Source organism: Manis javanica, chromosome 10, assembly GCF_040802235.1.
Source record: "Manis javanica isolate MJ-LG chromosome 10, MJ_LKY, whole genome shotgun sequence".
Lineage (NCBI taxonomy): Eukaryota > Metazoa > Chordata > Mammalia > Pholidota > Manidae > Manis > Manis javanica.
Genome location: NC_133165.1, coordinates 114,796,253 through 114,937,201, shown reverse-complemented (window position 1 = coordinate 114,937,201; position 140,949 = coordinate 114,796,253). Strand labels below are relative to the sequence as shown.

General features: G+C 56.0%; 2 protein-coding genes across 14 annotated transcripts in view; both read right to left on the bottom strand.

The window, feature by feature from the left end:
* ARHGAP8 (Rho GTPase activating protein 8) overlaps window positions 1-46,865 on the bottom strand; it is a 63,655-nt gene extending 16,790 nt beyond the window's left edge. For all 6 annotated transcript variants that reach the window (XM_073214008.1, XM_073214009.1, XM_073214011.1 and 3 more), the window contains exons 1-8: window positions 46,802-46,865; window positions 33,851-33,969; window positions 29,324-29,467; window positions 20,975-21,062; window positions 16,829-16,960; window positions 13,953-14,039; window positions 8,636-8,734; window positions 7,200-7,310 (exon numbers count right to left, since the gene is read on the bottom strand). In XM_073214008.1, the coding sequence (XP_073070109.1) occupies window positions 7,200-7,310; window positions 8,636-8,734; window positions 13,953-14,039; window positions 16,829-16,960; window positions 20,975-21,062; window positions 29,324-29,467; window positions 33,851-33,887 (698 nt within the window). In that variant the 5' untranslated portion in view covers window positions 33,888-33,969; window positions 46,802-46,865. The remainder of the gene's footprint in view (window positions 1-7,199; window positions 7,311-8,635; window positions 8,735-13,952; window positions 14,040-16,828; window positions 16,961-20,974; window positions 21,063-29,323; window positions 29,468-33,850; window positions 33,970-46,801) is intronic.
* A 12,605-nt stretch (window positions 46,866-59,470) lies between these two features.
* On the bottom strand, window positions 59,471-106,003 carry PRR5 (proline rich 5). 8 transcript variants are annotated; one of them, XM_073214014.1, is made up of 10 exons: window positions 105,277-105,404; window positions 92,632-92,808; window positions 83,835-83,954; window positions 75,597-75,677; window positions 70,839-70,887; window positions 69,578-69,635; window positions 65,179-65,270; window positions 64,579-64,719; window positions 61,646-61,781; window positions 59,471-60,401 (listed from the first exon to the last, which is right to left on the bottom strand). In XM_073214014.1, the coding sequence occupies exons 3-10, from the start codon at window positions 83,942-83,944 to the stop codon at window positions 59,932-59,934; spliced, it is 1,137 nt and encodes a 378-aa protein (XP_073070115.1). In that variant the 5' UTR covers window positions 83,945-83,954; window positions 92,632-92,808; window positions 105,277-105,404; the 3' UTR covers window positions 59,471-59,931. The 8 variants fall into 8 exon arrangements, with proteins under 8 accessions (XP_073070115.1, XP_073070116.1, XP_073070118.1 ...); XM_073214015.1 differs by lacking the exons at window positions 92,632-92,808; window positions 105,277-105,404 and adding an exon at window positions 105,837-106,003; XM_073214017.1 differs by lacking the exon at window positions 92,632-92,808 and having other exon boundaries at window positions 105,277-105,411.
* Window positions 106,004-140,949: the final 34,946 nt, after the last annotated feature.

Sequence of the window (140,949 nt, the reverse complement as noted above, 5' to 3'; positions counted from 1 at the left end):
GAATTAGGGGTCTGGCATGAGCTAAGGGTCCTGGGCTGTGGGGACAAGGCCCACAAACAGTGTGACCCACCACTGCGCAGCTGCCCTCTCTGGGAGGTGAACGGAGAACAAGAAACAGCTTTGTATCATTAGCTAGACCAGTCTCCAGAACGCTAACAGAGTCGGGGCTTAGAACCAGCCCCTAAGCAGGCCTGTTTCCTACCCAGGAGGCCACTCCCAGGTAGCAGCAGCTTATGCTCACCAGACAGCCAAACGCTGCAGGGACCCCAGACCAGCACATCCCAAGCACGCAGGCAAAGAGGACAGGAAGCCAGACACCCACCATCTCAGTCTGGCTCGGCTGGAACCTTCCTGCTCACCGATGCGCTCCTGCTCACCGATGAGCAGCCCAAAGACTAGCCCTGAATCTGCTCCCATCAGACCGCACTTCCTCCAAATGGGACCGAAGGAGGAGAGGTATGGGGAGGGAGACACGCCCCCACTTCTTCCAAGGGTTTGAAAATTCCACGATCCTTCCATTTCTTTCTTCCCCCGCATCTTTGGAGTCTGGTCTCTCCCCTCTCACCTCCACAGGAGGCGATAAGGAGCACAGGGAAAGGAGACCCCATAGGGGAACAGCAAAGGCGGTGCACATGGACCACTGCTGGCACCTCTTTTGTCCCCCCTCTTATCCTTTTAAGCCCATTGCAAGAATTATAAATTTGTGTTAGTGGACATCAAATAAAGATGTCATTTGTGTGACACTAACAGCACAAAGGAAGGAATAAAGAATGGAGCAAAATTTTGGGACACTATGGAAATGAAATTATTGCTGATCAGACCTAGGCTGTTGTAAGTTAAGATGTGAATTCTCATCCTTAGGACAATCACTAAGAGAATACTAAAAAGGACACAATGCAAGAAACATGAGGATTAAAATGGGATGCTAGAAAGTATCTACTTGACATAAAAAAGGGCAGTAATGGAGGAATACAGAAGCAAAAAAGACATAAGACGTAGAAAACAAGGGGCAAGAGGCAGATGTAAATCCTATCTAATCAGCAATCACATTAAATGTAAACAGGTTAAACACTCCATGTGGAGGGAAAAATGGAGGCAAAATAAAGGGAAAACGCATGATCCAAATGTATGCTGCCTACAAGAGACACACTTGAGATTAAAAGGCATGTATCAGTTAAACATATAAGGATGCAAAAATATATACCACACCAAACACCAACTAAAAAGAGTTGGAATGGCACTGACATCAGACAAAATAGACTTGAGGGCAAAAATTGTTACTAGAGACAGAGAAGGATATTTTTTAGGGGTCAAAAGGGTCAATTCATCAAGAAAATATAATGTGTATAACCTAACAACAGAGCTCCAAAACATATGAAGCGAAACACTGACAGAAATGAAAGGAGAAATAAACAACTGACCGATACCAGCTGGAGATTTCAGTGCTAAACTTTCAATAATCAATAAACAACCTAGCAGAAGATGAACAAACAGATGACTTAAACAACACTATAAACCACAGACCCAGCAGAGAACTCTCCAACACCCCACCCACAACAGCACACTATTCTCCAGGGTCCACAGAACATCCTCCAGGAAGGGCCATTTGTTAGATCAGACAGGTCTCGATACATGTAAAGGGAATTAACTCATACAAAGGAAGTTCTCCACCCACACTGGAATGAAAGGAGAAATCAATGAGAAATGTGTGAAAATTTAACAACAGACTATGAAAAGCCAATGCGTTAAAGAAAAACATCACAAGAGGAAGTAGCAAATACTTTAATTAAAATGGAAACACAACATACTAGCACTTACTGGATGCATCTGAAGCAGACTTGGAGGGAAACTGACAGCTGTAAACACCTGTGTTGAGAAGATCTCAAATCAATAACCAAATCCTCCACCTCAAGACACTTGAAATAGTCGAGCAAATTAAACCCAATAAAAGCAGAAGGAGGGACATAAGAAAGATTAGTGTAGAAAGAGAGAATACAAAACAATAGAGAAAAATCAACAAAACCAAAAGGTGGTTCCTTGAAAAGATCAATGAAACCGACAAGACTTACTTAGAAAGACCAAGAAAAAAAGGAGAAGATTCAAATTACTACAATCAGGAACAAAGGAGGGGACATTACTAGTGACATTACAGAAATAAATCACAAGAAGTATTCTGAATACATACGCCAACCAAGTAGCCGAATGAAATGCACAAATTCCTAAAGACTCAAAACTACCAAAACTGACTCAAGAAGAAATAAATATACAATCCGAACAGACGTAACAAGTAAAGAGATTGAATGAGTAATTTTAAACTTCCCACAAAGAAAAGCTCAAGATAACACAGCTTCCCTGGTGAACTCTACCAAATGTTTAAAGGAGAATTAACTCTAATCCTGTGCAAACTCTTCCAAAAAATAGAAGAGGAGGGAACATTTCCCAGTTCTAGGAGGCTAGTATTACCAAAACCAGACACAGACGTGGCAAGACAAGGCGAGCCCAGATCATTATTTCTTATCAATACAGACACAAAAACATCAACTCTAGCAAAGCAAATCCAGCAATTTATAGAAAGATTATGTAATATGATAATGTTATTTAGCCCAAGAATATAAGGTTTGTTCAACATATGAAAATCAACTAATGTCATGTGTCACATTAATAAAGGGCAAAGGCTGTGTGAGCATCTCAATAGAGGCAAGAAAAAAGCATTTGACAAAATCTAACACCCCTTCGTGAAGGACAATTAACAAACAACCACGCAACAAACTAGGAATGGAAGGGATTTTTCCTTCCTGATTTTTCTCAACCTGATAAAGGGTTGAGGAAACTGAAAACTCACAACTAACATCACACTTAATGGTGAAAAACTTAATTTCTGGGTAAGACCAGGAACGAGACAAGGACATCTGCTCTTACCGTTTCTATCCAAATTGTCCTGGAGGTCCTAGCCAGTGCAATCAGGCAAGAAAAGGAAATAAAAGGCATCCAGAATGGGAAGGAACAAGTAAAACTCTCTGTTTACAGATGACCTGATCTTGGATATAAAAAATCCTAAACATTTTCACGAAATAATCTATTAGAACTAATAAATGAGTCTAGCTAGGTTATAAGATATTGAGTCAGTATCCAAAAATCAACTGTATTTTTGTGCACTAGCAATGAAAAACCAAAAAGTGAAACTAAGAAAACAATTTCATTTACAATAGCATCACAAAGAATAACATACTTAAGTTTAACAACAAAGTACAAAATAGGTATACTGAAAACTATAAACATTATTGAAAGAAATGTAAAGATCCAAGTAAATGGAAAGACATCCTGTGTTCCTGGATTGGAGCACATGATACCGATGGCAGTCCTCCCATCTGACCTACAGAGTCAGCATAATTCCTACTGAAATCCCAGCTGCTTCTTTGTGGAAATTGACAAGCTGATTCTAAAATTAATATGGAAATTCAAGGGACCTAGAATAGACGAAACAATCCTGAAAAAGAAAATCAAAGTTGAAAGACTCACACTTTCCAATTTCAAGACTTACTACAAAGACACAGTAATAAAGATAGTGTGGTGCTCAAAGAATTAAGGGTCCAGTAATAAGTCCTCACATTTATGGTCAATTACTTTTTGACAAGGATGCCAAGAAATTCAATGGACGAAAGAATAGTCTTTAACAAATGGTCCCAGTCTGTGTGGGATAACAGGGAAGGCTTCCTGGAGAAGGGGACTACGAAGGAATAAAAGCAGGAAAGCTGGACAGTAGGAACTGGCTCACATTGTCTGTACACCCTATGGTTAAGCTCCCTTAGCCCTAGAGGGTGAGGAGGGCAGGGTTTCAACTCTAGTTACAGTGAAAGAAACCAGGATGAGAATTTAGATCACTAGCTTGATTTCCCAAAGTGGGAATGTCAGAACTTAAGGGAATATGACCTGCCCTTAAGGAGGTTCCACCCTCTTTCCAATACCCCACAGCTGCCCAGACAGGGCTGTACTAAATGCAGATGTACACTTCCATCTTCCCCCTTTAGGGATGGCAAACAAGCAAAGATCTCTTGAATCTCTAACTTCCCTTTAATATATTAAATTAATTAGCTTGTTCTAAGGTGATGGTTTTCTGTTGTGTGCTTTTGAACTTAGCTCAGCGAATTAACATTTGTGAATAGGATTTGGTTATGAATTTTAATGACTTTCATTCATTCATAGTCCAAACAAATTACATATCTGGTGCCTTATTTAATATGTTTATTGCCACTTTATTATAGTCATTTGCAATGAAACAGCATAAAATATTAATTTAAAGCAGCAATCACATGGATTATCTCTCAAAGTGGCACACACAGAATGTTTTTCGAAGGTTTGTCCAATGACACTCATTCTCTAAAGATATAATGAACTGATTTTTATAGTATAACCAGCCCTAGAACAGGAATGAACCATGGCCTTGACAACAGACACTTCTAGTATCTGCCTTCGATCTGATGACTGACAGTTCTGGAGTTCAACTGCTGTGTCAACACATTCAGAGAGGCACCTGCTCCAAACAGAAGGCCGAACGTGCCCCGGTGAGGACGAAGCTAAGTCCTAACAATCTCCCCCACACTGTACACAGGTAGACGGTGCTGGGAATCCATGAGTTTGGTTTTTTTATTTTCATTTTTAAAGTTTTATTTGGCAATAAGGAGACACAAGTGGTTCTGAACAACTAAAGAGGAAATCCAGAAAGTACTGCTGCAGCCACCAGACTAAGGGACTGATGGGAACACCAGAGGCCTCAGCTGTGACCACCAAGGGCCACCGTGTCCCAAGAGCAGTTGTCAGCGCAGAACCACAGGATGGGCTGAAAGTACAGAGGCCCCCAGCACAGGCCTTAGGAACTTTGGTAAAACAGTTGCACAATGGCTCGGGCCTCCCTGGGACCCTCACCCGGGAGCCGTGCTCTCACCAGCGCCCCCAGAGGAGCCTTTGGTCACTGCAGGTGGATTCCCAGTCCCGCCTTCCTGGGTGGCCTTTAGCCGTGGTTGGTCACAGCATTTTTACAATATTCAGAACAGGAAAAGGAATTGCTGTGTGGTAAACTTCTGTTCCAGATGTATCTGGGACACATTATACTTGAACATATCCTACGTTCATGAGTGCTTACAAAAGGCCCCTTTAAGGGAACTCGACCTACATGCTGGGCTGAGTGGAGAGGCAGGCGTGAAGTCCAACGCCGTCCAATGAGCATTTAAATTTACATCAGTTAACATAAAATAAAGGTAGAAATTCAGTGCCTCAATGGTACCAGTCACAGTGCCAGCGCTCACAAGCCACACATGGACAGTGATGACCATGTCTACCATCAGAGAACGTTCTGGAGAACAGCCCTCTCTAGCTGCTGTGACACACCCAGGCACCCACTCCCACCTCCTCACCCGCCAGGCCCACCCCCTCCATCTCCAGGACCCCTGCTGGTGCTCACTGAGGGCATGGGAAGCAGACCTGCCTGCCCCCTCCCCGACATGCCCACCCAGCTACCCACCTCACAGTGGCCTGCCACCTACGGCTGCTTCATTACCATAAACCTAGTAGTTGGAAACAAGGTTATCAGGGGCTGGTTCCTTCTGCAGGCTCCAGGGAAGAGTCCATTCTTGCCTTTTCCAGTTTCTAGAGGCACCTGCATTCCCTGGCCTATGGCTCCACATCCCGCCAACCTCTGCTTCCTGCTTCTATCCTGACCCTCCTGCCCCCTTCTTATAAGGACCCCTGTGCTGACCTGGGCCCACCTGGCTTATTCAGGATGACTGCCCATCTCAGACCCTTAACCACGTCTGCAAAGCCACTTTGACATGCAAGGTGACATATTCACAGGTTCCAGGGACATCGCTGGGGCTATGATTCCGCCCACCACACCCATTCTAGGCCAAGGAGAAAGAGGGGGTCCCCAGGGCCATGTCTGCCTCCCTGTAGCCCCAGAGCCCATGAGAGAGGACGAGGAGTCCGCACACCCAGAGCCTCATGAAGGCAAGTGACAGGTGTGGCGTGGCAGGTAGGCACCCCCAACCCCCCAGCCCAGGCACCACTCACAGCCTTCTTGATTGTCAACCTTTCAAAGTATATCAGGTCCACCATGGGTGGGTCTTCAAGATCATCAGGTTTTTGTAAGAAAACAAATTGTAGGCAAATTTCTAACAAGAAATGACTAACGTAAGTGGGACTGAGCCAGCTGCTCTGCAGGCCCTTCCACCGCGCTCTAGACCCTGACTTTCCTGCACAGCACGCTGACCAGACCCAGCCACCCCTGTGGTTACAGGATAAACATCTTCATCTTCTGTTATTCCAGGTGGCTTGGCACTTGGCCTACTGCCAGAGGCAGAGGAGGAAATGTGGCTGGACAAGGAGCTCACTGCCAAGCAGGGCAAACAGCTGGAGGATGCCCCCATGGCAGCCTGCTCAGATCAAGGCTCTGATGGAGAAGGGGCTCTGTGTACAGTCTAGAGCACTAAGGAAGGCTTCCTGGAGGAGGTGCCATTGGGATGAGTCTTGAAAGAGACAAAGTCAGCCTGGACAGGCGGCCCAGAATCCTTTACAAGCAGCTGTTGAAGATTAAAGATCACATCACCCAACTCATTCACTCTAGAAATAAGGAAAAAAGCTGAGAGGTGGAGCAAGTTCAAGGTCATGTGACTAATAAGGGGTAAGATCAGTCAGATAGGATGGGGCACACCCAACAGCTTCAGCCCCAACTCTGGGGGGCTGAACCCAACAGCTGGCTTCTCACGGGTGTCCTGCGACCAGCATGGGCGTCGGTGGGAGGCACAGCCTGGTCACTCAGGGATGCACCGGGGGCAAACTGCAAACCGGCTACTGATGCTCCTGCCCAGTGGGACCCAACCCATCCCTCCTTGGAAGGTGGTGGGAAGGGCCCTGGCTGTGGCCTACGGCTCCGGAGCCAGAACAGCCAGGCAGCAGCAGTGACGTAGGCTGGGCTGAGAACCCCAGGTTCTTGGTCCTCTGCTTATGGGTGGGCCTCCCGAGCAAAGGGGCGCAGACACACACAGAAGCGGGCCCTCCAGTCTCAGCGAGCAGCTCATGCTTCAGCCTCCCTCACGGTTAAGCTGGGCTGCTGAAGGCAAAGGTCTCAACAAAACTCTCCTGGACATGGAAGTGTTCCCCAGTTCCCCAGAGGAAACAAGGGCAGGCTACGCCCCGGGCTCACTTACTATTGCAGACTGACGCCAAACTGCTGGGTGGGCAGAGGGGGCCGTGGCGGTGGCGTCCTCGCAGGAAGTGGTGGCGGGCCCTTGCGCAGGTTCTGGAGCTTCACGTCATACCTGCAGACACGACAGGAATCAGCTCACGCCCTGCAGGGGAGAAGCCTCGGCCACGAGGGGCTGCCTCCAGGTGCTGTGGGGGGCTGCACACCCCACGGACGTCTGCAGGATACCTAAGTCTCATCCTTCTGGGCCCACGTGCCACATTGCCACATGCACACACATGCACACACACTCGCATCCGCCGTTGCCGGGGAGTGTCCACACAGAAGGCAGCAAGCACAGTCCAACTCCCATCAAGTATCTGGCCTCTCCTGACAAGCCCGCATGTGTTTGCACGAGAGCTTCCCTCTGCTGGGAGCACCCTTCCCTGGCCTCTTGATCCAGACAACTGTCCTTTTGCAACTCACTCTGGGAGGCGCCTCCTCCTGGAAGCTTTCCCTGATATCCCCTCCTCAGCTGAGTTCAGAGCCTCCTCCAGCCCCAGCTGTCACTGACATATGGCCCCCACGATGTGGGACATCCTGAGGGCAGGGACACTCTCTACACAGCTCTGTGTTCCCAGCACCTGGCACTTGGTGCCCACAGGAACCTAACACCTCCAGTCGCCCACAAGGCCACCAACCTCACCTGCATGCAGCTTTGCAAGGGCCCTGCCCCCTCAAAGGAGCCCCTCAGAGGGAGATGCAAAGAGCAGAGGGTGCCCAGGCAGGGGTTAGAGACAGGGCTGGACTGGGTCCTGCCCCTGCCCTGGCGGTGGGGCCAGGGCTGCCCACACACCCTCCTCGGCTCACCTGACCCTACTGTGGGAGACCATCAGAGGGGGGTTCCCTCTCGGCGGGTGTATAAGATGAAGTAGCAGACACAGTAACATAAAATAAAGTTAGAAATTCAGTGCCTCAATGGTACCAGCCACATTTCCAGTGCTCAAAAGCCACACAGGGACAGTGATGACCATGTCTACCATCAGAGAACGTTCTGGAGAACAGCCAGAACAGTTAACTTTCAGCAAAAAGCCACTGGATGGGTTGTTTTCCAGAGCGCCTGTAATGTGCCTGGGAACATTCCACTCCGCACACGCTGTTAGCCACACACTCAAGAGATCCCCCTAAATCTCTGCTCAAAACAAAACCAGTGAACACCAAGGCAGAGAGAGAATAGCGGTTACCATTATAGCTTCTACATTTTAAATCAGGTTTGCAATGGTGGGAGAGAGACACATCTCATTCCTGTACACAAGCTTCGCGGCTTTGCTTCTCTGAGTCAGCGGTTAGCATCCCCTGCTGCAGATTTCTGAGCCAGAGCCGGCCGGGCACACGTTCGGAAATGAAGCCTGTGGAAACGTGCAGGTGTATTCCCTGCCTCCCGGGCTGGGTCTGACTCACCGCAGAACTTCCGGGGGGATTGTCAGCTGGTCATCCTCGAGGTATTCACGGAGTTCACTCACATAGTTGAAATAGGTGATTTTTTCCCCAAACTTGTGACTGAAAAAGCAGAAGCAAGAGAATAAAAATAATGAGGTGGCAAGAGAGGCCAGGGGCCTGGGAGGGGGGCTGGTGGCAGGAGAGCTGGAGGAACAATGCTGGCATTTTTTATATCAGAAAATGTAAATGCTGACTCGACGTGAAACCAGAATATACTAGAAGTAGCATGTGTCTGCAGATGCTTCACTTTCATAAATATCTGCCTCCAATTTGAATCTGCTGTGAATTTGCATAGATACAGGAGACAGTATGGGAGCCGGGGGGGCCCTCACTGGGGTGCAGAGGCCTGCGCTGTCCCACTGGGGTGTCTCCTCTCCCTGCGGGGTCCCGTGGAGGCAGGGGACACAGTGGTTCCACATCGCTGCAGGGACCACAAAAGACCCTCCCCATGTTGCCAGGACAGTGCCACCCTGGGGGCCACAGTACAGCAAGCATGATGGAGTCGAGCCCTCCCAACCACTTTACCCCTTTCAGGGCCTCAATCTCCCCTTGAAAATGGGGTTTCTCCCTTCTAAGCGAGACTGTTTTTGAAGCAGCCCGCTGTCTCACACCTGGTGGGCATCACTACCTGTGAATATTGTTCAACAGGCCTCAGTTTCCCCAACTGCCAAGTGGGGACGAGAAAGGGAGGAGCAAAGGGTGAGCAGCAGGGGCCGGGCACAGGCCCTCCCAGAGCCGATCACCTGAACGCTTTGGCTTTACAGCTCTGCTCAAGCCCAGCCGACGTGCACAGCCTGCACCTACGTCACGTGCATGTACAGTTTGATGGGTCTGGACACGAGCGTGCAGCCTGATGCTGTCACCACAATGAGGGAACAAGCATTTCCGTTGTCTCCAAAGGATTCCTCGTGCCCCTCTGCACTTTTGTTGCTGTTTTGGTGGTAAGAACACTTCACGTGGATGTACCTACCGCCTTACACAAGTTTCCAAGTGCACCACACCGCAGGGCTAGCGGCAGGCCCTGCGCAGTCCCTTGGATCCAGAACCTCCTCCCCTCGTGTAACCAACGGCTGTTTTACGACAATTTATCACAAGCCCTGAGCCCGGAGCGGCGGGCGGCCGAGCCGTGTGCACTGGCTCCCCCTAGTGGGTAAGGGGAATCAGAAGGGGCGCCCAGACCCCCAGCTGCCCGGAGGGGCAAAGGGGGCCTGGCCACTCCACGTGAACCGTCTGCAGGGACACAGGGGTCAGCTTGGGAGGTTCAGGGAGGCTTCGAAGATAACCCCTGCCCATTCAGAAGCCCCCCTCCACCTTTCTGTGTTTCTGCCTCACCCCCTCCAGCTGGCAGACGCAGACAGGGCCCTGCTTCCTGCCTCTCAGCCTAGGAAGGGCCCCTGGGCGGCTCATTCAGGAGATCCCAACAAGGGCGTGCGGCAGAATCACCAGGCCCCACCTACACGGGTCAGAGTAGCAAGGCGTGGGTCGAGCCCGGGGACCCTCCTGTTCTCAGGCATCAGACAGCTGTCGCACTGTCTATGAGGACTCTAGGTCTCAGTCAGTTCACACAGCCCACAGTCCCCTGCTCCCCAGCTCCTGTGATCCTCTCCTGGCACTCGTTGACCTCCACACCTGAGCAGGGTCAGGAGTAGAGCCACACAGGCTTGGGTTAGAATCCCAGCAGAGCCTTAACTTGCTGTGTGACTTCAGGCAAGCTGCTTAACCACTCTGAGCATCTACCTCCTCTCCTTTGGAATAAGGAAAATAGAGCTGACTTCATAGGATTGTTTTGGGGTGCCTGGCATATGAGGTGCATAAAAAATTATAATTAATCAGTAAGCAATCAATTAATAGTAAAAATTAAAAAACCCTAGTAGCTATCATGGTACATTTACTGGTGCCAGGCAGACCTTGTTTTAAACACCCTACGTGTATTTAGTGAGTGAAATGTTGTGATGATGGAATGAAATAAGTAGCGTTATCAACTGTACAGGGAAACTGAGGCAGAGAGCAGTGGCACCTGTTGCCCAGGCAAATGGATGGTCAGGGGCAGTGCCGGGTCAAGCACAGGCAGTCTGGCTCCAGAACCACCACATCGTCTAGGCTACTGTGCTGCAAACATCAGTAGCAGGTGATTTTCCCCCCAAGAACTTATTGGGGTGTCTAGAACTCAACTTTTCTAAGGTGAATGAAGGCATATCTGAACCACCTCTGGGCAGCGGGGTGACCAGCACCGGCTTTCTCACTACGTCAAATATGGCCCCAGTGTGCTGGTCCTGGGTAAATAACAAAACACACAAACAAAACCCAGCTTCCCGGTGGCGCATGTCTGCAGCCCAGGAAACCAGGTGGGAAAACAGGCAGGGAATCCTAGTAAAAATAATGAACTCTTTGGCCACAAAAATCTCCCCCCATACTAAGTGGAGCTGACTCAGACCTGCCGTTCCAGGAATTCTCCCAGTGGAGCCTGCAGATCCGAGAACTGCGTCTGACCCCACCGGAGGGCCGCACAAGTCAGGGCCTCAGCAATTAGTGCTGGCAGCTGAGGGGGGCAAGAGAGGCTCCCACTCCCCGGGCAGAGCAGCTCTCGTCCTGGACAACGTACCTCCCTTTAAAGAGCTTTCCGTTCCAGGAGATTAGACGTCAGCCTGCCACGACCCCTTGATCTGATCGGAGGGTCACAGGGGGATTTATTAACAGGGAGGGCATCTCGGAGCAGGGCAGAAACCCCTCCTCTTGGCTGCGGCCCTGCCCAGCCTAACCTGCGGGTAACACACGGGCCTCCTGCTTCTGCAGAGCCCAGGACTCTGTACTGAAGGGGGGCGGGCACAGTGTCCCTCCGGGATCGCTCCTTACATGACAGGACATGCTGGCAAGTCCCTCCTCAAGCCTGAGTCGGCCCAGAGAGCAGCGGTGAACAGCTCCAGGGGACCCCACCCACGCGGCCCAGCATCACAGACCACGAATCCCAGATCCGGCAGTCCTGAAGGAGGGAGTTTTGCTCACCCTTCCGCCCACTAAGACCCCCTCCTCCACGGGGCACCAGACTTCACCCCTTGGAGGGAGCTGGCCAGCTCCTCCGTCACATGCCACAGACACCCTGCCGGTCTCTGTGGGACCACTGGGTGGTGTCGAACTGGAAGGTTCTACTCTGCCACTCACTGGAACACGTACCCAAGGACAGTGGCTGCCCCTCTCCCAGTTCTGGACCCCAGGGCCTCACTCTGAGCCTGGCAGACCTTAGGTACAAAGACACGCAAGTACACAGAGTGAGGCCACGCTGTAGAGAACATGAGGGCCCAGGGGCAAGGCAGGTGGCGCTCTGGGGGCAGCAGGGCCTGGCGATGCCAGACACGGAGCAAACGGCAGGGACGCACCTCAGACAGTAGTGGGGTCACTGATGGTGTGTACATGTGTGAGCACACTTGTATGTGTACACGCTCACCAGGTGAGAAAAGCAGGGTCTACAGGATGCCAAGAGGTGGCACAGTATGAGTGACGTGGACGGGGAGCAGGGCCCCGGTGTCTTAGCTTCCTGCAGCTGCCGTTACAGATTATCGCAAACCTAGTGGCTTGATCTCCACATTTACCACCTCAGGTCACAAGTCCAACAGAGGCCCCAGAGGGAGAAAACCACACGTCAGCAGGGCCGGCTCCTTCCAGAGCTGGTGGGGAGAATCTGCTTCCCCGCTGCGCCACTTATGAGGCCCCGCATCCCTCGCTCAGCCCTCCTCCATCCTCAGGGCCGCGTCGCTGACCTGCCTCCCGTCATACCACTTCCCCTGGTGACAGCCAGGAAAGCTCTGCCAAGGCCCCTTGTCACCACACTGGGCCACAGACGATCCGGGGCCATCTCCCATCCAGATGTCCACACCTCAATCATGTCTGCAAAGTCCCCTTTGCCACGAAAGATAATGTACGTATCCACAGGCTCCAGGGACTTGGGTAGGGACATGCCTGGAGGACCTCATTCAGCCACCACACCAGCGACGAAGGGTCCCAGGCCCCAAAGACTAATGCTTGCCCACACTGCCCCAAGAGCCAGATGCAGTGACAGACACAGGCCACAAGGACAAGGGGGAGATGCAGCCCTTCCCCCAGGGAAGCAGCCATGGGTGGGGACAGGCAGGTGCCTGGGACCCCAGCGCCGTCTGTGCTCTTGGGCCTGGGGGTGCTGGGAGGCAACCACCTGCCCAGGCGCTCTGACCTCCTCGCACACACCTGTGCCCTCCTGCACCAAGCACCCCTCCCGCTGCAGGCAGGTGGCTGGAGCCACTGTACGCTGGGTCTCATCACCTCCCCACCCGTTATGTGGCAGTGCGTAGTTTGTGCCTGAAGGATGCGGCCACAGTGGGGGTCAGAGAGCCACCTGTGTGGCCCCAGCACAGCCCCTGCGGCCTTGACATACCCTTGAACTCCGCGTCCCAAAACTGAGACAGGAATGGTCCAGTGGGAAAAGAGGCCGGATGGGAAGCAACCTGAAGTTGCCTTGTTTCCAGGCTGGAGCTCCATCTCTTCAGGCTTTCACTGGGCCGTGCGTAGTCAGGGTCGGTTCCAACCCTGCACAGCCCCGAGAAAGGACCGGTCCGCGAGGCTGGGGAGACATCGCTATGCCACTGGGATGTCCGGCCTGATGAGATGCCTGTGCTTGGAGCCTGGGGTCACACTATGCTTCACGCCAACACTGTGACACGTGGCAGGAGTCCCACTATTTGTGGGAAGGGCTGCACCCTGAGTAACTAAGGTCACCTTGCAGCTCTGTGCCTAAGTGACAGCCCAACCCCGAAAAAAACCCTAGACACCAAGACTCAGATGGGCTACCCTAAAGAGCAATACTCTCCACCTGTGTCACGTATGGTGGGGAGAACAGAGGGCCGACAGCATGAACATTAGGGGTAACACTGGAAGCCCACGCCCGTCTTCCTGCACTCCACCCACGTGCCTTTCACCGCTGGGGCTTATGTCCTTTGTCTTAAAGACCAGAACCGTGGGTGTAACAGCTCTTCTGAGTTCCGTGAGTCCTTGTAGTGAAAGGCTGAACCTGAGGGTGGTGTCAGGGACCCCGACACAGGTAACTAAAGGAGGTGCTCAGGTCACGGCGGGACTTAAAATACCAGGTGCAAACCTCACCGCTTTTGTGAGCAGTGTTCCTGTTTACGACCGTCAGCTCCGCAACCCCGTAAGCACAAGCTCCTGGAGAGGTGCCTGGAGAGGGAAGCCATCCCCAGTGCCAAGGGACAGGGCCTCCCACCCCAGTGAGATCACCAAGAATGCCACTGACCTCGTGAGGGGTTTGAAGATGTTCCACAGGACCTTGATGAAGTTGGTGGGGTGCACGACGTAGAGGGCCTTCAGGTTCTTTCTGTACCTAAGGAGAGGACGGGCGGTGACCTCAGAGCAGGAGGCACAGACACTCCCCGCAAGCCGGACGACCCCAAGGCCACTGCCTCAGCCGCAAGCCCAGAGCCTTTGGCTCTCAACAGAGCCGATCTGAGGGTGCTGAGCCAGAACTGGAAGGGGAAAACCAGGGCCCCACACCCATGACATTCACCAAGCATGCACACCGGACTTTACAGTGTGCACAGTAAGAGCCCCCTTATAGCCACTAACTCCTGGTGGGGAGGGCAGGGGGTGGGGCACACCCTGGAGGGCAATTTGACAAAAGCTTGGAAATGAACCCTGCACAGAGCCCTTCGCCACCCTCCTCTGCTGGGAGCTGATCCTGGGCGAGGAGAGCTGTCTGCGCCCCCACCAGAGCCACTGCTACGTGAGCCACGGCACACCGCACACTGGGCCTCGAGGCGCTTCCCGGCTGCTCTCCTCCCCCCTCCCCAAAGCACTCACTGCAAAGCCGTCAGGCTGAGCCTGGGGGCTGGGGTGCACCCATCTGGGGCGGGGACAGAGGGTGGGCAGGGCAGCAGCAGCTGGGGCATGACAAGGAGCCGCTGGAGAGGGGAGGAGGGGCGCCCGCAAGCCTGGCATGGGGTCAGCCAGGGGTGTGCTGGGCCCAGGTCTTACGCAGACCATCAGAGCTACCGTCACCCTTTCAGGAATTTTGGGAGCCAGTTGTGTAAACAGTCATTATTAAATAATATAAACTTACAGTTAAGTAAATCATATTAAACACAATGGTAATAAATATTCAAAACTCATTGTTGCCTGATTGTTTTACCATATTCACCATCCCCCATGCCCTGAGGTGTTATGGCTGCAGGTGGAAATCCGCATACAGGTGGCTGCTGCCCTTCCTTCCCAGCTCTGTGTCCGGTGGCATTGCGCTGGCAGCTTGAAAATGGCTGTGGTGGCATTTTCACAGCATGGGAACCCGCAGACTTTACCATCAGCCTCCCAAACTCTCCAAGGGCTGGTTACTGAACGTGTACCCAGGCGAGACCGGGGCGAGGCGAGGACAGGGGAGGGGCAGAGGCCAACGGAGGCATCTGAGCCACAGCGGGTGTAGCCAGGGGTGTGAGCAGGGCTCACAGGCATGTGGTGCTGACAGTGGCTGTGCCCGGGCTCAGTGTGTGCGAAGGGTAGCTCTGAGGTCAGTCAGACGCTGGGCGATTGATGAGTAAGCGAGTAAGGAGGTGCGGGCCCAGGTGAGTCAGGCCACAAGGGCAGAAAGGGGCCAGAACCCTTGGGGTAGGGCTGACTGTGCATGGGTCGGTGGGAGCCCTGCTTCCTGTGTAACACACTGGCACACAGCAACAGGCATGTGTGGACACAGACACTGCTATTGTGTGTGTACACATGTGTACATGCATGTGTGGAGCTGGAACCCCAAAAGCAACAGCACCCAACTTCCAGCGCCTGGTCCACAGAGAGCATGCTCTCTAAAAGGAACCAGGGCTCCTGGAGAAACAGCAGAGCCCTGGGCTGGGCGAGGACAATGAAAGGTGTGCCTGGAGCGCCTCGTGCTAGAAATGTTCAGAGGGAGGGGACACAGGCGCTGGGAGCAGAAGGCAGGCCATTCATGAATGCCACGCTTTGCAAGTGTAGAGTCTGCTCAGGGACAGGGGCTGCTGGCTCTCTGGGGACAACCCAGGAGAGCTTCATGGGGGAGGGCCAGAGCAGGGGCCTGGCGGTGTCCCCCTGCTGGGCCGGCATGTACAGCGTCAGATAAATGATTGCAAAGTGCAGTAACAAGCCTCCCTACAACGCAGGACAGGAATCCAAGAAATTCCTCCAAAGGTTCTATGGACAATGATATCAGGACCCAAGACAGGAGGGAGGGAGGGAGGGCTCTGGGGGATGAGGCACTGCCTGCCACTATCCCACCAGCTCACACATATGTTAGATCTCCATTACAGGTTTGGAAGGACCTTGAAGAAAAAACCCCAGAGGAATCAGGGCATCAACATTTATACCCATCAGTCTGTTAGCCAAACAGACTGCCAAGTGGATGGTCACACAGGACGTTGCTCAGGAGAGAATCCACCTGCTCCAAGCATTCCCAAGTGGTGGGGAACATGGGGTGTGGGTAGGAGAGGGAGATAGGGTCTCAGGTGGGGGTCCCAGCCCTGCCACACACCAGCTGAGGGGCCTGGAGACAGCTGCTCTCTGGGGCCTGTGTGTCCTCGTCAGTAAAACGCACTGCCCACCCAGCTCACCAACAGGAGACACCAGAAAGCCTATGTGTGGTGTGGACCATACAGGGCCGTGTGGGTGGGAAGGGCACCTGGGGACAGCTGTGCAGTCCTTCTCTCGGCCAGCGATTCACCAGCCCAGGGTCGGGGATCTAGGTACCCCCTGCTTTTGCTCAGCCCACAGACTAAGAAGGGCTTTACATTCGTAAATGACTGAAACAATATTAGAAGGATAATAGTTCAGGACATGTGACACTAACCTGAAACTCCTATTTCAGTGTCTGTAAATAAAGTTCTACTGGAACGCAGCTCCACTATTTGCTGAGATATTGTCCGGGGCTGCTTTCCCGCTGTGAGGCACAGCTCTGTAGATGACAGACCTGACAGTCCAGAAGCCGAATCCTGACTGTCTGGCCCTTTAAGAACTCCTATGCCCCCTGATGGAGCCCCTGGCCCTGAGAGGGGACTCCACCACTCCGTCTCCCACTGCACTGTGGTGACCCCGCTGTCACCTGAACCTCCCCACGCCAGCCAACTCTGAGTTCATCCCTAAAGACAGGGGGACACGCACTTCCTGTCAAACTCCTTGTAGGTGGTCTGGAGCCAGCCCAGGGACGGCTTGTTCCGGCTGTTCAGCCCATAGTGGAAGTAGACGATGATGTAATCGCTCTCCACATACTGGTCCAGCGTGTACTTCAAATACCTGGGCACAAAGCAGAGTCAGTCATGAAAACCCCTGTCTTCATCACTGAAACCAAACATGCTCCTCCATAATGGAAGCTGTGGTCACCCAGTGGGTGCCAGCACTGGGCTGTGTGGGGACTCACCCAGGGCAACAATGGGCATCCGCCGCAGGGGGATTTGTCATTTGTTCAATGACAACTGAGACTCAGAGATGGTACGTAACTTACCTAAGGTGACACAGCTAGTAAGTGACTACAGTGGGCTGAAAACAGCCTCCAGAAACATCTACATCAAATTTCTGGAAACTGCAAACATGACCTTATTTGGAAAAGGGTCTTTGCAGGTGTGACTAAGTTAAGACTCATGATAGAATAGTCTGTCCTGGCTTAGGCGGGTGCTAAACGTGATCACATGTGTCCTGGTAAGACGGATATAAAGGGAAGATGGCCATGGGAAGATGAGGCAGAGAGTGACGTGGCCACCAGCCCAGGAGGGTGCAGGTCTGTCGACAGCCGTCAGAAGCTAGAAGGGGCAAGGAGGAATCCTCCCCCGGAGGGGGGACGCCCTAAAGAGGGTGCATGGCCCTGCCAGCACCTTGGTTTGGAGCGCTGATCCCCAGGACTGTAAGGGGATGAATTTGGTGGAGGCATGTGTTCTAACGGCCACAGGAAATAAACACTGAGGATGAGCTGGGATTCAAACCCAATCCTCAGCCCTTCAGCTCAGACTCCCAGGTGTTCTGTTGTGTTTCTAGAAGCAAGTCCTTCTTTCCAGATTGGTCCCCAACACTTTTTCTTTTACTGTAAAGCAGAATCCTGACCCTGTCTGCTTCTGTGACTGCACCCCACAGTATAAACCCCACCAATCTGCATGCTCACTGCCAAGGGTCGCATAGTCCCCCCGTCCTTCCCTGCCTCTGCTTCTGTGACCCACTCAAAAGGCCTTGTCCAGCCCCCTTTGGGAGGTGAGACGCAGAGAGACCGTTCCAAACCCCACCATCGTCTGCCGGACGGAATTGACGAGCTGTGGCACATCAGGTCATCCACACCACTAACTAGCTGCACAACTTGTAATTAATCCAGCCCAGCGCACCGGGAATATAGGCCCAACTTCTCTGAGGCTTCAGCAGGAAGCACATGGTGACACAGGTGCTGTGTAGACACCACCTGCTGGGAGCTCCAGGGCCCAGGGGTGTGGCTGGTGCTCCTGTGGGCTAGGGTCCCCAGAATTTCCCCGGGAGAAAACCCCGGTGGCCTCCGCCACCCACAAGCGCTCACGGTCCTCACTGCGGGGACACCGTGGCGGGGCGGGTACCTTGCACCAAAGGATGTCGGCTCCTCCTTCGCTCGTGTGATTCCTGAATGTCTTGGAGTCACTGCACAAGGCGCAGACTCTCTGAACTGCAGGCCTTATGCTATTTGCTCACAGTCTTCACAAGGACCCTGTGGGGCAGGTACTATAGGCCCATTTCACAGAGGAGTCAACCGCGGCTGTGAGGGGCAGATCAGGATTTGAACAGAGCAGCCTGGCTCCACATCCACTCGCTGACCACACTGTCCTGCCCCCAGAGATCCACATGCTCCCCCATCGTCTGCTTTGACGAATAAAAATGATGCGAAGCTGACATCATGCAGAAGCCACTGCAACGCCCAACGTCTCCAGCACATCGGCTCAGCGCCCTTCAGACTTGGCTGTCGGGGCGTGATTCACAGAGGTCATCCCCCCCTGCAGTCACCTGCACTGACAGGGCCCAGGCAGGATCTCCAGTGTCACAGCGAGTCCCTGAGCCGGGGAAAACATCCATCACCTCTGAGGATGGTTCCGTTTGTCTGCATTTCTCAACTATTTTTCGAGAAAGGGGAAATCAGGGGAATGTCAATGCTCAGCTTACTTATCCACACCAGACACTTCCAGTAAAAGCAGGCACCTTTCCCCTGGCCCAACAGGCCCCCCGATTCTTTCCATTCATGTGCTGAGCTCCTCTTCGTGTCTGAACATGTCTGCCACACAGGCTCAGCATGAGAAGTCATTAACTAGATTGCTGGTTGAACTTCACGGACATGGGACTTATTTCTTCACCCATTTCAAAAACGGGAGCACCCATCTGGCCACAGGAAAGCCACCTGCTTGGGAGTGAGGGAGGATTGTGTCTAAGTGATTTTTTTCCTAAAGCCACAGAAAAGGCTAAGCCTCAGGGCTTATCCCATCAAGCCTGAGAAGCCCACAGAGCTCCTCTGAGTAAATCAGAAAAAGGTGCTCCTTCTCCAAGCAGATGCCTTCCAGCCTTGGGTGAGGAGAGCACCGGCTGGGGGTAGCCCCTCATTTCAGTGCCCTTGTGCAGTGATCAACCACAGAACTATTCACTTCATGTGCCAGGGAAGGTTTCTGAGGCAGTTGCATGAAGAGCACAATGTACCGATTATCAGAGGTTTTTCTTTTTTTTGGATTGAAGTGAAGTTCATAACATCAACCATTTTTAAGTGAACCGTTCCATGGCATTTAGTACATTCACAATGTTGTGCGACCACCCCCTCCACCCAGTTCCAAAACATGCCCATCGCTCCAAAATGGGCCCCTTGCAGGTACCCATCAGTCAGTCCCCTGCCCCTGCTGACCACCAACTGGCTTTCTGTTGGCAATACTTTTGTCTTTGCAAGAAAACCCAGAACCCATTCCCAGCTCACTAAGGTGTCCTCGGTGAGAGCCAACCCACAGGTCATGGGTTATTTAATGCCACCAAAGGCACAATCCAGCAAGGGAATGTGCTAACTGCAGAAGACCCGAGCATTGGGGCTCTCCTGGGCCTGGGCACCCATCTCTCTGTGTGCCGTAAGGGGGCTGCAGGTGGGCATCGGCTCCCTCAGCGGGGCCGGCTCGCTGTCCTGCCCGGGATCCTCATTCACCTTGTGGATGCAAGACCTTGCCACGCAGCAGGACTGGCTAAGGAGTCCCCTGGGAGTCGGCTCCCGGCAAGGTTCTTACCGTCCCCATTGCATCTCCTGCTGCTGAAATATTCTTTAAGCCCACTGGGGATGCTTCAGTCAGGGGATTCTCACGGAAACACCAGCCCAAAGGCTTCCAGGTGCTCCCGCGAGCCGACTGTGCCTCCGTTCATGTCGAGTTGGGGCCCCAGGTCCCAGCCGCCCCATGCTAGGCTGCTGGGGCAGGTTGGTCAGCTTTAGCAGCTGAAAGTGGGACCTGGAGGCAGTCCTGGCACAGCCTCCCCACTGTGGTGGCAGTCGAGCCGTCCCTCACGGGGACACAGTTGTTTCCAGGACACCCCGCAAGGGCTGCGCTTTGGCCCTGGGAGTGAAGTGCTATCAGCATGTTGTTGGAGAGCAGTTTCCAGGCCCAGAGTGCCTGCATGAGTCCCACAAGCAGGAAATGCCCCAGACATGGCACTCAGGGCAAGTCCCGCCAGTCCCCTGGCCACTGTCACCTGGGCGGGGACCTGCTGGACCCTGAGCTTGAAGCAGCAGCCACGGTGGGGGCGGAGCAGCCGCTGTCCTAGGATCGGAGCTTCCTCCTCCCCAGACGAGCCACTCACCAGGCCCCAAGGGCGCCCGCTTGCCTGTAGCGAAGGTTTGGGCAGCGTTGCTATTGGCATTTTGGCTGCCCTCTCCGCCGCTGCTCAGGAGGCTGGCTGGACCTTGCCAGGAGGGAGGCACTGGGAGCAGCACGGCCACGGCACAGAGCGTGGGATGCCAGGGGCAGGGACAGGGACAGAGGGCAGGAGGACGGTGGCCAAGGCCCCAGGAAGGTGCTCCCCTCTGAGCAGCAGGAGACCTGGCAAGCGCAGGGCACGACCCCGAGGGCTCAGGGCTGGGGGCCTAAACCCTCCCTGGGCTGGAGGGGGCATCAGTTTGCGGTGGTGGCCAGCAGCCGAAGTGACAGCCACCTGGACCCACTAACCAAGCCAGGAATGTGAGCCCCTGAACGTCCACTGTGCTGAGTGTGATTGGGGGTCGTGTGCCCGGGGTGAGGGCGAGGAAAGGGGGGCTGTGCGCATGGGTGCGCACAGGAAGGGACTCACTCCAGCAGACGCCTGTGGTCGAGCTCATGGGAGGGGGGCATCCGGCAGCAGCTGAACGCGATGATCTGCCTTCCAAGGCGGTCCTCCCCTGCAGGAGCAGACACGGGGTGGGCCTCGCACCATGGCGGCAACACGCAGGGCTGCCTTCTTGGGACCCCCGCAAGCAGGAACAAGCAGCCCCCGGCCAGCCCAGCTGAGGGGCGCAGGCAGCCGGCTGGCTGCAGCTAAGACTGCCGAAGTAGCACCTCCCACGTGACCCTCTGTGCAAGGAGGTCATTATCACCGCTGGCCAACAAGTGGGAACAACCTTCCCCGTTTTACTGGGGCCCCGTGGGGCTGAGTCACCAGTGCAAAGCTGCACATTGGCCTGAGGACACCCAGGACTGAAATCTCGATGCATCTGGCTTCATATCTCTAGGCCTTGGGGAAGGCCGGGGTGGCCCGGGGGACAGTCACTCCTGGACGTGACCTCAGGGTGCAGAGTCTCTCAGAAGTCCTGAAGCTCAGTCCTGGCCCCCACCGTGGCCCGGGTAACCTTGTGACTGTCGTGACACACTGGCACAATCAGGGCGGAGGGAGGGGCATTCCTGGGGGGCTGGCACCCGGTCTAACCATCGGTACCCCCAGAACCCAGACTCACTGCCACACCCTGTGGCTCGAATTACATCCAACGATCATTTGTGATCAAAGGACTGATTATAGGAAGATTATCAGGAATAGGGGGAAAATAGGGGCGCCCTTCAAGAGATGTGCGTGACTTCAACCCACTTTCACTGGGAAGAAATATTCATACCTGTTTACAATGTTACCTGAAACTTGAAAGGGTGACAAGGGTGACAGCAGAGCTTTCTCACCCCCTGAAGGGTAACAAACCGGAATCACACACGCATGCGCGCACGCCTGCCCGCACACACCCACGTGGGCCGCGAGGCCCCGCCCCGGCTGCCCATCCGGACCGCTGTGTGTCATTTGGGGCGCAGTGTGTCAGGTGCCATCTGGACCGCTGTGTGTCATTTGGGGCGCAGTGTGTCAGGTGCCATCTGGACCGCTGTGTGTCATTTGGGGCGCAGTGTGTCAGGTGCCATCCGGACCGCTGTGTGTCATTTGGGGCGCAGTGTGTCAGGTGCCATCCGGACCGCTGTGTGTCATTTGGGGCGCAGTGTGTCAGGTGCCATCCGGACCGCTGTGTGTCATTTGGGGCGCAGTGTGTCAGGTGCCATCCGGACCGCTGTGTGTCATTTGGGGCGCAGTGTGTCAGGTGCCATCCGGACCGCTGTGTGTCATTTGGGGCGCAGTGTGTCAGGTGCCATCCGGACCGCTGTGTGTCATTTGGGGCGCAGTGTGTCAGGTGCCATCTGGACCGCTGTGTGTCATTTGGGGCGCAGTGTGTCAGGTGCCATCTGGACCGCTGTGTGTCATTTGGGGCGCAGTGTGTCAGGTGCCATCTGGACCGCTGTGTGTCATTTGGGGCGCAGTGTGTCAGGTGCCATCCGGACTGCTGTGTGTCATTTGGGGCGCAGTGTGTCAGGTGCCATCCGGACCGCTGTGTGTCATTTGGGGCGCAGTGTGTCAGGTGCCATCTGGACCGCTGTGTGTCATTTGGGGCGCAGTGTGTCAGGTGCCATCCGGACCGCTGTGTGTCATTTGGGGTGCAGCTGACTCTTTCCAACAAGAGCCCGGGAGCCACTCTGCAGTTCAGAATTCTAGAGTTTTCCCAGTTTCCAAAAACGGCCCCTGGCCTGGGACAGGTTCTCCAGCAACACTGTTCTGCTCCAAGGGCTCAGAAAGCTGCTGCCTGAAAGGGCTGCCCCGGGGCCCACACAGTGGTCTGCTTCCCTGGCCACAGGGCAGTTTGGGCACAAGGCCTTCCCCGGCTGTGCCGGATGTACAGGAGTTTCCCCAGCAACGTTTCCACCACTGTGGAGGCCCAGGTTCCATGGCCAACCTGTCTGAGCTCACCTGTGGGGCACCAGGGGAAAGGACAATTTTGCTTCTGAAGTTGTCACTCACTGGTGTGACTCCTGTAGAAACAGGGAATTAAACCCTCTGGGTTGAAAGAGAAAGTTAGCATCCGTGATGAAAGGTTAAAACACCTGAGCTGCATTAGTGTCCGAATGAGACCAAGTGTTAACTGTGGGCATGTGCTACACAACCCAGCAGATGGACGATTGGGGTCAACAAGTGTCCACTGGGGTCCCACTGGGTGCTTGGCTCTGGAAGGGAAAGAGCAGGCCCGGCGCCTGCCCAGCCCCACAGTCCAGGGGAAGGGCAGTGACGGGGGAGGGGGCTCTGCAGGCTCCAGGAGCCCCTCTGAGAACCAGCGGGGGTTCCCAGCAGCTCCCAACTACATCTGCGATGACTTCTAGCCAGGCTTGGCCACACTCCAGGTGTAGGGGCACCGCCCTCCACAGGACAGCCCTCACTTCAGACGCCAGCTGCCAGGCAGGGGCCCCCAGGCCACCCCGCCTCTGACAAGCTGGCTATGAACTCAGAGGTCCCACTACCCCTCACACAATGGACAGTTTGCCAGCTCACAGAGCCCGGGGAAGTGCACACTTACAGGTTTATTAGAAAGGATACACATCAGGCCTGGCCAAGGGGCGACACCTGGGAAGGTGTGGGAAGGTCCTGGACACGGAGTCCCGGGCCCTCTCCCCATGGAGTCAGCAACATCAGTTATTACCATCCAGGGCAGCTCAGCTGAGCTACCTGGTCCAGGGGTGTTACCGGGGTTTCATTACACAGGCATGACTGAGAGCATCATGATCCAATCAACATATAGCAATCAATCGACCATCAACCCATAGGCTTTGCTGACTGAATCACTGGCAACAGATTGAATTACGTATGCAGCCCCCAACCAGCTACCCATGTGGTTGGTCTTCCCGGCCTGGCAGCCCCGGGTTGAGCCACCTTGTTAGTGCCAACCATCCAGGGGTGCTCTGTGAGCCGCCTCCAGCACACAGTCAGGAACCACACAGCTTCTCCCACCCTTGGAAAATCCCAAAGATTTAGAAGCCACTTCCTAGGAACCAGGGACGAAGCAGGGACGCGTTCTTTACCAGAGCCTCACAACGCTGTTCCCCAGCCACAGTCAACTGTGCCTGCGGGGTGCGCAGTGGGGCTGGAGAGGGCCCTCCACACACCAGGCCAGAGTCGCAGAGGGTGAGCTCCAGAGAGAAGACGACGGGGGCCGGGGCCTGAGCAGGCATCTGCTCATGGGACGGCCTGAGCTGGCCAAGAAGCCCGGGGTCTGGGTGAAGCGGTCGTGCATCTACCACAGACATGCCACCAGAGCTGCAGGTTCCCAAACAGGTGACGATGGTGGGAAGAAGGGGCTGGGACCTCGGGACAAGGAGGGCTAAGGTTTGGCTTTAGCCCAGTGGGAGGGGGATGGGCAGAGTCCCCCCAGGACTGGGGAGTTGGAGACGGGGGCAGGGAGAAGGCCCCCCCCATGGGCTTGGGCAGCCAGGCCACTTACCGGGGAGGGACTCAGGAGACGCCCATTTGTGCAGGGGTGGAGGGGGTGGGGGTGAGCGGGGGCATAAGAGGGGCTGTGGACAAGGGCAGGGGCTCCATCGAGGCCTGAGAGTCCCCAGCACAAGCAGATAATGGCCTGGGGTAGACGAGGGGCAGGAGGCCTGTGGGTGTGAGGAGCAGCTGCCCAGGCTGGCGGACCCAGGGAAGAGTGAGGTTCAGCCACCAAAGTCACCAGCCAATATCCCCCACTCAGGGCCCCGGCGAACCAGGGCAGGCACAGCCCCTGCCCTCAGGCAGGAAGCAGAAGGCCCACCCCCCAGCGACAGGAAGACAGGGTCAGGAGCAGAGGTCCCGGTGCCCAGTGGACACAGGGAACTCAGGGAGTGGCGTGGGGAGCTTCACAGAGGAGGGACTGGCATGGGGCCCAGCTGCCTTGGCCATAGTGGGGCACAGCAAGGCCACCCCAGGCCAAGGTGAGCTACAGGAAATTCCCAGCAGACATGCTACTGCAGCTCTGGGCTGCTGGCCCCAGGGCTCGGGGGGCTTGGAGACAAGAGCAAAAAGGGCAGGAAAGGGTCAGAATGATGACTCCCCACCTGAGGAGTCTGGACTCGGGCCAGCCAGCAGGAGGGTGTGAGGGGCACTGCCCAGGCCACAAGCCCTTCCCAAACAAGGGTGAGGGGTCCCTGGGCAGAGCGCAGCACCTGTAAAGGCAGAGGCGAGGACGTGGAGATGGGGTGGAGCTCGGTGCCCACGCTGGGCCTTGTTCCCTTTCCCGTGAGCATCCTGCTTATAGGAGGCACTGACTCGTTCACCCATGCATCAAACACTTATTTAGCACTTACTGTTTGCAGCGTCCACCAGCTTGCAAGACGCTGAGCTACGAAGGGGAGCTACTAATGAAGGCTTTTTAGTCCCAAAACCAAAAGGGCAACTAACTTAGCATCCTCTTTTCATAGCAACAGATTTCTAAATGTCTTGCCAAACGAACATCATGGCATTCCTACAAATTCTTATGAAGCACAGAGCAGGCGCAGTTGTGGGTAAGCTGGGTTCCTTATACATTCTCTCTACATCTAATGCATCTGAAAATTTCCTTAATAAAGGCTAAAAAGGAGGCAGCGAGGAGCAAATGTTGGCACTCAGCCCACAGGCTGGGCAGCAGGATGTCGGCCTCTTTGCTCATCTGCAACATGGAGATAATAATAAAACCGGCTTGGAGGCTCCAGGAGGGATTGTCAATAACTGGAGTAGTCTTGGCATCATGCCGGCACACAGTAGGTGCTTACTAAGTGTGACCTGATACCAAGTGCCATGCAGGATACTGCGTGCTTCCAGGTGAGCTGTTCCATTTACAGATGGGGAAACTGAGGCCCAGGGAGGCCAAGTGTCAGAGCTGGGTTCACGCTTGCAGCTGGCTGACTACAAGGTGGCACCCCGGCATCCCCCTGTACACCCCACATCCCCAAGGGGAGGCCTCCCGCACCCCTCCAGCTGCCTGAGTGCAGGCCTCCTGGGCAGCACGAGGAATCCCGGGGACATCCAGCCCTCCTGCCATTAAGCAGTCAACACAGCGTCGGCATTAATGACATCAGTCGGTGTGAGTAAACACCCCTTTTTCACGGTTCTCCAGCATCACAGGCCACTGTGTCAAAAGCAGGCTTCAAGATGATATAATGTGGAAGGAAATGAAAACTATCAATAAAATGCAAATTCTGCAAGGCATCCGTTTAATTCATGACCCCTCCTTCCCTCCTGGCTGTTCACAACACATTGTTCACTGTCTCTGAAACGGGAGAAGCCCAGTTTATGAATAAGTAAATGGTTCCCAGAGCCGTTACCAGAATATGCTAGAGACGATCCATCATCGGTGCCAAGAGTGAGGGACAATCAAACGCACAGTACAGGCAGCAGCAATCTCATCGGGAGGGATTGGGGAGCTTGTCCATTTTGGTTTTGTTTTAAGGTTGCTAACCTTTTTTTCAGAAGTGGACAAGATTTGTAGATTCATTTGTCTGCGTCCCATAGAAAAGCCCAGCTCGTCCAAATGGGAGCCAGGAAAGGTCTGGGCTTGGGGGTGGTCACCCAGTGGGACCACATCCCGTGTGTCCTCTTCTCTTTTCAACCACGCACCCACTCAGTGATGCTGAGACTTCTACCACCTTCTCCGATCCTCGGGGCCAGAACCTCCCCTCCGCCCGCCGGCTTTCTAACATCTCATCTCTCCTGTGAGCTCGAAGCCACAGCCCAGGCCCGAGTTTCAGGCCATGACCACTTCTTAAAATAACTAATTCAGCTTATTTACAAAACACAATCTTATGAGTTAAAATTCTACAGTCTCCATTTGGCCAAACACACAATCCCTTAAGTAATGGGAGAGCGCTCAGTATTACTGTGACAGGAGTCTGTTCAGCACCAGGGGACACTGAACAGGAGAGGGAAGCTGGGTGACCCCGAGGGCAGCGTCCCTGGTGACCCCTGACGCAGACCCCACGCGGCTTCCCAGAGGAGCAGGTGGGAGGCATTTCGGGTTCTGAACTGTCCCCCGGGCCCACCAGCTACACACGGTGAGAACTGGAGTCACGGACCAGGGGACAAAGCTGGATGCCAAGGGGAGGCCCTGGGAGGTGGGAGCAGAGGACCCACCCTCAGCAAGGGGAGCACTGGGGGCCGCTCTCACAAGGGCTCTGCCCGGAAAAGACACTGGCGATTCCCAGGACCGCAATGTCTGCGCTACTGATTTCCTCTCCCCGTATTCACCCCGGGCAGAACGCTCAGATCCTCTGCGCTGGTTCTCGGACTACAAGATCCACATCACCGAGTGCAGACCTGCTCCCACTCGGCATTTCTGCCTTATTCCTGATGCCCTCTGGTTGAGGCTGGCATCTTTAAGGATGGCCTGAGGCCATCAGTTCTTTTTAGTGTGGTTAATTCTCAAGAAGCTGGTTTTTAAATGAGTGAGAATTCAGTAAGAGAACCACCTGGGATCCGAGGATTGCCGCCGAGGAAATACGCAGCAGGGACAGAAGCTCAAGTGTCCAACCTCATGCAGTTTCTATAGAAAGGGCCTTTGTATGACCCCGGTGCAGGCCGAAACCCTGGGGACACCCTCAGCATCCCGCCAGGAAGGAGCCCTGCCCCGGCCCAGCCCAGAGGGTGGAGGTGAGGCTCGTGAAGGAAGAATGAGCCCGTGTTACCTCCCAGGGACCCCCCAAATCTTAATTCAACTTTTCATCTGTGCTCCTGGGAACCCATCCCGTTCTGCAAGAGCCCCTCCCGGCGAGGTTCCAGCTGGTCCTCCAGCATGTTTTAAATCCCTCAAATCCATCCCCTCCTCTCCAGGCCGCTGTCCCAGTACTAACTCAGATGCCCATTCTCGTCCCCCGGCCTCCTGCACCACCACCAGCACGCGCCACACCGAGTCTCACCCACAAACCCAGTCATGTCGGTCCTCTGTGTAAGGGTCCCCAGAGCCATCATGTCCGGGTGTGCTCTTGCACACCCTACAAGGCAGTGAGCGCTGCTCCTGCTACACGGCCACCTCTCAACGAGAGTGAAAAAAGATCCAGCAATAAGCTGTCCATGAGAGATGCACTTGGTGTGTAAAGACTAAGGCAGGATGAGCGGAAAAGGATGGAGAAGGCGCGTCCTGCCGAGGAGTCAGCTGGTGCCGCTGGTGTGACTGTTACCGTTGGACGAATCACGCAGAGTATTGATAAAGGAGTGCTCCCAGACGTAAGGGCCACTCAGTGACACAAAGGCCAACACTCAAGCTGACTCAACAGTCCTAATACAGGCCCCTAGAAAAAGCGTGAGACACACGGAACAGAAGCGGACAGAATCAAAGAAAGAAACGGACAAGTTCCAACCAGGAGCTGTGAACACTCCCAATAACAGAAGCAGAAACTAAAGTTAGTAAGGACGTGGAAGATTTGGACAACACTATCAATCAGCTTGATCTAACTGAAATACAGAGAACGTTCCACCTTGTAATACCAAATGTATCTTTTTCTGGGGTACAGGGGACATCTGCCTAGACAGATCACATACAAAGCTTCTAAGTCTCAGCAGCCATCAATACCCTTAAAAATTACTGAGGACCTCAAGGAGCTTTAAAACACAAATGTGGGTTTCCACAGAAATATTAGAAGACTAAAACAGAAAAACTTTAAATATTCAGTTATTCAATTATTTAAAAGTAATCCCAATGATCATGTAAAACCTTCCTAAGAGTGTATATCAAGGATACCTTAATAAAATAAAATAAAATAAAAAATAAACCCAATGTGCGTTACCATAAATAACATATTTTTGTGTCTTAGGAAGAATAACTCTTTCCTACCTTCCTTCTGTGGCACCTGCTCTGTGGGTCCATGGCCCCCATATATGGTCTGGCATCCATCCCTTCTACCTAAACCCTAAAGGTTTCCTAAAAAGCACATTTGGGGCTTGCAATGGCCAGCTGCCCACTGAGTCCCCTTCTCTCCTTGCTGCTCCAGCATGCAGCATGCACCAAAATATTTACCATTCCTGTCCAACTATTGAGAAGCATTCCTGCATCTGCTTATTGACTCAACAAGATTCCAGCTCCTTGGGGGCAGGAGCTCATGCAAAGCCCAGTGTGGGGGTCAGAGAAGTGAGCATGGCAGGGTCACTGCCTGTGATGGCTAATTCCGTGTGTCACTTCATGCTAAGGGATGCCCCACATGGCTGGTAGAACATTATTTCTGGGTGTGTCTGTGAGGGTGGGTCCAGAAGAGATTAGCCAAGCTAGAGTGAAGCAGCCAGGATGAGCCCAGCCTGTGCCACAGGGCCCACAGCAAGGCTGGCACCGACAGCAGCCCTGGGGACCACCCAGCTGGGACTTACCTGCCACCTGCAGGATGCCATGTCTGGCCACATCATAGAAGGGGTGATTCACGCTGAGCACAAGGTCCTGGCCAGCCGTAGGTGCCACCGAGGGCCTTCTCACTGCACCCAGTGCGGCTGCCTCCTCCTCATCTCTCTGCAGCTCTGTGGCAGACAATGAGGATAAGAGGTATTCAGCTATATTTTCTGGGATGGAGGGGGATGAGGGAGTTTCCTGAGGTCTCCTTATAGGACAGTCATCATGCCTCACAATGCACCTACCATGCGCCCACTTCTGCCACGTACCGTGCTCCCGCCTCTCCTGTGCGCCCACTATACACTCAGTGTGCACCACCCACTATGTGCCTGCCTCTGCTGTGCACCTGCTATGCACCCAGCTCTCTTGTACACCCACTATGAGCCTGCTCAGTGTGCACCACCACAGAGGGATAAAATCAGACCCAAGGGCTGGATCTTGTCCTCCATACTGACAGGAGTGGAAGCATAGACTGAGGGAAGGACTGGCCCAAGGTCACACTGTTCCTGGCAGCAAGTGTGGGCTGGAGCTTATTTCCCAGCCCCAAATTCTGACCCAGGTCCTCCTCAAGAGATGCTGACTCTGGCAGCCGGCAGGAAGGAATGGCTGGGGCTGCGGACACAAACAGGTCACTGCACTAAGAGGTAGGAAGGAAGCGCTGTCTTCCAAAGTTTCATTTTAGCATCACACAAAACAAATTAAGGTTCTTTCAGAAATGTTTTCAGCTGGAAAAAGAACATTAGGACAGACTTCATACCCGGATGTCCTGGGCTGAATAGTGTCCCTCCAAAATTCACGTTCACCTGGAACTTCGCATGTCCTTGTTTGGAAGTAGCATCTTTAGAGATGAAATTAGGTAAGGTCACACTCGAGTAGGGTGGCCCTAAATCCAGTGACTGGTGTCCTTATAAGAAGGGGAGAGGACACAGAGACCCAGGAGAAGCCATGTGAAGATGGAGGCAGAGCCGGAGAGATGTGGCCACATGCCCAGGAGCGCCTGGAGCCCCCAGGAGCTGCAGGAGGCAGGAAGGGCCCCCCTCAGAGCTCCCAGAGGGAGCTAGGCTTTGCCGACACCTTTATGTTGGACTTTTGGCCTTCAGAGAATTAATTTCTGTTGTTTTAATGCTCAAAGTCAGGGGTACCATGTTACAGCAGCTGCAGGAGGCCCACCCAGCAGATCTTCCACTCTGGGACCACGGCCGCTGAGGGAGAATTCCCGGGAGGAATTATGGGGCGGAGTGGGGGCTCCGAGCGGGAAGCACAGGCTTCTGCTAACAGACTGTGGAGGTGACCCTGATGCAAAGCCAGGTTTGAGATCTACTGATCCAGCCAATGCCCCCTTCCAAAGAGAAGCCACCCACAACTCCGGGGCAGCCTCTCACGGTCTGGAACCTGTCTTCTCTGCCCTCACCACCACTCTCTGGTGTGCACCCTGCAGTTCACTGAGCCTCTGTAAAGGTGGGGGGTAGGGGACAGGCCCTTGTCATCAGCAGTGTGACGTGTCCCACAGGGGAGCTGGTATGGGCTGCTGCAGGGCGCACCCTAACCATGCAATCATCCAGCAATACGTGTGCGTGCGTGTGTGGGCATCCACAGTGTGCAGGGGAGTTTCAGGCAGTGGGGGTCAAGCACCAGGCACAGGCCAGTCTGTGGGAGGCAGAATAAGGCTGCCTGACAACACCCATGTGCTGCTCCCTAGACCCTGTGACCTCATGTGGCCAAGGAGATGTGATTAAGGACCCCAAGATGGGGAGATGGTCCTGGATTAGCCAGTGGCTCCTGTCAGCATGAGGGTCCTTATAAAATGGAGAAAGAGGGTCAGAAGTGGAGGACAGAGCAGAAACGAAGGCTGGAATGGCACGTGAACACAGGCCACAGAACATGGGCAGAAAAGCAAGGAAACAGATTGTCCCCTGCAGCCCCAGAGGGAGCCCAGACCCCCCTGACCTGATCCAAACCCAGTGGATGCACTGCAGACAGAACTGTAAGATAAAAAACCAGGTTGTTTGGAGCCACTGACTTTCTGGGACCTCATTACAGCAGCCATGGGAAATGCATGCAGCCCCTGACCTCAGGGACAGACTTTCTGGCAGGAGAGAGTGAGCGGGGTCAGGAAACAGACAATGCAGACATGAGGCATGAGCCAGGGACAACATTAAAGAAACACCAAGCGGGGTGAGGGATCCCGTGTGGGGCAGTAGGTCAGCAAGGCCGAGGGCCCCTCCAGGCCGAGGCAGGAAAGAGGGTCCCTCGCTGGAATCTGCTGCCAGGGAAACCCAGGTTTTGAGGGATCAGTATAAAGGGATGAGGCGGCTGCAGGCAGGCCGGGTGGCTGCAGCCCAGTCCTAGAGTAGAAGGGGTAGATATCAAGGCAGGACACCTTCTATCCTGAGTGCCAGGAGCTGCTAGGGGCTCTGAGTCAGTGAGGGGCACACTCCATCTGACCTGCATTTTACTAGGACCCCCTGAGTGGCTGAGTGGAGGGACCGGGGAGGGCAGGAGGCCCATGAGGGGCTGAACTCTTCACTTACAAGCCCGTGGGTGTAGGCCGTGGGTCTGGCTTTGTCCCCGGGCTGGGCAGCTAGCAGAGACAGACAGCCCATGCTGCCTGCTGAGATCAGGCCTCTGAGAGCCCAGCCAGGGGGCAGGCGTGAGATGGGCCTGAACTCTGACAGATCTGCCGATGGATGCATGTAAACTGTCAATGGATGGGGGGACAGGGGGTGAGTGTCCCAGAGAGAGAAGAAGGCCCAGCGGGAGGAGAGAGGGCGTCTAGAGGGAGTGCAGAAGGGTAAGCGGCCTAGGAGGAGGCTGCAGGCAGCTGGCCAGGCCAGGCTGGGGCCTCAAAGCCTCAGTAAGTTGGGTTTGACACAGAGAGGGTCGGCAGAAAGATGGAGGCCATGCGCAGAGGCCAGGATGGCCAGGCTCAGGAAGATGGAGGGGAGTGTGCAGACCAGGCCTGCCGGGCCCTCAAGCTGTGCTGCGGAGCTGGGCAGAGGGTAACCCCTTCCAAATCCTCTGTGGGCCTACAGGTCCGGCCACGGGGAAACCCTGCAAACATCCCGCTTCCAGAAGCACCCTGATGACATTTACAATGTGGAAAACTGACTGGTCCTCAAAAAGCTGAACACGGACTCACCCTGAGCCGGTGATTCCACACCTCGCATACCCCCAAAGGGCTGGAAACAGATATGCAAACAAACATAGACACGCACATCACAGCAGCCAAGGAGGAGAACCAGCCCAAATGCCCACCAACGGATGCACAGATAAATGAAATGTGGTCTCTCCACGGAGTATTACTCATCCATAAAAGGAAGGAAGCTTTGACACCTGTTACAATGTGGATGCAACTGAAAATATTATGCTAAGTTAAAGCAGCCAGACACCAAAGGCCATAATGCAGGATTCCATTTATAGGAAATGCCCAAAATAGGTAAATCCATAGACATAAAGTGCTCAATGGTTTCCAGGGGCTGGAGGATGGGAGGGACAGGGACAGGAGTCACTGTTCATGGGGCTCAGGTTTCCTTTCGGGGAGCTGAAATGTTCTAGACCTAGGCAGAGGCCGTGGCTGCACAATGCCGTGAACATACCCAAGGCCACTGAATTGTTCACTTTAAGATGAACCATTTTGTTATGTGAATTTCACCTCAATAAAAAAGAAAAGAACAAACCTCCAGAGCAGGCAAGGCCCCACTATAAAGACCACACTGAGGACGGCAGGGGAGGACGGGGACAAGGACACCCTTCCCAGAGACGGGCTGGTCCGGGTCTCAGAGCGGCTTCACGTCATGCTACAGTCAGTATGACTGTCACACGACCAAGCGAGAAATGGGTCACAGCCCCACGTGCCTTAAGCAGGAAGGTAAGCGAGCCAGAGCCAAAAGGATGGGGTCTTGGGCATAGGTAAACCCGGCCCAGGCTTCCTGCATCTGGGTGGGAGATGCTTATGAAATGCAGAACAGATCACTTATGTGAGAGCTACAGGCCTTCAGCAGGCTCTTGAGATCTACTCTGGTTACCGCAGAGCCTGAAGGGCAACGACTGAAACAGTCTGGCCCCACTGCATGTAGTAATAGCAACAGCCCCTCACTTGGACATGTACACGCAGGATCTTAGCCTCAGTGCTGGGAGGTGCTTCCAGGGAAAGGGGTCTCCCTATGCGCCCAGCAGTGCGGCTCTCCTCCCAGCGTGGCCTCGTCACTGGGTGCTGTCAGGCATGTTTTCCAGGCTCTCTCAGCCTCAGCTGGTGTAGAACCTGGTGCCTTACTGGGGAGGTGTAAGCAGTGAGGATATTATTCCATTCGAGCTTCACAGCGACCCAGGAAGGGGGCTCTCGTCATCCACAAGCATTCATTTGAATCTACATTAAAAACTCTGGAAAAATAAAAAGTCACGACTGTGGTTAGAGTGGTAAGACTCTCTTAACCATATACAGATACTATCCACTAAAAAATACACGTACACCAACGATCTCCTGCTCCCAGGAGAGTGTGGAAGACGTTTACCTTTCTCCGCCAGCTCCTCCAAGTCCATCTGAGACATGATGCGCCGGTGGGCCGGGTGGCCGAGGCACTCTGTTCGATGCCACCCCTTGGGGATCCGAGCAGAGGGTCCTTCTGGCGCCCTGGGGGAGAAGCACACAGCACCCAGGGGCATTTAACACTCATGTCCACTGGGCTTGAGGAACCAAGGAAACACTCCTCAGGTGCCCTGCTTGCTTTTTAATTTCTCTCCTGAACATGAAAGAAAGCACCCACTTTGGGTTCCCCGAGACCTCAGGGCACTCTGGTGTTTCCACCTCTGTTTGCCCTGCCCAGTGCACCCCTCTCACCTGGGGAAATCCTCCCTCAATGACCAACTCGAGGTCCAGGGAGCCTGAGGCCTGGAAGGCGGTGTGGGTCCCACATTTGGGCCCTGCCCACTGACAGGACTCCCTCCCACCAACCAGCCCCATGTCCTGGGAGAAGAGCAACACGTGCAGTGGGAAGAGCACCTCCAGGGCATGTACACACACACACACACACGTGTGCACACACACACGGCTGTGCAATGTTGAGGGAAACTCTACTCCAGGCACCAGGGACAGAATGCAGGACCTTTGCCTGGCCAACCACACCACCAAATTCCCTGGGCCACTGCATCAGCCAGGAGTGGTCGCATGACCCCAGCTGGTGCAAATCAGAGTGAATCCTAAGACACCTATAAAAGCTACTGAGAAGAGATCATTTTAAAATTTCTTCTACTGAACCTGAACTTGAGAGCATACAGACCTGGAGCTACCAAAGGTCACCACATGGAACTGAAGGAAAAATGAAGCCAATGGCAGAACAGAACCAGAGGGAGAAAAAGTCCTTAAAACCCTGTATACCTGGATCCAGCTGTACCTGAATGCCCAGATCCAATACATCTTTTCTTCTTAAGTCACTTTGGATTATAGATGGCCTGTCACTTCTAACAAAATGAGAGCTGATATTTTCTTCTTTGAAAAATCAGTGCATATTGAACCACTTGCTGAAATCTGCCTCAAATTCTCTAAGAGAAAAAAACGATAAAGGTTCACACTGTTTTTCTTTGATTGTGGTACAAGTAAACACACTGCATTTCTGAAAAATTTGGGGAACATCTGGCTTAGCAAGAGAAATGGAACTTGCGCCCTTTGACCTCAACCCTGCCCCTGCCTACAGCCCTGGGTCTCCCCTCCACAGGGTGTGGCAGAAGCAGTAGGCAGCACAAGGCGCGCTCACCCAGCAGGGCCCACACGGCACTGCCTCCCCCTGACCCACTTCCCGGGGCCAGGCAGATAACAATCTCTTAAAGAAACTGCTCTGCTCTTGTTAAACTCTCCCAGACTCCCGCTACTCCACATTTCATTTCTAAATGGCTAAACGGTATAATAACATTAAAGGACTTCATTTGATGGGGGAACGTCTCCCATAACCCTGTGGCCAATTCTTATTTGTACATATTCTCTTCCAGTCATTGTCCACATGCACCCGTATTTTCTGAAGCCATAATCAGACTGCATGTACATTTTGTAATTGACTCTTTCCCCACACATCAACCCAGAGCGTCTGAGACCAGAATATTCAGCCCAACACCCAGGCCACCAGGAGCACGGCCAGCACCACCTCGGGTGGGAGCTGGTGTCTTGGGCAACAAGGAGGGAGACGTGGGGGCAGGAAGGAGTGTGGACAACCCAAGTATGTCTAGACAGCAAGTGATGTACTCCCAACAGAGCCTGCTTGACCATCGCAGTCAACCAGCACCTGGATAGGGGACAACCTGACCTCAGGGACTCCCAACGCAGTGCCCCACTATAAGCAGACACCTGTGAAGAATCCCTGCCCAGTCTGCCCTGAATCTCATTAAGCCTCTTGCACTATTGTTCTGCAGGAAACACCCCTAGGGGATCAAAGAACATGAGAAATGGCACCATGAGGGGGATATAATCAGATGATTCTACAATGAGACATTCTATAAAACAATCCCATGGCCCCTTTAAAAGTTGATGTTATTAAAAAAGAGAGCAGGGGAGGGGCCAAGGTGGGCAGCAACCTAATGCAGCCCTGGCGAAATTCTAGTTTATAAAAGAGCAATGAGAATATTCCTGGGACAATTGGAGAAACTGAACATGGCCTGAATAGGTGATGATATTAAAGGAATTACTGTTAATATCTTGGCTGTGAGACTGGTGTCGGGTTATACAGGAGAATGTCTTCAGGCTCAGGAGATGGGCGGTAAAACGGTCAGCAGGGGATGGGAAGGGCCCTGCCTCTTGCTTCCCAATGGCTCAGCTGAGAGGCAGAGAGACAGAGACACAGAGAGACAGAGAGACAGAGAGAGGCAGAGAGAATCATAAAGAACGGTCCCAAATGCTAAACGAAGGAAGAGTACACATGTGTCTCCGGTATTACACATTTTTTACTCTGAACAATTTTCATTAAAATGGTTGTAGAGGGAATGAGGGAGAAATCCAGCCCCTGCGTGACTCCATTACCCCGATAAAGTCCAGCCTCCCCATTTATCAGACAAAACTGAGGCCGATGAGGTGCAGACCCTGGTGCACATCAGCCCCAGGATGCCTCTCACTCCTGCCACCTCTACCGTCTCTCCCCTTGGCACAGGTAAACCCTGGCTTCACTTCTGACAGCTCTGTAGGGGCCACAGTAGCAGTGGCCTGGCTGGTCTCCTCCGCCACGTGCTGCCCTGCCCCACCCCCGGCACAGCAGCCCAGGCCACCCACCCACTCAGGCTGGATCTGCTGCCGGAAGGCTGTGCAGCCTCGTCAAGAGTTTTGCCCTCTCTGGGCTGAGATGGAGCAAGAGCCCCACCCAGCCTCTCTCACTGCCCTGCTGCCAGGGTCTTGCTAGTGGAAGACCCTGGGTGGGGCACAAGGCGCAGCCCAGGACTGGAGGAGGACGGAAGAAAGAGGGGCAGAGACCCCCAGAGAGAGGTTCCAGGAAGCCGGCAGCACCGTCTCAGGAGCCACATGCTCACCCTGCATGTACTCACATGGGCACATGCACACACACACAGGGCCACATGCATACGTGCCGGCTCCCCTCTGCAGGCAGTTCCGGGCCATCACCTCCAGCAAGCCCCTCATTGACACTCCAGTGTGGACAATTCCAGACCAGACCCCCAGCGCCCCACATTCCACACCAGCTACCATTCCCTGTCCACAGGCCCCTGGGCTTGCACCCTTGTCTCCTGAGGTCGGTGGACCTTGGAGGCCATGGCTTCTAAGGGCAGAAGGGCCATGTGGGGTGGAAGTTGAATGGCCAGCCAGCTGGGACAGGGCTACAAACAGGATTGGGTTTTGTTCCCTGGCAGGATGCAGAGCACAGAGCACCAGGCAGGGGAGGCCCAGCACTGCCAGACCTGGACCCCAACACCCACCTTCCCTGTGTCAGAAGCACAGTACTACCTTCCAAACGCAGCTCTCCCCAACCTGGGGGCAGCTCCCTGGGGACCGGGGAGGCAGCAGGGGTGACACCCAGGTCTGGGACTATGTACACATGCCTGGCCAGAAGCCTTCCCCTACCTGCAGCAAAGGTGAGAAGAGGAACCCAATCGTCTACACCTACAGCGCAGGTCACAGCGAAGGCAGCTGTCTGCAAGGAACACGGCCAGGAAGCCTGGTGGGCTGAGAACTTTGCACACATTGGTCGTTTGTCCCTGGGCCACACAATGAGCTTGGGGCAGAGGGCAGAGGTCCCAAGGGCTGTTGCCTCTGGGGAGGGCACCCTGACCTGCAGGGAACTTGCTGCTGACCTGTCATTCCACTTATGCCTCGTGACAGGCAGCGGGGAGTCCCTGATGGAAGGAGCAATGGTTTCATGACAGAGGGAGGCCATGCAGTCCTCACTCTCACCACCAGGGCCTCCGGAGCCCCCCAGGCTCGCCTGGAAAGGTAAGCCTGCTATAAGCCAGACAGCTTGAAAGCCACCCTCTGGGGGCACTAGGTGTCCCCTGACCAAAAACGCAGGGGGAGGGGCTCCTGACCCAGGAGAGGAGAATGCCACCGGAACATCTCACCTCAAAGCCCCACAGGAGGCACTGACCACCGGACCCAGGCCTCGTCCCCCTCCTCTGCCCTCAGGGAAAGGCCTTCAGAATTCAAAGCCCCTGAAGCCAAGAAAGCTTTGCTCCCCTCAGGACTCTGCTTTAACCCAAGAGTGACGTTTACTCCTTCTTTCCTTTACAGGCTCAAACCTTTACACCATCCTCCTGTCTCAAAAAGCACAGACACCATCATTTGCTTTGAAGTTTGCATGCTGGGCCCCGCGCTGTATTGCGGCAACAGCCAGCGGGGGCTCTGTAAGGGTGGGCCCTGTGGACCCCCTGCGCCTCCCAGTCCTAAGGCTGCGAGTGAACTAGGCTCCCCCACCACTGCAGGGCGCCCCGCAGGCCTGGACAGCCCCCGTCTGCCCCTGCTACGTGTGGTCAGCAGACCTCACCACCTGCAGGATGGGAGCGTGGCAGAAGGCAGCCCATCCCCAGGGCTGCCACTGAGGGGCCTAGGAGCTCCTGGGGAGACTGGTGTCCTGCTCCCACAAGGCACCCTTGCACAGGTGGTCTGTCGTCTCCAGGCCCAGGAGCTCAAGTGGCACAGACTGGCTGCAAGGCCCCAACAGAAGCACTGGGCTCCGGCACAAGGGAGGCCATCTGTGGGTAAAATTGTAGTATTTCCAGAATATCTCGCCTGGCTTTGGCACATCTGCATTTCAATAGGCGTTCAGAGGTGGAAAGAACTATGGCTTTAGTGCATTTGCATCATTCCTCGGGGGTGGAATGAGGTTCATCTCCATATCAATGGGTAATTACCTGGGCGAGGAGGGCTTATCTGTCCCTGAGAGGTGAGGGGGAGGGCTGGTTTTGCTACTGCTGCTGCAGGAGAGAGAGATGGGCTGGACGCAGTTTGTAAGCAATAAACGGATTTTAAACCTTATTTCTCCCTTTGACTGATTTCAGTTTTTAGAGGTATTTTGCCCCAGGATTTCCTCTCCCCAAACTTACACCATCCCACCAGCCTGCGGATGGTTGATTTGATGCATCAGCTCGGCTGGCCTATGGTGTCCGGCGGTCAGTCAACACTAGCCTAGACGCTACTGCAGAGGTATTTGTGATAAGATTAACATTCACAATCAGCTGACTTTGGGTAAAGCAAACAACCTTCCACAACGTGGGTGAGCCTCATCTAATCAGTTGAAGGCCTTAAGAGCAAATACTGAGGTTTTCCAGGGGGGATTCTGCCTGAGTTTCTGGCCTGCTGGTCTGCCCGACAGATTTTAAACTTGCTGATCCCCACAAACGCATGACCAATGCCTAAAAACAAATCTCTTTATATGTAAATATGTCCTACTGGTTCTGTCTCTGAAGAACCTGATACAAGCCTCTGACATACTCTGATTTCTCCTCCCCAGGAATTGCCCGAATCATAAACTGTGGCACTAGAGAGGATCACAGTGGACACCTTGTGCCAGAGACTGTCATTGTGCCTCAGAAAACTGAAAACCGAGGCCCCGACAGGGCAAGGGACGGACGTGCCCAAAGCCTTGTGTCAGGGGCCACACCTGTACCTCTCCGGGAAGCTGCGCCGCCTGGAACGGAGAGCATCCCTCCGGCGCACCTGACTGCTCCTCTGGGAGATAACCGACAGCAACGCGAAGTACTTCTTATCTGTGGTCATGCAAATTCTGTCCTGCAGTTGACTTCTCTCCCTTCCTCGTTACCCCCTTCCTCCCTCCTCCTCCCCAAAATGCCCCAAATCTGCCTCCATGCGCACTTTCATTTCAGTATTCCCGATCTATAAATGCCTCTGTCCTTCAGATAGATTCTTTTCAACCAGTGAGAACACTTGCCTGCTTCCCTCCCAAGTTAAAAAAAACCTTTACCACACGTTCATTTTTATATCTGTGTGATAGTTATGATGTTGTCCTTTTCTGAAAATTATCATTTAATGTCACTTTGCTCTGGGCACCCAGCTCCTTGCAAGGAGCAAGCAGTGAATGAAGACTTTCTATCCCCTTCCAACTGACAAGAAAACACACCCAGGAGGACCCTTGCCCCCGTGATTTGAGGTTCAGGTGCAGCCTGACCCCGCTCCGCACTCCCTCACCCCGGGTGCTCTCTCCTCTTTCTCCTATGGCTACAGATGCAGACGCCCTGCCCGTCTGAGGCTCCCCTAGACCCCACACTGCTCCCGCCTACTCCAGGGCCTTTGCACTGATTCTTCCCCCACCCTTGTAAATTCTTTCTGCCTGTGAAGTCTTTTCTAACAACAAGTTTGTCATTCCAACACCAACTCTCTGATTCTCTGGCACAAAGTGGGTGTCCTACAATTCAACCCCATTCTGATGCAAACTACCTGCAGTTAGCAACCTAGAGTTACCTACAGGTTAAGGGCCCAGGGCCACAAAGCTGCCCCCATTTCAGATGCCAGTTCAAAGTCTCAAGTCCCCTAACCAAAGGTTAACTGCACTTTGGTCTGACATGGTTTCAAATGTGGGGCTTCCCAAGACCCCACTTCACATTCAATAATTCTATGATAAAGGATACAGCTCAGGAGCAGCCATACACAAGACATACCAGGCTGGCTGGCATGCAGGGACTCCCACCCTCCCAGCACATGGAAGCTTCGCCAGTGCCAGCCTGGAAGCTCTCAGCCTCAGGGCTTGGAGTTCTTACCAACGCAGGGTAGCTCCACCTCCAGCCCTCCTGCCGCCTGAGCTTGTCGTGAGGGGCCCATGGGTTTAACCCTCTATCAGGAGGCTGGGTCCTCTGGGGACCAATCCCATCCTGGGGCTATCTAGGTGCCAACCCAGAGTCACCTCATTAGCATAAACTCAGATAAAGTCACAGGGGACCTCTTAGGAATAACAAAGACACTCCTAGAACTCTGGAAATCCGAATGGCTTTAGGAAATCCAATTCCTCTGCCAGGAACTAGAATAAAGCGGCAAAGACCAAATACGTATTAGCTTTAGACCACAGCCCCCACCTGCAGGGCAACTCCTGCTCAGCCTTCAGACCCCCTTCCAACCAGGAGGGCATCAGGCCCCCTCCCACCCACCCTCCCAGCACCTGTCCTCATCCCGGTTAAACCGCCACAAGGTGCAAACGTGACAGCATGTACCTGTTTGTACGAACGTGTGGTTAACCGTGGGCTCCCTCACCAGATTAAAGGGTCTTGAGGACTGAGCTCCTGTCTGGACTCGCTCCAATGGGAGGAACCCCGGGTACCCAGTAGGCCCCAGTGCCACCTGTCACCTGCAGCATAGGCAGGCTCTCTGGGATGGTGTGCAAGGGATGTTTCAAGTCACCCAACTCTACAAATAGCAAAATGGTTTGTTGCTCTAAAACTATATTTGCACATTATACAAACAGACCCTCACAGCAGTTATTTTAGCGTAGTAGCTACAAATTAACACTTCTTACCTCCAGCAAATTAGCGCCAAACTGAATTTGAGTGATGCAGCTGATATGGGGCGAACAGAGGCGGAGCTGGCCAGTGGCCGGCCCTGTGTGCAGAACAGGGTGCTCTGATAAAGGGCTCTTGGGAGGAGGGGGACTCCGATGCACCTGGGCCTAACCCCAAATTTTATATGCTCTGGGGAGAAAGGGGCTGGCACGGGCAAGGGTCAGGGGGCGCAGTGGCTCAGGTGTGAAGGGCAGGAGCTCTTGCTCAGGGCTGGTAGGGAGTCACCACTGAGCTGCGATTCTGGGGTCTCCTAGTGGCATCTCCTAAGAAGTAGTATGAACCTTCTGTCTCAGCTGTGCCACAGATTCATTGCATCAGATCCCCACTCCTGCTCTTTGTCATAAACACCACTGGATCCCCAACACTGGTGAGAAGGCACACGCAGACCCTTGTCCAAGTAGAGGGGCCAGGAGCCACTGGTCCTGTGTGACACCTGGGTGAGACACCCAAAGCTGGCCGCAGCAAGGTCCAAACAAGCTGTGACCTGCTACATGACCTCGTCGGAGGCGTGCCCACGAGTCCCAGGACACCCAGTGCCCTGAAAGGGTGAGGGAGTCTGGAAAGAGCTGCAGGGGCCGCCTGGCCCACCTGGGGTTCTTGTGGACGCAGGGCTGCTCCCACAGCCTTCTGGGTGGACGAGACTACTCCTGCCCAGCATCGCTGTCACCCTCTCTGCCTGGGGTACCCAGGAGCTCGTGCAGGTGTGCAGCCTCACCTGCAAGCCCTCCAGCTGCAAGGAGCTGACCCACCCCACCTCCCAGGGCCACCTGACTACCGAAGAATACTCCCATCTCGTTTTCAAAGGTTTGTTGGGGAGCCAAGTTGAGCCAATCAGCACATGGCAATTTCCCTGGACACACAGACAGGTTCATTTAGTCCACAAAGCACCAGGAAAAGTCTTCCAGGTGTTTCTGGGGAAGAAGACCCCTTACTTTCTCGAGAGGGCCACAGGAGGAATCTTCCTCCGCACTGCTGTGTATAAAGATGAGGCCACAAGCAGGAACTTGGGGTGCCTGTTGAATAAAATCCAGCAAAGGGAATGCAAAAGAGCCCAGCATTCAAGGCCTCCTTGCCAGTCTCACCACCACGCCCAGGGGCTCCCACCTCACCCTTCCCATTCTCTGCCATCCCAGGCTGCTGTGCCCGAGAAGGACCCAGTGGGAGCCTTGGCCGGAGCCTCCAGCACCTGCACTCAGAGCCTTCAGGGGACCCTGGGCCCTCCCCTCTCTCAGGGACACTAAATCCCGTGCTCGCCACCCCCCAGCCCAGGTCTCGGGCCTGACCTCTCCTCCAGCTCTGGCCTTGAACACCCCAACTGCCTACTCCACACCTCCCGTGACGCCTGGGTGCCAACAGCTTCCTGTAATTGCTGGAATAAGAGTCAAAGCAGCTGAAAAGACCCCTGGGCCACCCTCCAGAACCCCTGTCACCCCACATCCACTCTGCCCTTTCCCTCTGCTCCAGCCACACAGGCCTCCAGGTTGCCCCTCAAATATACAACTGTTCCTGCCTTAGAAACGCTGCATACGCTGTCCCCCAACCTGGGACACAGAGCTCTTTCAAGGAGGAGGTGCTCTATAAATGGCTTCCATAATTAGCAACAGCTTGAGTCCAGTTCAGTGATACAGTCTGAATTCCTACATACCTCCCGGGCAGCCTCCTTGGACACTGAAGTGGGACTCACAGGGCCCCACTAAACCTCCCCTCCACCTTCAGAACCTCTTTACAGAAGCACCCGCTTACAGCCAGCCAGGTCAAATAGAGACTTGCCCTCAGTGTGGACAGAGAGAAAGCGCCCCAGCCTCAGGGGAAGGTGGGCCCGGCGGGCCTCTCTGTACCAAGAGCTGGACCTGGTTCTGACCCCTGTGCACCTCTCTAGTGCTGGCCACCAGCCCCCGCAGCAGCCACTGTGGGCGAGCAGCCCAGAGTCAGAGGTTCCAGCCTGGGTGACCCCTCCGCCAGGTGCCACCTGAGGCCAGTCCGCTCCTGTTGGGCCCCACTTCCTATTCTGCAAAATGGGCACAAGCCCCCACCAGCGTGCCACAGTGAGAATCAAATAAAGTGACAGGTGTGGCATCACACTGAAAGGTCACAGACTCCAGAGACTCGCATTGACAGTCACCGGGCAGGTGGAAGCCAAATACAAACCACTCCTAAAGCTGTGGCTCCGAGGACAGATTAACCAACTGCAACGCACAGACCTCCTCTGGATCCTGTTAGGAAAACGATTTTTAAAAAACCTAGAAGAAATTTTATATTTGAGGCAACTGGGAATCTGAATACGAGAGGGTACTGGACGTTAGGGCATTACTGCTGATAGCTTTAGGTGTGATAATAGCATTGCGGTCACAGTCAAGAAAGGGATTCAAGTGGCAATATTTATGGGGTACGAGATCTGGGAACCGCTTTAAAATACCAGGGAAGTAGGAAAGGTGGGCTGAGCAGGTAGTGGGGAAGGCGGGGGCCCGGAGGGGGGAAGCCTAGGCCAGGTTTGGCTGCTGCAGAGCAATGGCTGACACTGGAATGCCTTGCTTAATGTTCGAAATTCTCCATAAATTAAAAAACGTAAATGAATAAATAAGCCCTCCTACATAAAACGCAAGGTGTTTATAACAGGGCAGAGCCAAATGTGGTGTTGGGGAAACTGCAGGGGCCTCACTGGCTGGGCCAGAGAGGAGCTGCTTTTCCTTAAGTCCCATGGCCCGAGGCTACCTCCCTGCAGATAAGGGCAGCAGGTGACGCAGCCACCAACCACTGTTTTCTTTGCTGGTTTGGATTTTGCTGCCCCCCGGGGTCAGGAAGGGGCAGCTGCCCAGGAGTTTCTGGACTCCTGACCCACCAAACCAGTTCCTTCGGATGGACAGACAGTGGCTCCACCTGAAAACGAGCTTCCCACTGTCCTGCTCTGTGCAGGGCCACTGAAGAAACACAGCTTGGCCCTCAGCCTCGGCCAGAGCACGGTCCACAGAAGTCCATCCTCACATGGCTCCACAGGTCACGGGCAGGGATAATGTTCAGGTATGCAACATTTCTCAAGGTGTCATGCCCTGTTTTAGGCACTTTGCACAAATTAACTCATTTTTTGATTCTCCCAATAACCCTACTGAGTTACAGAGTAAGTAATAATACTGTTCATATTTTACAAATGGCGACACCAGGGCAGAGTGGCTAGCAACGCAGGTTAGCAACTCAAGGTCACACGGCCAGGATCAGGGGGTCGGGCTCCAGTGCCAGCTGTTAGCTAGTGCTGCCCTACCTCTACGGGTACTGACATTACACCCTCTGAGCACCAGGACACCAGGCTGCTCACGAAGCCCATCTGAGAGTGAGAAAACAGGGGCCACGACCAAGCCTGCCCTCTAGTGACCCAGAAACCCAGACCCTGGCCTGACCTGGCTGCCAGGAGTTCCAGGAGACTCCACATGAGGATCCTGGGGCAGGACTGAGGAGCAGGGTGCCACCTGGGCCCCACACAGGCATCTTCAAGGCCATCCCCACTCCCACAATGCAGGGCCCAGGTCTCCCCTCACATGTACCTTGGGAGGCCCAGGAAGCCTCTGGCTACATGTGCACATCTTCCTTGAGTATCCATTTTAATGAAAGGATGGAGGGAAAAGGTAAGTAATTTATCTGAGAAGAAATGGAAAACATCATTTCCATATCCCCATGCTCATGCCACACAAGTGTGAAGGGCAGTCACTGGAGGGCTTCAGCCATCTCCCCCTGGAAGGCAGAGCTCAGCGCCCTGCAGGTGGCACAGCCGATGGGGAGAGCACAGACGCTGCACATGCAGGACAGCTGGCCTCACTGGCCATGGGACCTCGGGAAGTCACCTACCCCCACCCCTCTGCCTCGGTTTCCTCATCTGTAAAAGGTGTCCTTCATGAGGCTGGTGTGGGCGAGGAATGAGGCAATCAGGTGTGCAGCCAGGGCTGAGAGCCATTAGTGATGGTGACCGTGACCTTCTGGGGATGGCTGGAAAACAGGGTCATTTATGGGCTGGGAAGCTGAGTCCCTGACCTGCTCAAAAACTAGGTGTCTGACTCCTGCTGCCTGTCTGCCTTAGTTTCCCCATCAGTGAAAGAGGGTGAATTCAGGGAACAGGATGAATTTTTTGATGTGAAAGATACACATATCCAGCGCCTCCAGCAGAGCCTGAGCTCTTCCTATCCTCTCTTTAACTGAAGCCACATCTATGGTGCCCACACAGCCGGTTCTGCCTGACCTACCTTGTTAGGAAGAGGCCCTATGTCTGAGGGATGTTTAGTCATATTTCCAGACCTTAGAACATCTTTCTGAGGTTGCACTTCAATAACTCAATGACATCATCCAAGTAGATTCCTACTGGCTCCATCTATCAGGTACACTTACAGTCGCCAGCCTCTGTGTGATCTCAATGTGCCAACCTCCCCTGCCTACTTCTCATCCATCTTCCAGCTCAATGGCTGCCTCCTCCAGGAAGCCCTCTCTAACCTCCCACAAACCCACAGCTTACCTCTATTGCACAGAGAGCAGGCTCTGTGTCCCCTGTAAGCCGGGCCTGGGGGATGCCTGTCCACAGAGCCTAGCTAGGCTCCGGCTGGGCCCTGTGTCCCTCTTCACCCCCACCCGCAGCCCTGTTGTTGGTTTGAGGAATGACTGGTCACTGTATGAAATGTGCTCACAAACACGATCCTAAAACTGCCGAAGAGACTGACGGAAAGACGTTTACTGTTGAGTCTTACATTAAATTTTGAGTCCTCAATCTGCGTAGATGTCGGCACTGCCTGTCACAGACATGGCGACGCACAGCACGGAGCTCCCTGGACCACACAGCCTCAGACACAAGACCTCCACGCCGGCGGCCCCCAGACGGCCAAGGCAGGGTCTCCAGCCCCGCCAAGGGCTCACAGGACTTCCTCCCTCTTAGGACGATTCAATTCGGCAGTTCCTTCTCCTGGGGCACGAGCAGCTACCCGCACCCACCTCCCAAGGCATTGAGGAACCGCAGCCCCAAATGCCAGGCTTCGTCTCGGGACGGCCCCACAGCAGAGTGTGAGAAAAGTGAGAGCAGCCAGGCCCTCTCCTAACTGCGCTTCTGGAGGGTGATTGGCTGATTGCCAAGCTTTCGGCCCATAACCCTTGGGGTGCCATCCTGAGTACTAGCGGGGCCCCAGGGGACCCGCGCGGCACCTGCTCGGCCCGTCTTCCCACCAGCGACACGGGAACACGCCTCCCGCCTCCCGGGCTCGGAGTGGGCGGGGCTGACGGGCCTGCGGGGTGCGGCCGGCCAAATGGGGGACCCCCTCCTTGGGGAGAAAACGCCGGGCAGCCGAAGTCTGGGCTGAGACCAGAGCAAGAAAACATGGGGTAAGGGAGCGCGCGCGCGCGGAAACCGGGGAACAGGGCGCCGCTCCCGCTCCCGCCCTCGGGCCCCCGCGCTGCGTCCCCACGGGGCTCGGAGGGCTGCCCCCCAGAGCCGACGCGGGCCTTACCTGGCTAAGCCCCGACCTGCGGCGCACCTGTACGCGCGCCGCCGCCGCCTCACCTGGCCCCGCCCCCGACTCACCTGGCCCCGCCCCGGACGTAGTCCCGGCGAGCCCCGCCCCTCTCCCCGCCCCGCCGGCCCCGAGCTGGTACCCTGGCGCGCGGGCGCAGGCGGTCAGCCCGGGTCTCCGCCGGGGGGCAGGGCGGGGCCGGGGCAGGTCGCCCTGCCTTGTGCGCAGGGAGGGGAGGGGCCTGCGCGCTCCGGAGCCCCTCGCCCTTTACACCCGAGGCGCTCCTGGGTCCTGTCTCGTCCGAGCCCACCCTGGGGAGCGCGCACGCCTGGGGCAGGCGCTCTGCGTGTGGTTGCATGTTTGCCGTTTTGGAAAGTGAGGTGCGCAGTGGTGAGATTTGCAAGTTGAGAGGAAACACTGATTCAACAAATGTTCCCAAAGTGTCTTCTGGACCAGGTGCTGACCTCCCGGCACTCCAGTGGGATCCCCGCGGCGCGCTTCAGAACGCCCCAGTGTCTGGGCTGGGCAATCCCAGAGGCAGCCCTGACCCAGACGGGGGAAGAGGGCCGGCCTGCCGGAGGAGGAGGAGGCTACGCTGCTTGTCTGCCCGCAGGAGCAGTTACAGCCGTACAAGGACAGGGAACATGCAACCAGGAAGGCCTAGGCTGGGCCCAGATACCCCAGAGGTGCCTCTGTCGGCCCCGGGGCCCCAGGGAAGAGGACGACTGGGCCTCCAGTATCCTCACATTCTGGTCAGGGCGCAGCTCAGGGAGGACTTCTAAGGATGGATTCCTATCGGCCCGGTACCTATGGCCCACCCTTCTAGCTGCACCTCTCAATCTCCTAGCTGCCTCCTCCCCATCTCCCTGATTTCTGAAGGCCCACGGCCCGCGGACGTGTCTGTTCTGCTCCGCCCTCACCTGTTAGATCTGTGTCAACCCAGCACTGAGTGGTCCTTTCATGAGACCTGCCTTGCCCCTGCTCAAGTGTCCCCCTCCCCCACTACCCCACCTCCTGCCCACGATACCAGCTCCATAATCCCAGGCTGCCTTGTACGCAGGGGGCATGGCAGCTGGCAATTCTGGGGTCACATGTGGTGGGCTCTGTGGTCCCCAGTAGCCTGGGCACAGCAGCCAAGATAATCAGGCTTACTGACCCCTCCCCACCTCTAGAGGGGAAATCTGATGCAGAGGCCAGTTGGCATATCACCCCTTTGCCACGGTGAGGCTCAGGTTCTGGTTCAGATTGGTTCAAAAAACCCAGGCCAGTCTAATCAGATGATTGGGGGAAGAGAAAACCTGCTCTCTGCTTCTCTCTCCCCCAACCTAGATGGGGACACGTGGTGTACTAGGGATGCCAGCCACATATGACCACAGAGGGATCTAGGCTTGGATGAAGTAGAGACAGCAGGGACTGTGTCCCTGGTGACATTGCAGAGCCCCTGGATCAAACGTGACCTACCTCTGGTATATCTAGACAAATGCAACAGTGAATTCTCTTATTGTTTAAGCTATGTTAAAAAGAAAGTCACAGGCCCGAGACAGGATCACTTGTGCTGGGCCAGGTCACCAAACCAGGGCTTAATTTCTAATCTCACTGCAGTTTCAACCTCCCCAGAACTGTTGTCTTAACATTTTCCTAGGGGTTTTCTGGTCAGCACCAACAGTGTAATCTGTCATTTGAGCCCTCTCCATTACCCCAAAAGAAGATAAAGTAAGCTGCACGATAAGACCCCCTTCTTGTCCCCCTAAAGGAGGGTGACCATGACTGAAATAATCTTTACTTTTGCTAGTAATTTCTTGGCCTTGCCTAAAAAACTTTCCATTTTTATACAAATCCTCCAAGCAGCTCTCTGCTAGCTAGAGGAGATGCTGCCTGGTCCATGAATCACTTAATAAGGCAAATTAAATCTTCAAATTTACTTGGTTGAATTTTTTTTAACAGCTATTTGAGTTTTTTATTTCTTACAACTGAAAGTATCCTCTGATAAAATATCCTTATACTGTTTAACCCAATTGCAGTTTCTCTCCTGGCTGAGTCTGGGTCACATGACTGGGGTGGGATGGGAGACTAAAACCTCATCCTCCCCAAAGTCAGGATACTCAGCTTCCCGCTGTTGCCAGGCAGCTGTGTCTGGGGAGGTCTCTCCCTGCACACCAGGTGAGACCTCAGCCTGGACAGGGGAGGGTTCTTGACTCTGACAGAGAAAGAATTCATGAACAGGTTAGACACATGTAGGTAAGGAAGGAATTCATTAAAGTGGGAGCAGTAGTGAATGGCAGCAGCCGTGCAGGCAGCAGAGAACAAGGAAAAGCAAAGGGAGAAAGGGAAGTTCATTGAACTCATGCTCGGCATAGGCATAGGGAAGGTCCCTCGCCAACTTCTGAATACAGGGTCACATGGTGTCCAGCATCCACTTGAATCTGCACGGCATGGGAACTAAGCCCCCACCACCCCAGGATTTGGGGGAGCCACAGAGCACTGGATGGAGTGAGATTATGTTTTGAGAACGTCCCCAAAGCAAAGAAAGGAGATTTTTCAGGCAAGCTGCTAAAGAGCATGATCATACAGCTGCAGCCCTGTCCAGGTCACCCAGGGAAAGGGAACTTGCAGGCCCAGATCAGAGACCTCAATAGCCCTTCCCTACGTGTCTGAAGTAGAACAGAAGGGAAGACTTGTGCTTCAGTCTAGAAACTGGAATGAAATAGTGAAGTAACATACCACTAGGAAAGAGGTCTCTCATTAATCTCCCAAGAGGCTTGGAAGAGCTCAGAGACAGAACGCAATAAACTGAGCAGCAAGAAGGCTTTATTTAAGGCAAAGCACACACTCGAAGAAAGGGGAGTGCAGGCATCCTCATAGAGGACGCATAGGATTCGTGTCCTTAAAGGATTTCAAGAATGGTGTAAAGGCCAGAGGAGCGTAGGCTGACATGGGGTCTCATGATGTCTGTCTCCAGCGAGGGACATTATGTCACCAACCACAGTCAGTCCTCAAGATATTCTGTAAGATAAACTTAACACAAGGACTTTCTTGACCCTGTTATTCTCCAAGACCGTGGTCACCCTCAAGCTCAGGGACATACCACTTGGGACTGCGGCCCTGCTCCAAGATAGGGTAGATTACTGGCTGATTACCGTAAAATATGTTAGGAATCTTACCTCCTAACTTCCTGGTTTTTTAAATGGCATCTGAAAAAATAAATAAATAATAAAATAAAAGGACAGATAGTAAATGAACTAGTTGGAGTGAGGACTTAATAGTGTGGGTAACTGTTGAACCACACTGTGTTGTGTACTTGAAACCAATATAATATTGTGTAGCAACTATACTTCAATTTAAAAAATAAAGTGGAACCTTAGCCTGAAGATGGAGTCCCTCCTATTCTTACTGTACTATTCATATCTCAGCATTTTTCTTCAAAGGCAGGAAAAATTAATCATGATGCTTGTCCCATGCACCTGCTCTAACTCACCGCTAATTTTGATGAACAAGAAATAAGTGAATAGGTGTTAGTAGTACTGGGGCCAGTGCCTGTCACCATGTGGCTGTTGCTGTCCCATGGCAGGCCAGAGCCAGGAGGCTGTCTGCTGAGGACAGCACCCCCAGTGCCTAGCCCTGCACCCGGCACATAGTAGGCACCGCCCCCAGTCAACAGGATGAAGGAACGACCTTGGGTTCATTTGGTTCTCAGCAAGCAGCTGCCTTTTCCTGCGCAAAGAATCTGTAACCATCCTACCCTGTGGGCCTGGCCACAGCGCACTTGCCTATTATCATTTTCTACCTTCCTTGTCCCGAAGGACTCGAGGTGGTGACAAAGCACAGGCAACTGGCGCTAACTCCTAACATACAAGCAGGTCTGCGCCCCTGAACGGGTCAGGAATGGGGCGTGTTTCCAGGTCAAACACTTCTTCCGTCCTGAATCATAACAAGCAAATCACGGGATGCCTTCCACCAGCGACTCACGCCCTTGCTGGGGTTCATCCGGTTCTCTTTGCTGGCTTCTCTTTTCCTTTTGTGGAATGGAAACTTTTTATTACTATTACTATCATCATGGTAAAATCAGTCTCATGAAACAAGGACAATTTGCAGGTTTTCTGTTTTAGAAAGAGACTTTGGACAGATGTAAGAGAACCCCCCTTCCCCTCCGCTGCTGGTGTATGGCAGGCAGCATCATTTTGTGGTCTTCAGAGACGTGGTGTAGGGGATATGCCGCCCACCTCACACTTGTGTTTAGTGAAAATCTACAAATTCCACAACCATAGTTTAGTGATAATACAATACATACGGTACACAGTAATACAAAGTGATTGTAGGGAAAAGCACGCAGGTGTGTTCTGCCATTCGTAATAAAAGGAAACAAAAAGGAACCGCAAGACCTGGGCCACCCTGTTTCAGCACTTTCTTCTATTTGCTCCCAAGTATGGCTAATCAGTAACCTGCCAGTTAGTCATTTCCTTTTGTTGCTATAACAATGACTCCATGCATTTCCAATGCTTTGCAATAAAAGAGAAAGACTAATAATGCAAAATGAAGGAATTACATCTGAATGGTATTAGTGGCAGCTTTATTAAATTTGCTCTTACAAACGTTTATGAAGCTGGAGAGTTGGTTTTCCCCCAAGCAGCAGATTCCACAGTAATAAGCCCTGGGGGCAGGAGAGCTTGAAAGAAAGAGGTAATAAATATCCCCTGCCAAGGTCTTGGGCTTCCCATTTGTTTTCTACCAAATTAACTCTCCCTGCCAGCACTCGAGCCAAGACTTGGTTTGCTTCGAACCTTATTAAAACCATGAAACCAAAATTTCCCTGCTGAGTGTGGGCGTGACACTGGGTTGAGCCAAAGGGATCTCAGAGCTCGTGTTCCAACTCTCTCCTTGTAAGCCGGGCCCAAGACCCAGCGAGGTAAGGGGCTTTCTCAGCAGCTGTGTGCAGCCAGGCCAGGACCCCTCTTATCACAGGCCCTGGGCTGCGTCTTAAGAGAAATGCATTTAGCCATGTGCACTGATGGAGAACAGTATAGCCCATGTACATGCTCCACATGTCTCCTGGGAGCGTTTGGGCCTAGCTATTGAAACCCTTTTGATTTGCCACTGAGCAGGCCGCACTCTTGATGCCTTATATGACGTTAGGGTGGGACGCCTTTCAAATACCCTTGCAATACTGGGATTCCTGCCCTAACTAGTCTCTTGGCCCAAGGTGGCCAGACAACGGGTTTATCCAGCCTCCCTGCAACCAGGACGCAGACAGTGACTGAGGCTCTACCATTTTGACCTACACCCTAATGGAGAAGGTGGCCATGGGATTCAGTATGCTGGAGAGGGCAGCTGGGCCATGTTCCATTTAGGGGACTGGGGAGGCTACAAAAGGTTAAGTGCCCTGGGACATGATTGGTATTGGTCCTGGTGGCAGTTGTGGGCTTGGTCCAGGGCAACTGGAGCATTTCTGTGTGGTGGGAGCACCCTGTGTGGTAGGAGCATCCCCTGTGAGGTGGGAACACCCCGAGCCATGGGAGCATCCCTAAGCCGTGGGAGCACCCCATGCTGTGGGAGCACCCCGAGCTGTGGGAGCATCTCATGCTATGGGAGCATCCCTGAGCTGTGGGAGCACCCACAGCAGTGGCTGCAGCGGCAGCTGTTTCCCATCAGGGCTGTCTGAGGGAGGTGGGGGGTCTGGAGGGAACGTTACCTTGTCGTGGGCTCTCCCACCTCCTGATGACTCCAGGATCTCCCAGTGTCCTTTAATAAACTCCTCCTCTATGACCAGCCAGAATCTGCTTTGGTTGTGGGCAGATGAGAGCCCTGCCTGTCCCTGCTCACTCCTGAGCCACATTCCTCCTCCCCTGCCAAGTGCAGGCCGGCATAAACCCTCCCAGTGAAAAGAGAAATGTCAGCATGATAAATTCTTCTTGGTTTGATGTGGATGGTGTTCTACATTTTTGCAGCTGTTTACGGCCTGTTAAAGCAGTTCGAGCTCACTGCAAAAACAGTCACCGAAGAGAAAGGTTCTTAGGGGTAAAACCATTATTAATCCGTTATCACCTTCAGGTCAAAACCCACAAAGTACTTGTTTGCCTGATACATTGTCATCGTGATCAGGGACTCCTGGTGTCTGGGTGTCTGCAATGTTACAGCCCCTGCTCTGCATGTGTCCACAGTACACAGACAAGCAAAGAAATATCACCAGACACAGAAACTGGGAATCGGAAGTTGGGTGACTTTCCAGATATCACACAGCACCGTAGTGATCAATTCAGGATCAGATTGTAGGGTCCTGGCTCTGCCCAGGAGGGGTATGCAAGACACATAAATATATAAAAGGTACTATCCCAGTATCAGCCTTCTCCACATTCACAGACCACCTTCCTCTAGAGTATTTGGGAAAGACGAGTGCATTAGTCATGGAAAGCCAGGTCATGCTGAGTAACAAACATCCCCCAGTCTTGGGGGCTACACTGACTCAGGCCTACCTCTCATTCATGCTGCCTGTCTGCAGCCCCCCCCGACCCCGGCACCCCTGCCACAGGCTTCAGTCACCACCCAGAGGGGAGGAGAGCTCCAGAAGGTCACTGCCTGGCCATGAAATGCTCCAGCTCCAAAGGGCCCGTGTCTCTTCTGCTCATAACTCATTGGCCAGAGCTGGTCACATGGCTCACCAGCTACAGGGAAACCAGGAAGTGTGGGTCTTCCATGTGTGCAGGAGGCAGAGGGCAGAACAGCAAGCTCTTAGGTACTTATCTTGAGTCTGTGCCCATTGGGTACCTGGCAGATGCTTCTCTGCCCAGCGGCCTCCCCACACCTCCAAGAAGTCCCGAGCTACTGCCCACTTCCCTTCTCCAGGGATCACAGTCCCTGCTGGAATCCTGCCCCCTCCACTCGGGCCTCAGCAGAGGGGCCAGTCAGGGGCAGCCACATTCCCTGAGGGCAAGCGACAAGGAGGGCAGGAGTTCTCTCTTCTTTTCTCCTTCCCCTCCCTCCTTCCTTTCTTGTGTGTTTTTTAAACATTGTGGTAAAATGCATGTAACAAAAAGTTTACCACCAGACCGGTTCTGAGTGCGCCGCGCCGTGGTGCTCAGCACATTGCGTTGCTGTGCGATGCGCTGGGCAGAGCTCATCTCCCCACACTGAAGCTCCGTCCCCACCAGACGCTCACTCCCCATCCCCTCCCTCAGTCCCTGGCCCCCACTGTTCTGTTTTCTGGATCTCACTTCTCTAGAGACCTCAGAGAAGTGACAACATACGTTTGCCCTGTGACTGGCTTATTTCAGTGCACCTTGTCCTTGGGCTTCATCCATGTTGCTGCGTGTCAGGATTCCTTTCCTTTTAAGGCTGAACATGACCCACTGTAGGGATAGACCCCATTTTGTTTATACATCATCTGTCGACGGCCCCTCGGGCTGCTTCCACCTTTCGGATGTCGTAAACTGTGCTGCTAGGTACGCGGATGTGCAAGTATCTCTTTGAGACCCTGCTTTCTGTTCTTCAGAGCAAGCATCCAGAAGTCTTTTCTTTTTAAATGATAGGCCAAATACTACTTTCGTGGTCAAACGGAAAATCAAATGAGTCAAGACTTCGCAGGCAGCTCCCTGGCACTCCCCCCTTCCTAGCCTCCCTCATCCAGGGGTGACCCCTTCCCTCTCTGGGCTTCCTGCTCTGCGGGCAGCGCCACCACCTGACGGGGGGGGGAGATAGAATCCGGACCAGAGAACCGTCTTTTGAATAAGCCCTCCCACCATCTCAGAGAGACCTAGGTTTCATCTTAGGCTACAAGCATCCTCCAGGGGACACGTCAGCAAGCCGCACCAGCCCACCTTTCCCCTGACCCCTCCCCTCAAAGAGCCCGCCCAAAACCCTGGCCGTAAAAACCCTCTTGGCCTGTTAGAGACCCTCTTTCCTTTGTTCTGCTGGCCAGGACAGAGGGGGCCCTCTCGGGGTCAGCAGTAAACCTGCTGGGACCGCGGGGTTTGCAGCCCCTCGCTCCTTTCAGGCGGCCTCCTCCCTGCCTCCCCAGAGCACAGCGCCTCCTCCCACCCGTGATTCCTTCCTGGGCCTCAGCCAGGCAAGCAGAGCCTCCCCAAAAGCCAGTTAGTCCCTCTGGAGACTAACACCACAGGGAGCAAAGTGGGTGCTTCAGAGGACCCCAGGGTCCTGGCCATCCCCGCTGAGGTCTCCTGCCAGAGGGTGACTGCCGTGGAGACTTGTGTGGCGAGGAAGGAGGGTATATGGGCTGTTGGAGCATGCGCGGGCGCGCGCGTGTGTGTGTGTGTGTGTGTGTGTGCGTGCGCGCGTGCAGTGGTGCTGGCCTTCTCTGCACCGTCCCCGCCACCGGGGCAGCAGTAGTGGCTGAAGGGGACAGCTTAGAAGGCTGAGCACACCTGCTCCCTGCGAGGTTTGAACAGGCTGAAGAGTGACACTTGGGGGGCTTGGACCTGAGGCCCCCAAGGGTGACAAGGGGCTTCTTCGGTCTGGGGAACTGTCCTGGGCACTGATGTTGGAGGCCCTTTGTCCCCCAGGCCTCACTCACATCCAGACAGCACTTCCAGGGCAATTCTTCCTGCCCTCGTCTGATCAGAGAGGCCCCAGGCCAGTTCGCCAGCCCCTCCTCTTCCCTGGCACTGCCTGTGGATGGGCTCAGCTCCTGGTCCTGCCCTCCACCCCTGCCTCCCTGGAGCTCAGCGCTGGGGCAGGCCAAGCAGTCTCCCCACAAGGGCGGCCAGGGACCATTTTGTAGTTGGGGGAACCCCGAGAGTGGACAGAGATTTGCCAGGCAGAGAGGTGACTGGGAAGACCTTCCAGGCTTGGGGACAGCAGACTGGGGGGTGCAGATATACAGCAGCAAAGGCCTTTGGGAGGTGTGCATGTACATGGGGGAGGGGGAAAGATGGGGGAGCCAGCAGCCAGAGGTGGGCCTGGAGGGGCCCACAGACCCTCCCCACAAAAAGCCTTCAATACCAGGTGACAAAGCATTTCCCCCCAGTGCACTGGGCACAGAGAGGGCTTTGGGGGCAATGAAGGGTGGCTTGCGTGTTCTAGAGCAGCTCCTCTGGCTGCTGGCGCCCAAGGGGCCCTGGACGCAGTGGGGAGCGTGAGGAGGTGTCCAGCATGACAGGTGGGGGGCTTCCTATCCTGAAGGGTACGTGTCACCCGCTGACGTGCTGGGCCCAGCTCCTCTGGCAGGGAGAGTGGCTGGAGCCCAGGAGGGAACCTGCACAGCAGGCCTTACCGTCAGGCACCTTCAGGTTTATGGTGCCCCTCAGCGGGGCTCCCAGGGGAGCGGGTTTTGGAGTCCCTCCTGCCCTTGGAGGTGAGCTTCAGGGTCTGGGGTGCCACCCCACAGACTCCCGGGGGCGTCTGGTGTCCCTGTGTGGGAACAGTGACAGCTTTGAATCTTCCTGCCCTCTGAAGTCAGCTTCCCTCGGATAATGAGGCAGCTGCATCAGCAGCCCCCAGGGCTTGTTACCAGGAGGACCGGGACCTGCGCTCACGTGGTGCGCATACCAGTGGGTGCTTCATACCCTGAGACTGTTGCCACTCATGGCTCCTCCAAAACCCCAGTCCGCATTAGCCCCGGGTGAGGTCTGGTTATTAAGAAGCTAACAAAGCCGGGGATACATTACCGTCCACACATTTTAAAGGTGTCTTGAACGTATTTCAGTGTAGTTGGTTTCCTGCAGAATCATGCATATTTCATGTAAAAACACCACTGAGAAAGTGTCCCCCAGACGCCCAGAGGAGTCACACAGAGCAGGTCACGCCCAGAGAAGGGCTGGGGCGCCCGTGGAGCAGGCTGACCGAGGTTCCCCTTGGGGAGTGCTGTAATCCATTTGTTCCCCCGCCTCCCCAGTGTGCGGCCCTCACACCCCCTCTGCTTGCTGAGTGTGCTGGGCAGAGCCATGCATTCCGACCGGGTGGTGGGTGGCTCACAGCTTGCTTTCGGCATGTTTTTGCCTGAGGCGCTGCTGACTAATTATTTAGTAGGACTTTCCATTTAGGCAGTGTTTGGAGCACCTGCCTGAGAAGTAGGGGCTCTCCGTGCCTGCTGTAGATCACCGCTCACCCCAGGTTCTGGCTGGAATGCAGGTTCTGTGGCAGCAGGTGCGAGCAGGGCCTGAGAGGCTGAGGAATCCCCTGGGGAACTGAAATAAATAAACAAGAAACAAAGACAAAAACAGTAAGCTGCTTTCCTGAACCCTGCCCTGGGGATGCAGAGGAAACGTTTTGCTGGACAGATCACCCATTAATTAACTAATTAACCACTTGTTTGACCCATTCAAGAGATGTCAGGGCGTGGTGCCTGTGACTGGGGGCTGGGAGGGAAGCTAGGTGAGCGTCCTGGCCTCACGGGATCAGCCTCCTAGGGGAGGAGACAAGCCATCACTGGGTCCTCCGGGTGGGTCTCCCAGGAGCTCCTGAGGCTAAAACTTCAGGCCCCTCTTGGCCTGGGTCCCTACCAAGGCCGGAGCTCAGATGCAGGATTTGTGACATATGACTTTCTCTGCTACTGCGTGAAACCAGTCCGTTCCCACTCTGCTTGTAAACTCCCACACTGTGTAAGCTTCTGGCCCCACAATCCCTGTTTTTATCCCTGAATTTCAGAGAGCGACAGGAGGCAGGTGAAGGGTGGGGAGACCAGGTCATAGGCCTACGCTGGCCACTGCTGGCCAGGGCTTGGCAGGAGGTCCCTGGTGGCCCGAGTGAGACTTGGTCCGTGATCCCGACCTTCAGTGTAAGGTTTGGTTCTTGGAGGGGATGCCCATGTTTCATCTAAGACCAAGGCTCAAACGTCTCTGTGTGAAAGGGTCTATGGGTTTGGGGGGCCTGCAAGAGCTGGTCTTCTGTCCTAATTCACATGCTCCCTGGGCCTGACTTTTCATATATAATTTACCAATTTATGACCAGATGTTTCAATGTCATTCCCCTCGAGTATTTTTCAAACAAGGCTGGATACAACACATGGACACACTCAGAGCCGCCTCTGGGCCGGGTGGGGGCCACCCTTTGACTTCTTCAGGCTCCAGCAGAGCTGCTGCAGGGCCAGGCTCGGTGGGCCCCCTCCCTGGGCTCCAGTCTCCTCACTGCGGCGGAGACACGGCTGCTGATGTCTGGGGCCCACAAACCCCCAGGGTAGGATTTGTCAAAGAGCTCAGGGGGCCCCTCAAAGGCCATGCCTGGTTGTGGGCCCATATGAAGGTGCCATCAGAGTACCCAGGGATGAGACCAAGCCCAGCAGCCCAGCGAGCCTGGGATGCTCAGACGTCCACCATAGAGCCCCCAACGCTTGGGGGGCGAGAGCAGAACAGAGGACGAGCGCCCCAGCATGGGCAGCCCACAGCCAGGTCCCCACCACACTTTTCGCTGTCCGCCTGGCGCTTCGCCTTCAGGGGCCCCTGCTGAGAGTGGCCACCCCCAACCCAGGCTGAGCCAGTCCCAGGCCCATCCTGGGCTCCGTAAGGGGGCTGGGGGCCACTGAGGTTCAGCGATCTCAGCCCCAGCAGCCGAGCCATGTGGCCACGTTCTCGCTGGTTCTGACCAGGGACAGACTTGGGGCTAGTCCCCAGACCCAGCTGGGGCTCCTCCAAGGCCAGGGTCACTCTTGGTCTCCCAGCCGCGTGGCTGAGCCCTGCCCGGAGCACTTTCTAAGGGCCAAGTGGTCACAAAGCCCATGGCACCAGTATTTCCCAGGTCACAAGCCAAAACCTTAGCTCTGCCTCCAACCTTCACCCCTTGTGGGCTGAAGCAGGAGCTCCTGGCTTGTTTCTCCCACTAGACAGGATTCATCCGAGCAGATGCTCCTCCAGCGGACCCCGGGTGCCCTTCTCTGACACCCTGGTGTGCAGCACCCCAACACCTGCTCATCTGCCTGGGTCTGTCCTCCCGTTTGGTCAGAGCACCCCCTCGCCAGCTCCGACAGAAAACTCTCCATGAGAGGTGAGCCCTTTGAATGGGGTCAGGAGCCCAACCAGGTGCAAATAGTTCCCCAACCCAGCCCAAAAGAAACCCCATGTGCTCTTCTCTCCCTGGTGGCCACGCCAACCCCTGACCCTTTAAAAGTAGGGCTCAGGAAATGTGCCCTGGGTGTGGCTTCTGCCCCCAGCGGGTCCTGTCCCAGGTACCCTTGCTGTTGGCTGGCCTTTAGTGACCTCCTGGCTCTGGGGAGCCTGGTCCCCACTCCTCCCCCTGGAGTTTTCTGGACCCTGCTGTCAGCCTTGGTGACCCACAGGCTACCCCCAGGGTGCAGGGAGTCGGTCCCTGCCCAGCGCTGTCAGGAGGAGGCATCTGGCAGGCTTTGGTGCAATCCCACAGCCATGGGGTGGCCAGAGCAGGTGTTCCCACATGCGCCTCCCAGTGGCAGGGCTGGGGGAACAGGCTGGCCCTGCTGCCCTCCCCACAAGGCTCCCGTGCTTCTATTCCCACCGTAGCTTATCTGCCAGGTGGGCAGGGGCCAGCTATCTGTACCCAGCCCCTAGGTTCCCAGCCACTCAAGAGGCTGTTGGTTTTTCTAACTCCTTCTTCTGGGGTCTCCAGGTTCCTGTCAGGATGGGACAGAGAAACTGGATACCAGGGAGCCACCCACTCTGGGGGGCTGCAAGGAGACCCAGTGGGTGAGGTGACATCTCTGAAGACCCTGAAGGACGTCCCCAGGGTCCGGTGTCACAGACACGAGCTGGGGAGTGGGAAGACAAGCTTTATTCCACCCTCTTCCTGCCCATGGCCACTCCAGAGTGAGGACAGGGTGCTCAGAGGGTCTGGGACAGTCACGCACAGGAGGCCATGCTGGCCCGAGGTGACCGGGGACGGAAAGGCGAGTCTGCTACTGACCCCTGTGGCTGTGGGGCTTGGCCGAGGCACGGGTTCAGTCTCGGTGGGGGTGGATGTTGGAGGGCTGGGCAGGCTGGGGGTGGAGTGAGTGGCCATGCTTGGTCCACACACACACAGCTGACCCGGGCACCTGCTGACCAGCATGAGGCAGGCGGAGCAGCCGACGCACGCCCCAGAGTGGAGAGGTGCTGGGGCCTGGGGCGGCGACGCTTTCTCCAACAGTCAGGAAGGCCAAAGTGGCTGTGACCACCAAGGGACTGGACGGCACAGAGTAGAAAAATTCCTGCAGGCTCAGTAAAAAAGTGAGGCCCTCACACGACGCTCTGCTGGCCCCCTGCCTCCTCGAGCTCAGATGTGCCGGAGCCTCTGCCCTGGCCAAAGTCAATGAAGATCCCTTCGGAATCCGAGTCCACGGATTCCAGGATCTGGTCCACCAGGTTCTCAGGGCTGGAGGAGGGTGGGGAGCTGTAGGCCGGGCCGGGCTCTGGGGACTGGGCTGGGGGGTACAGTCTGCTGGGGCAGGGCCCCAACTTGGGGGCCGGGGAGGGTTTGAAGGCCCCGGTGGGCCCCTGGCTGGGTGTGTCGGCAAAGGCCTGGGGCTCCGAGCACGACGTCATCTCAGAGACCGAGTGCCTTCGGATGCCGGTGCCGCCGCCTGCCGCGCCCTCTGCCTCATGCTCCGCCACAGGGTTCAGCAGCGGCGTGTTGTAGCTCCTGGAACGCACCACCGGGTTCTTGGCCAGGACGTCCCCAGGGCGGGAGCGGCGCAGGAAGTGCTTCTCTGCAGACAGACAGACAGACAGAGCACGTGCCTCGGTTTCCCTGTGGACTGTCAACAGATCTTGACACTTGCTATGCACCAGCACTCTAGGCAGACAGCCCCTGCCTTTGGAGCTGGAGACAAACCCACATGGGTGGGCCACAGGTCAGGCAGCAGCAAGGGTCTGGACATGGGGGCAGACAGCAAAGGGCCCGTCCACTTGAGGCTGGGTGTGGTGAGGGCCCCCGGAGGGTGGGAGCCAGTGGCTGTGAGGGCAAGTTTCAGGCTCACACAGGACCCTGCAGCTCTGCAACGTGACCACCAGGTGGCAGGGATGAGCACAGAGAGTGGCTGGAGGCCTTTCCTGGGGGGCGGTGACAGACCCCTCCTAGCCAGGTAGGGGTCCTGTCGCCCAGAGCCCACAGAGGCTGGGCAGCTCAAGGTTCTCTGGCTGCCAGGCCCAGGCCTGAGCTGAAACACGCCTGGTGGGCACTCTGGATGAGGGGGTGGCTCCCAGGTAGCCCTTATGCCACTGTCCCCTCGGTCCGGGATGCTTTTGCTCCCCTCCTCCAGGCTCTACAGCTCAGCAGCCACCTCCCACCTTGGCCTTCCCTGAGCTCCCACCCGCGGCCCTCGTGTCACCTGGGCACAGGTCACCTTGGGGACTCATCTGGGGATTGGTTACTCATTGATCTGCCTTTCCTGGAGGATAAGAGACCGTATGGGTGGCGCTTCATCTCTGCAATCCCCAGGACCAAGAAAGTGCTGGCACACAGTAGGTGCTCAGTTTCACATTGCTGAATGAACCAGTGGGCTGTCTACTAAAGGAGCAATGTGGCTGGCTTTTGCTGGACATGCCAGGCAGCCCCAGGCAGCCCAGCCACCCCACCCCCACAACCCTGTCCCTCCTGTGGCTCCCCAACAAGCTGGGCATTTGCAAGTGCCACGCTGTCCCTCTCTGGCCAACTCGGGACTTTCAGGATTGAGCACAGATGTGATGTCAGGAGGGCAGAAGCCTCTGTGGGGCTCTCAGGGGGTCATCACCTGCCACTTATGGTCTCTGCTTGCAGGGTCCCCCTCAGCCCTTGAAGGAGGGACCCCTGGACACCTGCTCCATGTCCGGGGCCCAGCATGCAGCAAGGCTGGCAGATGCACAGGACAGGTTTGTTGCATGTTTGAAGAATGAATCCCCGTTAACTCCTTGGTAGAGCTGGATGGGGGCAGTGGTTACCTCACTCCCCACCCAAGACCCAGGGGACCCCTACCTAGGATGCAGGAGTGTGTGAAGGGGCCCTCGCTGGAGTAGAGGCCGTAGGTGCCCAGATAGGGCGACACCACCTTCGGGATCAGCGTCTCCAGGCGCAGGTAGTCCTTGGTCGCGCCCCGGGACTCATGCACCCCCTGCAAGAGGGAGGGAGGCGGGAGGCTCAGCAGGTGGCTGGTTCTCTGCCTCCCAGCAGAGCCGGGCTTAGCTTGAAGGCCGCCACAGTCCTGCCCCTCCCGCGACCCCCTGGGGTCTCTGGCCCCAACAGTGCCCACAGTGACCTCCCTTCCAGCCCTCTGAGTTGGGGCCTCTGAGTCACTCTCCTGCCTCAACACCTCCTGAGGCCGCCTGCCACACCCTGGGCTCTGACACTAGGTTAAGCGCCCTGTGCACTGGCCTCCTAGAGGCTCTGGGGAGTCCTGTGGGACCCTCCAGCTGGCCTCACCAAGAGAGGGCCAGGTTTACTCACCGGGTCCCCGGCCCCTGCCCTCACTCCCTCTGCCATGGGGCACTGCAGCCAGGGACTACTGCCCCCTTGGGGCCAGGCCCAGGTCCAGGCTGGGTAGTCATGGCCTGGCCACGTTAGGGAGCCTCTCCTCCCCCCCCATGGGCTCTAGGCTGTTTCCCCTGCTGGGTCTTGTCCCCCACAAACCCCCTCCCCATCCCTTCTACAGAGATTTGAAGGGCTCTCCCTCTTCTGGTTTCATCAGAGTCACAGCCTAAGGAAAGAAGCTGCCGACAGGCCAGCCTTGGCCTTGCTGACGGTGGGGGGTAAGCCCTGCCCCCCTAGGACCCCCAGCAGAGGGCTGGCACACAGGCCTTTAGTGAGTGCTTGCTGAATGAATGGGATCTGAATGAATGAACGACTGCACGACAGACATCACTCCTGACTTGGCTGTCAGCTGCATAAGGGACAAGATACAGTCAGGTAGGATGTTAAATACTAGTTGAAGATATCAAGAGATCTAAAATCAATAATTGAAATTTACACCTTGGGAAACAAGAAAAACAAGAGCAAATTAAGTCCAAAGTAAGCAGAAGAGAAGAAATAAGAGGAATCAAAGCAGAAATCAATTAAAATGAAAACAGGAAATTGAGAGAAAATCAACAAAACTAAAAGCCGGTTCTTTGGAAAGACCAATACAATACAATCAGCAAGTCTCTAGCCACGCTAACTAGGAAAGAGAGGATATTAACATTTAATACTATCAGAAATTACTAATATCAGAAATGAGAGCAGGTACATCACTACAGACCCCATGGATCCAGCAGTGTTTGGACAAGGGAGGGGGATTCCATGGGCACCCCCATAAGTCATCCAGAGAAACAGGAAGGACCCGCATTTCCCTGGAATTGCCTTCACCTTCAGCAGGAGTGACCTGGATGAGATGGAGCTACTGAGCGGTGCTGGCTGGCTGACAAACTTTGTGTCATTTCACTCCCAGAACCCGTTTACGCCTCTGCTCCCCAGTGCAGTGAGGAAATCAGGGCCCAGGGGCTGCATTATTTGTATGCTGCATTTCAGACACGTGGCTGTCACCCTGGCTACTGGGACCCTGTGAAAAGGAAGCTGACTCTGGGTGAAGCGCAGGGCACATGGTTGGCCCTCAACACACACTGATCAGCAGCTGTGACCTCAGATCCATCTGGGACTTGAAAAAAGCTGGGACAAGGTCATTCAAAATGAGGCCCAGGTTGGGGCGGGGCAACAGCAAAGGGCTGTAGATGCAGACGGCTATGGCACCCACCCACCAGGGGCAACACAATCTGGGGGCATGGAGGCCAAGCCCAGGAAGCTGTGTGAGGCACAGCAGCCACCAGGGGGCAGCACTACCCCCACCCGGTGGCCCACCTGGGTTCCGCTTAGGGATCAAGGTGCCACTGTCTGGCCTCTAAGCCCCAGCCCGTGGCTGCAGGCTCCCAGAGGCACCTCGGTGGGCTTTACATGGATTTCTCCCCATTACCCTCACGGGCTGGGAGGCCCCTTGCTTCACCCCAGCCAGGTCTGACCCAAAATCCCTCCAATCCCAATGGCAAGCCTGGAGGCCCACTGGGATGCTAGGACAACCACCAGCTCCCACCAAATTCAGCCCCCAACCCTCCAAACCTCCACACTCCCCAGCCCCTCCCTTGCTCTAGAATCTTCACTGGCTGTCCTGAGCTCCGGGACCAGCCTAAGAGACCTGAATGTGGTAAGCGGGGGTGGCTTCAGAACCACACACAGGGCTTCGGAGCCTGTAACCCTTGGCTCCTGGCCTTGTTAGCTCCCGACAAACAAGGGCTCTATTTCTCCATCTGCAAAATGGGGAGGCTGACCGTGCCTTCCCTAACCCTGTGACAGTGATCAGACCGTAGGGCGCTGTGCCCACCACAAGTGTTAAGATGCAGCAGTTTGCAGTGGGGCTGCTGGTGGCCCATCAGACCCCTGCCTTGGGCAGCTGCTCAGTGTGGCTGCCAACGGCTCATAGCTGCGCCCTTCCAAAGCTGCCTTTGCAGATGAAAGCTGTCTCCACCGGAAGTGTCTGGAACCAGCATGGGGAGCTGGGGTGGGATGGAGAAGAAAGGCTACCCGCAGCCCCACTACTGACTGGTGAGGGACATAAAAGCCCTGCCCCTGCCCCATGAGGGACAATGATGGTCCTGTTCACATGCCTGGACTCCCCATGGGGTCAGGCTGAGGGTAGCCTTCTCCTGAACCCACATCTTGGTCTAACTCCTTTTGTGCCCCCCACATTTCCCCTTCTTTCTCTCCCATACAGGCTTCTCCTGAGAATAACCTGTAACTCCCCACTGAGAGTCACATGGACCCCATCCTTGTCCTGGGCTCTGCTTCGGGGAAGCCTGGCCTGAGACACCCCTCTGCCCTGAGCCTGGCCTTGTGTCCATGAGCGCCCGAGACACGGGTGAGCAGCGGCTCCACAGGCCCCCCCTCACCTGCAGTACCAGCAGCATCTGTACAATGGCGGGGGGCACACGGGCGTGGGTGCGGGCCAGGGCCTCCTCTAGCTTCACGCTGAGCGTGATGGCATTCCGGAAGTGCAGCAGGGCCAGCTGGCGCACCGACGGCTCCTTGCCCTGCAGACGAAAAACACCGTGCCCCACCCTGCTGCTGTCACATGAGACCCTTGCTCCCCCCAGGGCCCCAGTTCTGAGGCCAGGTATAAGGGAATGGACCCACTGACCCCTGGCCCCCTTCCACCCTGGCATCCTCCCCAGATGACTCGTCCTGAGGAGATGGGGTCCAGTCAGCTCCTCAGATAAAGTCACTCAGGGCTACTGTTACACAAAAGCCCCACTATGTGCTGGGCGCAGCCTACTATGTGCTCCTAGAGCCCTCAGGAGGGAGCTGTCCTTATTTGCATCTTGCAGGTGAGTAAAAGGTTCTGAGAGATCCCGGGAAGTGTCCAGGTGCAGACAGCCTGTAAATGGCAGTGAGGGGCAGGAGGGTTCCCATCCCTGGGCTGGCCGTCTGGAGCCAGCCCACTGTGGAACACCACCGCAGCCCTGGGGCCCCGTAGCTGGAGGGTCACACACCTGCACTGGGTAGAAGATGGCCTGCAGCGTGGGCAGCACGTCGCTGAAGAAGAAATCCCATGTCTCTGCCAGCGAGTCCAGCAGCTTCTGTCCTGTGGGCACACTGCTGTCACGGCTTGTCCCTGATGGGCCTTGGTGGACACATCCCACTCCCCCAGGTGGGGGGGACGCAGGAGCCGAGGGCTGGGCTCTGGGCCTTGGAGGCCCCTCTCACCCCGGTTGGTGTACAGGGTGCTTGAAGCTCTGTGGCCCACTGCCCACTGCTTAATCCCCCCTTTCCTCAGTGTCCCCATTAACCAGAGGGGACAGCAACAGGGCCCCCACCCCAGAACTGGTGGGATGAAATGAGACCACGCAAGCCCTGGAGCAGAGGGAGTCTGGGAAGGGTGCTGCCGGCTCCCTGCACAGCCAGAACACATGCCAGACCTGCACAGTGCGTCCCCTGGGGGTTTTAGCCCCACAGCCTTGTCCCGTCCGATTGGCCTACGGACCTTGCCAAGCAGGCGAGAAATCCATCCGCCCAGGCATCCACCCTTCCTTCCTCTTTTCCCCTGTCTGTCCACCTGTCCATTTACAGAGCACCTACAGGCACCCAGGTGATCACAAAGAGCCCCAGTCCCACTACATGACAGGGAAGCAAGACACTGAGTGGTGTCTCCGAGAACCATGGTGAGCAGTGACGAAGAGACAGCCTCCAAGAGGTTCAGGTCTCTTCCTCAAGGGCCTGGGTCACCACCCCAGGCTACTGGAGGTGGGATCTGGGGAGCCAGGGAGGGCTTCCCGGAGGAGGTGCTGCCAAGGTGATTAGGAGGATGGGTTTGCCAAGGTGACCAACGTCCTTGGAGTGTGAACCCCAAAGGTAGGTGTGTGGAAAGCAGGCGTTTGGATAAGCTTTACGGGCATTTCTGCCGGCCCTGGTGATGCAGCGCCATCCTGAGGGTGGACAGTCGTGGAGGATGGGGACAGCTGAGTGTCCCCAGGCTGGCTCTGGGCTCCCCCAGGAAACGCAAAGTGCTGAACCCTCAGCCCTTCTGCCCGGAATGAGCGGATACAAGGGTGCTGGGTCAGGGATAAGGAGACCCTGGTATGTGTCACCAAGGCTTCTACTGCTTGGTGGGACCCCCACCTGGAAGCCAGGCTAGTAAATGGCTGGAGAAAAAGGGGACATGGTAGAGGTCTCTGGGTGAGGGCAGGGAGAGGGGAACACACTGGCCTGCTGGCTTCCCTGTGTGCTTCTCATGCAGGACCACCTAGGGCTTTCCATGGGAACAGGGCCTGATGGGGGTCTCAGCCCCTTCTCACTTTCCTTGGGCTCTGGGCCCACGCTCCCGGCACCTGTAAACCCCCCAGGTCTATGTAGGTGCTGGGGCTTAGGGAGGGGACTCGGGTTGGGGGTCTGGGAAGCCTGTCTGGCAAAGAGGGGGGCCCAGCCTCCGTGCATAGCCTGTTTGCTGGCATTGGGGTTCCCTGCCCAGTGGCCAGACCCTGATCCTCCAGGGGGGCCCACACCTGGCTCAGCAGAAGCAGGATGGGTGGGTGCTCACCACCCTCGGGGCTCTGTCTGCACACAAAGATCCTTCAGTTCCCAGCCACCACCAGCAAAAAGAAAGACGGCTCAGTTCCCAGGGCCAGCCGTGGGGTGGCTCCGAGCGCAGGCCGCCCTCCCGCCCACGGGGTGGAAACGCGGCAGGAAGCAGATGCTGTACAGAGCCGGGCCCACCAGAGCCCCACGCTGACCAGGGCCAGGGGGCACACCTGACCCACCAGCCAGGTTCTCTGCAGGGTACTGGTCTGGGGGAACCGGGGGTGGGCAGGGTTACACAGTTAGGCGGCACAGCACCGAAGCCCCGTCCTGCTTCGCTGTGGGACCCCAGGGATGTCCCACAACCTGAGCCTCAGTGTGGCTCTCGGTAAAATGGGTGTGACAAAGGCCCTTGTGCGCACAGGGCTGAAAGCTGCCATGTGGGTGCTGGTTGCTGGCAAGATGCCCAGTGGGCCTGTCTGTGTCCACTGTGCCCACGTGGCAGGACCCAGGCAGTGACCGTGGCCCCAGGCTGGGTCTCCCTCGGGGGCAGGTCTGTCTGTCTGCCTTACTCAGCCCAAGTGAGCTAAGGGCTGACCGTGCAGGCACCAGAGATGGGAAGGAGCCCAGCTGATCACGGCTCATGTCCCACCAGGCCTGGGGAGAGCCAAGGACAGTGACGACCGCAGGGTCTGGCTGCTGAGGGCCTCCTCTGCTGCAGCCGGGACCCCCACCAGCTGTCTCGCCGAGACCAGCAAACCACGGCCTTGGAGGCGGTCCTGGGAGGGCAGGGCAGCTCCACCTCCAGGCTGGCCTCCAGGCTTCACATTTCCAGGAACTGCTCTACTCAGGACCTGATGTCCTCCTGAATAGACCTACTCGAGGGCCACCACCTCTGTGCAGCCCTCCCTGACTGTCAAGGTGGAACTAATTTTTTCTTCCCTAGGGCCTCCCTCTGCCCTGACATTCATCACACTGGTCCCTCACTATCTGGTCCACACCTGTCCTCAACTGAGCTATCAGCCCCTGCTGGGCAGGGCCTGGATCTCCATCTCCAGGTCCCCAGAGGCCACCTGAGGCCTAATCTGTACTGAGCACATGGATGGAGCCCATCCCACCTACTCTGCTGAGATGGGGACACTGAGGCCAGAGGGAAACAGTAGGTCTTTGGCCAGATGGGACTGGAAACTGGGCCCTTTGGTATCCAGCCTGGGGCTCCCTGCCTGTCCCTGAGGCCAGGGGAGGCTGTTTAGGGTTGGCACCTACTGGGTGGCCTGCAGACACAGCTGCTGTCGGCAAGACCCCACCAAGCTGCACAAAGCTCCCTTCTCCAGCGATCCCAGCTCCTGGGGCCAGAGCTGGTGGGAGGCAAGGCCCACTGGAATGTGCAGAGTCAGGACTGGGGTGCAGAAGGGCATCCCTACCAGGCCCAAACGCTCCCTGCTGGGCCTGCTGGCCTAGGTGCTGCCTCCTTCAGGAAGCCTTCCCAGACCCTCGGAGGCGCATGCCTCCCCACGCCCATGCCCGTGGTTCTCCGAGCCCTTCTCGGGCTCCCGCCTCAGATGCTCCCGCTGATACATGCAGAAGGGGTGCAAAAGGAACAGGGGACATGCGGTTCTGAGTTCATGCAGAGCATGCCAGGCTACCAGGCCCGTCCCCTCTGTGAAATGGGCTGAAAGTCCTTCCTTCCTGGGTCGTAGTGAGGACTGAAAGAGGAACTTGGAGCAGCAGAGAGAAGCACGCAGGTCAGGAGCTAGGCTGCTACATAGCAGCCCTGCGGCCTGGGAAAGCTACTGAACCCTCTGTGCCTTGGTTTCCCCATATGTTCAGTGGCTACAACGATGCGACCTCCTTTACAGAGTTGTTGGGGGATCCAACCAGTTAGTGGATGGAAACACTCAGGACAACCTGGTGCTGAGCAAGCACAGGCCCGGTGCCTATGAACGTCCAAGGAGCCTGAACCCAGCACAGGGCCGGCAAACAGCAGGCACCTGGTAAAGGCGCTCTGGTTTGAGCTGGTCCTTCCCATAATTCCTTGTCCCTACTCCGATCCACGCCTGCAGAGAGGTGCTCACTATGGTCCCCAGGACTTTTGGTTCTGGGAGTGCCAGGACCTGGAGGAGGAACGGTGGTTGGTCTGGACTCTCCCATAATTGCTGAGGCCTGCACCAGGCAGCGGCCCCGCTGGGCCTCTAGAAGGGCATGTGTGTGCTGGAATCATGTGACCTGGGCTTGGACCCGCCGCCACGCCTCACCCGCAGTGTGGCCGTGGACAAATCGCCTATCACTGTGCTGCTGTGCCACGGGAACAATGACTGGAGACCTCACAGGGTGGGTGTGAGCACCAAAGGAGAAATCTGGCCTGGAATGCCCAGGGCCAACGTGGGCCCCAAACCCACGCGGGTGGCAGATTCCTGCTCCAGCCCTTCCCTTGGGAGGATCAGGGTGACCCTGGCCCCGCACCAGCTCGCCAGTCCTCAGAGGTCCTGATGGGCTTGTCCCAGGCTGCTGGGACGGGCTCCCAGGGGCCAGAAGGCTGTGGGCAGGGAGGTGGAGCAGGGCTTTCTCCCTGACTTTTCTGGCTCCCCGGGGCTCTAGCAAGCTGGGGGGGGCAGATGCTCTCCCCAGCAAGTTCCCCTCCTTGGGCCAGACCCCAGGCCTCAGCCCTGCCACCCCTCAGGCATCATTTCTGCCCCTTCTGAGCCCTCCAGCCAGGAAAGCCACACCACCCACCCAGAGCCCCTGGCAAGGCAGGCATGCCATGGTTCCCAGTGGCACACCCTCAGTGCCACTGCCCTGCAGCACTAGCCACTGTGCCCAGTCGCCATGCCAGCAAGCAGTACGGCCCGCGCGCATCCCAGCCATGGCTGCACTCACCCTCGTAGAAGCGGATCTTGTCCCGCAGGATCACCATGCCCTTTGTCAGCAGCTGGTTCTGAAAGGCACCAGACACCCCATCACGGACCGCGGGAGGCCCTGGCAGGTAGCGCCCCCAGAGTGCACCCGCAAGCAGCTGAGGCCCAGAGGGGAGGGGGCTCACTGACAGCCCACAGCCGGCCTGCTGCAGAGCTTGACCCTCAGCTTGCCCCGGAGGACAAAACTGACCCCATGGGCTGAGCCAGCTGGTGGCTGCCTGCACATCCCACAAATGAGGGGCCTGGTGACCGACGGCCTGGCTGTGACCCACTGTCACTAACGTGAGGTTCAAACTGCAGGGGCCCTGTGTACGTTGCCCTGGCATCTTGGCTGAGGAGGACACCATGGAGTCCCAGCACCACTGACAGGAGCCGAAAGGTGGAAATAACCTCATTCCCACCAACAGGCAAGTGGACAAAGCGGTGTATGGAGGAGAGGGAATATCACTCAGGTGTAAAAAGGAATGAAGCACTGACATGCACCACACGTGGGTGGGTCTCTAACACTGCTCAGTGGGCGCAGCCAGCTGCAAAGGCCATGTGGAGCAGGATTCCACATGACGAATGCCTAGACCATGCAAATCCACGGGCATGAACCCAGACTGGCAGCTGCCTGGGGCTGGGGGAGGGAAGCTGAGGGTGTCTCCTAGTGGATGAGAAGTTCTGGAATTAGTGGTGGTGGCTAGTCAACTGTATGAACACACTAAATGCCACCACGCCGCATGCCTTGAGTGGGTACACTGTCTGTGAATTATACCTCAGTGAAGCTGTTCAATTAAAGACTAACCCTACCCCATGGGGAGTGAGGACCCCAGCCCTTCTTGCTCTCCTGGGGCAGAGTGGGCACCATCCGAGCCGGCACCAGGATGCCCCTTGCTGGCTAGGGCCTCGGTGGGCAGTTCCCATGTGCTCATGGACTTCGCAGGCCTGCTGACCACATGGGGTGTAATGAACATGAGGTGCTGAAATGCCCAAGACAAGGGACTTCGGCAATGCTGACACCATGCTACCACTGTCACTGCCACCAACAGGCACTGGAGCCGGGCAGATGACCCAACCCGGACGTCGGGGAGCTGCTACTGACACTCCAGGAGGAGGTGGACTAATCACGAAACTAACCCTGAATTTGCCCCATGCCAGGTGCAGCACTAAGACGTCACCTGCATCTTACCATTAACCTTCAGGAAGTTAGCCCAGCCTGGCTGCAGAGCAGAGACACCCACCTGCAGGTACTCTGTGAAGAAGGACCCCAGCTCTGTCTTCAGCAGCTGTCTGTGGGTGGGAGGGGAGAGGAGAGTGAGGGAGGGCAGGAATCAGAGACCGCGGGCAGGCTGGAGGTGGGGGCAGGGGCGCCTGGGCAGCGGGAGGCCCACCGCTCAGCGCACCCTGAGGGCAGGCCCGGCCCACCAGCCCAGGGCTGCAGGGGCCTGGGCAGGCCACAAAATTCTGAGGCCAGCTGCTGTGGCCCACCAGGCACCTGGCTCCCCATCCCCCACCTCCCTGAAGGGCCCTTAGGGAAGAGGGCCACAGGTGCCTCAAGGGTGCCCAGGGCTGGGCCTCCAACACCACCTGCCCAAATCCCAGGCTGGCGCACGCCCGAGGCTGGCTCCTCACTTTCCTCCTGCAGGTGTTGCCTGCAGCTTCCGCAGGTGAGGCAAGACAGGCTCAGAGAGGTCAAGTGACCTGTCCATGGCCACACAGGACGCACCGAGTTAGGACCTGGCCCTTGTCCTTGGTATTCGTGTGGACATTTCCTTGTCCTGCGCACCACCAGGGGCAGATGGAATGGTGGCTGTCATATTCCAGACTGACCGCAGACCCAAACGGCTCGGGCATTCCTCGCGTTCTTTATGTTCTGTATCAAAAGCCTCCATCAGGAACGGACCCTGGATTACAGGCGGTCTTCTGCATGGCTCTGGTAGTTACCATGATTTGCCAGCCTCCCAACAACATGGCTCAAATTTCATTTATCAGGCGTAAGAACTGTGGGCAGTTCCACAAACCACGATCTCTGCTGCCGGCTCTCCAGCCCACAGGTCCTCACATGGATAACAGAGGGGCACAGGATTGGCAGCCGATCCCGTCACTCCTTTGAAAGACAGTCTGTGACCGGCCCGTGTCATCCTTCTGCGCGGACAGCAAAGCTTCGGTCCTCATCCTCCTTGCGAAAACCTCACGTGACACTTCATAGACATGAGGAAGCGCGAAAGAGGAACTGGCCAAAAACATGGAAGTGCACCAGATAAGTGAAAGTGGTATGCTGGCCAGGCAAGCTCTGTGCAACCTACTTGGAAGGTTTTTACCAAGAAATGAAGCACTTCTCCGTGTTTCTAATGTTTTAAAAGTGTACTAGACACCTAACTCATTTAACTAGTGTTTTAATTTCCCTATATATTTTTAACCACAGTCACAGAGCTTTAAATATTTTTAACACAAGTTTTTAAAGATCATGGAACAATCGTGATTTCCCCTATTGATTAATGAGATCACTTTGCAGCTCTGGGGCACATTTTCAGGGCCTTGGGATGCCGGGCAGAGAGGGACTGGTTGTATTTTTTTTTTAAAAAACAACACATTGAAGAAAAAAACCCAAAAAGCCTTGCCTCTGCAGGCTGCCCCCAGGAGTCAGGGGGGAACAGTCACCAGCTCCTGCCCCAACCAGCTTGCTCAATGTTGGAGCTGAGCCCATGTGGCCCTCGGAACCCACAGTCCTCAGTCTGAGGCCAACCGAGGAGCTGCTGCTGAGAGATGGGCCACCCCAGACAGACGCCCTGGCAGCAGCGTGTGGTGTCAGGATGGGCACAAGAAGGCAGAAGGCAGAGAAGCCTGGGCCACTGAGCACAGGGACAGTGGCCTTTCCCAGCTGATCTCGACCCAGGGTGACTGGAGGCCTGGTTCAGTTTAAGAAGTTGGGCACTGCACGGGCAATGCCATCTGGAACAATCATGGTGACAAGATGTGTGGGTCCTTGTGCAGGTGCCCTCTGTGCCCCAGAGTGACTTATTATCTAAGGTTTTTCTTTATCTGGAAAAACTATATTGCAAAGTGTGTCTGTTTCTGCACCTAGGAAGAAAGGTGGTCAAAAGAATGGATCAAGAAAGAGAGCTAGACATGTAAGTGTACATTAATGATACCAAGAAAAAAAAAAAGATTGAGAAAAAAAGAGAGCTAGATTGCAGGCTGGACTTCATCCAAATCAAACCCCGGTGTTTGAAAAGAGAAAGTGAAAAGACAACTCCTGGGACAGGAGAAAAGAATCTGGGTAGAGTCTAGATTCTGAATATATAAAGAAATCTTAACATTAAAAAATGGGCTAAGGGTCTAACAGATACTTCTCCAAGGATGACACACAAGTGGCCAATAAACATATGAGAAGATGCTTGGCATCACTAGTCGTCAGGGAAGTGCAAATCAAACCACAGGATGGCACTTCACACCCACTAATAATGTTAAGAGTGAAAAAAAAAAGGAAAATAACCAGTATTGGTGAGCATGGGGGGTAATGGCAATCTCATTCACAGCTGGTGGGAGTGTAAAACGGTGCAACCACCATAAAAGTTGAGCAGCTCCTCAAAAGGCTAAACGTACAGTCATGTTAAGACCCAGCAATTCCGCCCCCAGGGATATGCCCAAGGGGGATGAATACCCCTTCATGCAGCTCTCATATGCGCGTGGTTGCAGCACATTAGTCGCCAGGGCCAAAAGGTGGAAACCCAAACCTCCACCAACAGATGAATGTATAAACACAACGGCACGGTGGCAGGATACCTGGCCACAAAAAGAAACAAAGGACTGATACACATGCCAACACGGGTGGACCTTGAAAGTGATGTGAAATAAGACAGGCACAAAGGCCTGATGGTGTGACAGGCATATAATGTGTGATGCCACTGGCATGAAATGTTCAGATTAGGCAAATCCACAGAGATAGAAAATTGACTGGTTAGCCCCCCGAGGCTGGGGGACTGGGGTGGACAGTGACGACAATGCTCCGGAATTAAATAGGTTGCACCATCCTATGAATGTGGTCAAAACCACTGGGTTTTACATTTTAAAGGGTGAATTACATCTCAAAAAATTTATATATCTAATGGGAGATAAGAGAGTGACAGCCAGACACCAGGGTCCTGTTATTATCCTCTGTCTGAGGACTTGGGCACGCCCGGGCACAGCCGAGGGGCACCCCTGGAATCTCGCTCGCCAGCAGGAGAACCAAGGGGAACATCTGGGTAACGGGGCAGCTGGTGGCTCCAGTCAGGAGGCTCTCTCGTGGGAGCAAAGCTGATGACTAATCACGGATTTAATGTGTAATTACGTTCACTTAATGTGGCCACATGACGGAGAAGGGCTGGGCGGGGGCAGAGCTGAGGCACCCACAGGCCCTGGAGTCCCAGGCCCATGAAGCAGCCCTGTGCCCTCTCCAAGCCTCAGTTTCCTATCTATAAAATAAATGCTCCATTTTAAGGTGCCCACTCTCCTCAAGGCTGCAGTGAAATTTAAGGCACAGAAAGCTCGTGGCACAGGCTGGCACAGAGCAGCCTCCACAGAAAGACAGTTCCTGCTAAGTGATTCCTGGCATTTCATTTTCAATGGGCTAAAAAGAAGTTGCCCCAAATAACCCAACTGCCTGGAACTCCATGTCTCATGACACCCTGGACTCTACCTGTTTCTTGGATAAGGATTCTGGGGCTGGCGAAGGGGGCCTGGTGCCCAGGGAAACTTCTCTGCTCTCCCTGCGCCACTCCAGCACACCGTCCTGAGAGAGGCTGCCTGCTCTGAGCCAGCCCCTAAGGGCTAGGGACAGGGACGGAGACTAGTGCTACAGTCCCCATGGAGAGGAGGCAGCCAAGAGCCAGACAATCGCCACCACTGTTTGTGCCCCTGTAGGGGAAAGACGCACAATTGCTGGGCGCTGTGTTGAGCGCTCTGTCCATGCATTTAGAAATATTTCCTTTTTTGTTGTTGAGATGTCCAGCAGATTTTTTTAGGCTACCTACAAACTCCTGTTTCCCTAAGAAGAGACATATTAGGAAAATAGGGCTCCTGGGCCCCACTTCTAGGCAGCCAGACGAACCAGGGTAAAGCTGGACTCCAGGACAGGTTGCACATGCTTGACCTGCGAGGGGCAAAAACTCCTGCTGTGCAACCCCAGCCAGACCCTTGCCCTCCCCAGGCCTGTTCGCCTGTCTGGAAGGGCCCTTCCTGCCCTGCCACACTGGGGTGGAGTGTTCTTCATGAAAATCTGATCTCTGTCTTGATTTCTCTTTTATTCCTGCCTTGACCTGACAAGGTGGTTTACTGCCCATTTGCCCAGATATTCTTCTGCAACAAGGACAGGGGAGCACAGGCCAGGGTGGGAGAGAAAGCACAGAGAAACAAGGCCTGTTTGCAGCAGCTGTGTGACCCCTGGCAAGTCTCTTGATCTCTCTGAACTTCGACCTCTTCCACTACCAAGCCAGACTACCATGCTGGCCTTGCGGACTCCCTGAAGAGGCCGGCGGCGCCTACTCAGAGGTGGCCCTGCAGTGCCAGGCCATCCTGCGCTCCTCCACCAAAGCTCATTTCTTGGCTATTCACAGGAAATGAGGAGCGTACGGCTGGGCTGTAATTGCTTTTCCAGGAGTGACACTCCCGTCATTAGGCAGGTGGGTCCTTCCTCTTTAACAGAGTAAATATCCTTCGTGATGCTCAACACCAGCAGGGAATGTGGGTGTCACCTTGAGCCACTGTCCAAGTCCCACCCCGTCTCCCCGAAAAGGAGTCCTTGGGAGAGGTGGGGCTGAAGGCCTCTGGCCTGGAAGCCACGTAACCAGGGCCTGCGACCAAGGTCCACAATGTGGCCTGGTGGTCACTGCCTACCGTGGCTCTAAGGGTGGACCCTCAGGCGTGGCTGGTGGACTGGGGCCTTGCTGGGCCTCCCCCTCGGGTGCAGGCCCCTCTATCCCCCCACTCACAGACCCCAGATGGAGGTGGCCACTTACCGGACACCTTCGTTGAGGCTGAAAAGTTCATGGTCGGGCAGCCCCTTGCGCTGGAAGACAGCGATGACCCCGTTGTGGATGCTGTAGTCAGGGAGAGGAGTGTTGTCCAGAGGCCCCTGAGACCCCTCCTCGCCCTCCCAGGCCTCCCTTCCTCCTTTCCTCTCCCAGCAGCCCCTCCAAGGACAGAGCAGGTCCTTTCTCTTAGAAGACCATGGATGCAGAAGTTGGCCATCCCCATGGGACCCAGTCTTGACCTCAAGATCCTGCACCTCCAGCCCTGGATCACCAGGCACCTCCCAATTACCTCTCTAGGGCGCCCTGTGTACCCCATGCACACTCTTTCCCTTCCCATGTTCTTGAACCCTCCAGGCCCAGGCCAGAAATTAGGGGCCACCCTTTGATCACCCATCCTGCACCCAACATAGCCAAGTCTGTCGGACTCCCCATGGGTGTCAAGGTGCCCCAAGCTGGCCTTGCTGTACCCAGCCCCACTGGGGAGGCTGCCTCTGGCCACAGGGCCTTTGCACATGTCCTTTCTCTGCTTGATAACCTCCCCCAGTTTCATATCTGCTTCCCACAGACCACAAGTCCTGGCCAGCTTTTACGGCACTGGTCAGTGTGTAACCACACATTTATGCGTGATTTGTTTCATTAACTTGTTTCCACCACTACCTATAAACCTCAAGAGCACAGGGCCCTGTGTTGTTCATGATTGTATGCACAGTGCCTGGCTCAAAGAAGCTTGGTAGGCATCTGGTAGCATTCAACCTTGACCCATGCCCTCCAACGCCAATCAGCCCTAAAGTTCTTCTGACCCAGTTCCACCTCCTGGACCTCCCTGCCTCATCCTCCTCTCCCTCCCAGCCCAGGGCCCTCCCCGATCTCCTAGACCTCTGATTTTACCCCACGCATCCCGTCACTTCCCTGCCCAGGCCTTCTGGGGTGGCTACTGCCCTGTAGGTACAGCCCAAGGCTTGGACGTGGCACCAGGCTGGGCCAGAACAGCCCCTCTGGGCACTCAGGGGCATTTGGCACTGCAGTCTCAGACCCTCCTGGGGGCCACATCTCTGGGTCTTTGTACCCACAGTCCCTCTCCCCTACCTTGAAGGCCCTTTTTTCCTGTCTACCAAGCAAGCAGCTATTCATTTATTGAAACCTCAGCTCAGAAGCCACTGCCTCCAAGAAGCCCTCCTGACCCCTGCCCTTCCTGTGCAGACTTGTGTCCTGGCATTATGCTGACTTACTTTCCTGTTAGTCCCCCCACCAGCTGCAGGCTCCCCGGCGTGAGACAGGTCTGGGTGGCACCACTGCCCTCCACCTAGAACCCAGTCACCACCCAGAAACACAGACCAGCTGCTGTGATTCTCAGTGTGGAGGGGACTGCTGGACACATGCTACTGTTAGCGTCCTAGAACCGGCAGTGGCCTCCGCGCCAAGCTCCCGTGGCCCTCACCTGCCTTCAGTAGCTCCACCCTTCCCAGCAATGTGGGCTGGCCACCCACTCTGCAAAGGAAGACACTGAGGTGCATTGAGGTCAAGTCCCCTGCGGGAGGCCACAGAACTTGCCCAGCTGCCCCCTCTCCCTACACAGAGCCAGGGTGGAGCAGAGCCCCACATCCCAGGTGGGTGAGGGAGGCTCCAAGCAGCGGACGACCCTACGTCCCACAGCTAGTCCCGGCCCGCCTGGGAACCAGCTCTGCCCAGGAGCTATCTCACCACGCTCAGCGAGCACGCTGGCCTTCGGCACCTGACCTGTGGCACCCGACTATGCCGGCCCAGTGTCGGAATGCTGCGTTATTTGCATGTCCAGGCACACACGGACTCTGACATCTGTGTCCTGTCTCCATACAGGGATCGTGAGTGTGTCCACCCCAGCCTGCTGTAAGGATGAAATGCCCTGCCAGGGGGTCATGGCCAGGGCCATGCTCACCTCTGTGAGAAACCCTGTGGACCCAGCCCCACGACCGTGGCTCCTTGTTTACAGACTACAAAAAGAAAAAAATCTGACGGGGAGTCTAATGGCCACCAGGAGGCCAGCTGTCCTGCGGCAGCTGCCACCCTGGCATCCCAACAGCTGGAAACTAACGCCCAGCCCTGTGGGGGCTGGTGGCGGGGGTGGCTTGGTGAACAGCACAGGGGGTCAGCTCACCCAGTGTGAGTGACCTGCCAGGAAAGCCTGGGGATGTGGCAGTCCTTTCTGATCACCGCCCCGGGCCACCATCAGGCAGAAGGGACAGCCCATCTGCAGGTCAGGGGTCAGGGCCCTGTGTCACCCTGCACTGCCTCGGGGCCTTCATCCTGGCTGCTGCCTCCCCCAACCATCCCTGACCCCCAGGAGGTCAGGTGTCTGCTCCCTCACACCTATGTCCCTGGGCGTATCTGACCATGTGACCAGTCTTCCCTCTGGGGAGGGGAGGTCTATCTGGCCCACTCTTCAGCCCCTCTCCCCCAGCCTGGCCTGCACTGGGGCTGCACAGGGCATCGCCCTATGAGGGTGTGTCCGCGAGCTAACACCCTTGGGTTCTGTCACCTCCCGTATCTGGGCAGCGCCCCACCCGGCCCAGGGGACGCCCTGGAGTTCTAGGCACACCCTGCCCACCCCAGCCTCCTGCCCCGGGGGCTCTGTTCTTGGCTGCCTGCCTTGGCCAAGTGCCCTGACCCTCTGAGCCTCAGCTTCCCCCTCCATACAACGGATTCAAGATTACAGCTCCTGGAAGAAGACAGTGCCGGGCAGGGCCCGGGGTTAGGCTGTCACAGCGTCTGCAGCAGTGACTCCGAGGCGGGCGAGTGGTGCGCCCCAAGGCATCCGCACAGCTCAGCCATCTGCTCTGCGGTTTTCTCAGTGTCTTCCTTCTAACCACCATGAGGGTGGGTGGCTACAGCTCAGGTCACAGAAGGAAACCTGGGGCTTGGAGGAGCCAGGGAGGTGCCTAGTCACTCCACCTGATACTGGGCAGAACCGGAGCCTGGGCTGCAGGTCCCCCACCCACCACGGCTGCCCAGAAATGACCCTGTACCCTGTCTGGATCTGCCAGGGTGGGGGACAGGCAGGGCTGTGCCCTTGCCCTCTCTCCAGCACTAAGGGCTCAAGTTCCCCGTTCTTTCCAAAGTCCAAGTTGGGTAAACAAAAAAACCTTGCTGTCAGCCACTGGGGCAGAGGAAGGGTGGAGAGCAAGAGGCCTCATGTGACTTTCATTCCCCCTGAAATAGAAGTGAAAGCCCAGCTGTCCCAGCCTGGGGCCTCGCAGACCAGGGGAGGGCAGGCCCCAAGCCGGAGGTGCTGGCAGGCGGCCTTCGCGGGTGCCTCTGGGTGAGACCCTAGTGGCGCCACCCCATCACCCCGAGCTGCCTGCCTTCACTGGGCAGGACCAGGACCAAGTCCCAGCGTATCTTGCCTGGGCACTGGGCGGCACGCGGTGAGGGGGAGAGGTGCAGGGACCTTGGAGAGGCTCCAGGGCACCCCCGGCAATGCTGAGGCCTGCTGCCCTGGGTGGTCAAGTTGGTAGGGGAAGGCCTGCGTATAGGGCTCTGGGGGAGCAGCCTGCAGCTGTCGTGGCTCAGGCTGCGGCCCCAAGGGGGGTCTCTGGTCCCCCATCGCCTTTCTCAGTGTTGCCCACCTGTCCACAGAGAAAGCCTGGCCTCTAGTGGGTCAAGTCAGCGCACCTCCCGGGAACCCTAGAGAGGCTGAAGCCCTGGAGACAGGGTCTGGCCCTTCGTAGGCACCTGCCCTGATGTGGATGTGGCCTCCGGAGGACTCGGAGGACAGAGAGGACAGACAGGCTCCTGCCAGGTGGCCTTCCCTGACCCCTAAGTGCTGTGCCCCTGGAGCACCTGGAGCAAGTCCGTCTCCCCCTCTGGTCTCAGTTTTCCTCCCTGTAAGTGAAAGACAGTCATCTCAGCCTTGGGGGTGGGTTTGCGGGGAGTGAGTCACAAGTGTCACGTGCAGGACAGTGTGCTATGACACACGGGAGATACTCTACTCTGCTTGGGGTCTCTGTTCCCACACCTAAAAGGTGGAATGGGTGCTGGACCTCAAGCGGGGCTGCTCCCTCACCGGGCTTCTCCCACTGCTGTCCAGGCCTGGCTTGTCTCAGGTCCCAGCCCCCTGGGAAAGAGTGGGCAGGTGGGCAGGGGAAGGCAGCAGAGCAGGGCTACACTGGGGCCCCACAGTCCCTCGGGGCTCTCCTGCTGCCGGCTGCCCCCAGGGCTGGCCTGTGCCCACCCTGGCTGCCCCCACACCAACTTCAGACAGCCCAGGCCCTAGTCTTCCCTCTGTCCCATCCATCAAAGGGACGGGGAGCTCCCTGAACCCAGGGTTTGGACAGGGCTGGCATGGGGTGGGGTGGGGTGGGTGTGTTCTGCCCTCTGAGGGATGGGGTGCTCTTGGGAGACCCAGGTGCTGAGCACAGTGTGGGGGATGGCCAGTGGCCCAGCCCAGGAGCAGTGAACGCACACAAGGCAGGCGGCTATAGCCTGCAGGCTCTTACCACTAACGCCCTGCTCGCCTGGGCTAGCGGGGCACAGACTAACACATATCCCAGGGCAGTGCCCTCTAGCCAGACCTGCGTTCAGACCCTAGATTCGGACATTAGCAGGGGGGTTTGAGCAAGTCCGTCTCCCCCTCTGGTCTCAGTTTTCCTCCCTGTAAGTGAAAGACAGTCATCTCAGCCTTGAGGGTGGGTTTGCGGGGAGTGAGTCACAAGTGTCACGTGCAGGACAGTGTGCTATGCCACACGGGAGATACTCTACTCTGCTTGGGGTTTCTGTTCCCACACCTAAAAGGTGGAATGGGTGCTGGGCCCCAAGCACCCATTCAGATCCAGGCCTCAAGCACCCAGGCAGATCCAAGCCTGACAAGGAGTAGTGGTGACTCCAGAATAGTTAACACTCTTTGACCCAAACACTTGTGCAGGGGACTTGTGTTGGGGTGGGTCTGTAGAGCTGGGATTTGGGGAGCTCCCTCCCATCTCCCATGGACCCTTAGACCAAGAGCATGACCTTTACAGAGCTGGAAGGTCTGCATCCACGTGGGGTCCAGAGCCAGTGAAGAGCGACCTGGGGCTGTCCGGGGAAATGCAGGGTCCGAGAGGGACACGACAGGCCATGTCTGGGAAGAGGGAGGGATAAGGGACTCCAGGTGGGAGCGGCAGGCGAGCCTCCTGAAGTCCCCCAGCCCAGGTGTGCGCTGCAGCCCCTGCACCTCTCTGCAGCCCTGGCTCGCTCAGCACAGAGGTGAAATCTGCTTGGGAAAGCCGCAGTGTACGCTTAGGAAACAGCTCCTGGCAGTTCTAGTTTACGGCCTGCAAAGAGGCCCCAGAGGCCCCGCAGAGGGCCAGCTGGGCGCCCACCATTCACTTAAACATTTCCTGCATACCTGCGGACTCCACGTGCCTAGAGGAAGGAATGGAACACGGTCGGCCAGCTATGAGGGGTCAGCACTCACCTGCCACCCGGTTTATCTTCTTCCCAAGGCTGAACACACCCTCCAATGACCTCCTTCCCTCACTTTTGTCCTTGTTTATCTCCTGACTCCTGCCTTCAACTCAAAGCCCCAGGAGGCTGTTCTCTGCCCCAGGGCTGAGCTGAATGAAGGCTGAATGCAAGATTCTGTGTATTTTTGCCCCATATCCAGATGAGGGAACAGGCACAGGGAATTTAGGGGGATGTGCCCAGAGGCACTGTACAGGGTTGATGAGTGTCCCTTAGAAACTCATGTCCACTGGAAACAGCCTTTATTTGGAAACAGGGTCTTTGAAGATGTAGTTAGTTAAGAATCTTGAGACAAATCATCCCGGAAATCTTGAGACAAATCATCCAATGACTGGTGTCCATATAAGAGAAAGGAGAGGGTGATTTGGACACAGAAGAAGGCCATGTGAAGATGGAGGCAGATTGGAGTGACATGGCCACAGGCCCAGGAGCCACCAGGAGTGGGAGGAGGCAGGAAGGACTCTCCCCTAGAGCCTCTGGAGGGCGCGTGGCCCTGAGATACCTTGATTCTGGACTTCTAGTGTCCAGAACCTTGAGAGAATAAATCTGTTGTTTTAAGCCACCAGGTTTGTGGCGGTTTGTTAGAGCAGCCCTGGGAAACTAATATGGTCATCCAGCTAAAGGCAGTGCATCTTGGACTCAAATGAGGGGACAGATGCAGCTGTCCCCACCCCACAGGAGGCTGTTCTCCTGGGCCCAGTAGGGAGCACTGCAAGGAGAGGGGTGGGCAGGCAGGTAGAGACCCGAGAGGGCCAGAAGCCCCCACTATTCCCACTCAGGGGTGTGGCCGGGGAGGGCAGGCTGCCTCTCCTTGACTCAGTAGCCCCTCTGTACCTCTATGTGGTGGGGTGGTGGCAGTAGCTATGTCCCCCACTGGGTTATGATGGTGGCAAAATGAGCCAAGGGACAGGAAGGGACCAGGCACAAAGAGTGCGGAACAGCAGGCAGGAGCTGACGGTGTCCGAGGGCTGGGAGACCCCAGCCTTGTCATGCCGGCTGTGGGGAGGCAGCCTGTTCCTGTAGAATCTGGCAGGTGCTAAAGTTCTGAAGTTCCTTTAAGTGAAAAATAGTGGAGGGACTCAGGTAGCCTCTTGCTGCAGGCACCTCCCTGAGCTCCAGCAGACTCGGGGCTGGCCCCAGGGTGCCATGGCCGGTGGTGTCTAAGCCCTCTGAGCCAGGGCCCAGCCAGTGCCCCTGCCCATCTGGGGACTTCCAGCAGGGGATCCTAGCTGGTGGGGAGCGGCTCACAAAGCTGCCACTGGTGAGAGCCCAGACAGGAAGCAGCACTCTTGAGGACTGCACCCCTCAACACCATCCTGACATGAGTTTGGGCTTGAGTTATGAGTTACAAAGTCCCTACTATGTGCCAGGCACTATGCTGAGAGCTTTAATAATGCACCTTTGCATTTAATCTCTGCAACAACAGCCCTGTGAAGTTGGCACATTTATTAGCCCATTTTATGGATATGAAAATTAAGGGCCAGAATGGTTAAGTGACTTGCTCAAGGCCACACAGCTAGGAAGAGGCAAATGGGATTTGAACTAAGTCTGTTTGACTCCTTCCACTAAACCAAAGCAGAGAAATGAGGAGAGAGACTGCTTCCATCTCCTCCACTCTGAGAAAAAATGACTCCTGAGACCTTGTGTAGTCATGGGATCGAGACTCCCCAAAGAGAGGCTGTCCTTTGCTGTCCCTATAAGGTGGAATGTGGATGCCCGCTGACAGAGAAACTGAGGCAGACGTCCCAGCCCTCGAGCAGCTGGCAACCTGTTAGGGGGCAGAAGATGCACCTGGATGATGGTGTCCAGACTAGAACAGGAGGGTCCCGGGCTGGAAGCCCCGTGCCCACCATGATGCTAGTGAAGTGCGCACTGAGCCAAGTGAATGTGCCCGTGTCGGCAGCCAGGCTGCTGCTGGCCAAGACCACAGCCGGTGGAGCATCTGGCACAATTTCACTGCCAGGTGTGTGTGAGGAGGGGACGGCAGCCACAGCCCCCCTAAACACCCTGCTTCACTCTCCTCCCCCCACTCCCATTTTCCTTTCCGTAGAAATATCTATTTCTGAAAACAGCTCAGGAGCGGACACGCTGGGGAATCCCACTAAATAAACCATCACGTCTCTGGATCCCAGCCTTGCTCTTCAAACAAAGCTTGGGGGTGGGGGGACTTCCCACGCCCTTTCTTGTCTGGGAATTGGGCCCCCGGAGGGAGGGTCGTCTGAGGAATGCCAGCAGCTGCTGCTCCCGGGCGACAGCTGGGAAGACAGGGGGCCGCTTAGGGGAAACCACCGGCCCACCTCGACCAAAGGAGCCTCCGAACGCACAGACAGGAAACTCAGCTGCCACCTACCGACTGCGCCCTCGAGGCTCATCTGCTCATCTGCAAAATGGGAAAGTACTTCCTGCCCTGTTTACCGCCCAGGTTGTCAGGAGCACACGACCGGGGCCTGGGAAGACCCCGGGAGGGAGGCGGGCACAAGGGCTTCTGGCCCACCCGCCACCCACCGGCTGGGCGCTCCGCGACCAGCCCCGAGGCCGCGGTCTCGTCCCTTCCTTCCAGAAACACGTTGCACTGAACTTCCCTCCCGGCCCGCCCAACTCTGGCGGAGCAAGTTCTCTGCGAACTGTGTGAAGTGCTGCGGGGTCCGGGGAGCCGCTCCTCGCAGGGAGCCGGCCTAGCCTAGCCCGCGGCCAAGATCCAGGGCTCCCCCTCCCCGGGCTCTGGGGCCCCGGAGGGCGCGGCCTTACCTGTTCCAGGTGGCGTTGGCGCAGGCCCGGCGCTGCTGCGTGCCCCGCTCGTCCGCGACGGCGGTGGCCGGCTCTCTCTTGCCCAGGTCACTGAGGCTGGGCGAACTCATGAACTTCAACCTGCGGAGAGTCCTCATGGTGGGTGACCCGGCGGCTCGCCCTGCGCCCACACGCGCCCGGCGCCGCGCCCTGCGCCACGCCACGCCACGGGCCCCGGCCGGCGCCGCGCTCTCTACGAGGAAACTTGGGCGACAGCAGGAAGCTGAGCGGCCCTCCGGGGTCCCGCCCCGAACCCGCGCCTCCGCCTCGGGCCCCGCGCCGGCCGGCCGGTCGGGTTAATCATTGCTCCGAGCGGCCGCAGCGTGGAGCACCGAGAGCCCGGCAGGCGGCGCGGACCCGGCGCAAACGGAGACGGGGGCGGGGCCAAGGGCGGGGCCGGGCCGGGGGGGCGGGACCCGTGGCCCGGACAGGAGCGGGAGGGGGAGGAGCAGGCGAGGAGGCAGCACCTGGGGGCGGGGCTATTGGCTGGGGGCGGGGCCTCCGCAGCCACAGCCCACAGAATGACCCCTCAGTCCATCCTCCGGGGGGTCGTGCTCTGTCCCCTCCGCTCTTACAAGGGCCACACGTACCCTCAGGCAACTAACGCGCGCACAGCCCAACCCAAACGTCCACCCGGAGCCACCCATCGCGAACACACCCAAACGAAACACAGCAACCCTTGGCCCTCCCAGCACCCCCATCTTCAATGCCTGACCCCCTCCTCTCCAGCCCTACCCCCAAAGGCTGCGCCTACACAGGCTACTCAGGACCCCTCCACGTAGACAAGGACTCTTCCTTGTCACAACTGACAAACTCCCCTCCCTGAGCCCCAGGTCGAGGGAGTAGACCTTTGACTCCCACAGACCCCATCATCCTCAAGGCTCAGGCCTGCATGACGCAGCGTGAGCTCACACGCCCCTTGCTGGCTGGCACCAGTCAAGCCCCTAGTGATTTTTTACCCTTTTAGAAACATCCTTACATGAAGACTGAGTTGAAGACTCCAGCCCCCCTGGGGCGCCTCAGGCCAGGACCCCAACCCACACAGGCGCAGCCTGAACCTGATACCTTAATCGCCCACCGCTAGCTTGGAGGAGTTTGGGGGGATGGGGAGGAGAGGGGCTGGGCAATTAGGAGTGGCCGCTCCAGGGCAGAGCTCAGCAAAGCTGCTGCTATGCGCTTCTCCCTCCGGATGGTGAATGAGCAGGTCTTCCCTGGCGCTGTGGCTCCTGGAGAGGGGTGGCCGGAGGGCAAAGGGAAGGCACAGCCCTGGTGCTCCCGCACGCTTTACACAGCACTTGCGGACGCTTGTCTCAGGCCAGTATCCCCTGTGAGGCAGGAATTCTTCCCATTGTCCCCTTGGGGAAATGGAAGCTCAGAGGGTGAAACAACCTGCCCAATGTCACACAGTCAACGACGGCAAAACGGGGCCACCCCAGGCCTACTGAGCACACTGCGAAGGCTCCGGGTTCCCTCCAGGCTCACCACCCGGGACCCCATCCCCTCCATCGGACAGGCAGGACCTGTGGCTGCCTCGTCATCCCCCCTCACCTTTCCTGAAGAGTGCCTGTGCTGAGCAAGTTCTGCTGCCACCGAAGCCCCAGCCCCATGTCTTCCCTCTTCCCAGGGGAATCAGTGTAGGGAGAAGAAGGGCTGATCCCAAAATCTCAGCATAAGAAGGGTGCTCAGAGGTCCCCCATGTTGTACAGAAGAGGGAACTGAGACCCAGAGCCCCATGGGTCCCCTGGGCCAGGCTGGGTGCATCTCATGTCCGTCCTCAATGGGAGAACCAAAGTACCTTCCCTGAGGGGTGGGTGGGTGGGGGCTATATACTAAGGGTGGGGGTGAGCTGACTCAGTCTGACCCATGGAGGTCAACATTGTCACCCCTACTCAGAGACAGGGACCTGCACCTCAGCACGAAGGAGGCAGCAGGTGGGGCCTGGCTCAGCCCCCAGCATGTGCCCTTTCTGGGATGGCCCAGGCCAAGCAGGACAGTCTGCCAAGGCTGGGCTAAGAAACTGAGGGGCATCTTTCGTGACTCGAGGGGCCAGAGGAACCCCATATAAAGTGTACAAGAGCCTTGCAAGGAGACCCTGTCCAGTTAACACAGCCATCATTGCCTGACCACCTATTGTCTGCCAGACCTTACCTTCATCCTAGGGACACAGGGTTACACCTGACAAACTCCCCTCCCTGAGCCCCAGGTCGAGGGAGTAGAGACCTTTGACTCCCACAGACCCCATCATCCCCAAGACTCAGGCCTGCATGATACAGCGTGAGCTCACATGCCCCTTGCTGGCTGGCACCAGTCAAGCCCCTAGTGGTTTTTTACCCTTTTAGAAACATCCTTACAGAAAACCTGTCTGCTCCTTCTACCTCCACCATCACTTCGCTGCGCTCAGACAACAGACCCCTCCTGACTGCTCTCCCTGCAGCCTCACAGGTCCCGGGGTGAGCCCCTCTTCTGCATGGGGGCCGGGGCGATCCTCAGCACACCCATGTGCCCCAGTGTTTGGTGCTGCTGTGGATCCCCACTGCTCTCAAGATAAAGTCCAGAGCCTGGAATCCTTGAAGGGGTCTTCCCTGCCTCTCCCCTGTGCCCCCAGCCCCTAGAACATCTTTCAGCGATGGCTGTCTCCCCCTTCTCTGACTGCCTTCACCGAATCAGGCTTGGGGCACCTCCTCTGATCATGTGGCAACTTCCAAACACTGCTCTAAGTCGGGGGCCCGCCTTCTTATAACTGGTTTACTACTACATACCCGAGCCCAGCACCCAGTAGGCACGCAGTACATGTTTGGTTGAAAGGATAGATAAACATCTTTCACAGGTTGGTGCAAATACTTCGTAAAAGGAGACACACTGGACAGATGGACATAGAGCTGTGGTGATGGGCACTGGTGTGAATGCAGCAGAACAGAACCCTTGGGTCAGGCTGTTTCCTGGTTGGGACAGGATGAAAGATGGCTTCCCAAGCGGGAGGCAGTCTCTCTTAGGGGAGGGCTGGCTTTGTTTGCTGCTAGCTCAGTGTGCGAGGCAGGCCGGACTGCTCTGGATAAGAAATCAGCATGTGGCAAGGACAACCCAAGGTGCAAGGAGAGGGAAGGGGAGAAGAAGAGTAGCTGGGCAGGGGTCTCGGTGAAAAGGGCTTGGGAAGGGCAGTCTGAGAGAAGTGTGGGAAGCAGGGTCTGGAAGAAGTGGTCAGCAGAAAATACCGGAGGTGGGAATGAGGGATTTCAAAGCCCCTTGTAGTTCGCATTAAGGAATGAGCTGAAACCACGACCATCCCTGAATGCACGTCTTTGTAAAATCTGTCTGCACCCCATAGCCCAGTGCTGGGGAGAGTGGAGACTCAGGTGAAGGTGCCACTGGCCTGTGTTTGGGTTGGTGACAGGCAGAGAGGGGCGCAGGGGTGGGGGGCTCAATGGCCCAGGGGAGCAACCAGCCGCCAGGGCTGGAACCTGAGGCAGGGGCCAGAAGACAATGCCACTACAACCTCCCTCCACCCCAACTCCGCCCACCCAAGTAGGGGGCAACGGAGTGGCTGATGGCCAAGTCCAGCCCCTACATGTGTTCTGTACAGCCTGTACTGCGGGGGAAAACCCAAAGACTCCAACTGATGCAGCCAAGGTTTTACAATAAAGAGATTAACATAGAAACCCTGATTTCTGGCTCCCTGGGAAGCATCAGGTGACCCGGCCTCCTGGGTCTGAGGCTCCATGTGACTGCGGCTGCTGAGCTGCTGCCCCCATGCGCAGGCAAAGGGGCTCCGGGTGCCCAGGGAGCCCTCCCCTCTTAGGTGACCTCTAGGCCCTATAAGGGGTTGGGGGTTGAGCCAGGGAAGGGAAATGCCCTCTATCAAAGGGAATGGGACACTAGGGGGACCTATCTGTGTGGCCCCCCAAACTGCCAGAGTGACTATGCTCTGAGAACTGTGTTGTCCCCGGTGGCTTCAACCATGTCCTCTTCTCCCCCAGGACACAAACTTTGTTCCATCCCCTCACTGCCAGCAGGGGTGTCAGGAGCTGGTACAGGGGGACCCCTAGAGCTTGTCCTACTGACAGGGGAGGGAGCCCTCGGTTGGGCAGCCAGAACCAGGGAATCAGCTCACCCCTAATGGGGCCAGGTGGGAAGGGGGCCCAGAGGACAGCAGAGAGGTGGCCACTTCAGTCACACTGCCTCATCTAGTCTCCACAAGGCTGCTGCTGGGGGTTCCGGACAGAGACACTGGGGCTTGGGGAGGCCGAGACACATGTCCAAAGTCAGAGTCAGCAAGTGGCAGAGCGGAAGCTGGAGTCAGGCCAGCCGGACGGGGGAGAGGCGGCTGCCAGCTCTGTCACTCTGACGCTGACCTCAGCCGGCCTGTGCCCTGCCCACCCCGGGCACTGCAGGACACTTCTGCCCCCTGGTGTTGGAGCCTGGTGCTCCCCAAAAGTTGACTGGGAAAGTCCCCGCTGCTTGCTGGGGAACCTGTGGATCAGTGGGCTCTGCACCCTAGGGTCCTGGACCCCAGGGGCTTAGCAATGTGCCGGGCACAGGGAGCCTTAGGGGGAGTGCCTGGCTCACCCTCCTTTCTCCAGGATGGACAGCGATGGTGACACACCTGCCCCACAAGGACGTAAAGTGGGACAAGACATTTCTCATAGTCACAGGGTGCAGTGCACACCCAGAGCTTGTAACTGTGGGTTGTTATGGTTTTAGGGCAGAAAGAGATTCCTGAGTCAGGGCTGTGACATGGGGTAAGCTCATGTCACCCATGGTGACTCCAGCATCAACTGTGATCAGGCTGGTCAAACAGACATTTTGCAAAGCACTGGTTCTCAGTGACAGTCCCAAGGCTGGACACCTGAAGGCTGGAGGGGCGTTGGGCCCATCAGAAGCAACATATGTTGTACTTCATGAAGGGGGGAACTCACAGAGGCTCCCCAGGCCAAGCCTGGGGTGGTCACTCCAACAGCAAAGGTGGTGAGTCCTGCTTACCAGCTGCTGCAGAGGAGTTGTGCCCTCTGGTGGCCTCAGAGTCAGTATAAACTATTATTACCCCATTCACAGATGGGGAGACTGAGGCTGAGTGAGGTTAGGTTGCTTGCTCAAGGGCTGTCAGCTAGAAGGTGTTGGAGCTGGGGTACCATACTGCTGGTGAGTCCACCTCCCTCTGGCTTTAATGAACCATATGCCAGGTGCTCTTCTAGGTGTTAGGACAAGAAGGACAAGGTCTCTACCATCCTGGGGAAGCTCAGCATCCCTGCCTAGCGCTGCCATCTCCAAATGTCGCCATGCCCCCTCAAGATTCCCTCTACTGGCTAAGCCCCCACCGCTGCCCCACTGCCCTGGGGACCCCGTCTGGGGCCTTTTCCCTGCTGGTGGCCTCCACCCACTGCTGTCAGAACCCTCCCCCAACTTCGGTTCTGGAGCCCAGTTGTAGGGGTGAGGGGGTTCTGATCAGCAGATAACCCCACAAATGCAACCACACAACATGAGGCCTTGAACAACCAGCTCCCAAGGCACTTCCTGGACAGACATTGTATACTGCTGGTTCTGCTCTATGAATAGGTGCCCCGTGGAAGGGAGGGTACTGGCGGAGTAGGAGGGTGGCAGGGCAAAGATCACAGGCTTCACAAGCCCCCAAATTGGGTCTACTCCCCACTCGGCCACCTCCCCTGCCAGCCCCTTAACCTCCTGAACCTCATCTCCTCCATGGAATGCAGAACACGAGATAAAAGCACGTACTCCCAGCATGGTGTGAGGATGCAATGGCGTTTTTGGAACTTACTAGGTACAGGATGGCTGTGTTGCAGCAATCACCCCTTACTTCCCATAGCGATTCCACGACAAGGCAGCTCCTCCCAACATCCCAGTTTACAGGGGAACCAACTGGGGCCCTGAAAGGTTAAGTGACTGGTTCAAGGTCACACGGCCAGGCCAGGATTCCAACCCAGGCCACCTGGCTTCTGCATTGGTGCACTTGACAACCTCCTTCACAAATGAGACAGTGCGTGTCTGCCAGGGACCCAGCACAGAGCAGGCCTGGAATAAACAGCCACTGTTCCTTTAATCAACATCATGCACAGAGGCCATGTTGGCAACGGGCAGGGTCGGGAGGCCTGGGCCCCCGCCACCCAGGTACCTGTCCCTCCCAGCCTTCTGTCCAGAGAATGACCCTGTGTGCCGTCCAGCCCCACATGCTCAGTCTGGATACAGACAAAGCAATTGGCTTGCAGGGCTGAGTCGGAGTAATGCAGCCAGAAGTGAAGGAACATCAAGGATCGCCAGCAGCCACCAGAAGCCGGACGAGCCAAGGAGGGAATCTTGGCCCTGTTGACACCTTAACTTCAGGCTTCTAGCCTCCAGAACTGTAAGAAAATCAATTTCTTCATAAGCCTCTCAGTTTGCGGTAGTTTGCTAAGGCAGCCGTAAGACACTTTACCCTAAGACACAACTGACGCTGCCTTACCCCGACGAGGCCTCCTGCTCTGGGCCCTGGATTTGGCCTCCACGCCCATGGAATCCCACGTCCAAATATGGAAAGGTTAGGCCGGTGCTCAGCCAGCTGGAGACACCTTCCTGCCCCTGCTTTGCTTCCTGTGGTGGGTGGGGGCCTGAGCAGTCACAGCTCTGGCCTCTGCAGAGTAAGAGCGCGCCATGAGGATGCAGTGTCTGGGTGGGGGGACCTGAATATCCGCAGCGACCCTGTGAGGCAGGCCCCATTATCATGCCCACTGTGCAGACGTGCAGACCGAGGCCACACAGGTCAGCTGAACGGGCTGGGATGGGCTTCCGGCTTTATTTCTCCCCAGGGCATCCTCTTGGCCAGCAGCCTTTTCACAGAAGAACCCTGGAAGGGAACAACTACTGCTCAGGATATTAGAGCTCGCCCTGGCGATGGGGGCGCCCCGGAGGGGAGCCTGGGCTGCCAGCAGCTCCGTGCAGGAAGGGGCCCTTAGGAGGCACTTTTCCACTCACTCCATTACTCTGCCAAATGGCAGGTGAGGAGGAATTACTGCCCTACTTGGGGATTCAGATCCAGCAAGGTGTGTGGGAAAGGTGGCATCAAAACGTGGCCTGTGTTCTTGACTTCATAAATGAAGCCCGGTGGGCCCAGGGAGGAGGTGGTATCAGGTGTCTAGACTCTGTCCAGTCCAGGGCTTCCCTCACAGCGTGGGGGCAATCACCCAGGATGGCTTTCCACTGCCATCCTCTGCTTCTGCTAGAATGCACTTTGAAGTGCATGAAGGGATGGATTTAATGAAAGAGAAAATGCTGCTGAGATTCCCCCCAGGGAGGTAACAAGCACCCGGTACTGAGTCCTGCGCCGGCCAGCCTGGCCCACGTGTCCTGAGTGTAGCCCTGCCAGGCGTGCAGTCTCATCTCCCACTGCAGACGGACACTGAGGTCCCAGATCCTGATGTTACTGCACAGTCAGGCTGGGGAGGGGCAGGGCGGGGGACACTGGGGTCCCCATTCCAGTGCCTGGCTTCCCCATAGTGAGCTGTGGACGGAATTCAGGCAGGCACCAGCTTGGAGGAGGCCAGAACCTCGGAACCTGAAGCCCAGGCGGTGCCGCTCCCCTGCCGTCCTCCCAGCCCCTGCTGGGCCCCAAACCCAGGCCCCGCCCTCTGGCTCGCAAGCTCCTGTGGGCTCAGGGCTCCTCTGCCACCACCCACTCCCCAGACGTAGGGCCTCCGGGCCCCGCAGCCGGCTGGAATCTACCTTGCTGCCAGCACACTCACTGGGCCACCCAGATGTGACCTACCCCGCCTCCCCAGAGGCCTCAGACAAGGCCCTCTGCCTGCAGGACAAACTCCAAATTTCCGAGCTTGGTGTCCAAGACCCTCTGCAGTCTGGCCCCGGCCTTCCATTCCTTCCGTTTCTGCTTCGTCTCCCACTGAGCAACTCCAGGCCCCTTTCTGCCACCACGCCCTTGCTAAGAGACAAAGTGACTGTTTGTTCCCCAGACTTGCTGCCTGCTTCCGCCTCTGGGCCTTCGCCCAGGCTCTGCCCTCTGCCAGGGTAGCCCTAACTCCCTTTCCTCTGCGTTTCTTTTTCAGTGAATGCAATAGTCATAATAAGAGGCGGAAGGGTGTTGTGGTGCGGCAAGGGGCTGTGGAGCCAGGCCACCCGGGCTGGATGGTGGCTTTACCAGTTAACAGCTGTCCACCTGGGGCGTCTTATGTCTGCTCAGGTGTGCCTCAGTTTCCTCACCTGTCAAATGAGAACCCTAATAAGACCTTCCTCCCTGGGTGACCTTGAGGCTGTAGACTATTCACAGGTGCCAGATGCTTAGAACGGGCCTGGCACCCAGTGGGTGCTCCTCAGCATAAGCCATTATCAAGAGCTGGCCTCCTGCTTGACATGCCTGGGCCCACACCCCAGAGATACAATCCTTCCTCCTGACTCAAGGCAGCCAGTAATCCCTAGGCTGTCATCCCCCTGCCTTGTGCTAGGGTCCCAGGACTGCTCCCGCCCAGCCCATCAGACTGGGTGCTCCCTGAGGATCTGGCTCCTGCCTACAGAGGTTCGAGGTAAATGCCCGATGGAGGCTGACGAAGACTTTTTCTTCTTTGACCTGACTTTAATCAAGGTCCTCAGAGCCCTCTGCTGGACTAGACCTGACCTGGAGCTTCCCTCTCTGTCCTTGGAGAATCGGTCTGAGCAAGAATCCTGCTAGGCCAGTTCAGCCAACCCACCCTCACGATATCTTACCACCCTGGCCTGCCATTGGCAAGAATTCTGGTGAGTGGTCAGCAAGAATCCCCCTTACCCGAGATGTTTCCTTTCCCAGCTGCACACTGCATCATCCTTCAAAAATCCATAGGAATTCCCCGGTCACTTCTGGCCTGAGGGTAGCAGATAAGGGACGTAGGATTTGCATAGATGGGAAGATGAGTCACAGAGCTGGTAGGTGGCCGAGCTGGATTCCACCGGCCTCCCAGTTGGCCTGCAGTTTAGTAGAAGAGTTAGAGACAGGTACCTAATGGGCTCTGGAAAGTGCTTGGGAAGAGGGGGTGGTCCACATTATGATTATGATCATTCTGTGGATCATGAGCATATGAGCATTATGATTATTCTGCATGGACCACTTAAAGGTTGGCAGGCTGGATGATTTAGAGGCCCACACAACCTGAGAGCGCCCTTCCTATGATCTCCCGGAAATGCCGCGTAAGAAGATGACAAACATCTAAATGTACCTGAGCTTGTAAGAAAGTGAAACAATCACCAGAGGCCAGGATGATAATATTACTATCATCACTAAGCTAATCTTATTACTCTACTTATATTTAATATTGACTTTACTGAAGGCCAGTATAATGCTTGAAATTTGCAGTAGTTCAGCACAGAGCGATGCTCTCCATGCCTTCAGGTATCAAGCACTTGCAGCCACCCCACCCCACCAACTGCTGTCCCCATTTCACAGCTGGGGAAACTGAGCACATCCCACACCAGTGGAACTGGGATCCAAGCCCAGGCAGGCTGGCTCCAGAGCCTGTGCGTTCTTACTTCTCACACTCTGTTAATTACGCTCTAAGTAGTATAATGGTTAAGCCACAGGAAAATGGGATCTAAAAGCTTGGACATTATGTGAGGGCGTGGCAGCCTTGTGGGGTAGGAGAGGGTGTGGAGGCAGATGTTAACACCAGCGGTCAGGAGGTGAACCATGGGCAAGCAGGCCAATGGCAGGGGCAGTTGAGCACTTCAGGGAGTGCCAAGGGTCTCGACGGACTGCACCCTTGATGAATGGGTGGCCATTCAGAAAAAGATCTGCCCACTGATAGAGATGACAAGAAAACATGTCCATGATAAAGAAGGTATACATAATGGAATATTATTCAGCCATAAAAATAAAAGATTTCTTCCTATTTGCAACAACATGGGTGGATCTAGAGGGTATTACGCTCAGTGAAGTAAGCCAGGCAGAGAAAGACAAATACCAGATGATCTTACTCATTTGTGAAGTATAAAAACAAGGCAATACAGAAGGGACAAAACAGTAGCAGACTCATAGACACCGAGAGGGGACTAGTGGTTACCAACGGGGAGGGGTTGGATGAGTGGCGGGTGAGGGTGAAGGGGATAAAGGGGCACAATAATTCGCAGTGATATTAGTTGGTACAATACAGTAGTACAGCATGGAGAATACAGTCAATGATTCTGTAAGATCTTACTGTGTTGATAGATAGTAACTGCACTAGAGGGGGTGAGGATTTAAAAATATGGGTAACTGTTGAACCACTGTGTGGCATATTTGAAACCAACATCAGATTGTATATCAACAATACTTTAATTAAAAAGAACAAAAAAACAATGAACAAAAACAGGTGGCATGCCAGATTCAGCCCTTGGGCAGCCATTTAGCAACCTCTGCTTTAGGAAACGAAAACAGTACAAAAAAAAAAAAAAAAGAAAACATGTCCGTGTCCACCTAAACTCGAGGCAGGAGAAAGAGGGCAAGTCTGAGATCCTGGAGCCCTAGCTCTGTCCTCACAGGGGCAGAGCTTGACTTTACATGACAGAGAAGGCCTAAACCAATGGACACAGAAGTGATTCCAGGCTGCTGCCAGCCCTGGGCTGCCGGCCCAGCAATCATTAGATGCTCTGGAGGGGCAGGTCCACAAGCCAGGCCTCCTGGGGTTTCCCCAGACAAAGCCTAGCTGAAAACACACTCCTGATCTCCAATTACACACAAGGAAGCAGGCCTTCCAGGAGGGAAGGAAGGCAAGTGCGACAAATGTCAGGATGAACTCCCAAGAACTTCAGCCAAGAAACTACTGGAAAGACACTGTAGAATGAATTTACTTAATATAATCAAAGACATAGAAGAAAACAAGAACAGTTTGGGATGTTATAAAGCCAGTTGCTTGCTAGGAAGCTGATGTCCCAGGCATGGGTCACAGTGGTTCCAGCTTGCTGGGCACCTCCCCCAGGTGGGAAAGAGGGCGGCATCTGCGGGAAGGGTGCACCATGCCGCCTCAGTGAGCATTTCCAGGTGGTCCTTCCTTGTTCACAGTCTGTGTAGAAGTCCCAACCAACTCAGTGCTTGGGTGCGTCCAGGAGGGCGTTGGGCACCGAAGCCCACTCCTGTCTGTGTCACAGCAAAAACGTCTAGCCCTGCACACAACAGATGCCCTAGAGTGTAAGCTCGAGCTTTCTGCTGCTGCATGCCTAACAAAGGCCCAGCTGGGAGAAATCATATTCACACAGTCAGGTCCAGAGGATATGCCCGCCCCCTGTCACACTAGATGGGAGCCTGCAAAGCTGGGATCCTGCAGTCCCTGGAGTTTTTCAGTATTTGTGGACCCCTGACACAGTCTGTGTAATTCCTGAATGTGAGTGTGCCTTTTGTTGGAGAGATGGGTGGGATTTTCATGGGCCTCTTTGAGAGGCCTGGGACCCCACCTTAAGGTGAAGCTGAGGGGTGAGCCTGGCCCTTCTGTGTGGAGCATCGTTGTACTCAAAGATTTGGAATGGGGGAGGGAAAACGTTCTCTTCGTAGTTAAATACACAAGGCTCTATGACAGACTAAGGGGAAATCCACATGGATTTTGAAGATAACATGAAACTTCAGTTATCTCAAGCTTATAGGCTTCATTGGGTCCCTCCAGCAGACCTCTTGAGGATGCCCCCGCTCCTTCTCCCCTGCAGTTAGGAGAGCCTGAGGACCCTGCTCCAGACCCCAGGTCCTTGAATCAAGCCAGACCACAGGAACACTGAGAATGCTGCTTACCACATCACATGGGGGGCCCTTTATGAGGGCCCCTAGGAAGATCATCCCTTGGGTCTCATTACCAGGAAAAGCTGTGCTTTTATCCTAAGGGTATTATGAATCTAGTGAGTGAGCCTCTTTCCCCTTTTGCTCTTTTTGCTAGGAAGCTCAAATTAAAAAATTCAGTCCATATCTCACATGTATTCCAGACTTCCTGGCATGGTTAAAAAAAAAATCTAGGTACATCTTGATAATGATTATAACACTAACACAACTATAGGAATTGCATTGTGAGCATTTTCTAACCATCAAGCACAGGCCTGAAGGACTGTACATAATACAGTCATGTTGTCACATTACCCTCTGATACAGGGATTGCCATCCCGCTGTACAGACAAGGCTGATGAAGCAGTGGGAGGTGAGATGATGTTCCCATGGGCACATGTGCAGGGGGAGCTGAGCAGGGGGCATTTCCCCTGGTGGCCCACATAGCAGTGGAGCAGCAATAATCAGACTCAGCTTCCCGGGTGGGGGAGAAAGAGGCCTGGAGGATTCTCTCCCAGAGGCACCTGGAGGTAAGAGGCCCTTCTCCCTCACCCCCTGGGTGCCCTGAACCTCCTCCAGCCCTCCCCCTCCTTACACACCTGTGTCTGGGGTGCCTACGCTTTCCTTGTCCATGAACTCAGTTTAAATTTGGGACCCAACACAGGGCGGCTAAGAAAGGGCACTTAACGAAAACCACCTGGGCCTCCTTTGTGACAAGAAAGGCCATTTCAACACCATAAAAGCAGAAAATAAGGGTGAGGGCTTTGCATGGAAGGACACTGAGGTGACCTTGTTCTGTCGGTGCCTCCACCCACATTTTCCCGACCAGGAAATAGAGGCCCAGAGGGAACTGCCCTGCCCCGGTGGCACAGCACGTGAGTGGGAGGCTTGAGATCTGAGCCTAGTTCGGACCCGGAGGCCACACCCCTCACACTGTCCCTCTAGGACACCGACTGCCTTGGGGAGTTCTGAGGAGCCTTTAGCAGTGGCCACATTTCAAATCGGCCTGGAAGGAAGGCTGTTCGCAGCTGGGCCAGGGTAGGCCACAGACCAGAAGGGGAGGGGGGGCCCCCAGGGTGCGTGAGGACACCAGCTGGGCCATCAGTGGGGGCCGGTCCCTGTGGTCAGCCTCTACACTTGTCCCAGTGTAATCTCAGAGTGGTCCACCACCGGGGACAGTGCCAGGCCACACAGGCAGTCAGGAGGTGACCCTTGGGCCTCTTGATGCCCCTGGCTCCAGCATGCTTCACCCCAGAGCTGCAGATCCCAGACCTGCTTGGTGGGTGGGGCGCGGCTGGTGGTCAGACAGGCAGGGTGTCCCTCCAGGACTGGCCCCTGCACCCCCAGGAGCCCTGGGACCTGGGCTGGGGAATGAAGCCGAGCGAGGGTGAGGGCCATTTCCGGGCAGGTGGGAGGGCAGGAGCCGGGTCTGTAGGTAGTGTGAGGGGTGAGAGGCCCACCGGGCAGGAGGCCTGGAGGCTGGGGGAAGAGTGGGTGCCAAGCTGCTGGCCTTGGGGTGCATGAGGGAGTTTGGAGGGGAAGGCTTCAGGAGGACCGCCACCTGGGGTTCAGACCCCACGCCCCCCTCTCCACAGGTGACCTCCATGGGAGGCCCGCCAGCACAGGCCTCCCCAGTGCCCAGACTGCCCAGCCTGAGTCCCCCTGGGCCCACCGTCAGCAGCAGTGGGAAACTTCCCTGGGTGGCTGGCTCTTCTCCGCGCTGAGGCAAAGTGGAGGACGCCTCGCCTGCGCTGTTCCTGGCCTCTCTGTGACTCGGGGGGCAGGTCTGTCCCCCTGCCTCTGGGACCTCAGCGCTGGGGCCCCTGCTGCGTGGAGCCCTTCTGGCTGGTTGTGAAATCAAGCTCACTTCCCAGTTCTGCGGGCTCTCCGAGAGCCCTGTCCTCAAGGTGCCTCTTGTCCCCCTAACTAGCTGCCCGGCTGACGCCCCAGCCAGACTGCAGAGCACGGTCCCAGTGAGGACTCGAGGCTGGGGTCTTCACAAGTTCTAGGATGGCACTCGGTTTGATGGATGATGTCACATTCTCATGCCACGCTACAAGTGACAGATGGGGCTCTGAAGGCAAAGTGACAAGTAAGGGCTGCAGGAGGGGCCAGCCATCCCAAGTGGGGCTCTGGGGACAAACAGAACTGGGTTTGTAGTGCAGCTCCGTCACTCACTGTGACTTAGCCTCAGTGTCCCCTTTCTGGGGCAGAGCTCGCCACCGTGAGCACCCCGTGAACACAAGCCTGCAGCCTGCCTGCTTCCCTTGAACAAATAAATGCTGGCTTTGCAGGATGGATGTGAGGCTAACAGATGGGGGGAGTTGCTTGGGGTCCCATAGCTCTGAGGTAGGGGGCTCAGCCTGGGAGGCCAGCTCCATACCCCCTGGGGCTCTGCACCCTCCCCCACAAGTCTCACCACAGGCCCCGGAAATCCTCATTTCCCACATTTAGCTGAAGGTCCATCATCTTTGACGGTCAGGAAAATGGAAGCCCCCTCTAAAGAGAGAGCTCCAGAAATGCATCAAGGTCCCACACAGAACACCCCTTAGAGCTTTACTCCTTCTGTTCCTTACTTACCACACCTGCCTAAAACTCCAAGCCAGCCCTGGATGTCCGCTACTCATTCGCTGTCTATCATTCATCAGGCACTCCTGGGGTCTCACTGTGTGCCAGTCTCAACTTGAGCCCTGGGACCCAGAGATAAATCCAGTGGAGCTCCTACTGGGAGCCCTTGGGGGAAGGAGATGGGGTGCTCAACGCTATCCTGACAAAGACAGAGCAAAGATTCCAAGAGACTGGCCCACTCTGCGTGGGGTGGATGCAAGGCAGCCAGGAGGGCTTCCTGGAAGAGGGTGTCTTCCAGCAGTGGCTTGAAGAACCAATAGAAAGAAGGAAAGAAGGAAAGGAAAAATTCCAGGCAGAGAAGTAGTGGGGGATGCCAAGAGGTGGGGAAAGTAGAAAGCGAATGGGATACCACACTGGGTGTGTGGGAGGACAGTGAGGGGGACACAGTGGCCCAGGTCTAGAATTGGGGTGAAGAGGACACAGCCACCCACAGGTGTCCCATCAGTAGCTTGCATGTGACCTGGCTCCCTCATAGGCTGCTGGCTGCAAGCATGGCTCAGGGACCAGAGCTTCCCTTCAGAACTCTGATCACCTTAGCCTCTGCAAGGCCCCAGGCAGTGGCTCCGGGCTGTTTCCTTGGAGCCAATGGCAAAGACTGCTGGACCGCTCTGGAAATCAGAGCCACTCCAAAGGCCAGGTGATGCCCATCAGGCCGATGTGCAGAAGTGATGGAGGCCAAGGACACAGGGGTGAGCCTCACGCAGAAAGCAATTTACCCAAATTGGAGACCGAGGCTCAGAGAGGCGGAGCAACCTGCCAGAGGTCACACAGTGTGCAGGTAAGTGGAAAGTGGGCTGAACCCAGCCCTCTCTGGTTCCACAGGTTCCCACCACCATGGCCTGTGTCCCCCACTGGTCCCTGGGGCGTAGAATGCTGGCCTGTGGCCGGTGCACCCAGAATGGATTTTATGAATGGGTGAACAAAAGACTCCGAAAGCCCGGCTCTTCCTCCCTCACCACACGGCAGTAGGAAGAAGCCATCTGCTACTGTTTTTTATTGTTGCTGTGACTCTGAGAATCAAAGGCACAAACCTGAAGTCACAGCTCCACAATGCATCCGGATGGACAGACACCCCAGGCCTGATTCCAGGGTAGAAGCCTGTTTGGCACCGTGGGGGCAGGAGCCAGACAGATGAGGGTCAAATCCCTGCGGGCCACTCACAGCCCCAAGACCCGACCCGCTGCGCTCCTGCTCTGAGCCTTGGTGTCCCCACCCTAAACAGAGGGGAAAGAGGACCTACCTTGCTGGATGCTGTGTGGACCAAGGAGGTGGGACCCTGCAGGGGTGGCTGCACGGGGATCCCTGCCCGCTGGCCTCCTCTGCCTGGGACCTTGGCCGCTGGGTGAACTCTGCAACCAAACCCTCAGCACTGACCGCACTGGAAGCCCCAGCCCTGTGGGCAGCTGAACGGCTTACACATTATGAGGCATCCACATGGCCAAAGGGCCCGGGGGCCAAGGGGAGCACAGGCAGGCAGCTCACTGGGCTCCCCTGTGACTCAGCACGACTCAGCAATGCTGCAGGTCCAGGGCTGGGAGCTGCCCCTGCTGTACCCTCTGCAGGGAAGCCCAGCTGCTGGCGTTTCTGATAAATATTTTATCACTGCTCATAGAGGAGGCCCCAGGTAGGTGCCTGCAGCCTCCGAGCCTGCAGTGCACCCCTTCCTGCCCAGACAGAAGAAAGTAGCTGGGTGGGGTGTGGGGTGGGATTGGCAGCCCAGACAGTGGCTCATTCCTGCTGCACTGTGACTTCAGATTAGCTCAGCTCAGCAAATGCTCCTTGAGCCTTACCCAGGCTCTGCCTCTCCCCTGTGTTTGGTGCTGGGTGCTGGGTGCTGGGCTCGGCCCTGCCCTGTGAACAGCTCCCATGTTCCTCATCACCATGCCTAGAACATCAGCCCTCTGTCCCTTGGCCCAGTCAACTGCCCCATCCTGCTGGCCCAGGGCCACTGCCACCTCCTCCAGGAAGTATTCCTGGCTCTCCCCTTCTCACTGTGTGACCTTAGGTGGGCCTACCATACTCTCTGAGCCTGCTTCTGAAATGGAGCTGATGACCCCACTCATGGGGGACAAGATGAGATTGTGTACATGAAGGGTTTCCCAGCACCTGGCCCTCATGGAGACTCATTCTGTTTGGAGGGACCTGAACATGAGAAATCACATCAGTCAATATTACTGAACATGTCTAGGAGTGGGACATAGGAATGTATAGAGCCTAGCTCCTGCTTGCAGATAGGACCTGAATAATAATGCCAGCAACAATACCAGTAACAATAGCTACCACATTGCAAGCCACTCCCCTTGACATCAACCCCCTCTGTTTACTCCTGTCAGCAGCCCTGTGACATGGGGTTCTTATCCGCCTTTCATAGCAGAGCAGGAATCTGAGACTCAGAGAGGGGTAGGGCCCTGTCTGAGGTCACACAGCTTGGCATGGCTGGGCAGCCAGACCTTTGCGGTGTGATCTTGGAGTCAACACCTGTTTTTCACATCATTGCCCATGTGGGGCATGTGGGGGCTCCACTGAAAGGGGGATGGTCTGTGATATGATGGACATCTGTGGGATGGATGGTGCAGCCACTAAAAAATATCATCACTATTTAGGAGCTACTGGACCATTTAGAATGGGGGAAAACACTTGTGGTATGATAGTAAGTGAAAAAAAAAACAGGATACAAAACTTTACATGTGTTGTGATGACGTCATGTAAAAATAGTTCTGCATCAAGATACATTAAAAAATATAGAAAAAGACCTATGCTGATGGACAGTGACTGTAATGGGGTGCGTGGTGGGACTTAATAATGGGGGGAGTCTAGTAACCATAATGTTGCTCATGTAATTGAAGATTAATGAAACCAAAAAATATATATATATATAGTAAAAGACTGGAAATGATACACAAAAATGAGGATGTTCAGGGAGTGAGGCACAGGTAAAACTGGGGTCTATTCTCCAGACTTCATAAAACATGGCTGTTACTTTTATAATTAAACATGTTCTTTAGAAAGAGGATTGGTCCACCTTAAGGATTCAGTCTGTTCTGCTGTCTGTCCTGCTGTGCTGAGGGTTTTCTGCTCTCAGATACAGATTTGGTCTCTGGGACGGACCAGATGCGAGTGATGAACTTGGTACCACCCTCCCCCTCTCCATGGCTGGGCTTCCTAGGGCCTCAAACCCAGCATGGCCAAAGCCAAGTTCAGGATCTTCTCCCCACCTTGCCTCTCCATGCTGAGAACCAGGACCATCAGCACCACCCACTCTAGTCCTAGACTAATACTTGTAGGGGGTCATAAGGTAGTGAGCTCCCTGTCACTGGCAATAATCAAGCAGGGGCAGCATGTCTATTCACCAAGAAGTGGCCTCAATGGCTGGCTTTCAGTTCATCTTAATCAGACCCAAAGTCTTACCAGCTGTGTGACCTTGGTTAAGATACTGACTTCCCTGTGTCTTGCCTTCTTCTGTACAACGGGATCATACAATGACCTCATAGGGCCTCAGAGGGTTAAATAAAGGCAAATATGTAAACTTCTAAGATGCCTTCCAGGCACCTATCAAGGACCGCATATGTGTTGACTAATACTGTTTTATAGCTTCACTTTGCCCACTCATGGGAGCTAAGTGGGGCAGAAATAAAAATACCCATTTCACAGATTTGCAAACCAAGCTACAGAGGGTGACTCCCTCAAACTCACAATGGTGTAAGTATGGACCAGGACCAGACCATGGGGCTGAAAGGGGACTGCCCTCCCAGCTGGGGTTCTCTCTCCCCACAGTCTCTCCTCCTGAATTTTCTTCTGTTCTGGCTCCAGCAGATTGTTTTTGTTGGATTGGTTTGGCAACACAGAAAAGGCCTTTAACCCCTTCACTATACTAACACAGGGCATGTCCTTCTAAGGGCCTATGTGAAGCCATGTAATCCATGTAACAGCCCTCACCAATGGACGCTGCAATTATCACCACTTTATAGATGGAGAAACTGAGGCAGGCAGAGGGTTGGTGACTTACCAATGTCACACAGCTGGTGAGGTGCAGGGTCAGGATTTCAACCCAAGCAGCCTGGCTCTGAACCCCTGCACACAATCACCTAAAGTGTTTCTTCCGGTCCACGTGATGCACATGAGCCAACTGAAGCTCAGAGAGGTGAGGCCGCTTTCCCACACCAGGCAGCTACTGAATGGTGCAGCTCGGCTTCACAGCATGTGCACTGGCCCTGGGGCCCCCAGCCTTTGCAGCCTCTACCTGGATCCTGCCAGCTCCTCCTCCCAGCCACCCAGAGCCAGGGGCTGAGGCCAGAGCCAAGTCCCATAGGCATCACCAGCGCCAAGGCTGCTCCCCCAAGATGAGGGATTCCCGAGTCACAAGAACTATGCTCCCCTACAGACCTCAAAGCACCCATGCTACTAGGGGCTCCCCCACCAAGATTCGATTCTGACACATGAAAAGGGATGTGGTTAAAAGAAAAAAGGTTATATTGTCACCAGGAAGTCACCTCCCCTGCTTGTTCCACTAACCTCATCTCCACAGCATCCCAAGATTGTAATTCATAGCTGATGACTGTAGCCTCGGAGGCAGCTAGTCCTTCAGCATCTGTACCCCTGAGGGCCATCCTGGCCTCCAGGGGGAGTCCTGGAGCAGGACATCCCGACCCTGCTCTTTGACCCTGAGGATCACTCACCCCACCGTCAGACCTGATAGTTCCCTATCCAGATTGTATGTACGGCACCCCCTTTTTTGTGTGTGTCTCTCTGGGGACCCCTCTTGCCATCTGCCAGGCCCAGAGAAGGCCTGCAGGAATGAGTGAGTGGGTGAATGAATGGGACTTTCCCTGTCCCTCCATGGGTGCTCCAGAGCTTTGCTGTCCTCACAGATGTCCAGGGAGATGATTTTGTTCACATCCATGAATGCCCCCAACTTGCGGTACCTAGAAGGGCCCTGGCTTTCTCTGTCCTCCTTGTGTCAGTCCGTCCTGGGGTCCTGCTCCCCTGACTCACCTGGGAGACATCCTGTTACCTCCCAGTGCCTGCCTTGAACAGGAGAGCTGGCACCAGCAGCCGGCCGGATCCCATAAAATACTGACCGTCTCTGCCCACGCAATTCTGCTCGACCATCCCCAGGCCTTTTAAGCCATCCATTAGAAACAAAAAAAAATCCATTAGCTATTAAATGTTTCTGCACAGACCACTTTCCCTGCTGATGAGAAATTAAGTCCATGTGACTGTCCCATCACCAGACAGTTTAAAATTGCCAACATACACAAAGAGTGCCACCCATTCTCGTGATAGGCCCACATTCATGGCGGGCTTGTGATGTGTCAGGCATTATGCCTCTGGACCCCTGAGGACCCGTAAGGAATGGGCAGTATTATGATGCCCAGTTTTTATATGAGGAAATTGAGGCCTAGAGAAGCAAAGTGACTTGCCCAGGCCACACAGCCAGCCAGTGGTGGCCCTTGGATGCTGACACAGGCCTGACTTTACAGCAACCCCCCAGCCCCCTAACACATTAAACAAAGAGCTCAGAATCCCAGACCACTTGCCAGGGAAGACCTTCCAGAGGCCCTAACCTCCTCTGATTGATGGGGACTTAGGCTCAGAGAGGGGAAGTGGCTTGCCCAGGGGCACAGCAAGGCCACACCCCTAGAATGGGCCCCTTTTGGGTCTACCCCAAACCCTGCCAGCCAGAGGGAGCTATATGACCTTCCATCCAATGGCACCACCTGGAATGCTCACACATGCACGTGCATCAGGGTTGGGGGTGGTGATCGTAAAATGCAGATTCCTGATGTGCCCCTCAGTGGTCAGGGCAGGAGCCCAGGAACTGGCATTTTGTCAAGCACCATCATGAAAGACAACCATCTGGTGGTCCTGGACCCTACTCCCCAAGCCCCTAGTTCAGCACTCCAGGAAGAGTTCTGGGGCTGGGCCTGGTGCAGAAGGTCTGAGAGGCCCCAGGGAGGTCCCCTCTGCCTCCAGATGCAGCCCAGGGCTTGGCCTTTGAGATCCTAGGGTCCTGTTCTGGCCAAGGGCACCACTAGTCTCCTGGACAGCGATGGCCATCCCACAGGTCCTCCCAGCAGCTGCGCACACAGCTCATTGCTGCCCATGCCACGGACGGGGAAATGGAGGCCGCCCACAGGAAGTGGCCTGGCCTGGCAGGGCTGAGACCACACCCTGTGACTCTGGGCCAAGGACTCTCCCCCACCCCGGCGAGTTCTCCCCGTCTTGGCTCTATCAGAAGAGATCTTAGAGAGCACCAGGCCTTGCTCATGTGAACACTGGGAGTGTATGATCTGATTTCGTCCAAGGCCCAGAACCCCCACCAGGGAGGTCTGCCCACTGTACCATCCCTCAAAGGATGTGAGGGGGGCTCCCCAGGTTCTGAGGGCAGAGATCCCTAGGGGCTCCAGCCCTGGGGCCTCTGCCCTCAGACGTTCCTGCCGCCTCCAATCTACCCCCAAGGGATTTGCAGGGCCAGCTCCCCGCAGGAAGGTGGTGGGAGTCCAAGGCCAGAGGCCACCCCACCCTGAGCCAGGACCGGGCTCTCAGAGGAGGGGTCTCCCGCCCTCTATCATCTTTGTTTGTCCTATTAAGTGGGGCAGTGGAAAGGGAGGGGAGAGCTGGCGTGGGGAGGGGCAGTGTCGGGGAAGGGCGATCAGGAAACGAGGCGGCTGGACAGCTGGCTGGACAGGCACGCAGAGACCAACCCACAGAGACGGAGAGAAAGTCAGAGAGGAGAAGGGGGCGGGGCGCGGGGAGAGAGCCCGGAGAGAGGATGCGCCCGGAGGTCCGGGGACACTTGCGGTGGGAGAGGCGGGACCCCCATCCCAGGGGCCCCTGATCCCAATCCCACCCCTGTGCCTGCCCTCGGCGCGACACGCGCGCGTACACACACACACGCGCGCGCGCGCGCGCGCTCGCACCATGCCACCGGCGCCGCCTTGGCCCCCGCCTCCCGCAGGGGCGCGCCTGCCACCCCCGGCCCACCCGCTCCCCTCCCCCGGCGGGCCTCCGGGACCCTCCGCTGCAGCTCACCTTGGTCCCCGCGCCACGGCCGCCGCCGCTGCCACCGCGCATAAACCGAAGCCCGGGGCCGGGGGAGGGGGCCGCGGAGGCCCCGCCCCGCCCCGCCCCGCCCCCGCGTGTGGGGTGCTCGACGCTGCAGCGGCACCGGACCCGGAGCCACCGGTGACCCGCGGGGGCGGTGACCTGGCCGCAGGCACGCCCCCCGGCGAGGGCCCTCCGCGGGGCGGGCCAGAGCTGGGAGCTGGGGACCCGGGGTGTCCTCTCAGGAGCCCCCACCCGGCTGCAGTGCGCAGGCTGCGGGTGGTGCCCGCCGGGGCTGGGCTCGCCCCCGCCCCCCGCCCTCCGGCCACCGGGCGGCCCCGAGCGGCTCCCCGGCCGGTAACCCACCCTGCGACGGGCCTCTGATGCCCACTGAGCGCCCCCTCCCCAAGCCCGGCCTGTGCGGCACGCCGGAGCCGGGAGGAAAAACCGGACCTTCACACTCAGCCCCGGCCCTGGCGCTCCGGCTGGGGCAGACACTTCCCGCATCTAAGCGGCCCCGCGCTGCGGTTCTCAAAGTGTGGACTGACCTGCTCCTTCCGCATCACCCTGGAACTTGTTAGAAATGCATCTCCCCGGGCTCCACCGCAGAGTTACAGAACGGAGACCGGGCCTTGGAATCCGGGCACTCCAGACCATTCACAATCTCCGTGAAGTTTGAGAAGTACCGCCCTGGGGTAAATGTCCGACACCCCATGTCCCATACTCCGCAACTAGCACCCCGCATCTCACACTCCAGAGTGTCTGCCGGGTTCTTTGCACTCCTCATTTAATAAGGCTCACCCTGTCTCCTTTGTGACACTGTTGTGGGGAGGGTGGCTCCTGGTCCAGGAATTTTCTGGCAGGATTCACAGTCGGTGCTGGGTAGAGGCCAGGAAGCCTTGTGCTGCCACGGGCCAGGCCAGCCGGCTGGGCATCCCGTGGTGATGATTACTGGTTCTTATTTATTTTAATGTGTAGAGATTGTTTTAAAGTTTTGAAATGCAATTGTGCAAATATTTATTGCCATATTCAGTATTAAAACTTTCCCTCCCATCGTTTTGCATGTTTGAAGCTAAGCCACCTGCTCCCCTCACCCCCAGCCGAAATGGTGTTAAAGATGTGTCAGGTGGTGGACTTTCTGGTGACTTGAGTTCAGGAGAGGGAGTGGGCTGGTGAGTTCACCAGGGTCCTGGGATGAGCAGCTCTGCCTGGGTGGCAGGCCAGGGTGTCCCCGAAGGACAAGCTGGAGCAAACACATGGAGTGAGTGCATCCTGGGATTTCCAGCGTGTTCTCTGGACTCCCTCAGTAGGCTCCGTTTTGCTTTCTGTTCCCCTGCCCTGATTCGTTTTTCTTCCTGGCACTTGGACTTGGCATTGTATTGTGCAGTTGGCTATGTATCAGTTAGTTCATCCACCAGGAGGTAATTTCACTGAGAGGACTCGTCTCCCCACCCCCTCCAGTGGTTAGGATAGTATTTGGAACTTAGAAGGTGCCGAATAGGTGTTTGCTGAAAGAATGAATAAACAAATGACCCCATAATGAGCAGTGCTGACCGTCACTTTTCATGTGTGCCCTCCTGCCCCCAGATCCATTTGCTGCCTTGTCTGTGCCCACCTGGTGGACTGCATTCCCCTGGTACCTGGTTGGGTCCGGCCAAGGGGAGGCAGCAGCTGGAGATCAGCAGGAGAGGGAGAGGGTGGGGGCACTTCCTCCGCTGCTGGTGAACTGCGGCTCCTGCCTGGAGGGCCTTCTGCGGCAGTGGCTCCCACCTGCTTCCGCTGGAAACCCCATTTCCTCCACTTGTTCCTCCAGCCCTGGGGATGGCAGCAGCTTCCTGCAATTGCCAGTCTCAGGGTCCTTAACCTGCCTAAACAGTCCCTCTAGTCATGTCCCTTGTTGGGACCACCTGCGTGATATCACAACAGTGATATATCATTACACATTTGTCCAAATCCAGGGGTTGCACAACACCAAGAGTGAACCCTGATGTCCGCTAGGGACTTGACTAATAATGACATGTCTGGGTAGGTTCACCAGTGTAGCCCCTCTGGGGGAGGGTGTTATAATGGGACAGGTTGTGAATATGTGGGGGCAGGGGGGATGTGGGAGATCTATCAATTTTGCTTTAAACCTAAAACGGCTCTAAAAAAAATAAAGCTTTATAAAGAAAGTGTTCAGGATCATACAGTGAGGAATGACAGAGGCAGTATTTGAACTCAGAACCTGCTGGTTTAAAACCTATGTGTGTGGCTTCTGGGAAGTTTTCAGATCTTTCCTTTTGAGGGGCCTGAGACTGGGGGTAAGCATGAAGGTGACACAGGTGATCCGGAAAGCAGCTGACCCCTGGAGCCCCTAGAGAACACGCCAGTGGCTCTGCTCCCTCAGTGCCCATCTGCCTCTTCCAGAAACCCAGAGAGAGCTGAGTGTGTTCCTGGGCCTGTCAGGAAGCTCTGGTTGGTGTGCCTGTGTGTGTGTGTGTGTGTGTGTGTGTGTGTGTGTGTGTGTGTGTGTGTGTGTGTGTGTGTGCGCGCGCGTGCGCGTGTGCATCTCTCAGAGCTGCTGCATGGGTCATGTGAGGCCGGGGGAACTGCCAGCAGGTTCAGGTGAGGCCCCTGTCCCCACCGCATAGCTGGCTGACCTTCCATTTTCTTCCCTTGCTCTATGAATGAACAACTAGGTCAGCACTCACCATGTGCCAGGACTGTCCTGGTACCAGAGGGGTGCATGTCTGCAGCTAGCAGACCACGGCTGAGACCCTTGTGAAGTGACCCACTCTGAGCCTCAGGCTCCTTGCCTGACAGTGGGGACAGTTGCACTCGGCCATTTCATAAGTTTGTTCTTTCATTTATGTATTCATTCATTGGTTGATTGAGTCATTGAAAAATATTTAATGAGCTTTTGCTCATTGCCTGGTGTGTAGGAAAAGTCCTTTGCAAATCTAAGGCCCTGTGCAGAGTTTAGCTTTCTAGTGGGTGAGTCTTGCTACTTTCCACACTGCCCTGTGGAGCCCGGGCTCCTTCTGGGGGTCTCCTAAAACCCCACTTGGCCAAGAGGGCCTTTGGGGCCGTGTGGGACTGCGTGACAGCCCACAGACTCCGAGAAGTCTTGCTGATGCCCCCTGGTCAGTGCAGACAGGGGGACAGAGCCCAGTGTCCCCTGGTGCGCCAGACTTGTAATGGCCCCCAAAGACGGCCCTGTCCTAACCCCCGGACCCTTGAATATATTACCTTTCATGATTAAAGGAACTTTGCAGATGTGACTAAGGATCTTTGGGTGGGGAGATGATCCTGGGTTATCCTTTGGGCCCCAGGCTGTCTATGGCCTCAAAGATGGAGGAGGGGCCACGAGTCACAGAATGCAGGCAGCTTCTAGAAGCTGGAACAGGCAACAGGAGAGATTCTCCATTCTGGCCTCCGGAAAAGATGCAGCCCTGCTGAACTCTGGCCCCCAGAGCTGTAGGAGAAAGGCCATTTGTCAGAGTAGCCACAGGAAATCGGTACGCACAGCAAGCCTGGCCTGGAGGCTGGTTCCTGCAGCTCAGCCCTTTTCTGACCCCTGCCTGGATCCCTGGTCCATGGCCTTCCACCCAGGGCTCCGGAGACTGGTCAGCGCTTCAGGATTTATTTTCTGCCTTTAGGGTGCTTAACGTTACAAAAATATTATACACATACAATAACTTAAATAAGGGAAAAACCAAACCAAAACTAGCCCAGTGCCTCTCCCACTCAGTGGAAGAGCTAGAATGTTCTCCCCTCTTTTTAACTGGCAGCTCTGGCCTGTGATTACAGATTTACAAGGCAGGTACTGTGTAGCATTTTGTGACATGAAGGGAAAATGAGGTTTTCTGAGTAATAACGCGGCATTCACATGTATCCCCCATATGTACCCTGCTTTTCTTTTGCACTCAGCCTCTCCCGCTTGACCTTTTGTGTGAGGGACCCTCCAGGATGGCACTGCTTAACCACGCAGGCCCCTCCTCATTCCTGGGTGCACACCTGTTAATTGTGGAGCTGGTGAGGCGGGAAGCCATGATAAACAGGGGCAGCTGTTGAGGCATCTTCCTCACCTTCTCCTTCTCCCTGAAATGGAAAGTCCTCAAAAGCAGGGAGCCTGGTGTTCAGCTCTGGGTTCCCGGGGTGCAGTCCAGGGCAGCCCAGTAGGTGCTCAGTGAAAGTCTGACAAATAATAGATGTACCTTGCAGAGCTCTGAGTGTCACACCTGTCCACCACGCCTGGGCACCACACCTGGGTATCACACCTGGACGTCGCAACTGTGTGCCACCACTGGGCATCACACCTGTGCTCCAGGCAGAGGTTGGCAGGTGAAGCGAGAGGAGGCTGAGGGAGCTGGGAGGGACTTCACCCTGGGGTGGGGAGCTTCACCCTGACTGTGTCTCTCTTAGGAGGTTCCAGACTCTTCCTGTGGACCTCAGAGGTGTCAGTTCCACGCCTGGGGATGCTGTCCAAATGGAGCCCATCCCAGCAAGCTTGCATGAAAAGCTATTTCCTTGTGACCCAGCCTGGGGCCTCTCAGCTTGGGGAAGTCCGATCCTGCCGCCGGGCCGCCTGCCCAGCCTTCCTGGGGTTTCCCATGGCTCCCACGCTGCCTGGGAGCCCCACAGGACACCCGGGGGTCCCAGGAGACCTTGATGGAGAGGTCAGCCCCTCCACCATGCCCAAACCTGAGCCCTCTACCTGGCATGTGGTGTGTTTGGGGATTTCCCTGCACATCTGATGGACTGTGGGGACATCCCCATTGTGCCCCATGCACGTTCCCCCTTCTCTGGGGACACCTCTGCCTCCAGAAGAGCGTGTCTTCATGTGGGACTTCAGCGACTGCACAGAATACCAGCACCGGACAGGGCCGCAGGCAAATGAAGCCCCTTGGTTGTCACGTCGGAACACGGAGACAGCATGAACGTCATCTAGACCTCAAAAACGGCCCAGCCTCCCTGTCCCGGTTGCAGGGGTATCGGCTGCTTCCCCATCGCAGCTGCAGCCCACTCTGGCCCTCCCTGGAGATGGGGCTGTAGAGTCACCCCCTGTCCTCGTCCCCACTGAAAACTGGGCATCCCTCCGTCTCTGGTGCTGGCCTGGACCGCTGGCCCACTGGCCACAGAGGCTGAGTCTGGTGAATTTTGAGGATCATTTTCCACGTGCCTCATCCAAGGCTGGGCTCTGTGTCTGGGGCCGGCATGCAGATGGGAGCCCTGGGGGCACCTGGGGGCAGGGGAGCCCACTCAGAAGCTAAGTCTAGCTGTTGGTGTGACAAGGACTTCAGTGCCGGAAGGCCAGAAAGGGCCCTGTGGAGGTAGAGGAGGACCCCTCTCCTCCTGGGGGTTCCCTGGAAGTTGCCCACAGAGGGCAGACCTGGCTTGGGACTCGGGGGAAAGTCTGTGCTCATCCCACAGGCCAGCACCCTTGGACAGTTAGGTATTTTGGGGCTGGGGTCCCATGAGGGTCTTGGGCTCCGGTCCAAGCACTGAGCCAAGGCCAGGTACCTGAGTGGGCGAGGTTGGCAGGACCCAGCTTGCCAGCCACGTGGGCCGGATTCCCCTCCACAGATCGCCCACTCACCCCACCCCGTGGGAATGGCTTGCTGCCCAACTGCCCTCTACCCTGGGGCCGGGGGAGGGGAGGGCTGAAAGCGGTCTAGGCCGAGGCCTTTCACATGCCGCCAGCCCCTGCCCCTACCTCCAGTGGAGTGCACACCCGGAGAGGCTGGCAGCGAGCGCCCTGCACTCGGCCCAAGCCTCCGGGCCGGGGAGTGGATTAGAGCAGCCTGGCAGTCCCGCCAAGAATCTGTCTTCAATCACTGCTTTCTGATTTCCCAAGCAGAACAAGCCTGGCCTCCACAGGAAACCCTAGGCCCAATTTGCCTTAAAATAACTCTGCATCCTTGGGCTTTCTGGGCACGCTCCCCATACGGTCAGAATCCCCAGATGCCCCTCTTGAAGGCAAGCACTGTCCCTCCCTTACTGAGGCCAGGTCTGGGGGGTGTTTGTAGATTCTGTAGGGTTTTCTGCTTGGATGATGCTGGCACAAAGTGACTGGCCGGGACCTCCAGACACGGTGGAATGGAAGTGGGATGGCTGACACTTGTCCCTCACCCGGCCCCCGCCGGCAAAGCCTTGCCCTTTACTATTGCCTGACATGTTAGCTGTAGGTTTTTTTGCAGTTCCCTTATCCAGTTAGTGACGTTCCCTTGTATTCTTAGGTCACTGACAATTAAAAGCTTTTGAAATCATGAACCAATTTGGTCTCATGGTTTTTTTTGCATCTGTTGAAAGCCTATGTTTTTTTTAAAAAAAATCCTTTATCCTGTTAATGAAACAAATCACGTGGATTGATTTTGAATATTAAACCAGTCACCTTTCTGGAAAAGGGCTGCTCTGTCAGGATTCATTATCCTTGGTATCCTTGTATGTATTGCTGGATTTGATTTGCTAAAATTGTGTAGAGGATTTTGCATCTATGTTCAAGGATTATATTTGTAATTTTCTCTTTCTCTTGCTCCTTTTTTCCCCTTTTGGAGCTATCCCTGCCAAGTGTTGGTATCAGGGTGATTCTAACATGTGAAAACAGTGTGAAATGTGCTCCTTTCTCCTCTAAGTTTCTGAAGGGACTTCTATAAGATTGCTATTATTTCTTCCTTAAATGTCTGTTTGGTGAAGCCACCAAAACCTGAAGTTTTCTTTGTGAGAAAGTTTTAATTATAAATTCTTATTCCTTTAATAGCTATAAGGCTCTTGGGCTTTTATATTTTCTTCTTTTGTCATTTTTGGTGAGTTATGTTTTCAAGGAGTTTATTTTACATAAATTGTCAAATTCATTGGCATAAAGTTTCTCATAATGTTCCCTTATTATCCTTTCAATGTATGTAGGATCTGTAATGATGTTCCTTCTTTCCTGGTATTGTTAATTTGTGTTTTCTTTCTTTTTCTTGATCGGTCTTACCAGGGCTTTGGCTATTTTATTAATCTTTTCAAAGAATGAATTATTGGCTTTGTGGATTTTTTGTATTAATTCCCTCTTGCTGCTGTAACAAAAGACTTGGGGCTGAGCAACATAAATGTCTTCTCTCACTGTTCTGAAGGTCGAAAGTCTGATGGGGGTCTCCTGGGGCCAAATTCAAGGTCTCTGCCAAGTTTTCTCCTTCTCTGGAATCTCCCCGGGGAGAATCGGTCCTGGTATTTTCCAGCTGCTGGAGGCTGCCTGCATCCCTTGGCTCAGGGCCGCTGTCTCGTCTTCAAGGCCAGCAGTGACCCCTGGGCCTTCCTTGCGGATCGTCACTCTGACCTTCTGCTCCCTCTTCCACTTTTAAGGGCCCCTAGGATCACACAGGGTTCACCTGAATAATCCAGGATAATCTCCCTATTTTAGCAGCTTTAATTTAACCTGCTACCTTAATTCCCCTTTGCCACGTATGGTAACAAAGTCACAGAGTCAAGGAATTAGGCCGTGGACATCTTTGATGGGCCATTATTTTGTTGTCCACACCTTTCTCTATTGTTTATATATTTTCTATTTCACACATTTTCTTTCTTATCTGTATTATTTCTATGCTTCTATTTATATTGGGTTTAATTGGCTTTTCTTTCTCTAGTTTCTTTACATTACTGATTTTAAACATTTATTTAAAAAAAAACCATAAACATGTAAAGCTATAACATTCCCTCTAAGCCCTGCATTAGCTGCTTCTCACAAATTTTGACATGTGGTATTTTCATTTACATCCACTTGAAGATGTTTTCTAATTTCCCTTGGATTTCTTCTTTGACTTACAGGGTTATTTTATTGTGTGTTGCTTAATTTCCAACAAACACTGGGAGCCTTTCTAGATTTCTTTCATCATTATAAAGTGATGAGAGAGAAATTCTTTGCATGATTTCAATCGTTTAAAATGTATTTAGACTTGTTTTATGGCCTAGGATATAATCTGTGTTGGTGAATGTTCCATTTGTCCTCGAAAAGAATGTGTATTTTGAAGCTGTTAGGTGTCCTACTCTATAAATATCAGTTAGGACATATTGTGATAGTCTTCTGTATCTCTATTATTTTATGTCTACTGTCATAGTAGGTATCGAAAAATGAATATCACTGGATTTGCCCACTTCCTCCCTTTTTTCAGTTCTTGCCTTACTTATTTTAAAACTCTGTAATAAGGTACATTCACAATTAAGACTATATGTTTCCTTAATGAATGGGGCCTTTAGTCATTTTTAAATGTCCCTCATTACATTGGGTATTACCCATTGTCTTAAAGTCTGCTTTCTCTGAGATTTATATGGCCACACCTACTGTCTTATGGGCTGTATTTGTATGGTATATGGATTGTTTGGAGCTAAAGGCCAAGAGGCATGGTGACCACAGACCACTTGGAGGAAGTAGTCAGCTCAGGGGAGAGGGGTGTGCCTCAAAGTGTGTAGCCTCATCACCCAGGACCTTGTTAGAAGTGCAGATTTTCAGGCCCCAGCCATCTCTCTGGATCAGTAGTCTGGGCTGCAAGGAGCTCTCCCTCCAGGTGAATTGGATGGTGGGTCTCGTGTCTGGGAGGGGGGTGCCCAGCACACCCACATGCAATGAGTGGGGGTCAGCTGAGTGGAGGGCGCAGCCCTGGCCTTGGCACAGCCGCCACACAGACATACTGTGTGGCACCTGCCTTCGGGGGAGCAAGACAGATGACATCCCTGCCTCCCATTGAAGAGGTGGCCCTTTTGTGACAAGGATTTTTAGACAACTTGTTGGCCTGAGAGCCCTTAGGTCTAGGGTGGAAACCTTGGAGAGGTGCAGGGTGACGGGGGGCTGGGTGTTGCAGACCAGAGGGGTTCTCTGTGCGTAGACAGGAGTAAAGGGGGAGCAGACGGCCGAAGGACGCTGCTTGTTAAAAATATGCCTCTGTCCCCCCCCAGCAGGGCCCTGCCCCCCCACCCCACTGGCTCCAGCAGCGCCCCACATTCCCTGCCCCCGCCTGACTTCTGAGCCTCGTCTCTGCTCCTCTTCGCTGGGAATGGTGGAACCTGGTTACCAACTCGGGAGGCTGCCCTCAGGCTGGAGTTCAGGAACTGACTCCCCGCTTCTGACTCACAACTGGCCTCGGACAAGCCCCTACCTTCTCTGATCTGCCATCTAAGAGGTTTTTCCCCAGACATTCCAGCTTTTTGAAATCCACAGAATTCTTTCTTCAATCTTGGGGGAAGCCCAATAGGTAACAACGATATGATAGAAGCATTTAACATTTTCTTATCAGCTGGCACAACATTCCCTTTACAAAGAGGGGGGAAAATGCCACAGTGAGCCTCTGGGGCAGAGGTGAGACCCCCCCAGGGCAAGAAAATGGCAGAGAAGGTGGGCGGGTCCCAGCGCACCTGCTGGGTCTTCAGTCCTGGTGAGCAAAGGCATTTCCGGGCTGGAGAGGACCGTCTGCGGGCCTCCGGTTCCCTGTGTGTCGCGAGCAGAGGCTCGTGGCTCCCAAATGCCTTTCCAAGGACTTTGTATTGTGGTGCATTAGTTCCCATGGTGGTCGTAACTAATGACTGCAAACTGGGTGGCTTAAAACAAGACATTAATTCTCTCGCAGTTCTGGGGGCCAGCATCAAGGGGTCTGCAGGGCCACACTGCTCCCGAAGGCTCTAGGGCGGGGTCCTTCTGCTGGCTTCTGGGTCACGGCTAGTGATCCGAGGTGTTCCCTGGCTTGTGGCCGCGTCCCTCCAGCTGCTGCGCCTGTCCTCACGTGGCATCTTCCCTCCTGTGAGTCTGTGTCCAAACTTCCTTCTTATAAGGACACCAGTCATAGTGGACTAAGGGCCCACCCTAGTCTGGTATGACTGAATCTTAACAATACATCTGCAAAGACCCTTTTCCCAAGATTACATTCAGTGGTTCTGGGTGGACAGGAATTTTGGGTGGCCACTATTACAGAATAAGTGAAAAGCCTGGAAACGTGCTCCTTTTTCTCTCCAGAGCAAAGAGCAGCCGTACTTACTGGCTCCTATAACAGATTCAGGTTTCCTGAGCGCAGGGTTCATTCCCTGTAACACAACCACTGAGAACGCAGGTGTCAGCAGGCTTTCTCTGTGTTGCACGTGAGAGTCCGGGCTTGGGGAACTGGTGCATAAATATGCTGATACTTGGCTCAGGCTGATGCCATGAGTCCTTTGTTTCTGACCTAGGTGTCTTGTGTCCTCTTATGCATTCAGGGAACTGTGGTAGGCTCACTTGTTAGCTTGTAGGTAGGGCAGGTAAATCTCCAAGCTTCCCAAATCTTGAAGGGGTAACTCATGGCTGAGTAGACGGTTCAGCACCATATAGAGGAGGCGAGTGTGCAAACTGTAGGGTGAAAATCAAGGAAGAGAAGAGAGGCAGCCAAGCAGGGACTGTGAGGGGCAAGGAGAGAATGCCTGGCAGCCTGCCATGGAGGGCCTGGGTTGGGGAAGGTGTGCAAGAGGCGTCTCCCAGTGGCTGAGTGGTGGGCAATGCAAGGCCCCCTGCCCTCTGGACCCCTACCGGTTCTTGAAGCTCTCACTCTCACTGGTGCTTAGTGCAGGCAGGTGGGGGTGGCCGGGGTAGGGCACAGGGGCGGCAGCAAGCCCAGGAGGGGGCTGCAATCTGCCTCGGGGCACATAGTGTCCAGCCAGCTGGAGGAGGCAAGGGGGAAGGTGAGATCCTCGCGGGGGTGTGGGGGGGGGAGTCTGTGCTCCCCAGGGGTCCTGGACTCGGGTCCTGGGAGGGCATGGGGGTTAGTGACAGGACCGGGAGAGCACTGTAGACAGGGCACCTGGCTGTGGGCTTCTCTGGGGTGGGGCTACAGCACCTGGACCTGAGTGCCTTCCAGGACATTGGGTCACGTGACCTGTCTGAGCCTCACTTTTCTCAGCTGTAGGATGGGGTACCAATCTCTCTCATGTGGGCTTGGACCCAGCTCGGGGTCCCCAGCCTTGGCACCAGCCCCGGCAGCCCCTTCTCAGGCCCCTCCTCCTCTCCCTTCCCCCCTGGAGCCCTGCATCATCCCCACTTTGGGGCTGTGTCCCAGGACCCGACTTAACTGCTCACGGCACCCCACCCCAGGCCTGGTCAGGGAGTGAATATATGCAATTTAGGAAAGGGGAGAGAAATGGAGTGAATATTTTGGTCAAAGTGTGTTGAATAAAATGAAATGTAAAGACATAAGCAATGTAGGCAAATGTGCGAAATTCTCCAGCAGAAGCTGGGTACAGAGAGAGCCTGGGGCGCCTGCAGCGGGAGACACTCACCCGTTTGGTTCTCCATGCGCTTGTGTCTGACCAGGGTCTAGCCCAGGGCTCGCCATAAAGGTTTCCTGAATGCAGGACTACAGAAGGGGAGGCCGGGAGTACTCAACCCAGACTGTCAGCCAGGCCTGAGTGGGCACCCTCGCCCCACCCCAGCCAGCTGTGCGAACTTGAGCAGGTCATTTACCTCCCTGGTCCACCTGGTAAGTAGGGACCAAGTAAGCAACATTCTGCAGGTGTTGAGTGGTTTCAGCTACTGGGAGCAAAGCTCCTAGCTGGCTCTCAGAGATGCTCCACCTTTCTGGCCATTGCCCGGAGCCTCGGGAATTCCTGGTGCACGCCACTGGGCTGCCCAGAGGACTTGGTCAGCGCTGAGTTCCGGACACAGCCCTGCCCACAGGGGGCCTCCCGATGAGGAGTTAGGGGTGCACCTTGTTATAACCCCTGCTCCCCACCATACACACACACACTTAGACTCTTCCCTGGGCTTGTTGGCCTCTGGGCACCTGGGAGCAGATTGACTGCTTCTAGAGATGGTTGGCTCACTACTTCCAGTCACCACCTGAGCTCTCATTGTGGGGTTCAGGTTGGAGAAAGATCTTTCTTGTCCACTTCCCTTATCCTCTTCTCTGCTGCCTTAACTGGCTGTCTATGTGGGGACTGGGTTCTTGGAGGCTGGAGGTGGGGTCCTCAGTTTGGAACAGAGTTAAGGCAGGAAGATTGTCTTGCCTGAGGATTTCAGCCCTGGGCAAGTTCACTATGGCTTCAGTGAGACCGACAAATGACAACGGAACGTTCTTGGGGTGAAAGGGTTTATACTCGCCTTTATACTCCGGATGGTAGGTTGAGCACTAGAATCATGTCTGCGTCCGGCAGTCTGCAGGTCCATGATCCACCGCCATGTCTGCCTTCACCCAGAGCACTGGGCAGAGCTCTTTATTATTGACAGTGTCAGTCAATATTAGCTCCTTGCCAACGGGTGTGGAAGCAGCAGCCAAGCTGTAGGGCGATCATATCATCGAGTAGTTTAGGGACAGGTGAGGATCCTGGACGTAGGAACTCCCATTTCCCCAAAAAGATGGACCCAGAACAGTTGCTTAGGAAAGAAATCCTGCCAGTTCTTACCCATCTTCTTTAAAAGCCAGCCTTGGCATTTCTGTGGTAGGCTTGTCTCTTTGTGTCCACCCTGTCCCTGCCCAGAGCTCTTCATTCACCCTCCAGGACAAGCCACAGGTACACAGCCACCCCTGAGAGTCACTCGGAGCTTCTGGGTCGGCCAGCACCTCCTTTGTTGTGCTGTCAGGTTGGAGCAGTTGGAGAAGGGGGCAGTGGCCCACCATGGGACTGCCAGGCCCTGCAGCTGGGCTTGGCCTCAGCTGCCATGGTTCCAATTTGCTGCAGTGTCCCTGCCCCGGCTTCCCCAGATCTCGGGCTGTGCAGCTGACCTCTGCCCTCCCCTCCCGCCCTTCCATTTCCCACAGGTGCTTCCTACTGGGGCCGCCTGCAGGAACCAGCCTTCCCCGCTCCCTCCCTGGCTGTCCAGGACAGGTGCTCTCTCTTGCTCCCAGGCTGGCCCTGTCCCAGGGGCTCAGGGGGCCTTTGTGATAGAGGGAGGCCCGGAAGCAGGACCACCGCAGCCTCCCTGTGGGCCCCGTCAGAGCATCAGCAAAGCTGGGCAGGCCAGACATCTGAGTTCTGGGTTCCTAACGGTGGCCTGAGTATGACCCTGGGTGGGCCCTGGCCCTTGCTGGACTTTTCTCTGCCTTGGCCAGAAAGGGCCTGGGGCAAATTCAGTGCCCAGCTCACAGAATTCCCAGAATGAATTTCCCAGTACAGCTTGTGACCGATAACAAGTACTCAGAAAATGAATTTTCAGTAAGTGTGAGTGTAATCACGTATTTCCCGTGCCTGTCTCCTCTCCGGAGCCTGTACCTTGGTGAGGTGGTTTTGTCTGATTCGTTTCTCTGTCTCCAGCCAAGCCCCACTCAGAAGACAGGAGGGACGTGGGCCAGTGGATGGGAGGGCAAACATGTGGTTGACTGGCCTCCCTGAGCTGGGCCCCTGGAAACCCAGCCAGGGCTGGAGCTGGTGATGGGCGTCCTTCCATCTGGAGGCAAAGCAGGCAGCCTCCCGGTGGAGCCCTGGCCTCTGAAATAGGCAGAGGTTCTGAGACCCGTGGATCTTGAACCCCATCTTCCCTCAGCCTCCAAACCATGTAGCTGGTGGAGGGGACGTGTAATTTGAAAAAGGCTTCTCTTGTTGAATGGAAACTTCTGCTACGCAAAGAGAAATAAGTAAGTTGCTAATGAAGTCCAGGAGCCCGGTGCACTTGATGCATTGCTGTTCTGGGAAGAGATGGGAGTGGCTTTGGACCGGGGAACAGTGCATCCCCTCCATGTGGGCCTTTCCAGTGGGCCGGCCAGTGGACAGGCTGTGAAAGGCAGAAATGCAGTGGCCAGTTGCTGCCTGAGCCTGCTGTCCATGCCTTCCCTCATGACCCTCCCGCTGTCCCCATTTGCAGGTTAGGAAGCCACTGGCCAAGGCCATAGACCCGGATCAGCAGGCTTCTCAAACCAAGCAGCGTCCTCTCCCAGCCCCCAGTCCCCACCCCCAGCCTCCCAGGCCCTCAGTTCTCCCAGGCCCAGCCAGGCCCAGAGGAGGCGATTCCCAGGGGTGGCAGGAGCACCAACAGGCAATTCTCATCCTCATGAGCAGGGCGTGTCTCCCTTCAGGTTCAAGTCAGCCACACCGCAGGTGGTAACAGGTCTGGGCACGCGGACACCGGCAGGGGGAGGGGGTGCCTCTGGTGGGAGTGTAAACTTCTACAAGTGTGCTGGAGGCCCCGTTGGCTGTGTGTTTCAGGAGGTGAGCTGGCTCAGTAATTGCCCGTCTGGAAACCCAAGCTGAGGAAGTTCTTTGAAACCTCGAAACCTTTCACGCTGTTCATCAGAGCATCATCTGTAGTAGAAGAAAATAGGCCCAACAAAAATGAATCGCGAGGTGATAAGACATCCCCTCTCTGGAACAGGCTGTATCCATTAGGAGTCAGTTTACAAAGAGTTTTTGAAGACATGGGACAATGCTTATGCAATCACATTGAATTTTTAAAAAGACACTAAGATAAATACTATCAGGTATTATCAAGATGATATAAAATGTAAAGATGAAGAAAAGACCCAAAAGAAATGCACTCAGTTGTTACCAGGGATGGTCCTTGTGTTGCCCGCAAGAAGGGAAGTTTCTGTTCTTTCTGGCTTTCCAAATGAGCATTTCTCCAGGGCTGGTGATAATGTGTATTTTGATAGCAAGAGGAAACATACGTGCAGTTACTCATGGACCAAGAGCGGCCCCACGTCAGCTTAGAAGAGCCGCGTCTTGTGTCATTTCAGTCTATAGCAGGCTCTTGCCAAAGCCCCACCATGTGGACAGAGCGTCACAACCTGCAGCAAACATTTAAGGTCACCCCCTCGTTGCACAAATGCTCAGGATCTGCTTCCTGCTGAGGCGCCCTAAGACCTACCTTCCCAATCCCCAGCTCCTTAAAAGCCCCCCAACCTCTAGTCTGGGTCCCTGCTGGGCTCCCTACTCCACCTCTGTCTGCTGAGGGGTCAGGGTGGGGGAGGTACGCAGAGTGGAAATAATTACACTGTAATAGCTGTTTTTATTTTGCTTTTAAACCTGGTCCCTGTCCGGTTGAATCTTTAAAAAGAAAGTACCCGGTGCCTCCAAGTCGGCCTCTCCAGCACGGGGCCCTGGCAGTGCCACGACCCCTCGGCTTGGGCGTGGTTGCTCCTTGTATCTTCAGGGCAGGACGTGGTGCTGGGCACATGGTGGGTGCTCAAGAAACCTCTGCAGGGCCGGCCTTGGGAACAAACTGAAGATGAGCTTTGCCACTGCTGATGGATGGACAAGGACACGCCCAGGTGGCATGGGGACACCTGCAGGGCTCCCTTTGAGGGATCCTTGGTTTTTGTAGATGAGGGAGCAGAAGTCCTGGTCAAGGGGTCCTGGCCCCAGACCTAGCCCCTTAGTTTGGGGAACCTGTTTGCCAATTTGTGAAATGGGCACAATGCAGCCAGCCTTGCCCGCTGAACTAAAAAACCCACAGTCCTCACCCGTGCGTCTCATGTACTCTCACACACTCACACTGACAACGCTTCTCACACTAGGTGTGTGGGTTTTCCCCACACCTAGCAGTTCTGTGACACCACCTGGCTGTCCTACAGTTTAACTCAGTTCTGACAGTACCTACCTGGGGATAACATCAGACTCCACAGGTGACGGGCTCACCTCCATGAGATCACCCCCACTTCATACGCCAATGCAAGTAGTAGCCCCCAGGTGACCCACAACTTCTCTCCGATGTGGCCACAAATCGGAGGTTGCCATGATCTCCTCCTCCTTGGATTCTATCATTTCTTAGGGCGGCTCACAGAGTTCAGGGGAGACTTGCTTATGATGGCCAGTGTATTAAGGATACGCTGAAGGCGCAGAAGGACAGCCAGGTGAAGACACACATGGGCTGCAGGAGCCCTGTCCCCGTGGAGGTGGGTGAGTCCACTCCTGGCAGGTGGACGTGTTCACCAAAGCTCTCCAAACCCCTACTGCCGGGATTTTATGGAGGCTGCATTGTGTGGGTCTTCTGCAGTCATTAACTCTATTTCCAGCCCCTCTGCCTTCTCTGGAGAATGTGGGGTGGGCCTGAAAACTGCAAGTTTTGATCAGGAGCCCGCCCAGAATAGCAGATACTCCCAAAGCTCTTATCACTTAGGAATTTATGGGGGTTTCAGGAGCCCCACGCCAGGAACCGGGCAGAAAACAAACCCCCTCAGATGGTGGTGGTGGGGTCTCCTCTGAGAACAGGGGTATGGGGGGCTGTGGGCTGAGCCAACTGGTGTGTCCTCTGGCTGGCTGGTGTGTGGGTGCACACGCATGTGTGCAGAGGGGGACACTGTGTACCCATGAGGATCGAGACAGCTAAGGCCCAGTGTCTGTCCTGAGTCCTCCCCTTCCCCTGATTTATCAGAGAGTCCACCCCCATCCCCAGACCAGGGACCTTGGCACCACTCGGCTTCGAGCAGGGCTGGCTTGTCTGCTCTGCGGATGCTCCCGTGGGTCCTGCTTTCACTGCCTGTGACCCTCACAAGGGAGGCTTAGCTGGTCTGTGAAATCCGGGCAAAGAGGGGTGCCGACTCTTACCCTCCTTAACTTAGCTCATTTGGCCTGACCATCCCCTCCTACTGCCCTTGTCCAGCCTGGAGCCATTGGAGCCACAGATACAGGAATTAGGGTGGGGGGGCCTTTCCCTTGTCCAAAAACAGGGTTACTAGATGGACTTTCTAAGTTCCTGAACACCAGCCCTTCTATCTATCCACCCATGCACCCATCCACTCATCTGTCCATTTATAATCTACACATCTTTCCATATACCTGTCCATCCATCCATCCAACCATCCATCTGCCCATCACTGCTCCTTGATTGATGTTTGCTCTGTGGAGCCCCTACTGGGTGCTGTGGATGCTGGGGCAGCTAGTCTGGTCCTTGGCCCTGGGGTACTCCTGGTAGAATGGGGGAGATGGAGGCAGACAGGGACCCTCAATGCCAGGTGATGAGTGCTGTGATGAGGGGTGCCCAATGAGGCTGGGATGTGACTTTCTGGGGGCGGTAAGGATGTGACAAGGATACGAGTAAGAGATAAGGCAGGAGGGGCTGGGGGCCTGCCCTGGAGGGTCCCAAATGCTGGCTAAGGCGTCTGGGGCTCCTTTTTAAAAAAACAGATCAATTTGCAGATAGAATTTACCATTTGCAAGTGTACACTGTGGTTTTAAGTAGATTCACAAAGTTGTGCAACTATCACCACCATCTGACTCTAGAACATCTTTACTTCCATTGCAGCCACCCCCATTCTCTCCTTCCCCAGCCCTGGGAACCACCAGTCTGGTTTCTGTCTGTGGATTTGCATATTCCGGACAGTACCTACCAAAGGAGAGAGAACCGTGGCTTTGTGTGTTTAAGCAGGGAGCGGCAGGTCTGATGCACGGTTTAAAATTCAGGTCAGAGATGGAGACGGCCTGACCTTGGGTGGGGGACAGGAGAGGGGTTCAGGAGAGGACTCCCCAGGGCTACGCGGCTTTGTGGAACCTCCGGGATAGCATGTGGGTTGTGGGTACTGGCCTTGGGGTGTTCCCCAGCACCCACCTACTCCCCTGCCTTGGGGAGAATTAACTTGGGTGCCTCTGGGGCAGCGAGGAGGCTGTGACCATTGACTGCTAAGCAGGAGTACAGTAGGTGCTGGGGGAGTTCTGTGGGGCTTGACTTGGGTGCTGAGCAGTGGCCAAGCACTCTATATATATCATCTTTAATCCTAGGAGGTAGGAACCTCCACCCTGACTTACATGTTGCAGGCATGGAGGCTCAGGCAGGGGCTAAGGTGGTCACAGAGTGGGACGGTGGCCAGCTGGGATTTGAATCTGGGTCTGACGGCACAACGCCTCCTCCTAGGCATCGCTCCCCCTGCCTCCTCCCCTGGCACCTCACTGCCCACCTGCACACTGAGAGGTGCGACTAGAGGTTCATTTTCACTTCTAAGACCCCCACCCATGTCCCAGACACCAGGGGTGCAGAGCCGGGGTCTCTGCCCGTGGAGGCTCCTGCCTGTCTACACAGCAGGGGTCCCTGGGGGCAAAAGGGATTGGAAGCTGCGTTTGCAAGCCCTGGACAAAGGATGAAACAGATCCACTTGGTGGAAGGACCTGGTGGAGGTGCTGGGGCCCAACTCCCAAATGCCCTCTGAGCAGCCCCTGTCACCGCTCCACGGGTCCACCTGAGAATGGGTCAGCGTCACCTCGCCTTGGCTTGGGGATTCCTGGGAGGGGCTTTGGCGTTTGGACACCCACGCTGGGCGGCCCCGCCACTCACCAGACACACCATCATGTTCCCGTTCCTTCGGCCCTTGTCCACAGGGTGAACAGAGGGAGTAGTTACTTGGAGAACGGCGCAGAGGTGGGGCACAGTCGTTCAGGCATCCAAAACAAACGGGAACTTGCACGCCTGCTTCCGCTGCACGGTCCCCACCTCCTGATGTCCCATCTCCACCACTGCTGGGCCTCACCCTTCGCCGCCCAGGCGGGGGTGCTGCCTTCTCCGTATCCGCCGCGAGGTGGCAGCAGAGCCCCACAGATCCGGCCGGAGGCCCAGCCCCGGGCAGGAGAGCGGACTGCCCCTCCTGGGGGCTCCTCAGGCCCTGGGCCCCCGCAGGTGCCGTGACGTGCAGGTGTAGCGGATGAAAGCCCAGGTGTGCGCCCTGAGGGGAGGAGCTGAGCACGCACACCTGCACCCTCTGAGAGTCCCTCGGGCTCACCGTTCAGCCCTTCAGCAAACTTCCTGCTGTGTGCGGGCTCTGGCGGGGAGCAGCGCCTCCGTGGCACTGGACCTGGCCCAGGGCTGGGGCGATCCGGGCTGTGGGAGGGGGTCCTGGGGTGATCGCCGGTTTCCTCACAGGTGGTGGGAAGGACTGCCTGAGGTGAGGCGCCTGAGGTGCCCGTGCTCAAATGCGCAGCAGGTGGTGATGAGCACAGGCGGCACGTATGCAGTTGGTTAAGCGAATGGTGACATGCTCGGCCCATTGCGCTGGGAAACCTGGACCGCCCGGAATTCTGGCAACAGACTTCCTGGTGGTTGGCGCCAAATGCCTGCTGTCCTGCCGTCCTGGGGCCCCGGGGTCCGCCCGAGCCAGGCATGTGCAGGGCACTGGGCCAGCAGGGGGCGCCGTCGCCCCACCCGAGGGCTAGGAGCCTTGGCACTGGGTTCCAGGCCACAGCCCTGGGCAGGGTGCTGAGAGGCGTGGGCCCCCAGGTCGGGGGCTCCAGGGGCCTTCAGAGCCCCGCATCCCACTGGGGCCCCAACCCTCTCTGGGCCTCCGCTTTCCGCACAGTTTGCCCGAGTGCCGCCAACCTGTGGGGGCTCTCGGAGGGGTTGAGCCCAGCTCGCTCGTGGGCCCTGGGGCCTGGTCTCCTGGGCGCTGCTTCAGGATGAGCTGGGGATGCCGTGGGGCCTCAGCCACGTGGCGGCTGTGTGAGGAGTCAGGCTGTGGGAACGCTATTCAAGAGCACTGTGGGGGCCTCCATGTGCCACCCCTCTGCCCTCCCTTACTCCCCGGGCACCTTTCCACCACTCCCATGCTGTGTCAGTGTCCAAGCTCCCTGCGTCAGTGTCCTGGGGCTGCCAAAGCAAATTGCCCCAGGTGGGGTGTCTAGAGAGCATAGAAATGTGCTCCCCCACAGCCTGGAGACCGGACGCCCCAGCCCTGACAGCAGGCTTCCTCCCGAGGCTCTGAGAGAGGGTCCTGCCTGCTCCTCCAGCTCCTGGGGGTTCCTGGGGGCCCTGGCTTGTAGCAGCATGCTCCATCTTCACGTGGCCTCTCCTGTGTCTCCTCCTACGAGGACACATGTCATGGGATTCATGCTTCACCAGATAATCTAGGATGCGAGCACCCTCTCTCCAAACAGGGTCACCCTCACAGGCTCCCAGGTTTAGGACTTGCAGCCCTGAGACCATCAGGGAGGGCAGAGCCGGCCCCAGCCTAGGAACCTGGCCAGTGGGCTGTGCTGCCCCCTCCTGGTGCCCTGCCCACCTGGGCTGGGGGGGGCCTCTGTCCTGAGGTGCATATTCCCCATTGGTGTCTCTACCGCATCAGCATCAGCAGCTCCCATGCCTGCCTGCTTCCTGGATGCCCCTCCCAACCCCGAGGGTCTGTGGGTGGCCTCTGGTGTCCTTCACCAGCCTGTCCTCCTCTTTGCCTGCCCCCGGTTGTCACCAAGGCTTGGCCCACACACCACCGCCTCCTGGAAGCCCTCAGGCCTGCAGGCAGGGTGGGCCCCCTCTCTAGCCTGGACCACTCCAGGGCGTGACCCTCAGGCTGGGTAACCCCCCACCCCAGGCAGGAGTGGGTCTGGACCCTGTGCCCCTGACCCTGGGGAAATGCTCAGAGGATGCCGAAGGAGGGAGGGACGACCCTCAGCCTGGGTAGGTATGCCCACCACCTGCCCTTGCCTCCTCTGGGCAGCCTGCCAGGCCGAAGCCCCGATTTCTCTGTGGGGATGGGCTTCCTGAGGCTGCCTGAGCTGACGTTGGTAGCCTGCCTGGGAGGGGAAGGAAAGGCCTCTCTGGGCTGGAACAGAAACGTTTCCTGCTGAATGCTTAATCAGATTGAACGGGGGGTGTGCAGGCGGAGGCTAGAATCAGAGGCCCCAGTGTCTGTGCCAAGGGGCAGCCGGGTCCCCCCTGGGGCACCCGAGAGTGGGGCCTTATGCATCATGTCATGCCTGTGAGTGTGTTTTGGGGGTGTGAGGAGTGGTGGGCTTTGCCCCAAGAGGATATCCAGAGGGGACATTTTCACTGTGGGGGCAGCACGGCCTGGGGAGCACCCCAGAGGAGGTGGGACATGCCTCCCCTGGCAGGGGTGCGCTGGGTGGGCTGCGGCCGCCTCTCCCCTCAATCCCGAGGCTCTCCTCCAGGTGGCCCAGGTCCGGGGGCATCTGTTAATGGAGCAAGACTGAGGAGGCCAAGAGGCTGGGCCAGCGGGAAGAAGGCCCCGTGGAGAGGGCAGAGCCGGGGAGGTCCGGCCCCTCCCCGACTGCCCCCAGCCTGTGCAGGGCTGAGGGGTGGGGGCTTTCTAAGCCAGCCCCCATGCTGGGGAGGTAGGGGTTTGGGGGGTTCTGCTTGGAGCCCCACTGTGGCCCTAGCCAGAGCTGATAGAGACCCCAGAGTGCGGACCCCACTGGTCCCTGGACCGGAGCCCTCTGGAGCCAGGAGCCGTGCAGTCACCCTGGGCAGGGGCAGTGTAGGCCCCAAGCTGCACTCCCCCTTCTGTCCCACCTTGAACGTGGGGCAGGGAGACGCAGTCCCGAGGGGCCCCCTTCGGGTTCACCACCTGCCTGTCAGCTCTGCCACTCCGTGTACGGCCAGGGCTCCTCAGCCTGGCTCCGGGGGGCGGGCACCTGCTGACCACTTGGCCTCTGACTGGGCTGCCTCTCTCGCACCCAACACTCCTGCCTTGGGAGCCATCTGCAGTTTCTAGGAAGGTCCTCTTGCACGTCTGGATGTGCACCTGCTGTCCCCTCATTCCTGCTGTGGGGATTGTCTTCAACCGTCCTTGGCCAACTCCTGCTCGGCGGACAGGGCTTAGATGGGTGCCTCCTCCAGGAGGCCTTCCGGGCGCCCAGGCCATGGTAGCCCCCGTGCTCACTCCCCCACAGTCCCTGGGCCTCTGTCTGTCTTAGGGCCGCGCTGGAGTCTTGCTCACGGCTCAGTGTGGGCGACCTGCAAAGTGACGAATAGCTGCCAGAAAGGGTCACAGGTGGACATGTGTGCAGAGCCCATGGCGGGCAGGAGAGGGCAGTGGGCAGCTCCGCAGGGGCAGGAGGAGGGGAGGGTCAGGAAACCCTTCTCTGAGGAATGCTGAGTACACCCGAGCCTGGCACGTGCTCATGTAAAATGGATTAAACTTAAATGCTCATTTAAACTTAAAGAGGAGGAGGGAGGCCAGCCCTCTCGTTTCTGGACTGTGACTGACGCCCATCCTGCAGGGACGCTCATGCCTCCGTCATGCTGAAGGGCCTCCTGGGGTGGAGGGACCTCATCCTCTGTGTGCCCAACCACCTTCTGCCCTGTGTGGCTGCCTCCCCCAAGGCCTCCATGGCACAGGCTCACACGGTCACACATGCCCTGGGCACCGGGTCAGTGTGGGCCTGGACACAAACCAAATGTCCCCACAAGAGGCCCCAGAGGTCCCGGGCTGCAGAGCACACTCTCCCCAGGGAGACCCAGCATGCCTGGGCCTAGTAAGTGTATTTCCGAGAGAAATGGTGGTGGTGGCATGGGGTTGGTGGGGGCAGGGCAGCCCTGAGCTAGCGGCCGGACTGGGCTGAGGGGCTGAACCAGGGGTTACCACTGAGGTGCCACCACTCACCGGCTGTTGTCTCTGGAAAGTTTTACTGATTCACAATTTGCTACACTGTGAGATGGGGCTGGTGTGGTTCATGTCTGGGCTGCATCCCGCACACGTCAGCGCCAGCCGTGTGGTCTGTGCCCATCTCCTCTCGCATCCCCACTCTCCTCTTCTTCCTCCCCTGTCCCCAGTGCCCTCCTGCCCCAGGCCCTCAGGATCTCTCCCCTCCAGCTTTCCCCAGAAGGGCATGTCGGGGCATTCCATGCCCCCGCCGCCCTCAGGGGGCTCTGGGCCTGGGTAGCACAGACCTTCCTCCGTGCCAACGCCCACGTAGAGTTTTCTTCTCTCTTCTTGCACTTTATTTTCATTTCCTAATCCCTTTCATTTTATCTCAGCCCCGAAGGGCCCTGCTCCAGGAATCCCGCCCTTATGTCCTGGTGGGCATGCTCTCTCCTCGCTCCACACCGTGAGGCCTGCCCTTCACCATGGAGGGGACCCTTCCACCCTTAAGTTGGGGCTGTGGGTGTGCTGTTCACAGCTCTCCTTGCCTGGCTGCCTGTGAGCCCCATTCAGGCCTCGGGGGGTCCTGTGCCCAGCCTGCCTGGAGCAGTTCTGGGCAAGCTCGGTGAGTCGCCCCCAGGCACCCGGCATGCGGAGGGGTGACCGGGACACGCCACCAACGTAAGATGGCCGTGACTCTTCCTTTGTTTGTATACTTTCCTGTATTGTTTGAAATTTTTTTTACCATGTTATTTTTGTTATCTCATAAATCAATACAATTATTTCCGGTTTTGAAAAAAGTGAAAGCCTAGTTCCACTTCTGATTCTCACATGCTCAGGAGGGTCTCTGCACGTCCCCTCCACCTTGGCCGACCTGAGTTGTCACAGGTGAGTGTTCTGAGACGAGGGAGCTCCTGGACACACTTCTTCCCCAGAGCCAGAGGAGAGACAGCAGGTGCCCGAGAGGACGAGAGGACGCAGCTTGGTTGCCAGGTAACGGTGGTCACCATAGCAACACTGCTTCCGCAAGGGGAGCAGAAGCCTCAGCATCCCCACCTGCAGGCAACTAGGAGGAGCCCATGGTGGGGGTTAAGCGGGGACCACCCATCCCTTCTGGGGACTTTTCCTTCCTTTTTGCTGTTTCTTCCCCCTTACCTTCTGGCTGGGGCTGTGGGATGGAGGCACACGCTGCAGGCGAGGGACCTATGTGGCCTTGGGGCCGGGCCCTGGGATCAGGCCCTGTTCCCTCCTCCACTGACTCCCTTGTGCCCCCTGAGCCTTGGTTTCCCCACCTGCCAAATGCAGTGGTGGTGGTGATGGCTGCTCTATTCACAGGCGTCTGGTGCCAGGTGCTGAGGGGCTGGTGTGTTGAGGCGCTTGGCCAGGTGTCCCCCTGAGTGGAGGCCACGGCACCAGGCACATGATCAGAGACTGCCGGGGGAAGTTACAGGGTGCCAGGGGAAACTCGCAGGGCCAGGAGGTAGGAGCGACGCAGGAGGCGCCGGCCAGGGGCCAGTTCTGTCGCTTGGAAGCTGGGTGACCTTAGCCAGGCCTCCTGGGACTTCAGTTGCCCCGTGTGACAGGATGCAAGCGTCTCTTGCCTGCCCCGTCAGGGCTGCTTTGAGAGAGCAGAGAGATGGGCTGTGACCACAGGGGAGCACGGGGGGCACCGCCCGCACCCCAGGACTGGGGAGGGGCTCGGGTCTCTCTGCCCATTTCCACCTGGCCGCTGCCTTCCCCCACTCTGCTCCCCCGGCAGTGTCTCCACGCCAGCTCCACCTCCGAGGTCTTTATGGACATGACTTTCTGTCGCCCCCATCTATGTCAGTGCGTCCCCTGGGCTGCACCTCCCTGGGCTGCACCTCAGGGCCAGGCGTTCTGGCCGCACCCTGACAGCTCCCTCGCTCCCTGTGCCCTCCCTCCACCAACCCTGTGGTGCTGTGTGACCTGGGCCCAGACCCTTGGCTTTTCTGTGCCTCGGTGTCCTTGCTCTCGGATGGAAGTGTTAGAGCACACTCCGGGGATGAGTGGCCAGGATAAGAGGCACTGGGCCCAGCCAGCGCTGGGCACCCTGAGGACAGACCAAGGAGCTTGGCCGGGGAGCCAGAGTCCCTAGCTTTCAGCCTCAGTTTCCTTGTCTGTAGCCAGAGGGAAGCTCAGCCACCCTGTCGCAAGGCTAAGGGGTGGCTGGACAAGCTGACGTCCAGGGAGTAGGTGCCATCTTGGGGGGGTTCTGCACCCCAGCCACGGCCTGCCCGGTGCCCTTCCTGCTGCCCCATCCCATTTTTGTTTGCTCTCCATCCTCAAGCCATTCTGCTCCCGTTCATCCAGTGTTCCCAGGGAGTTGGCTCCTGTGTCTGCGTGGGCAGCCGAGACTGGGGGGGCCATGGGGACTCAGCCCCCACCTGTGGGGGGATGCGGGAAGCTAGGCTTGCCTCATCCCTTATCAGTTGCCAAGGAAACCTCCTAGCAACCACACAAGCAGGCTGTGTGCATGGGCATAGCAGCACAGGTGGCTGTCACTGGGGCCATCCGGGGTCACTTGGGGCGGCTGAGGGTCAGCCAAGGACAGGGAGCCCTGGGCCACCTGGCGTGCCTCTGTTCCCCTCATTTTAAAAAACAGCACACAACACAGCAGACCCTTTGCAGTGGTATGTGGGCCCTCTGCTTCCAAGCAGGGTCTCGGGTGGTCCCGGATGGTCCTGCCGAGTGGGGTCTAGCGTCTCCTGCTCTCTGCAGGTATTGGTGGTCATCGGGCTTGTGAGTGAGGAAATGCGGGGAGAAGCAGAGACTCTGAGCCCCCGCCCATCCTCACACACCCACCTGGGCTCCGTCTCCGTGGGCTTTCTTCATTCGGGGTCATGGGGAGGCTGCACCTCTATACACAAAACGCCCCGCGTGGAACACAGACACACACAGACATCCCCCTGACCAATGCACACAGCGTTCCACGTGGAACACAGACACACACACAGCACACACACTCACGCTACAGTTTTACATGGATGCACACAGACACACACTCTCACAGGTCCTTTTGCTTGGAGTTCCACTGGATTCCAATATTTAACCAGACTTGGGGGTGGGCTGTCCTGAGGGGCATCAGCCCACTGAATTCCCCACCCCTCGGAAACCGTCCAGAGTGAGGGACCCCTCGCCGCTCCCCTGCGTCCTCATCCCACTGCCACAGGGGGGGGCCCCCCTCTGCAGCCCCTGGTGATCAAGGCCCGGAGCCCCCTGGCTGCTTCTGCCCCGGGGTAGGGACCCCCTCCTCCTGCCCCTCCTCCCCGTGCGCCTGAGGGGGCCTGCGGGGAAGGGCCCAGGCCTGGGGTGGCTGGACCTCCAGCCCCGGTTTGGTGGCAGGAGGACCCAGACGCCAGGTCGAGGGAGGGCTGGAGAGAGCTGGTGCAATTTGACATGGAGCACGTTTCCAGGCCCCCCTGGGCTGTTGGTGGAAAGGGGACAGCACAGCAATCTTGGGGGGCAGTTTCCAGGCTGGCTGAAAGGACAGAGGCATCCTTCGTTCCTATTTGAAAGTGCAGGATCGTGTCACCCTGGTTTTCAGTTGTCTGTTGTGCACAGCTACAAAGCCACCTCCTCACTGTGGCACCCACAAGCCTGGGAGAGTGTGTGTGCATGTGGTGTGTGTGCTCGTGTGCACGTGTATATATGTGGTGTGTGTATGTGTGTGCACGTGTGGGTGTATATGCTTGGTGTGTGCATGTCCATGTGCACACGTGTACATATGTAGTGTGACTGCATGTCCATGTATGTGTACATGATGTGTGTGTGTGTGCTGTGTGCAATGTGCATGTGTGTGGAGCAGGGAGGCATGCCAGAAGTGACAGGGAGACGCGGAGGTCTGGAGGCCCGTGGCAGCCTGTGGCCGGGCCCCCAGGAGGGCCACCCCCAAGCCCAGCAGCCTGTGGGTCCTGTCCTGAGTTGTTTACCAGGTGGGGGTGGGGGTGGAAGATTCCAGAGCCAGAGGTCAGAGCTCTTCCTGCTCACTCTTTCTTCCTCCCATTTCTTGGCTTTGGGCGGAGGGCTAGAGTCGTGAACGTTTGGAGAGGGCCCCAGCGTGGGGGAGGGGCCCTGTGTGCCCAGGGCTGCAGCCCACCTTCTTCTGCACCAGGAAAAGACCCTGCCTGGCCACCGGCACCCGGAGACCCACCCACCTCCACTCCCAGCCCTGCTCGCTCCCTCTGTTCCTCTGGAGAGTTCCCCACGCGACCCCCATGGGGGCCAGGCCTTTCCTCCCCCAGCCTTTGAGCAGCATTCTCTCTGCCTGGGCTGTTTTCCGACCTCCCTTCAGTGAACATGGATGCATCCTTCTGGATACCCTGCCCCTCCGAGGGCCTGGGGGGGGACTTGGACGAGCCTGTGTACTGAGCTACTGGAGGACTAGGACAAGCAGTCACCCTGGAAGGGGGAGGCGGCTGGAGGCCCAGGGTGTCTGAGGAGGAAGAGGCCCTTGCCTGCCCTTGATGGCGCAGGTGGAAAGGTCTGTGCCCCTGGGAGGCGCAGGGACGGCCCAAGCTCTACAACCTCCAGTGCAGGACCTCATCCCCAAGGCCCCTGCCCAGCCAGGTCAGGGTGAGTTTCCAGAGAGGCCCTGCTTGCAGGCATGTTCCTGTTGGAGGTCAAGGCTGCGTGCGAGGGCCTCACGGTGGACGAGCCGTTAGCTCCTCCGTGTTCCCACACTCGGCTTTCCTTTCACTGCGGGACGCTGTAGGTGCACATTGAGACTGTCGGGTCTTGCTCTGGGACCTTAGAGGTGGCCTGTGCAAAGGACATGACCTTGAGAGGCTACTCTGGCAGCAGGATCGCAGGGCCTCCCTCTCTGCAGTTACGTCATTACGCGATCCGTGCTGCCCACACCGTGCCGTGTGTCATCGCTACGCTGTCACGCAGCATGAGGAGTGCTCTTATTGCTACTGTGATCACTCTTGTCATGGTGTGATTATCAAAATTATTGTTGTTTCTACAGCCACTGCTACTGTTGCATTTATTAGCATTGTTTTAATTATTATCCCTCTTTGGCATCACTCCCCGGCTGGGTGCCAACTTCCCAAACAGTAGCAGTGCTTAGACCGGTACTTTTGCCCCCAGGAGACACTCAACAATGTCTGGAGACAGTTGGGTGGGGGCGCCTGTGGACCTTACCGCGTAGAGACCAGCGACGCTGGTGGTCAGTCTGTGATGCATGGGATGGACCCAAACGAGAAATTATCTAGAGCAGAATGGCGACAGTGCGCTGGCTCACAGCGTCGTCCTGTGACTGGCTTGGAGCCGGCGAGGAGCGTTGGGCCCCAGGTCTCCAAAATCCTCTTTGGGGAAGTGGGGTAGTCACGGTTAAAGCCTCGGCTGCAAGCCGGATGTCTGGGTTCATGCTCGGCTTTGCCGTTCTCTCGCTGTGCTGCCAAGGGTAATCTATGTGTCACCTTGACTGGACTAAGGGAGCCCCAATGGCTGGTAGGACATTATTTGTGGGTGAGCTGGGACCTCCATCTTCTCCTGCCCTTGGATATCGGAGCTCCAGGTTCCCAGGCCTTTGGGCCTGGCCTGGGACTACACCCCTGGCTGTGGGTCTCCTGCCTGCAGAAGGCAGATCGCGGGACTTCTCCTCCATAACCACACGCACCAGTTCCTATATCATATATAATCCCGTATTGGAAAACCCAGACTAATATAGTCTTAGTCAGCTCAGGCTGCCGGACATCATAGACTGGGGGACTTACACAGGGACGTTTATTTTCTCCCAGTTCTGGAAGCTGAAGTCCCGGATCAGGGTGCCAGCGTGGCGGGGTTCTGGGGAGGATCCCCTCCGTGGGCTGCAGGCAGCTGCTGTGCCCTCCCAATTTCCTTCATTTTCCCCTAGTGTCTTTCTTTCTGTTCCAGGATCCCATCGAAGATTTGATGCCACATGTACCTGGCTTGTCCCCTTGGGACCCTCTGGGCTGTGGCAGCCTGTTTTTTGGCAATCTTTTTTTATGTTACTTAAAAAAAGTTGAGAAAATTGTAGTCAGAAGAGCAAGCAATACAGAGGGATCTTTTGCACATTACGTCTGTTTTCCCTCAATGGGACCATTTTGCAAAAAGAAGACTAGAATATTACAATGAGGTTGTTAACATCGACACCATCCTTTGATCTCATTCAATGTCCCCCATTTTACTGGCACTGGTGTAAGTTCTGCACAATTTCTCCTTGCGTGAGTGCCTGTACCACCACCACAGTCAAGATACTGAACGTTCCCAACAGCACAAGGACCCAAGGTTGTCCTTTCTTAGCTGCATCTCCCTCCCTCCTACATCCCTCGTGCCTGGCAACCACTGAGCTGTCCTCCGCTGCCAAAATTTTGTCATTTCAAAAATGTTGTGTAAATGGAATCGTATGGTATGTAACTTTTGGGGCCGCTTTTTGTCACTCGGCATAATTCCCTGAGGCTTCTCTCCAGCTGTGGTGTGTGTCCATGGCCGCCTCCTCTTTGCTGCTCAGAATTCCTTAGTGTGCATGGACCCAGGTCTCTGCAACCATTCATGGATTAAAAACCATCCAGGCTGATTCTCGTTTCTGGCCATTACAAGTAAAGCTGCTATGGACGTTTATGTACAGGTTTTTGTGTGAACATAAATTTTCATTTCTCTGAGATAAGGGCCCAGGAATGCACATGCTGAGTGGCATGGTAGCTCAACATTTTAGGTTTTTACAAAATTGCCAAACTGTTTTCCAAACCAGCTGTACCATGATGTCCACACTGGCACGCAGGTTCAGTTTCCTCATATCCCTGCCAGCATTTGGTGGTATTGCTATTTTTAATTTTAGCCATTCTGATGGGTGGATGTGAGTCATGTGGTCTTGAGTAATGTCCTAATTTCTTTGCCACCAATTCCCTCATTATAGGCCAACTGGCAGATGCTATGAATTCTAAACATAAATACATATAAAGAACTTAGAACCATGCCTGGTATATTGCAAATGCTAACAACACTTTGGTAATTATTATTGTTAGATCAAACTATCTGAAATTGCCAACAGATGATCATTTTGACCTGCAGAAATGGCAATTTTTTTTATGGTTCACCTAATGTTGTTATTATCATTGGTGAACAAATGTCCAGCTGGTTCCAGGTACAGGGGCATATATGCCCTCCCAGCTTTGCCACCCAGCTGGTCACCCCTTCCTCACTTAAGAGGGCGGCTTGGATGCCGGGCTGAGCCCCTGGGGTCCCCTGTAAGCCAGGGGCTGTCGTCTGAGGTCAGGTGAGAGGAGGTGTGAGAAGATCCCCCTGGTCCCAGAGGGGGCAGAGGGTGGTGGGAGATGAGAACCGCCCGCTTCTCGTCAGCACAGAGGTCTGAGATGCGACCTCAGGCCCCCTGGCGCTGCCTGCCCACCCTGCCTGCCTGGCAGCCTATCAGGGAACCCCCAGGACCCGCTCTGGGGAAGCTCGCATGGTGTCTGTGGGAGGCGGGGTCTTGGGCTCGGTGGGCAGAGCAGGGGTCGCGTGAGCCCTGGCTGTCTCGGCTCTGACCCCAGTGGGTGGTGGGGCTGGGACGAGTGCCTTCCCTCTGAGCTTCTCTGTCCCTCTGCCTGCGGAGGTGTCCCCTGGAGGGGGTGTGGTAGGGCCAGGCACACATGTGGGGGTTATTATTACTGCTGTCATTGTCATTGTTAACAAGCGCTTGGAGAGCAGAGTCCAGCCTTGCTATGGAGGACCAGCCCAGAGGGAGGCCTGGGCTTCTTCCCAGAAAAGGGAGCCCAGGGCAAGTGAGGCTTGTGCCTGCAGGGCGACTAGCTCCTTGCTTGGAAGCCTTGGGAGGGTGCATGGAAACTGTCAGAGCTGCCGGGAGGATGGGAGGTGAGCTGTGACGGAGGGGACCTGGTCACCTTCTGTCCAGCCCTCTGAGGGGGCAGGCAAACCCACAGAGCCCAGCACAGCCGACGGATGGGGCTCTGAGATGCTGGCCCCATAAAAATCATGACAAGCATCATTTGTGCAGGGTGTTGCTGCTTCTGGAACATTCTCTCCTCAACCTCATTAATGGCCTCTGGAAACAACCTTGTAAGGGAGGTGGATTACCTTCCCCATTTGACAGGTAGGGAAACTGAGGCTCAAGGGAAGGCCCCTGGGTGAGTGGGACAGAGCCCCTCCTTCAGCCCCCTCCTTTCTCTCTCCTGATCCCTGGTGGGGGGCCTTGGGGAAGCAGCACTGAATCCAGGAGCTGGGCAGGTGAGCGTCTGGGGGCATCTCCCCCTGCCCGAGATGGCCGGGAACCCTCCCTTCTCTGAAGCACTGACCACCAGTCACCTGTCTGGCCCTCGGGAAACCCCACCCTGGCCTCCTTACTGGCCTCTGGGGAATCAGGATAGGAGCAGCTTTTGGAAGCCATTCAGGAGAGGGGATTAATTCCCTCCGATTGTTATGCAAATATACAGGATTTTTCTGATTAGCATACATGCATATTCATCCTGCCTGGCGGGGAGGGACAGGGTGTCCGGGTCTGGATGCAGGAGGCGTGTAGGCTGGTGTGAGAGTGGTGGGAAGGGACCGGAAGGCCCCTGCCTTTGTCTGGCCCGCCTCAGCGACAGGGCCTGAGAGGTTTGTCCCTGGGCCCTCTGGAGTGAGGTGCTGGGCGTCTGTGGGAGCCCCAGGAGGATGGGGCTCAGGTGGGTACACCTGGGGAGCCCTGAGGTGGGGCATGAAGGTGTCGCGGGCAGACGTCCCCAGTGTGATGGCTGATATGCCCGGGGACACGGGGGTGGGGCCTGCACATCCGGCCGCCGTGAGAGTTACGTTGGAGCATTTGGGGCGCACCTTGCTCTAGCTATTTTTGGCCCCGGTGAGCACAGGTCAGGTGGGCAAGAGAAATGGGGCAGGGCCAGTGCGACCCACATGGGGTCCCTGGGATGGGGGAGAGGCAGCTACCGGCCGGGGAACCAGATATTTTGGACACGGGGCCCTCGATGTAGCTCCTTAAAATGGTCACCTGAATTCAAGGTTTTTAATGCTCATTTTGCAGATGGAGGCCCCGAGTCCAGGGAGATGATCGGCCCTGTCCTGGCTCACAGAGCAGATGGTGTGAGGACCCGGGATCGAGAGAAGCCACGGTCCCGGCTCGCCCAGGACAACCCTTGATGTACAATCATGGACGGTACGCCCTCCCTTTCAGAGGGGGCCAGGCCCCCCACAGCTACTCCGTGGGGAGACTGAGGGGGGCGCATGGCTTGGAGGGTGTGGAATAAATGAGCATGAATCCTGCTTAGTTGGCCCCCTGTTCTAGGTTGCTTGGATGTGAGATACTTGTCCACACAAGGGCTGGTTCAGCAGGGCGCTGGGACGGCGGGGTGAGGTGCTGGGTGCCCCACCCGGGGCTGCTGGCCGCCTCTGCCCACCTGCACTTCTGCTGCTCCTCCAGGCCATGACTCTCCCTGCAGGAGAGGGGCAGGCATGAGGCACCTCCGCCTCTGGTGGCAGGCGGGGCGCACAGCCTCCCCGTTCATCACCCTCTTGTCGGTGTCACCTTCCCCGGCCCCTCGCTTAGTGTCCCGAAGCCTAAACAAACCACCACAGGCCCGGCGGCTTAAACAGCGGACATTTATTATCTCGTAGTCTGGAGGCTGGAAGTCTGCGTCGAGGTGTCAGGAGGGCTGGGTCCCTCTGAGGCCCCAAGGGAGCATCTGTTCCAGGCACCGCTCCCCCCAGCCTCTGGGGCGTCTGGTGCTTCTGGACCCGCCAGGGGCCCTCTGCTCTCTGTGCCTTCACGTTGCCTGCCCTCTGTGTCCGCCTTTGTGTCCAAGTCCCTCTTTAATAAGGACTTGGTTGTACTGGCTTAGGGCCCACCCTAATGTCCTCATCTTCACTTGCAAAGACCCTATTTCCAAATAAGGACCATTCACAGGTCCTGGGGCTAGGACTGCAATATCTTCTGAGGGGACACAATTCAAATATGATGCCCCCCTTTCTGCACGTGACCCTGAGCATCTCTGTCTGCTGGAGGCTTCCTCCCACCCTGTTCGGAAGGCGCCCCCTGCCAGCTCTCGCCTTCCCTGCTAATGCTCCTTCTAGGCCTGCTGTGCACCATGGGTGCTTCTGCGGCGTGTCCTGGCTCCTTCCTTGGGGCTGTCCTGGGGGCTGTCTGCTGCCTCCCTGCCTCTCTGCACGGTGACTCCCCGATCTGGGGCATGGCCCTGACCCTTCCACCCCCAGCTGCAGCCCCTCCACGTGCAGGTTGAGATTTCCACCTTCCCCTGGTGTTGCCCCCACCTCCCCGCCCCAGCTGGACGCGTGTGCTTGCATTGGGGCCTCCTTCCTCCCTCCCCCCCGCACCCCCTTCCTACTCCTCTGTCCCTCCCTCCACCCCTCTTTCCCACCTCTGCTCCCTGCTCTCCCACAGCTAAGCCCCTCTGCCCTCTCCCTGCTTGTATCTCCCCAACCTCTCCAGTCCCTCCCCTTCCTGGCTGGTCTCCGGCTTCTGTTCTCTTGCCTACATAGGAAGCATGGCCGGGCCCCGGATGGTGGGTCTGGCCAGGGCCTGGACAGTCCGCTCAGATGGGGATGCGGCTGCGGGGGTGGCTCCTGCTAAACTCTCTCAGTTTTCAAAATCTTGCTTTTTAATAACTAGTGTCCATCTCCTGATCCTCTTGGTCCCCACCAAAATGTCCAATTTAAAAATGTTCTATGAACCTAAAATAGCAAGAAACCTTTACATGGGCTCAATAAATGTTTGTTGAATGGAAGTCGGGGCTAGGGGATGCCTGGGGTGGCCAGGCTGGGTGGGCACAGAGGGCAGTTGTGGGGGTGGGGGCCTTAGGACACTTGGCCCTTTCGTAGGGCATAAATGACAGTCCCTCTGCCCCCAGGATACTCTGCTGCCTGTCTTAGAGGCATCCTGTGGCATCCTGCACCCATCACGGGTCCCCTGAGTCGTTCTTGTGTTTTTGGCCCAAGAAGACTTCCAGAAAATTGGGCCAAAACACCAAGTGAGCATCCGGGTGGGGAAGCAGCTCGCAGACCCAGGTTCTGAGAACCTTCGGGAGGCAGCGTGCATGGGTTGTCAGCAGGAGAAGGGACACGTCTCGTTCTGACATTCCATTTTAATAATATTCAAAGTGCTCTAATTAAAGTGTCTGTGCTCCCTTTGAAATACTAGCAATTACAAAGATGAATAATTGCATAATAAATATTAATTTGCATCATGGAAATGAGGCCCAGAAGCATCCTGCTGTTAAGTGAGAATTTAGCTCTTTCCACTCCCAGGCCGGGGAGGGGCCGGGGAAGGGACTCTCCTAGCTCATATGGGATGCCACGGGAGATGCCCTGGTGGCCCGGGCTGGGTGGCCGGGTCCTATTTTGTTTCTGCAGTTACGGCACCCTCTGATGAAGGGCTCATGGTTTCCCTCCTCTGGGCCTCAGTTTCCCCAATTAACAATGGCAAAGGTGGGTGAGATGGTCTCTAAGGGCCCTGCCATGATAGGCAGTCTCAGAAGTGACCAAAAGTGTTCGACTTTGTGATAATGTCAAGCTTCGCACCTAGAATTCCGGACTGACAGCAAGGCTGCCTGAGAGGCCCTCCGGGGGGACAGTCCCTCCTTACCCCCCCCTTCCACCTGCTTCCCGTCTCCCTTCCTGGCTCTCACGCTGCCTGACACCCTATGGGATCGTCTGGTTTATTGTCTGGCTCCCACACTGGGGCGTGAGCTCCCTGGGGTGGTGACTGGAGCATTTTGCTTACAGCCACATCCTCAGCCACAAACAGTGCCTGGGGTTTAGGAGGCAACGAGTATTTGTTGAATAATCCGTGGTGTTCCTCTGCCTGTATGCAGCATCTTGCAGCTTCCAGCGCTGGTTTTCTTGACCCTCGTGAAATCAAAACCGACAACTTGCCTGGCCCCAGCTTGAGTAAGTGGTCACCACATCCCACTGTCAGAAAGAAGGAATAAAGTGGTGGCTCGGCACTGAGAGAAAACATAACCGTGATCCCAGAACGGGCCACTCCATCTATTTCTAATCTCCCAAGTTTAAATGAAACCGTGCGCCTTCCCAGATGTTCCCGCTGCTCCCAATCATTCCCTGACCTGCAGTGCTGACTGTCTGCGTGTGTGGCAGTCTTTGCAGACATGATAATCATGGAAGGAAATTGCCATTTTCCCACCCTAAATGGGAACCCAGCACACTGAGAAATCTTGGGTCTTGGTTTTTCCTTCAGATACCAGTTGTGGTTTATTTGGGGGGCCATCCTCGTTAAGTCTGGACCCCTTTGGGTCTGCAAACCTCTTCGGAAGTAAATGGTTTCTTAGGTATCTTCGTGCTGAGACAAGTGTGGGGTCCTCCTACTGGTGTTGATGAAATGTATGGCTTTGGAAATGCATCTCAGGAGCTCTCTGCAGTGGTGCACCTCCCTCCCCTTCCAGGGGGTCTCAGGGAGAGAAGTGCAGCACCTCTACATGTATGTGTGTGTTTCTGATGGTGTGATTGATACACGGCTGCTGCATTTTGATTTCAACAGCCTGACTGGCTCTCTGTTAGGCGACAGACAATCTGGCTGTCTGGTTATGTTTGTTATTTCGTTTGTCTGCTTGCCTTGAAGATTCTGCTATCTTCTGGCTTTAGTAACACCTGTCACTCTGTCATGAGATCCCAGGCCATTGGTTTGGCTGGGCTGATGGCCAGTCGTGACAGTGGGCACGGGAGGGTCCCATGTTCTATTCTACACTGTGTGTTTCTGTATCATCAGCCTTTGCGTTTATGGCTGGAAGCTTCTATGCTGCTTATCTTGTTTGCATGTCCCTATGAGATAAAGTCCCTCCAGAATTAAAAGCTTATGTGTATGGGAGCAGACAGAGGTCCCTGAGGGCTCCGGGTGTCTCCCACCTCTTCCCCTGTCTGGGCTGCTGCAACTGGCCAGCAAGACTGTATTCTGTGCTACTTCTGACTCACGGTTAAAGTTGTAAAAGAAAATCATTTTTCCTCCTCAGAAGGAGAAGATCCTTAGCCTTCAGCAATGGTCTGTCTGTAATGGAAACCCCTTTCTTTACCTGTGGCCGACTCGAGAGAGCCCTGTTTCACAACTGTTAGAGATGGGTTGGTAATGAAAACTGACCCTTTATATGCACTTAGGGATTTCTGGCACAGACAGACTTCATAACCATGAGGTGGATGATGTGTGTTATAGGCTGAAGTGTGTCTCCCAAATTCTATGTTGAAGTCCCAACCCTGGGAACCTCAACACGTGACTGTGTTTGGAGATAAGGTCTTCCCAGAGGTAGTTAAAGTGAAGTGACGTCATATGAGTAGTTCTTACCTGATATGATTTAAGTCCTTGTAAGAAGAGGAGTTGAGGGCACAGACACCACAGAGGGGCGACCACCTGGGGATGTGTAAGGAGACAGCGTCTACCCGCCCCGGAAAGAGGCCTTTGAAGAAACCAGCCCCGCGGACACCTTCACCTCAGACTTCTGGCCTC

What these genes read in the sequence shown, in the direction of transcription:
- PRR5 (XM_037006795.2), bottom strand. Translation starts at nt 83,971, where the DNA reads ATGAGGACTCTCCGCAGGTTGAAGTTCATGAGTTCGCCCAGCCTCAGT. An exon ending in CAAGATCCGCTTCTACGAGG is followed by an intron (nt 65,271 to 69,577) that starts GTGAGTGCAGCC and finishes GTGTGCCCACAG; the next exon opens with GACAGAAGCTGCTGGACTCG. An exon ending in AGATGCTGCTGGTACTGCAG is followed by an intron (nt 61,782 to 64,578) that starts GTGAGGGGGGGC and finishes TCCCTCTTGCAG; the next exon opens with GGGGTGCATGAGTCCCGGGG.